The sequence below is a fragment of the Ictidomys tridecemlineatus genome, chromosome 4 (genome assembly GCF_052094955.1).
Source record: "Ictidomys tridecemlineatus isolate mIctTri1 chromosome 4, mIctTri1.hap1, whole genome shotgun sequence".
Lineage (NCBI taxonomy): Eukaryota > Metazoa > Chordata > Mammalia > Rodentia > Sciuridae > Ictidomys > Ictidomys tridecemlineatus.
This window is the reverse complement of record NC_135480.1, coordinates 16,491,508-16,635,686: the sequence shown is the minus strand read 5'-3', so window position 1 is coordinate 16,635,686 and position 144,179 is coordinate 16,491,508. Positions and strand designations below refer to the sequence as shown.

Below are 144,179 nucleotides of genomic sequence, written 5' to 3'. Positions count from 1 at the left end.
ATTACTTAAATTAGGTGGAGGGGAGTGGAGTGAGGGGAAGGTTTATGGGGTAGCAACATTAGTAGAATGAATCAGAAATTATTACCCTCTGTACATATATGACTACATGACTAGTGGGATTCTACATTATGAACAGCCAAGCTATGGAAGGCACCTGGAAGTGGAGTCTGTATTTCAGCATGTTAAGCAGACTATGCATTTCAGTTTCTTAGATGTATGATTTCACTGGAAGAAGGTGACATATGTTTGTTGTGAAGCATGCTGTTTGCTAAATTCATTGCAGTATTCTCATAGGAAAATACCAAGCCAGGAAACTAATTAATCATGTTTAAATTACACAAAAGCCTGAAGGCAGAGGTCTGCAAGATTTAAGTCCCAACAGACAATGGGAAGAAATAAATATAATCCTCATGTTGTTCACACACCAGAGATAAGGACAGAAAGACATGCTTATCTCAGGTAGGTTTCTAAATGGCTATGTTTGTAGGATAGAAGAAAAATAAATACTGGCCTTCTTTGGAAAAAAAATAAGAGATCAAGTATTATGAAATGTATAGATGAATGATTTTATACCTGCTTGCTAAATGAATCATGCTCCTCAATCTCATGGTCAGTGATATTTTCTTGGTGATCTGAGTGGATTGGATTCACTCTACTTCTCATTTGTAGAATAAGAGTAAAGGATTTCTTTATTTATATTTTAATCAAGATTCATAAGGAAAGCATCCTATTTTTAAAATCCCTCTTCAAGTGATGTCGTACATATAAAGATTTTATTGTATCCAAATAATAATAGAAGTTACCTATTACAAAAAAATCCATGTCAATTCAAATCCATGTGGATCACATTCTGTGGATCACATTTAAAGAAATGTAGAAGACCAGTCACATTCCAGTTTTATACATCAACAGATAAATACATGTAGACACACCATCATGTAACATGCCATAACACAGAGATGAGCAAAAGAAACTGAAGCTTATGTAACTGCAAAACTTTGTCTATCATCACACTTTCATTTAAATGAAAACATCAATGTAAAACCCATGAATGAGCAAATGGTTGGTGGTAGTCCTCCCTACCAGTTTATTTTATGACTTTTCCTTGGCTTTTCAATGTCTATTTCCTTTGGAACCAGGAAAAAGCATACACAGAATATATAAAAGCATGGTATACAATGATGAAGAATGAGAGAACTTGGCTATTGGTTAAAGATAGGAGATGTTCACTTTTCTAGCATCTGGCTTGAGGCTTCTACTGAGAATGGGTAATAGATAACACAAGTTGCATATCTGGGATATATAAAAAGTTAGAGTCAAAAATCACAAACCTCCTGCATTACATTTTTTATATTATAATATCTTTTTGAAATTGACATATGTTTGGGATATATTCCGAATAAACACAAAACAATTTACAGAATGAAATTATGTTTTGCTTTACAGAAAAGTTTTTATTTTTACTGTTCAGAAAAAAAATCAAAGCCTAACCTGTCACAGCTTTGATGATATTCTTAACTATTTACTAAGAAAAATGGACAAGGGAAACTGCTCCTCATTAACTGAATTCCTTCTCTTGGGAATCACTGATAACCCTGAAATGAAAGTGTTTCTATTCTTTATATTTATGGTTGTTTACCTCATTAACCTCCTCACAAATCTTGGAATGATCATTTTAATCAGAACAGACTCCCAGCTTCACACTCCAATGTACTTCTTCCTGAGCCACCTCTCGTTCTCTGACCTCTGCTATTCTACAGCAGTTGGACCCAAGATGCTGGTGGACATATTTGCCAAGAACAAATCAATTCCCTTCCTTGGTTGTGCTCTGCAATTCCTCGTTGTCTGTATCTTCATAGATACTGAGTGCATGCTGCTGGCAGTGATGGCCTTTGATAGGTACAAGGCCATCAGCGACCCCTTGCGCTATGCAGTGGACATGTCCAGCAGGGTGTGCTCCCAACTGCTGGTTGGGGTTTACCTGGTGGGAACAGCAGATGGTTTGATACACACGATATTGGCATTCCAATTATGTTTTTGTGGTTCTAATAAGATAAATCATTTCTTCTGTGATTTACCTCCACTCTTACTCCTTTCTTGTTCTGACATACAAGTCAATGAGTTGGTATTATTTGCCCTTTTTGGATTCATTGAACTGAGTACCATTTGTGGAGTCCTGGTCTCTTATGGCTACATCATCTCATCAGTCTTAAAGATCCGCTCTGCTGAGGGGAGGCTCAAAGCTTTCTCCACCTGTGCCTCCCACTTAACTGCAGTAGCAATTTTCCAGGGCACTATGCTCTTCATGTATTTCCGGCCGAGTTCTGCTTACTCTCTAGATCAAGATAAAATGAGCTCACTGTTTTACATCCTTGTGATTCCCATGCTGAACCCTTTGATTTATAGCCTACGGAACAAAGATGTGAAAGGAGCCCTAGAGAAACTGAAAAACAGAAGGTGGTTTTAAATAATTTCCTTTTGTGTACATATGCATGCATGTATAGTTGTTATTGTTTTTATAAAATTATATTTGTATGACAAAAGAAACAAAGATGTGTCCCATAGTTTAATTTTCACATATAATAATTTGTACTAGAGTCTAATCATAAGAAAACTGTTGTAGACCTCCAAATGAATCATGCTTCTTTATATTTCTTGAATAAATATATGGTATTCATTTTCTGTGCAAAAATTTCCGAATGCTTTCAATAGCATAAAACTTTTGTTTATATTTTCATTCAAGTTTATTATATTAAGATTTAGTGAGTGTCTACTATGTTTTTTTTTTTTTTTTTTTTTTTTTTGCAAATTTAAGTGTCAGGCATTCCATCACAATTCCAGTAGTCCTTGTGGTAAATTTTATATTCTAATGGAAATAGAATAACAAGATTCAATAAGCACTCAAATAATTCATGCTGAAGTAAAATTTATCTTGAAACAACCAAACTCAAAAAAGGATTGAACTATAATTCAATGTTTAAATTATATGTGCAGGAAAAATCTTCCTGGGATGGAGATATCCAGTTAAAATCTAAACACAGGTATGCTTGGGAGTGGTAAGGATTGCATCAGGGCATTTACAATTAGAGAAGCTTAAAGATGAATAGGTCTATTGTAGCTGGCAAGTAAAGAAACCCAACAAGATTTGTTTACAGAGAGCCGCTAAAGGGTCCTGGTGAAGGGGCTCTGGCACTGGAATTATAAACCATCAACTCCTTCCTTCATCACTTCCTCCAGGATGATTCCCCCTGCTCTTTCCCCATTCTCAGTCCTGGCTAAGTGCTCCTCTGGGGTCCACAAATCAACTCTCAAAAGAAGTATTTAATGTTTCTTTGATTCTTAAATCAGTCTCTCCCATGTGAGATTGCAAAGTTTATTTTTCCAAATTAGACTGAGCCTTACACCTGTTTAATCCAAAACACTTACTTGCATCAAGTCTGAGACATAAAGTGGGAAAGAAACAAATAATAAATAAAGTACTAGATATCATTTTTGAGTGCTTACTAGATGTGGTAAAACAAAATCAACATAAAGTACGTGTTTGCATGCACACATGTACACACAGTGTTTCTTAAGAAATTACATAAAAGAATTTCATATAAATACAATGATTCTACAGAGACATGTCAATTTTCTGAGAAGTGAAAAAATGCACATCTGTGTATTTCCTTAATATTTTCATTTTTAACTTTCTCTGCTCTAATTTTCTTATGTCTCAAGAACTGAATGAGCTTCTTGAGAAAACCTGGGTGTGTCACTATATGTGAAGGAATATCCATACACACACGCATGTGCACACACACACACACACGCACATATATGACATAAAGACACTCTTAGTTATTATTAGTATCAAACTTAGTTATCAGGTATCTTCTCATTTAACTACAACTGCAATCCAAATGACTTTCTTCTTCAATAAATGTGACCTATATCAAATCTCTTTTTCTTTTGAAAAAACAAGGGTCTTGAACCTTCTTCCATCCAATTGTACAATGATTTGAAAGAGGCCCTGAAAAAACTTGAAGAGGGGTTTTATTAATTAATTATGTGCATAGAATTTTCTCCCACTCTTACACTACACTACATGAAAATAAAAATATTTTCACTAATGTGGTATGATTTGGTAAGTATTTATACCATATTAAAGAGACATCAACATTTATAATTCCTCAAATAGGTCTTGGTTCATTTTATGTATACAGTATTCACTATTTAGGCAAATTCAGGATTGCTAATATGTTCAATCTCTTGTTTTCAAAGTTACACTTATAAATTTTATTGTTTTAAGAATTTATAGAATCCTGAATTCCAGTTGCACTCCCAAGTACTTTGTAATTTACTGGTGAATCCTGAAGTGCTTTTTCTAACTCATCTTTTAATCTAATGAAAATAATAAATGTGAACCAAATGCTTATTCAAATTGTTCATAATACCTGCAATATGTCTAATATAAATTAACTGAACCTTATAAGTCCAATGCACACTGGACATATATAGTACCAGAATTTAAAACATGTGTCCTGGGAACGTCAACATTTAATCCTTAAATAAGGGATAAGTATATTTAAGTGGGAGATTCTATTGGGAAAAAAAAAAAACTCATTCTAGAGAGATGGTCAGCAGTGTGAGAGGCCATGAGGTGGCCAGGCCGATGTCATAGAGATGTGAAGAAGGCCAGTGCAGCTAAGTTATGGCAAACAAAGAGAACAGACTTGACTAGGCAAGTCCTTGCTACAATTCTCCACTCAGGTCACTTCCTTCTGGGTGCTTTTCTGACCTCCGGCATCTCCTGTCCTTGTTCTCACATCCCTGTGGGCCTCAGATCATGCTGAATCTGTGACTCTGTTTCCCAAGTCATTGCCTCCAATGTGGAGGAGCACTGAGCACTTTGAGATTAAGGACTGTGCTTTTATCTCTTCACCCCACCCCAGCCTACCATTTGAGCAAAGGAAGGAAGGAAGGAAAGAAGGAAAAGGAAAGGAGCAAGAGAAAAAGGAGGGTAGGAGAGACACAAGGAGTTTGGGAGAGAAAAACATCTGTTATTTTTGTTGGGAGTTTATTACTTATGAGGTTACAAAAAAATGACCAAATGTCTAATATTGTGTTGAATATATTTTGTGTGTGTTATAAGTAATGTGAAGTGGTTGTGCTAAAATTAATGGAACAGTAAATAAAGGCAAATAAATAATTTGGAAAATAAAAAAAGAGACTTATCTGAGTGTTTCTAAGACATTGAGGAACTTTCAATTGCTGTGCTGTAGTTTTTTAATGAGCAAAGCACTGGAAGTGACTTCTTCATATGAACACATATTTGAAAGTCATAAAGAATCACGAACACTTAAAATTTCAGCTACAACTATACCAGCTAAAAGTTCTGAAACACCTAAAGTTATGCAGCTGCCATTGTATTATTCCTTTGAGCAAAATATTTTGGACTTCTTATTAAACCCATGTAGGACAGTTAAATTCCTGTGCTTTCTAGGATGTCATTTTTCAGTGATCCAAAGACATTGTATGTGGAAGTATAGAGGCATAAAAAAAGTAATGAGCAATGATTATTTTAGTCATAATCACTTCTCAGCCTGTTTTATAAAAATTTTATCTACGAAGTCCTATATCTGAAATAGCCTCAGAGCAGAGGTATGTTTGATCCATGAAAACTTGGGTGTCAATCACAGATATATGAACATGCAATATAGCTAGCATATTACTGTTCATATGACTATTGCAAATAGTTTAAATTTTTTAAAAAATCAATTTTCCTCTTGGGCCTCAGTAATCATCTGGTCAAACAGAGTCTTAAACTGGATGACCTTTATTATACTCTTATTCCTACTGCCATACTGTCTGTCTAAATCAGTGTGACTTTGTTAATACCTATATTTGTTTCTATATTGGGGAAGAAAAAAGGGGGGACATGTGGGAGCATATTCATGTAAAATGGTGTCTTTGCATTTATCAGCCAATTTGACCTGAAGGTGCAGTGACAGTAATGCTAGCTAGACAGCAGGAGTTTCTGGAACCCAATACCATTAATCTGGACGCATTAACTGACTGTCCTTCTACTCTGTCTTTGGAATGTAAGAGATGCTTCATAAAAGTAAATATCCAGCTTTACTAGTTATCAGGACAAAGTTCATACCCTACATGATGGTTAAAATTGAAATCCCAAACCACTCTAAGTTACTGGTGAAGAAGAGAAACAATAAAAGGACTCAGTTCCTGAAAGTGTTTAGTGTACATATGCATGGGCACACCCCTTTGGGAAGCTGTATGACAGTGATAACTAAGTATTTACACACACACACACAAATATCCACACACATTTTTGTCTTAAAAATGTACATAAAAATCATTTTTTAAGAAGACTGCGTACAGTTTTTATATTTTTTTTCTGCAGTGTAATTTTCCTTTTTCTTATAAAAATGGCTCTCTTCTAAATAAAACAAAAATATCTTATTCTAAACCTGAGTATTTTCACTATTGTTTCCCACAAAAAGAAATGAACAAACCTAATTCTCTTAGGAGTGATACCATTCACTAACCTTATTGTTACTGTCCATAACTTAAGACCAGAAAATTAGTTTTTGAAGGAAGGAGTTTACAAGCAGGCATCTGCCTGGATAGTATTATTACATTTAAGGGCACTAATGACATAAAAGAGGTCCTTTAGCTAATGGCTGTTTTCTTACATGATTACTTCTGATTTTTTAAGTTCCAAATAAATGATTTCCTTCCATGATGAAAGAGTCACTACACAAAATAAAATCCAAGTTTTTTTAGAAAATTAATTATCCAACCAGAATAATAAAATTCAGGCTCTCATCTCAGATTGTCATGGAAAAGGGTGGAGAGAACTTAGACCTAATGGTATGCAGGCACAGTTGTGTTTAGGGAACAAAATTTAAGTCCCGCCTAAACAGAAAATAACCAAAAGAGATTTGTCATCTTGGAGACAGGGAGTCCTTTCATGGGAAAAGTACTTTGGAACAAGGATAATTTCCATCCTTTAAATACATAAAAGAGAAGTAGATAATGGTAGTGAATGAAGCTCTTGGGTGATTCAGATGTATCAGTGTTCTCAGTTTAATGGGTGGCAAATTATTACAATTACTTAATTTCAGCTTGACTTAGGCAACATTTCTCCTAGAGTAAATTTAGTACATTTGTATTGGTGCCATTACTCAATAAATAATAGTGAAACATGAAATGTCAATTAAGTGTTTCACTAAGGAAACTTTTGCCCCTAAACAAGATTTTAATGATTTTAGACCAAGATATTTTCTAGCTTTAAAAGAATTTTGAAAAAAGACTATGTCCCAATCTACGTATGGAGAAGGTAAGGATTGAGAAGACACTGGAATCACCAAGTTTTTTTGAGTATATACAATGGCTTATGCCTATCATTTTTCACAGAAGTTTTGAATATTCAATGTTTTTATTTACTGATTTAGTAGACACAATTAATTGCATTAAAAATGTAAGGGTATTTTATTTGATGTTACATTAAAAGATAGGGTTTAATGAACACATATAAAACTTTGCATTCTGAAATGTTTCACATGTTGCAAAATATCCCTCAAAAAGTCGCTAATACAGAGCATTTTTTCCAAGACCGCCTAGGTGCACAGCCTCGGGAGTGCTATTTTATTTATTTTCTAAGTGATTCTGGGGGTTGTGTGTTATGGCAGACATTTGTAAACCAATGTACAAAGTTGAAATGTCCAGATAAAAACAAATGAACAAACTATATTTCAATCTGGCATCCTACCTTATTGCTTCCCTCTACATTTCATCTCTGGTGAAATCTTGCTTTGGTATGGAGTTGGAACTTGAAGGACCTCTTCATTGTCTTAGAATCTAAGACTGTATATTCCTTTTTTTTATGACTGTAATAAAACACACTAAACATTTCCTGATAGAAGCCAAGACAACTTTTTTCAAAAGATGAAAATATTTTCTCCTATTAAACTATAGTTATAAATCAATCGAGAGCACAAGTTTTACACTCAAAAATGATGCTGATGGATTCCAGAAGTTTCCTGATTACTTCTGAACCTCATAATTTCTTTCTGTATAATGTAGTTGTTAGGGAAATACACAGTAATGTTTCATATATATGATAGTATATAAAGAGATAGCTTTTCATAAAATTTTCACAAAGATCTATATTTAAATTCACAAGTTTGCCCTTCACAAGTCCATTGCTGAGTGCATAGATGCTTAAAAAACCCATTCATAGAATGGTGAGCAGAGAAATTTTAAGGTCAGAAAAATCTGAATGCAGAAGAGTCCAATGAAGTCAAAGTCAGAGACTAACATGGTAAACTAACTTTGAGAGAAGATATAACATTATATTGGTAGACGTAGGGAAGATTTTGAAGGACAGACAAAATTCACACTCCAGGGTCTCCCAATTAGTTAAGAACTTCAATGAATAATATTACACACATATTATTTTGGAAAAGAATAGAAGTTGGCCTCTTTCTTGAAAGTATCATCAAACTTGTTTTTTTTTAAATACAGTATGTATTATCGATATTAGTAGAAACAGATCTCAAGGGTTGACTATTTCTACTCTTTGTTGAATATCCACCATAATAGCCTGAACATATTTAACAACACATCTTTACAAGTCTATTTTTTACTTAAATCTCTACTAGGGATTATGAGAATGTAGTGACCTCATATATGATTATATAAATACAAGAGAGCATTCTAGGTACAGTCAAGTTTGTGCATTCATAAAACGATAGACTTGAGTGTGGTTGGTATGAAATTTGGGAGAGGCATCAGACACTGATTAATAGAAAACAGCATGTGAGATGATTACATTTTTAAACCTGGTATAAGGAGTCTATTTAAGAAAAATGGAAGGAGGAGGATGACCAATGAAAGGGACATGAACATCATTAAGTAAAGAAGAGGAGAGGAGATGTGGGGATAGGAAACACAGTACAATGAAGCGGGCATTATTTCTGTATGTATACATGTGACTACATAATATGATTCTGCAACATGTACACTTAGCAAAATGAGGAATTATATCTCATCTATATATATATCAAAGTGTATGAATTCTACTGTCAGGTATAACTAATTAAAACAAATTAAAATATTTAAAAAACTGTCTGTCTTCACTAGAAATGCATGTAATCCTGATTGTCATGGAGTATGTTGCTAAATAAATTCTGACATAGATCAATTTGTGAGAAGGGTAAAGAATTACATTAAAATTTCAGCCTGTGCTGAATAAATCCCAGGGGAAAAAAATGAGCCAGAGATCTAATTAATCATGCTTGAATAATACAAAGGAGTGAGGACAGATGCTTAAGAGATATAAGTCCCAACAGTCACTAGTTTAAAATACAATGTGATCTACTGAGCATTCACGTACCAGAGATAAGGACAGAAAGACTTTCTTATTCAGGTAAGTTTCTGAATGTCTAATTGAAAAAGAAAGGAAACAGAAATCACTGCCTTGTTTGGAAAAATCAGAAATCAAGTATTGAGGAATGTTTCAATGAAAGATTTTATTCCTTATTACTCAGTTAAATATGGCCAATGATATTTTCATGTTAGAGCTCTGTAAATGCCACTGCATTCATTTGTCATTTGTGTAAGGATAGTTACTTGTTTATTTGTTTTCATCAAAATTCATTAGTAACCCATTCCTGTTAAAATCACTCTGCAGGCAATATGGTGCAGGTAAATTTAAAGTCTGAACTAGCTTAACCAAATAATAATACAGGTAGCACATTATAAATACCAATATATGTAAATTGAAGCCCAAGTGGATCACATGCCATGTTATTGATGTCTAGAAGAGATAATATATGAGTGCTCAGATTCCAGTTTTTACATATAAGAAGATAGACAGAGACACCCCACCATGTGCATATATAAACACATAGTAAAAACAAGAAACAGAAGCCTGACTCTAAAATATTTACTATTTTTCTATTTTCACTTTAAAGAAAAACTCAATTAATAGCCAAATTTAAGACAAAACGTTTGTTTTGTTGTGTTGCTCCTACTTCTTTTTATCACTACTTTTTGGCTTTTCAAGGGTATTTTCCTTTGGAACTAGGTCAGTTATACAAAGTATTTATATGATATTGGTAAATCAGTGATGATATGTGATAGACTAGTTCCATAAAATGTGTTTTATTTTACAAAAAAGCCATAAAACCACCAAAAAAGTCATCATAATGATTTTTTTAACTTTATGGTATATCATTATTAGTAATTAAATCAATTCTGATTCTTGAACAATATAATAAATGTCATACCTTTGTCGAAGTTATTGGATATTCAGTCTTTTATGGTTTCTGTCTCTAAATTTGGTATTTCCTTTACATCATTTTATAACCAAAACCATGTTAGTTTAGTACCATCCACTGAATGAATGATAGATGCTCAGAGAGGAACGTATCTCAGGACTTATATAAATATTAACAATAAAAGCTTATCAACATCCAATTCTAAAAAAAATAATTTGTTTTCATATGATAATAACTTTAAATGTCTGGGACATTTCCTGAGTGTACAGAAAATAACTTACAGAAAGAAATTACATTTTGTCTTATAGGTGTTATTTTTTTGGCTATTCAGAAAATATTGGATCTTAACCTGATGAATTTTCTAATAGTGTAGGAGAAGAATGAAGAAGAATGGATCCTGGAAACTGCTCCTCATTAACTGATTTTTTTCTCTTGGGAATCACTGATAACCCCGAAATGAAAGTTGTTCTGTTCACTGCATTTCTAGTTGTTTACCTCATTAGCCTCCTCGCAAATCTTGGAATGATCATTTTAATCAGAACAGACTCCCAGCTTCACACTCCAATGTACTTCTTCCTGAGCCACCTCTCGTTTTCTGACCTCTGCTATTCTACAGCAGTTGGACCCAAGATGCTGGTGGACAAATTTGCCAAGAACAAATCAATTCCCTTCCTTGGTTGTGCTCTGCAATTCCTCGTTGTCTGTATCTTCATAGATACTGAGTGTCTGCTGCTGGCAGTGATGGCCTTTGATAGGTACAAGGCCATCAGCAGGCCCTTGAGCTATGCAATAGACATGTCCATCAAGGTGTGCTCCCAACTGCTGGTTGGGGTTTACCTGGTGGGGCTGACAGATGCTTTGATACATACGTCTTTCACATTCCACTTGTGTTTCTGTGGGTCTAATGAGATTAATCATTTCCTCTGTGATATTCCTCCTGTCCTGTCCATCTCATGCTCAGACACACAGGTCAATGTGTTAGTGATCTTCACCATTTTTGGTTTCATTGAACTGAGTACCATTTGTGGAGTCTTGGTCTCTTACGGCTACATCATCTCATCAGTCTTAAAGATCCGCTCTGCTAAGGGGAGGCTCAAAGCTTTCTCCACTTGTGCCTCCCATCTAACTGCTGTTTAGATTTTCCAAGGCACCATGCTTTTCATGTATTTCCGGCCAAGTTCTTCCTACTCTCTAGATACAGACAAAATCACTTTACTGTTTTATACCCTTTTTATTCCTATGTTGAACCCTCTGATTTATAGCCTACGTAACAAGGATGTGAAAGAGGCCCTACAAAAACTGAAAAATAAAATTTTGTTTTAGTATATGTTATTGATATACATTGACACACAAATGTATATATTCATGAAATGTTCTGTACTTCATTGTGGGATGCCAAAATATGGTACTCTTTGTTTCTTAAAAAACAACAACAAAAAAAAAACTTTCTGGTCTCTTTGTTAGTGTGCCAGAGCTGATTTTTTTGGGGGGAGAAGGGGGTTTTTTTGGTGTATATTTTATGCACAAATTTTATTTTTCTTCTAGTTATTGTGCCTTTAGTAAGTATAACTAATTATTTATGTTAATAAATCCTATAATGTATTGGAAATTCACAACATTGATTGATTAGGCATGTATAATTTACAAGAAACTTTGTAACACTATAATGCCAAAAAGTAAAGGATCCTAAGAAGAAGCAAAATGTCAAAAATCTATACTGCAAAGAAGAAAATACTCTTGGAAATGAGGACTTTTAGTTTTAGAAAAGAACAATCAATAGACATACACTGGTAGGGTGATGGGGAGAAGAAAAGATTATAGATGGAGATGAGAATTAGAGATCCTAGGCAGGCAGGAGCACTGGCCTTTACAGATAAGGAAGTCCACAAGTGAAGAATATAAAGAAACATGTTTTCATCTGTATTCCCCTAATGATGTGTGGTGCTGAACAGGTTGTCATTACTTATTGGCAATTTTTATGTCTTTTTTATTTTTTATTTTTTGAGCAGTATCTATTTGGATCATTTGTATATTTTTACACTATCTTTGTTTTGCTTTTCTTTCTCCTTCTACTAATTTCTTGGATTCCCATTGGAACCATGAGTTCTTATGTTATACTAAGGTAAATATAGTCAAGTAAATGTACTGTATACTTAAAAATAAATAGAAAAAGTGAGTTTTAGTGCTAAGCCTCTAAGAAAATATATGTCAAATATACTCATGGCTCTGATTTTGTCATTACATTGTAAGCATAGGACTCAGCCTCACATCATACACATATATTTGTAAAATTCCATGTCAATTATATGTAAATAAAATTAAGGAAAATAAACTTGCAAAGATAAGGGTTTTGTGCTAAAATACTCCACTCAGTCACTTACACTGAGGTTCTCTTCTTCCCTTTCTCAGCCCTAAATACATCTTGTAATTCATAAATTATGTCTCCTACAGGCATTGATCCATTCATCAGCCTGTTCATTAAACTATCACCTTCCTTAGGAGACTGTGAAGATTCTCTGCTTAAGGACAGCGTGATTTGTTCCTGTCACTCTAGCACTACTCCATGACTAAGACACAAAATGGGAAAAACAAACAAACAAACAAACAACAACAACAACAAATCAACCTAAGGCAATCCCAGTGACTGGGAAGGCTGAGGCAGATTAGCTGCAGGAAATTTGTGAAGCCCTAAGCAATTTAGTGCAACCCAGTCTCAAAGTAAAAAACTATAAAGAGATGTGTCTCAGTGGTTAATCAGTGGTTAAGTGTCTCTAGGTTTAATCCCAGGTGCAACCCTCCCACAAAAATAAAATCAACCTATGTGATAGCGTTTTGAGAGCTTATTAGATATTAAATAAAAATTAACTGACATTGTGGTATGTGCCTTTAATACCTATTTTATAGTTTGGAAGAAAGTAAATAAAACTGTGGATTCTAGGATAAGAAATCAAAAAAGGCATGAAAATTAGTTTAAACAGGAAGTAAAAATATTGTTTCTGTACTTCACTGATGTTTAATTACTCCATTGGACTCTGCTGAAGTTTATCATGCCACAAAACTGGAAAAAGCTAGGTGAGGAAATGGGTATACAGTCACATGTTAGAAGAAATACACAAAACTATGTGATATTGTTAGTTATCTGATAAAGGTATACAAGCTAAGATACATGAATGTTGTTATGGTTTGAATCAAAAAACATCATCCTAAAAAACTGATGTCTTGAAAACATGATACCAAAGCAGAAAGGTTCAGAAGTGTGGCTTTTTAGACAGTGATTAGGGCTGCAATATTATCAGTGGATTAATCCATTTGATAGATGAATAATTTTAGCTGACTCATAGGTAGTAACTGTTGGCAGGAGGACATAATAGGAGGAAGGATGCAACTGGGGACATGCTCTTATACTACATTTTTCCCAGGGCTCCTTTCTTTCCCTGCCTCCTATTTCATACTTTCCCTCAACATTTTATGAGGTAGACATCCTAGGTAACTCACAGTGACTATGGAATTTATCAAGTTACTCTTCCTCAATAGACACCAGTCACCTCTTTATTTTAAAAAAGGGGGCGGGATTTATGGCAGATCATCTATGAGGTAGTTTACAGTGGACTCCAGTTTTCCTCAATATATCTGTGGTGTTGCTGCCATCTAAACCTATCGTGACTATTAGAGATATGTTAAATATCAAAATAATAATAATAAAAATGATGAGGTACTTCAACTTTGCACGAAAGAACTATATGGTATCTCCTGGTAATATGGCCTAAATGGACAATGACCACTGGTATCAGCTAAAAATGTGAGTTGTGAAAATTCAGATGCATTTTTAATCAAAGTCTCTTTAACTGATTTTCATTTCTACATTTAGACTTACAGTCACATCACTCAAGTGGTTTTAAGACTACTAGATCTCAGATGAATAAAAATTAAAACTATATAACTTCTAACTTATCCAATGAAATAATCAAATGAAAATGATTCATGATGTTAATTTCAGACATTTGTGAAGATATATAACAACTACAGCTTTTAGTGACAGTAGGAGTCATAATAGTTTCAACTGGAAAATTATTTGGCAGAGTCTTTTATAACTGAACATACACATACCTTATTATCCCAAAATGCTCTTCCTTATTTTACACCCAATAGATTAAATGCATGATGCACAATCACGCTTGTGCAAAAATGATCACAGTAGAAGTGTTTGCAATTTGATTAATAATGGATGGTGTGTTTATTTGTTAAGATGCTGCTGCACATTGAAAACAAATAAACTATCACCACATACAAAAGAATAGAGTAATTTAACATAAAAAGAGTTAAAGAATCCTGCCATTTAGGAGTACAAATGGAATTATTTCACTTTTATAGGGTTTTTAAAACATCCAAAATGAAGCTAGTATTTTGAATAGCAATTTATGGATAGGACCTAGAGATACTGTCTTAAACGCTGATTCTGCTCTGTTTTGTCGTCTAGGTCTTGGTACATGACCATTTCCATTTCCATTTCTGAAGTTACTCTTGATGCTGTTTACTTTTGAGCCACTATCTATTAATACACAAATTCTTTGTGACATAATTTGGATTAACTGTTTTTCAGCAACATATTAGTATATTACTGTTTCTCCTGTATTGATGGGAAGTAGAAGTTGGACCACTGAGCCTGGATGGGCTGCCATGTTCATGAAGCTAAAGGTGGCATTCTTCCCAGACTCTACACTGAGGAAAGTGAGCAATCACTGCCGATAGAGAAGAAGTAGGAGTGAAAAAAAAATGAATTTGAAAAGAAATCAGAAAAACAAATACCCTTGAATGTTTCCTCCAAATGTGCACCAGAGAATTAATAAGGCTCTTGAGTACACAAAATATTACATTCTTGAGCTAACCTGGTGGAAAATTATTGGCAATTATTTAGATTTGCTTTTTGTCTCAATAGTATCTCTCAGAGGAATACATTTGTTATTTTACTGTTGGAATCATCATTCAAAAAATGAAATATCAAGAGACATTAAAAATTATCACTAAGAATCACTTTTCCAAAGACTAAAATACTCAGATGTGACAGAACTTCACCTGATGAGTATTTTAGCTTTCTAGAAAGCAAAAGAAATGCTCCATATCAACAAACCAGACAAACAAAAATGACCACCACAAAACCTACAACCATTACTTCAAGTTGGGCTGTAGAGGGAACGTGAAACTACTTGAAGCATTAGTATGCATAACCTGTTGCAGTTCTTTTACCCCTTACTGTTTGGCAATTTTTCACATTCATCATACATAGGAATTTTGGCAATTGAATGAACTACATTAAGATTTACATTATGTAGTTAATATACATGGTCACTGCACACTTTCTTAAAATTGTCAACCAAAGACATTTGAATATCACATAGTAAATTATGCTTGTGCTTCTTTCAGTAATTTAACATGAGAAATTTCTATGAATTCAGTGAGATAATCCCTACAATACTCTTTAAGTTGACTTATCACTTATGGGTTTTAGACAACTTAGTGCCTAATATATATGACAATCTGTGGTGATAATTAAATAATGTAAAGTGCCTGACTAGGATGAGAAGTCTAAATTTTCTTTTGAAGGTGAAATCTACTTGTTGTTATAGGGTATTTCTTAGAATATGTGTTTAAAAATAACCCTTGCACATGATAAATTATGTATGCATAATTTTACTTATAAGTAGATGTTTTATGATATGAAAATTAGATATAAGAAAAAAATGTTCATTAGTAGAAGAGATTAAATAAATTAATGTGTGGAAATAGAAAGGAAAGCATCACATCACAATATTTATTTGTATGCAAAGTATATTTATTCTGACATTATTTTTGTTGAAGATGAGAACCCCTGAGTATAGAAAACAAAACTAATTATCACAAGACAGTGTGAAAACTGTTCATTTTTGGTCCCTTTGTAAAATTATTTCTTTTTTTAGGTACAAGGGACTAAACTCAGGGGCACTTGACCACTGAGATGTATACCCAACTCTATTTTGTATTTTATTTAGAGACAAGGTCTCACTGAGTTGCTTAGTGCCTTGCTTTTTTTGAGGCTGGCTTTGAACTCCTGATCCTCTTGTCTCAGCCTTCCAAGCCACTGGGATTACAAGAGTGCGCCAGCACCCAGTATAAAACTATCTTTTAAATGTGTTTGATGAAGAGTATTTGTGCATGCATGTCCATAAAAGTGTTTGAGATTCATTTGTTTTACATTTATGTCATTAAAACAAAATGAACTGTCACACTGAGGTATGGAATGCTGGTTGACTGCAGTCATTTTAGTATTTCAAGACATAATATTAGGCATTAAGCTGGATAAAAATGTAAGATTTTTTTTTAAAAATTAAATACTTTCTGAATATTAACCAAATTTCCCAATTACCTAACTTCTTTAAAATATCAGATGCTAAACTTATTCCCGAGGGATCAAGTGCTCAGCACCCAGGGGTCAAACACAGAGATGTTTAAAATCAGAGTCTAGTTTCCATCATGTGTGCTGCTTTCTCCTTATCCTCCTCATAACCTATTTTTCTAGACTCTGTCTTTGCTCTTGGCTAAAGCGGAGTAGAGGCTCCTCCTGGTTACCTCTGCTGACCATCTGCTAAGCACATCTCTATGCTGCTCAGATCAGGGGCCTAAAACTGCACTAAGGAGTTCAGTCCTAGACTCCACATTTCCAAGAAATTTAGATAATTAATCCCAGAGCAACTCATTCTATGTTATACTCCTTGGGGCTGATCCTAAAGGCTGTTGCTGAAATGGCAGCTATGAAGAATCAATAACCATCTATTTTGACACATCCATGCACTTCAAAGTATATTTACTGCTAAAGACTCAGGTTGAAGTACTTAGTTCTCTTCAATCTCAAAATGCCATAGTCTTACTGATCTTTATGGATAAATTAGTTTTTAAAAAATGCATCTCACTGTAGTGAGTAAAACTGTGGTCATGTATTACAATCCACCATATATTTTCCCTGTCAGAAAGTCTTTCTCTTAGCTCATCCACTTTCTAAATATTTAACCTCATCTTCAGATTTAACTTTTTTTTTTTTGAATTGTCATCCACACTTTCTATAAAGGTCATTTCCAGCAGTCAACTATGCCATAAACCACCAGTTCCAGGCTTTAGTTCCCAGTCCTGACCCTAACAGTAGAGCATCCCTCAGAAAGTTTTGCTTTGTACTTCATAGATCAAGAAATTTCAGATCCATTAGACTTTTGAGGAAACAGTCTAAGAACCAGACTTTATCATATTCTATATACAGAAATTTGCTAATAATTTACCTATTTTTTAGACATCCTACTTGATAATAACTTGTAATGGGCATCCAAGCATATATGGTACCCACTGTGGAGAATAAACCAAAAATACTATAAAAGGAATAACTATTTTTTTGCAAGTCAGATGTATATGGTAAGAACTGAAAACAATCAATAGTAAACCTGTATTTATTTCACAAAATTTACTCAGAATATGCACTGGGAAGACACTGTGATACAAATGCAAAAGATTAAAAGCAATGAATTAAAATTAATAAATAATTTTGTAGGAAAATAGAACACAGACATAAATAAGTGTAAGACACAAAATAATGAGAATAGAGTACTCAAAGAAGTACACCTATGATTCTTACGAGATTTAGAGTACAAACTACCCTGTGATTGTAAAGGAGGATTCAGAATAAAATTTTGACAACAATATATAATGAGTCTTTTTAGAATGAGTGGAATTTGGATAGGTAAAGTACAATGAACACATGTTTACATGAAAATAAAAATTAATTTGCAAATAATCTTTGTTACTGTCATTAATTTTCTTTCACAAAAGGGCCAACATTGTTATATCAGTGACTTATTCATTTTTGACAGAAATTGTGAAAAAAGTTAAATAGTAAGAACAGAAAATGTGTAAGAATAAGAGACACAAGAGTGTAAGAAAAGGTAAATCTTCCCCTGAAATAAATATTAAAAATTTTAACTGCGAAATAACAGATAGTGATGATATAAATAAAACAAGAATCTAGTTCCACTGTTGATCTCTGGTATTTTCTTTTGTGGAAGTTTCATTATCGACAGATTAGAGAAATATCCTTATTAAATTGACATTTGCAACAGACAGAAAAAAATGTCAAAGAATAGGTATGTTTGAAAATTACAACATTGATTCCTTTTATCAAAGGAGAGCAATCTTAATGATTATTCTATAGGAATTATTTGCATCTTTGTTCCTTACATTTTATAATAAGGAGTTCAGCATAGGGATAATCAACTTTTAAAACACAGACATCATTTTGTCTGCTGCAGTCTGGCTGGGCACAAAATCATGAGCCACCACACACCTTGTAGATTCAAACAGCAACTCTTTATTCCCGAACTCACCCTCTACAAACACGTTCTGGGGAACTTCACGTTTTGGGCGCAAAATTCACAAAATCCACGTTCTGAATCCCAAATACTCTGGGAGTGGGCGTGCCTGAGGCAGCAGGTTACGCCCTATTCCCAGCAGGGTACACCTTAAACCTGGAACCACCCTAAACCCAAGGAGCAGGATACTCCCTAAAACCTGATCTGCCCTAAACCCAGATCCGCCCTGGTCCTTGAGCAAGGTCACCTTACTCAAGCATACATGCAATGTCACTGCAAATCCAAGGCAAGTCCACTTCCATGAGTCCTTCCTCTAAGCAACATGGGGAAAGCTGGCAAGGAAATTTCGATGAGTCATTCCTACTTGGCAATGGCTTCAGTATTTGTCAATATCCAGTGAATGACCTGTCCTGGGCCACAAATAAATGAAGATCAGGGAGCCATGGTAGAGAGTGGCCACTATCAGGTGGGAAGCACAGGAGGAGAAGCCTTTCCTTCTGGCCTCTGCTGAACCTGTTCTAAGGATGGCTGCCAAAATGCAGACATAGGAGAGGAGAACTGTTAGAAAACAGATTGCCTCTACCAAGCTAGCAAAGACCACAAAAATGATGTCAAACATGCCAGTGTCAGAATTGAATCCCCCACACACCAGTAAAATGCTCTGAGCATAATCTTGCAACAGACTTCTTGGAGATAATAATGGTATTAAGCAGCGGGTTGCAGATTGCTATGTACCTGTCATAAGCCATGGCGGCCAAGAAGAAGGATTGAACAGAAAAAATATAACTCTGCAGTATAGCTAGTGAAACAAATGGTTTTCATATCAGAAATCAAGCTCACAGTAATTCAAGGGCAATGATAGAGGAGTAACATGCACCTATAAATAACAGTATGCAGATGAAAAAGAACACTGGGATAGGCAAGTGGGAACTGGTGGTGATTAGTAAAATCATCCCAAGAATCCCCATCAGGGTACAGAGTAGATGGAAAACAACACAGCAAAAAAGAAGACTCAGAAATTCTGGATGGTCACTGAATACCAGGAGAAGGATTTCCATCTTCAATATGTCATCTTCCCACCTCATTATATAGGGTGCTCCTAGATGGAATCATGACAGAGCAAAGATGAAAGTGTTAGTAATACCCTGGAAACTTTTGGTAAAACTTTTAGTCTTCTAACTACAGAATCAAATAACCTGCAACTAGACATAATTTGACTTCTTCCTTTCCTATCTGTATCCCTTTTATTTCTTTATCTTGAGTAAGTGTTCTAAAATTTCAACTTCTATATTGAATAGAAATGTGAGAGTGGCTATTCTTATCTTGTTCCCAATTTTAGAGATAATAGTTTACATTTTCCCCATTTAATTTGATGTTGACTTTGTGTTTGTTATGCATAGCCTTTATTGTATTCAGGCAAGTTTCTTCTATCTCTACTTTTTTCAAGGTTTTTATTATAAATAGTGGATATATTTTGTCAATCTATTGAGATTATCCTGTTTTTTTTTCTTTTTCTTTACTTTTTGTCCTTGTTTCTATTTGTGTGGTGTATGGCATTTATTGATTTGCTTACATTGAGCCAGCATTGTATTGCACCCCTGGGCTGCAGTCAACTTGATTATGGTGTATGATTTTTTAATGTTGGTTTAGTAAGCTTTTTCACTGCTGTAACCAAAAGACCTGACAAGAACAATTTTAGAGGAGTAGAGGTTTCTTTAATACACTTTCAGAGGTCTCAATCCATAGATGGCTAATGGCTGCTCTGCATGGCAGGGGAAAGCAGTCAGGACCTGTCTAGAAGAAAGCAGAGAAAGACTAAGCTCTGCTCACCAGAGACAAAGTATATACCCTAAAGGCATGCTGCCAATGGCCTGCCTGTTCCAGATACACCCTGCCTGCCTACAGTTACCACCCAGTTAATCCCTATTAGTTGATTAATGGACTAATGAATGAAATTAAGGCTCTTATAACCCAATTTCTCACCTCTACACTTTTCTTGCATTGTCTATTACAAATTAGGTGAGACACTCCACACCTTAACCATAACAAATGTGTTGGGAAAGTCTTTTTCTCTTTTCTAATATTTTATTGAGGATTTTGTATCTATGTTCATCAAATATGTTCATTTATAGTTTTCTTAAAGTGTTCTTATTCAGTTTTTCTATCAATCAAGGTGATACAGGCTTCATAAAATGGAGTTGGAAGCATTCCTTTTCTCTCAATTTCATGGACTAATTTAAGGAGACTTGGAATTTATTCTTTAAACAACTAGTAAAATTCAGCTAATAAATCCATCATTTTTTATTGGTCAGTTTAAGTTTTCTATATCCTCTTTGTTCTCTTTTGTGAGTTTTGGTGAATCACACCTGTCTAGAAATTTATCCCTTTCTTACATATTTTTCAATTTATTGGAACATAATACTTCAAAATAGTACCTAAAGTCCTTCTGATTTTACTTGAAAATTACTTGATGTAATTTTCCCATTTTTGTCTCTTATTAAGTTTAGCCCTCAGGGAAATACAAATCAAAACTACACTGAGATCCATCTCACCTCAATTAGACTGACAATCTTCAAGCATGCAAATAACAATAAACTCTGTTGAGGATGCAGGGGAAAGGAACTCTTTTGTAGGTGGGAATGTAAATTAGTACAGCCACTATGGAAGTCAGGATAGAGGAGCTTCAAAAAGCTAGTAAATAGAGGATCTTCAAAAGGCTAGTAATAGAACTTCCATATGATGTAGCTATCCCACTCCTCCACACAAATACAAAAAATAAATAAATAAGCAAAATTTAGAGATCAGTGCTTACCTATGTTTATAGCAACACAATAAACAATAGCTAAGTTATTTTATCAATCTAAGTGATCATCAACTGCCACAGTCTGGCTGGGCACAAGATTGGAAATAAAGAATTGCTGTTTGAATCTACAAAGCTGTGAGTGGCTCGTGATCTTGTGCCCAGCCAGACTGCGGCATTTGGTGGTCCCTACACGGAACCTCTGAAACTTGGAGGTAAGTGAAATTACTCGCCCCTGAAGGAGAGCGAAAGGATGGGTGACCATTTCAAAAAACAATGTGTTCTTGGTTTGATCTATTTTGTTTTTATTTCAAGTTGCCTGTTCTTGGAAATTTCTCAGGCAAACTGGGGAAAATGGTTGACTCAAGGTTTGAAGTTGTTTGCCACCGAGGAAGAGAAATTATTAGAGGAAGGAGGCACCCCAGTAAGACCAAGAACAGTTAGGACATATGTTGATACAATACAAAAATGTAGCCCATGGCTTTTTAGAGACGAGTTATTAAGTATATCAATGGGACCATCATGTGATCCTGTAGAAGGATTTTTCTTCAACAAGAAAGAAATGGCTAGTTCTGTTTACTACATTTGTCTAAGATCTTGGTTTTTACAGACATCTGATTAATTTACAAAGCTAAAGTGTTAAAATATCAACCACTAAATATAAAATCAAGTGTTCTTTACTTATTAAGTTCCATAAGGTAATATATTTAAACATTATGTGTGTTTTCATAAATTGGTAAAAATGTTTAATATTGCTTTGTATCTGTGTCTTTGCTGAAACAATGTTACTAAGTGTTAAGGTTCTATCAGGTGTAATTTATATACAAAGAGTATAAGAAGTTTCAGTTGGGTTTCAATTACACTATTATAGTACCATAAAAAACATGAAAGTATTTCATCTTATTAAAGTGGAGTAATTTGTCTAAATCAGAAATTTTCAGAATGTGAATTTATAAAAAGTGTTAACGGTTAAAAAAAGAGATATAAAAAGATTCAAGATGTGGAAATATATTTTAATATAAAAGGTTAAAGGAAAAAGAAATGTTTCTAGATGAGATAATCCCTGTGGTACAGTAAAAAGTTGTAAAATGCCATTTAAAAAGATTTTGAGGAAACTAAACTTAATTTCAAAGCTTGAGAAAGGAAGAAAGAAGAAAAAGATATTTGTACATGGCAGATTGAGACAAAGCTTCTTAATGGAGTAAATAAAAAAAAAGGCCTTTAGTTGAAGGGCAGCCATGTAATCTAACATTAAGCAATTTAAACAGAATCTAAGCCTGGTTTAAAAGAATGAAGCTGTAGGTGGTGAAAAAGTACATTTAAAAGTGCAGTATAGATGATAATTGGAAGGCTTTAAAAGGTTAAATTGAAGGTGGTTGAGATACCTTCATGGCGGGAAAAAAGATTGCTTTACTCATCAAACTATTAAAATGTACTTATTAAACCAAAAAGAGGGAGATGAGATAATCTTTGTGTGGTAAAGTAAAAAGTTGTAAAATGTCTAAGTAAATTGCAAAAGGCTTTAAAAGGTTAAATTTTAGGTGGTTAAGATGCCTTCATGACAGAGAAAAGAAAACCCATGAAAATGGGAAGATAATAAGATATTTAGATAAAGAAGATTAAAAATTTGAAGTGAAAAACTTTAAAGACAGAAGTATAGAAAGTTAAAAAGAAAAAAGATAAAGAAGATGTAGACAGATAAAAAAGATGTAGGAAGACAAGAATTTTAAAACCACAAAATAGGAAACAAAAGAAAACTAGGAGAAAAAAAAAGAGCAAATAAGGATGAATACAAACCTTAAAAAAAAACCTAGAAGATAAAAATAAGATATAAAATGGTTGAAAATGTCAAATAAAGGTATTTCAGATAAAAAATACAAAAAGCTAAGACAATTATTAGATACAGACATTCAAGATAGAAAAAGGTAGAAGAGAGAAGTTTAAAGTCAAAAGTTGGATAAAATAGAAGAACAAAGAGATTATTAGTAATTTTTTTTCAAAAAGCCCATCAACTTTAATTTCTGGTGGTGCAGAAATTAGAAGTCTCAGATGAGGGTGTTAAAATTTATAGACAAGAGCCAATTTAGAAAACATTAAAATAGAAGGAAATTGGTTTAAAACCACATCAAAAAATTTAAAGGACTAAAGTAATTCTAAAAAACTAAGGCAGAATGCTTTTGAAAGACTTAATTTACAAGGATCTTAAAGGGGTATATATCCCCCAAAGATAAACTTAAAATAACCCTTTTTTACTCTAAAGTTTCTAAATTTGGATTCATCAGAACTTAGTGCTGCGGAAAGACATATGTATCCAAAAAATGTACATAAGCCTAAGGTATTTTGGAAAGATATTCTAACAGAACAATGGAAAGGTTCTGACCCAGTGATTGTCTGGAGTCGGGGTTCTTTTTGTGTTTTTCCACAGGGAGAACAGGAGCTGATTTGGATTCCAGAGAGATTAAAGCAATTTCTATAGAAAAAGAAGATGATTTGACTCAAATCCATAACAGCTGATATCCGGAGCTCCAGCTTGGCTATTCTTACATTTGTGACAGTGATTAACCAGGGTACTTTTTTCAATATCTATTTTATTATTGCATTTTTCCCACAACATAAAGTTCTATTTTATTTTTGAGCTCATACAAACCTAGGTTAATGTTTTTCTGATAAGTTTTATTTTTTGACTGTGGAGTTTTTAAACATTGCAATGGAGATTTTACCTAGGTAAAGCTACAAGGCCTTTACTATTGTCTTATGTGTTGTATGTTATGTTTGCACACTTCTGTTTTTTGTTGTATGTCTGTATGTGTGTATGTCCATATTTCATATATGGGGAGCACTCATGAAAAAATGGATCCAAATTTTTTTTTATTCACATGATTTAAATGGTTTAATTTAAATTAGGTAAACAGCTGTTAAGGATTGTTTTTAAAGGTGGTTAACAGATCTGTTTGTTTACTTTCACCTTTCCTTTTCATTATATTTAATAATTCTGTTCAGGATAATGTCTCTTTAGCATCATTGCCAGAATTCCCATCTCCATCCCAGTGCCGGTGAAGACTAGGATAAAACCAAACTACAGTTTCTATGATAGCTATCACAGTAAACTGTATAAACTGATGCATCAATGAATATAACTCAACAAGTAATGGTCAATCAAGGACTCGATTTACTTTGGGAGGAAATGGACATATTGATAGACTCCTCCACTTTGAACTGCTTGCAGAACTTGCCTGGACTATATATCACTTGTATGCATTGTGAACTATTGTTTGGTGCAGCGAATTGTGGTAGTGCTGGCATATCTTTTCTGATGGTGTCACCAGTGATGCAATTTCCTTGCGAGCACACCCCATGTTAATTGTGGTAGTACTGGCATATCTTTGCTGATAGTGTCACCAGTGATGCAATTTTTCCAAAGGAGCCGTCAATTGGCTTGGTGTCATGGCATTTCTGTATCCTCCTCCCTTCTACTAGTGATGGTCTAAAATTTGGGGGCCAACAGAGGTGAGGCAAAGAACCTCACCCCCCCACTGGCACCAAGGCTAAATTTGGGGGCCAACAGAGGTGAGGCAAGAACCTCACCCCCCCACTGGTGCATAGGCCTATCCACAAGTATGGCTGTATGCTGGACCGGTAGTCAGTGACAGGTATGATCCAATTGCAGTGGTATCAACCTAAGACAGGAGGCTGACGCCTAGAGGTCAGTTTTTCCCATGATGGGTAAGAACCATATGTTGAATTGGACAACCTACCAGGCACAGTCCTTAAGCCACATTGCTTGTTGTTTAATTAATCAGAAGGGGGGAGATGCTGAGAGCCATTGCCAACTAGGAATGACGCATCGAAATTTCCTTGCCAGTGTACCCCATGTTGCTTAGAGGAAGGACTCGTGGAAATGGACTTACCTTGGACATTCGCTGTTACATTGCATATATGCTTGAGAAAGGTGACCCTGCTCAAGGACCAGGGTGGATCCGGGTTTAAGGAGGATCCTACTGGATTAGGGCGGATCAGGTTTTAAGGAGTATCCTGCTCCTTGGGTTTAGGGCATTCCTGGTTTAGAACAATCTGGGTTTAGGGCAGTTCCAGGTATAAGGTTATTCCTGCTGGTATTAGGGCGTATCCTGCTGCCTCAGGCATGCCCAGTCCTTGAGTTCCCATTGAGTTCTCCTGGGATTCAGAAAGTATTTGGGATTCAAAGCCTGGTGGAGTATGTGAATTTTGCAGAAGAACGTGAATTTCCCCAGAACATGTTTGTAGAGGGCCGGTGTGAGTTCGGGAATAAAGAATTGCTGTTTGAATCTACAAAGCTGTGAGTGGCTCATGATCTTGTGCCCAGCCAGACTGCGGCAATCAATAGATGAATGGATAAATAAATTGTTCTATATTCACACTGGGGTTTTATTCATTCACAAATAAGAATGGCATTATGTCATTTGTAGAAAACAGGATGGTGATTGAAATCATAATTCTGTGAGAAATAATTCAGAGAGAAAAGCATTGTATGTTTTCCTTCAAGCTAGATGAAAAAGATAGGGAAATAAAGGGACTCCATGAAAGTAGAAGGACGATCATTGGGGTAGAAGCAGGGGTTCCTAGGAGAAAGTGCAGACAGTGGGGATTATTGGGGACTGAAATTGATCAAATTGCGGATTCATGTATTGAAATATTCCACAACAAAAAACAGTCTGTGTAATTGAGATGCACCAAGAAAAATAAATGAATAACCTGTACTGACAAAGGCAAAAAAAAAAAAACTCAAAATGAATAAAATACTCATTCTAAATCCAGTTGAACTGATTGATAGCAAATAGGCATGTCTAGCATTGGTGTAGTTCAATGCATGACTGATTGATAGCAAATATGCATGTCTAGCATTGGTGTAGTTCAATGCATGAGTTTTGAATTTTTTAAAAATTTAATTGAAAATTGATCACCTCTGTCCTTAAAGCAGTGTTTCTCACATTAAATAAAACCACCATCAAAACTCTCACAGACTCTGAACCTGAGCTTTACCTTCCATTTCCTAAAGTCTTTCATCTGTCATCAGTGTCAAGTGATAGTGACTAATCACATTGTAAAAGCTGCATAAATCACACAAACTTGTCAGAAGAGGTTGGGGTTCTGCTTATATAAGCACCAGCAGATTTCACAGTTCTTCTGTGACAGAATTATGATTCTTTGCCTCACAAATGTAAAGGATAAACTTTAATCAATGTATATTCTCTTTGTTAGCTTAAAATCACTATTCACTATGTAAGTTTATCCTATTCTTATGACTTCATAACTGTTTGACTTTTGTCTTTAAGTTTATTCTTATTAGTTATATGTGACAATAGAATGAATGCATTTTGACACATCATACATATGTGGAGTATAACTACTCATTCTTCTGGTTGTACATGGTTTAGAATCACTCAGTTGCTAAATTCCTTACTTACTGGTCCTTAAATCTATCTGTCAGTAGTTAGGAAACCTTGGGTAGGTCAAATGCTCAGAGAGTTTCATTTTCATAATCTTCCTGATTCATTTCAAGTATTAAATGAGAACCTCAATGTTAGCATATAACATGTCAGAGTATTACTGTGGCATCCTTCATTGTAAAAGAAAATTTTTAAAAGGGGTATTAGAAAGTAGCAAATATATCAAATCTTAATCATAAAAATAGTTGAGTTAGGCTTTAATAAAACAAAGAACCATAAAGTGAATCCTGACAATTCTTCAATATTTTTTATTTAATATTACTGCTCTAATTTGAAACTATATATTTTTACATTGTTACATTTATTGAGACTATTAATGGAAACTAAATGTCTCTGAAAAGCACATCCATGTTCCCTGTTAATGCAAATTTAGAAAAAATTTCAGATTAATTTTTAAAATAAATTTTATTATGTATATATATATATATATATATGATGTTACCAGAAAGCTTTAGGTAGTAAAATGATTACTATAGAAAGTAGGTTCACATAGCTATCATTTTATATCTTTTCTAACTCTTATAGCCTTTCATACTTGACTTTGGAATTCATTCACCATCTTTTACTGCTGTAAATTTTCTTATGGATTTTTTAGACCAATTGTTTTTGGTAAGGAAACTAAACAAGTATTTGAATAGTTTTCAGATAAATCAAACTAAATGACTTAACCAAATAATTGAGTGTAGTACAGGATACCAGATTTCTAACAGGTTCCATTAAAAGAATGAAATGAGATGATTGGATGAATATTAAGATATTAATAAATCCCATTCACTAGTCTTTCCTTTCAGTTTTCTTTCTGCCATATATCCTTGTTTTAAATATGAGTACAATAAGACAGGAAAAAATCAATCACCAGCCAAAATTTCCTTGCACCACTTTTTTCATCTGTTCTTTTCATATCACCTCAGGAAACCAAATGTATTTTATAGGTCTTTTTCATTGATACATACTTTGTCAGTATAGATTAGATTTTATTCTGATATAATTTTTATAAGTGGTATTATACATTATATATTCTCTCAAGTGTGTTTTTCTCCAAACATCACAATTATTTTGAGATTCATCCATGATATTGCATGTTTCTCTAATTTATTCTTTTTATTTGTGTGTACATTTCTTGTACAGGAATACGCTACAATTTATGTGACCACTCACATTGATATATTTGAGTTATTCCCAATGTTTTTGTTATTAGAAACATAACAGCTATAAACACCCATTAAGAAAACATTGTATGAACATGAGGCTTGATTTAGGTAATACACAGGAATGAAATAGATGTATTGCAGTTCAAGTCTGTGTATCTTTCATAGAAGTTGTCCACATTTATTCCAAAATGCAACATTATATCTTCCCACCAGAAGTTCATGAAAGTTCATGTTCCACAATATTTTAATTAACGGTACATATGATTCTTTAAAATTTTAGCTCATGAAGTATTGCAGATATGTCATAATATCTCATTTTGTCTTTAATTATCACTTTTCCAATAACTACAGCTGCTCTTCATCTTCTCATACATTAATTTTTTATCCAGAGATTTTCTTTGGGGAAGTTTCTATTGAAGTCTCTTCTCCATTTTTTTATACTATTGGTTATTATTTTCTTATTATTGCTGTGAGTACTTCATATTCTGACTACAAGTCCTTTGTCAGATCTGTTTGTCAAATGTTTTCTTCAGACTGTGAGAAAACAGACACATGGATATCTACATAAACCTATGCACATATACCAGACTATGTGTATATTCAGATATAGTGCCTAGTATTAAAAACAAGTGCTTTCTGAAAAAGTACATATCTAATTATATTCTCTCCACATTGCTCTAGTTAACTTTTGCTATATAAAGTACTAGAACATAGGGCTCAAAATAACCACTGTCATTATTCTGCTGCTCTTCCCCTTGATTAAGGTCACACTGTGGTATTCAGGAGACAGCTGGGCTAGGTGAAAGAGTGTCACAAAGTGATATAAGCATGTGAATATCTCTAGAAAGACAGGCTCGTCTGATCCTCTTGCACTCCCCCATGTAGTCTAGGACTGATTCACATTGATACTTTAGCTTATAAGGTAACAGCTTGTGACTACCTCTATAATTTCTTAAAGACTGGAAATAGCACAACCTAGGATGATTTCTATGTTTTGTTGCTCAGAGGAATTAAATGACAATAAAATTTTGAAGGGAGGCTAAATGGACACTGTGTTTCTAAGAAGATGCATCTATCTTTAATCTGTGAAAACTATCATTGCAGAAATTCTTAAATTCTTCACTTCCTAGCTTAACATTTAACTTAACAATTTAAATAAATAGTGACTATGTGTGTGATCTCCTTTTATTTTTTCTGTGCATAAACATAACAAATACTTGAACAGCACCTATATAGAAGAAAGACAGAAATTTCAATCAGACCAATATAGAAGCATGAGTTGGCTCTGGGTCCTTTAGTGGTAGCCCAGTCAAATCAAACACTGCAGTAGTACACCAAGGTTCAAGAAATATGAAGAATCTCTTGCTATGTGATATTTGGAGTATATAGGATTCACTCTTCCAGTATTAAGCAAGTTAGCAAAGAATTAGTATGAATAGTAGGAAGGGAAATCACTTTTTCAAAACATTTGTAACTGTTTTTTAGGAAGATTGTTATTTGTACAATAACAATGTTATTGTACATTTATGTACAATATTTGAGTGAATCATTCTTATGCATATAAGCTATATGTGTAAAAATCCTTGAGATACATTATACTTTTATTTTTTGATCAATGCTCTCTAAAATAGCCAAAAATATTTAGTAGGCAATTGACTCTATTAAGTCTTTTAGTACTGATTATAGAGAATACAAAAATGATTTTTATCCCTAAAGTCTTAATTTATTAGAGAAATTCACATATGGATGAATTCCACATAATTCAAAAAGCAGTGTATTGATTGTACAATATGCAACATAATTGTAAAATCTAAGATATGTGGGTGGATGACACATAGTTGGAGAAAGGATGTAAAGATTCTGGGTGAAGAATATGGCCCTTATTATTGCTATTGATATGAGTAGTCACAGCATTATTATTACAACAGATAAAAATAGAAACAACCCAGATATCCATCCAATAGAAATGAATAATGAAAGGGTCTCTTATTCAGAAAATGAAATGCTATGCAGTCATAAAAAAGAACAAGTTTCAGAAACATGCTGCAACATGGATATATTCGGACAAAGGGATGCTAAATGAGGGGAGACTGATACAAAAGGACATATTAGATGATGTTTATGCTTAGGATACGTGAATACATAGAACCATAAAGTAAAGTTTCTAAGGAATAGGGATAGAATAGAAGGCAAGTGACCCCCCATAGATTTTTTTAACTTTATTTTTTTAATTTGTTTTAATTAATTACACCTGACAGTACAATGATCTTGACATATCATACATTTGAATCAGATGGGATATAATTTCTCATTTTTCTGAGTGTACAGGTTGCAGACTCACATTGGTCATGTAGTCACATATATACACACAGCATTAATAATGTCTATTTTATTCTGCTGTCCTTACATTCTTCCCTTCCCCTCCCCATCCCTCCTATCATTTCTCTCTACCCAATCTAATGTGACACACTTCTTTTTTCCTCTTCACATCATCATACATATATTCTGTCTCCTTCCATCTTCCATGCAAGTACTAGTAAAGTTACTTAGTCATTACTTATCCATTAAGACTATGAACAATATTTTAAAAAGCAGAAAAAATTTAAAAAAAAATAAGAAAGGTGTTGGAAATGACTAATTTGAGGGGCTGATTTCCTTCACATTCTGCTTTAATTAGACAAGGATGACATAGATCATATTTTATAGTAAAGGTTATGTATGTATTTTATGTACTTTGCACCATAAAATTTACTCATAGTTTTCATTCTGTCATAGATCAGTTTATTGATAATAGTCAGTAATAAAAACTCAATCTTTCATAAAGATGTGGATATATTCAGAGGGGAAAATAAAGAACCATAAATATAATTAAGTCATAAGTTTGCATAACAGCAAAGCCTGAGGGAATAGCTTCAGAGAGTTAAATCCCAAAGGTTACCTGGTATAATTCCATGCTACCTGCTTAAGGTTCAGTTAACAAAGAATGACAGGTAAATTTGTGACAGGTAAGTTCCTGAGTTTCCAAACTCAAAGACTTGAGGTTTAAAGAAATTACATTAAAAAAAGACATCTGTAAATAAATCATTTTATGCCGAGTTACTCTGTTCCATAAATTCTGGTTTTATGATCAAAAATGCTAATTTCTTCTCAAAACTGGAAGACATAAGTAAATTTCCTTACCACTGAATTTACTATTTACTAATTCCATTTTAATATAGATTCACCAACAAATGTTCACTTTTTTATACCATATAGATATTTACATCAAATTAAGTGGTTTTGTTGTTATTTTTTGCTATTTTCTTATTTAATAGATATTTGAAGTACTGAATTACAAATAATTATATATGCAAATTCAAGTCAGGATATACTGTAGTTACTTAGGCCAAAAGCAGAAAAACAAAAATCCCATTTATATCTATCTTCCACTATTTCTCATATTCCAGTTAGGAATAATACACACAATGCAATCACTTTATAAGTACATAAATCCACTTATGGTTAAGTAAAACATGCCTATTAAAAAATCCTTATTCTTTTTCTTTTTTTAAATATAAGCTTCCATTTACGATCTAGTTGAAATGTAAATATATGTATTAAATGAAGGCGCTTGTACTGTCTTTTTAGCATTTTTCTTTGTATGGTCAGTAGGCTTATCCTTTAATTCCAGACTATCTTTAAAAAGAGGCAACAATCATTGTGGTAAAATCATACAACATTTATAAAAAATACAGAAATCAATGAATATTTATTTTATATTTCACAAATACTAAAAGCCATATGTAATAACAGTAGAATCATAATTTTTATTTTTAGAAAAATAATAATTTTTATTTTCAGTAGTAAATGATATGCTTACTATTCCTAGAACTACTACAATGATCTTTTCAACCAATCATGATTTTTGAAAACCAATGTAATTGAAGTTACCCTTTTGGTCTATGTGAATGTTGTCAATTCTTTAACTGTAATAGTTACTCTAGTGTTTCTTCCGTATTAATTTGCAGATGAACACAGATTTCAGTAGAATAAAAATATTCTCCTTAACATAAGAAGGAAAGATGGAGAGAAAGTAATGAAGTTGTAGAAATCACATATTTCTTAAATGACATTCAGATTTGAATCCAAATTTTCTGTCAGCTTTCTCAGATTTATCATGAATACTGTCAAGCAGATACAATTGTTCTTTAAAGAGTGACACATGAATGGGTGTTTTTCTGAGACGAAAAAGAAAATCTAGGAAACAAGTGGTGTTCTTCCACGTAGATACAGTCTGAATGTAAAGAATGAAACATGAATATCTCTTTTTTTAAAATGATTTCTCCAAAAGTTTAGATAAGAACAAGGAATAATGGACAGAGGAAATTGCTCCTCACAGACTGAATTTATTTTTATGGGAATTACTAATAATCCTGAGATGAAAAGCACTCTATTTGCTGTGTTTCTCCTGGTTTATCTCATTAATCTTCTGGCAAATCTTGGAATGATCTTCTTGATTAGAGTGGATCCCCAGCTTCATACACCCATGTACTTTTTCCTCAGCCACCTCTCTTTCTGTGACCTCTGCTATTCCACAGCAATTGGACCCAAGATGCTGGTCGACATATTTGCTAAGAACAAATCAATTTCCTTTATTGGCTGTGCTCTGCAGTTCTTGATCTTCTGTATCTTTGCTGATTCCGAGTGTCTGCTGCTGGCAGTGATGGCCTTTGATAGGTACAAGGCCATCAGCAACCCCTTACTATACACAGTCAACATGTCCAGTAGGGTTTGCTACCTGCTCATGTTTGGGGTTTACCTTGTGGGGCTGGCAGATGCTTTGATACACACAACATTAACATTCCGCTTATGTTTCTGTGGGTCTAATGAGATTAATCATTTCTTCTGTGACGTCCCTCCTCTCCTGTTACTGTCTTGCTCTGAGACACAGGTCAATGAGTTAGCAATATTCACACTTTTTGGTTTCATTGAACTGAGCACCTTTTCTGGAGTCCTGGTCTCTTATGGCTACATCATCTCATCAGTCTTAAAGATCCGCTCTGCTGAGGGGAGGCTCAAAGTTTTCTCCACCTGTGCCTCCCACTTGACTGCAGTTGCAGTTTTCCAGGGCACCATGCTTTTCATGTATTTTCGGCCCAGTTCTTCCTACTCTTTAGATCAAGACAAAATGACCTCACTGTTCTACACCATTGTGATTCCCATGTTGAACCCCCTGATTTATAGCCTTCGGAACAAGGATGTGAAAGAGGCCCTGGAAAAACTCAAAAATAAAAGATGGACTCAAATAATTACAATATTTAGACATTGTCTGCATATTTATAGTTAAAGTTATTTTAAAATATTACATGATGCACAGAAGAAAAATTGTTTCACATAGTTTATTAAATAAGTATTTGTACTAATTTTTAGTTATAAGAAAATGTTTCAGCTGTACAAATGTTCTGCTTCCCTGTTTACCTGAAATTAACATATCTCTATTAAAAAAATCCTCAAATTTTTAATTTTCTCAAAGTTTTATTTGTTCATTCTCCTATTTGTGCTTTATTTCAATTATATTACAATACAGTAAACTCTTGTTAACTGCCTTTTATATATTTTTGTGCCTTATGTTTTACTGTGAATTTATTAGTTTATATAAGAGTGTACATTGTATTCTAGGTAAATTAGTCAATTCATTAATTATGACAATAGGCCTCAAAAAACTCTGAAATACAAAAGATTATGAGTTACATTTCAAAGCAAAATGCCTAAATATAATGTGCAGGAAAAAAATCTTTCTTGGACAGCAAAGATCAGTTTCACATTTAAAATCTTTCAGAGATATTGATTCTAGGCAGAGATTTAGGCAACTAGAGAAGTCTTCAGATGGACAAATCCATGACATTTAAAAAGCAAAGAATACAATAAAGAATTAAAAAGAACTTGTTAAGGACTATTTTGTGATGAAATTATCAAGTTCATCTCCTCAGTAACTTCTTCCAGGAAGATTTCTCTTCCTTCTTCCCCATTCTCGGTCCTGGTCAAGTCATCATCTGGCCTCCACAAACATTTACTTCTTTAAAGAATCGTATAATCAATCCTTTTTCTTAAGTCAATATCTCCAATATGAGATTGTGAGCATATTTGCTTAAGGACTGAACATTTTAGCCTATTTAAAATAGTTGCCTGAAATCTGGGACACAAAATGGGTAAAGTAAACAAATTCTAAAATAAAAATACCAAATAACAAAGTAGTTCTGAGTACATAATAGATGCTGTTAAAGAAAAAAAAAATCAGTGGCATGGTGTGTATATATATATATATATATATATATATATATATATATATAGAGAGAGAGAGAGAGAGAGAGAGAGAGAGAGAGAGAACACATACACACACACACACCACATCCCAAATATCTTTAAAGAAAGTACATAAATTTATTGTGTATGCAAATCCAAAATATTCACAGTGACATGAATATCAACTTAATAGCAAGTAAATGACCTATATCTGTATATATCCTTGATATTTGCCTTTATCAATATTCTGTACATTGGTTTTCTCATGAGTCGAGTACTGATTTAACTTCTTGTAAATGGCCACAGTTTAAGGGCCCTGGAAAACACAAGGCAGTGCTTAATTATCCTTTTCAATTTTGGAAGCAAAAGCCACTGCATCTCTCGCGTTTTCCAGCTGCCTCAGGGATATGTCTCTTTGTGAAAATACTACAGGCTAAAATGAAGCTCCAAAGACCTCTGCTTCCAAAGTTGCATGTGAAACACTTTCACAAGTTAGGAGAAGACATCCTGATGGAAAATATCTATGCAATATCCTTAACAAAAGGCTTCATATATTTCCACCTGTTGCATATTTTATCAATTAACCCCCTACTCTTTTTAAATTTTTTGTTTGTTTTAATTGATTATATATACTCTTTTGCAATGTTTACTTATAAGCACTGTCATTCTTTGTTTCCCTGATGTCATGCCACCTAAAGGATGCTATTCAGAATCAAAGTCTTGGAGAGGTGATAAAATCATGACAGAGCACTTAGGAATGGCTTAATAGTTTAATTGTTTAATTTTTTTTCTTCCTGAAACTGTGCAATGCCATTGCCCTCCACACTATTTTCTATTAGTAAATATGTTAATGATTTCCAGCCAAGTTGATAGAAATAAAAGAAATGGTCCGCCAGTGTGGAAACCCTTACTATTTGCTCCCTTTTATTTTCAGTCACTGTTGGGATCCTGTCTAGGTTTACAAATGGATTCTAATGGTCTCTGATGGTTCTGTGGCTCTCTAATTTTGTAAGTTTTCAAATATTGCTTTAAAATCAGCACATTTTAAATTCTGTAAGAAATTATAAAAAATAATTTTTAAGATATATATTTTACTGTGCTTCTTTCAGGAATCTAACATGAGAAATTTCTATGGATTCAGTGAAACAATGCCTACAAAACACTATAAGTTGACTTATTACTTATGGGTTTTAGACAACTCAGTGCCTAATATATATGACAATCTGTGGTGATAATTAAATAATGTGAAATGCCTGACTAAGTTGAGAAGGCTAAAATTTTCTTTTGAAGGTGAAATCTATTTGTTCTTATAGGCTATTTATTAGAATATATGTTTAAAAATAACCCTTACACGTGATAAATTATGTATGCATAACTTTATTTATAAGTAGATGTTTTATAATATGAAAATTAAATATAAGAAAAATGGTCATTAGAAGAAAAGATTAAATAAATTAATGTATACAAATAGAAAGGAAAGCATCATTTCTAATCAGAATATTTATTTGTATGCAAGGTATGTTTATCTGACATTATTTTTGTTTAAGATGAGAATCTCCTTAGTATAGAAAAAAAACCTAGTTATCATAAGATGATGTGAAAACTGTTCATTTTTGCTCCCTTGTAAAATTATTTCTATTTTCATCTTTTATTTCTTTTTACCTAAAAAGTTTAGTACCAGGGACTAAACTCAGGGACACTGGACCACTGATCTAAATGCCCAACCCTATTTTGCATTTTATTTAGAGACAGGTTCTTATTGAGTTACTTAGTGCCTTGCTGTTATTGAGGCTGGCTTTGAACTTATGATCCTCCTGTCTCAGCCTTCCAAGCCACTGGGTTTAGAGGCATGCGCCACCATGGCCACCATAATCTTTGAATGTGTTTGATGAAGAATATTTGTGTGTTCATGTCCATGTAAATTTTTAAGGATTCACTGATTTTACATTTATGTCATTAAAACAAGTAAACTGGCACACTGAGATATGGAATGTTGGTTGACTGCAGTCACTTTAGTGTTACATGACCTAATACTGGGCATTAACTAGATAAGAAAGTAAGAACAATTTTTTTATGCTTTTAAAACAGGTCTGCATTTATTTCCCAATTACCTTAATTCTTTAAAATATCAGATGTTAAACTTATTCCCAAGGGATAAAGTGCTCAGCACCCAGGGGTCAAACACAGAGATGTTTAAAATCCCAGGCAATCTGGAGCCTTGGGAAGGATTAGGTGCATCCAGATACCAGGTCTGTAGCTCTGAATCAGGTTCTGAATTTTTTTATTTTTAATTTTACTTTTGTTCTATGTTATATATTACTTTAGTTTTTTGTAACACTTTTGAAATAAAAGTAAAATTGTTATATAACAGAAGAAGATTATGAAACTTGATGCAAACATTTACTATAATTACTTTATTTATTTAGCAATTTAAATAATAAATATAGCAAATAATACAAATAATACAAATATGCTACACATGGTATATGGTAATTATATACCATATACCATGTAGCATTATGAATTAATATCATTTGTCATTTAACCTCTTACCTGCATTTTTATATATCTTAAAACCTTCTCATATTACAAAGAAAATCACTGCTTTTAGAGATCTTTAAATAGTGGTAAATATTTAAATGACTTTATGCTGAGATACAGAGACCTGCACATTGACCATTGTACTCCTGGTAAGGTTTCAACTTTTTCATTTTTCTTTATTTACCTTCAACTCCACTTTTCTTATGTCTTCACTGGTCAAAGGTCACAGGAAAGTTATTATAAGATGTACAATTAGTTTTGACAAAATATGACAGTGGGACCTAGAATTCCATTGGCCTTTTAAATAAAAATTAGCAGAATTCATTGGTATAAAACAGAAACAGGAAACAATGAAAATAAAAAGAACAATATAACAGCTTTGGGGAGACACAGTTCAGAGACAAATCTCTCTGAGGATATGGGACAGTGAACAAATAAGATATCCATCATGTATTATTTGCTTCGTACGAACTGTAGTGAACAGATCATGTGGATACTAGTTAATTGAAAGGACTCATCTAGTAAACTACAGTGCTTTTCTTGCCTTTGTGTTACCTATCCTACCAATATCTCTGCAATTAAGTTCACAATGCCTTTAGAATCTCAGCCAGACCATAACCACGTTAAAAGGGAAAAATGGTGCGCTCTGCATGTTTCCTTCTACCTATGCTAGTTTACTGCTCATGAAACCCAGAATACCTACTTGTCCAGAAACAACTAATCTTCCTATCCTAGTGAGCCCTCATCTACACACCATCTTCTTCCCAGTGACAACAACATATAGACATATGATAGCAGCTAAATGGCACTAAGAAGTTAAAGGAGAGGTAGAAAGCTAGTCTAAGACTAATTGCTACTTGCCCAGGTATCCAAGATAATGAGGGAACAAGAATGGGATATATACTTTATTTCCATTTTCACATAACTAAAATTCTTTCTTACAGAATGAAGGATTTTCTACAAATTTGAAATCAACGACAGTCTCCTCAGAAAATGTGGATATCTGGACCAACTAATTGTAGGAACAATTACATTAAATTATAAGTACATCAACTTATTAATCTATACAAAGAACTAACAAAAATATTTCCAAGGACTACATAGGCTTTCAGAAAAGTACCTGGCATAATTTAGATGAAAGAATGTTAACCTTTCTACAGAGTAAGATAAATATAAGAGGTACCATTATTCTCTTGATTCACATTAAAATAGACATTTCCAGTAGAAAAAGCTTATCTTAAAGAACTGTAGTATTCTTTCTTCTATGATTACTGGAAGGACAGGAGGAAGGAAGGAAGAAAGGAATCAAGGAAGGGACGGAGGGAGGGAGGGAGGGAAGAAGGGAGAGAGAGAAAGAAGATAGAGTGAGCCAGGAGGTTAACTAGTACTAAGGAAAGACTGTGATGACCTCCACTTTCACTTGTTTTTACATATACAGGAATTTCCAGATCTGAACAATGGCAGTTGAGAACTTCACTCTGTTTACTGAGTTCATCTTCTTGGGACTATCTGGCAGACAGGATGTGCAAAAGGGGCTCTTTGTGTTCTTCTTCCTCGTTTATGGCATAACCTTGATTGCCAATCTAGGGATGATCTTGCTGATCAAGGTAGACCCCAGACTTCACACACCCATGTATTACTTCCTGAGCAATCTGTCTTTCTGTGACATTTGCTATTCTTCCACTGTCTCTCCAAAGATGCTGGCTGATTTCTTATCTGAGCAAAAGGGAATTCCATATGATTTCTGTGCCATCCAAATGTATTTTTTTGGTGCCTTTGCAGATGTAGAATGTCTCATGTTGGCTGTCATGGCCTATGATCGTTATGTTGCCATCTGCAATCCACTTCTTTATACAATTGCAATGTCCAGGAGAATCTGTACCCAGCTAGTGGCAGTTGCCTACCTTGTGGGCTTGGTAGACTCAGCAATCCACACTTGCTTGACATTTCAATTGTCCTTCTGCAATTCAAATGTCATCAATCACTTTTTCTGTGACATCCCACCCTTGCTAGCCCTCTCTTGCTCAGATACCTCTATCAATGAGATAGTGATGTTCACCTTCATTGGCTGTGTTGTAGGACTCAGCATTGTCACTGTCCTCCTCTCCTACAGCTACATCATCACGACTATCTTTAGGATGAACTCAGCTGAGGGCAGACGCAAAGCCTTCTCCACATGCGCCTCTCACCTTACAGCTGTGGCCATATTTCATGGCACACTCCTGTTCATGTATTTTCGACCCAGCTCCAGTTACTCAATGGACACAGATAAAATGGCCTCTGTTTTCTACACAGTTGTTATCCCCATGTTGAACCCGCTGATTTACAGCTTAAGAAATAAGGATGTAAAGGGTGCTCTGAGCAAAGCTATCAGCACTAACTTGTGTTCTGGGTGAAATCATGTTTCACACTCAGAAAACATCAACAGATTTTGAGAGTAAAACATAAATGCATTGACATAGGTTCCTATCAGTACAAACTTCGAAATATCTATTGTGAGGAAATTGAGATTAAGTAGCCATAATTTTTGGTCTTCCTCTTTTAAGTGAAGAGCAAAAGAACATCACTGAGGTGTTTTGTAGAAAGGGTCCTTTAATGTCTCCCACCTTGTTGATGTTTGAGCCAGAAAGATGCCTTGCTAATTCAACACACCCTCCATAAACTTTCAACTTCAAATATGAGTTTAGTGGACACAGTTGACACACTGGAGGAAAATTGAGAGAGTAAAACTCAGTCTTCATGGTTTCCTTCCTAAGCACTAATGTCTTTCTATAAACTTCCATTATAACACTTAGAATAACTAAATAGTAAATAAATAATTAAGAATGAAAAAGAGGGAGCACATTAGACACAGTTTTTAAGGCAATGTTCTTGTCTGGTTCCTTTCCCATTATGTTTGGCTCTGTTGTTTGGGGTGTTTGGCTTCAGAGAGCCATTTGAAAACAGTAATGGAATAAACCAAGTAGTGTCTCCTGCAAAATAAATGCAAAAAGGAGTATTTGTAAATTTAAAGGTTCTCCCTTCCTCACTTTTCATGAACTATATTGTTTTAGAGGAAGTCTCTCCACACTTCTTGGCTTCTGTTTAAACTGAAAGAAAATATCAGTAAAAGAGGGCATTTAATGTACAGAATTTCTTAGCTCACATCCACACTTCTTCAGTCTGCCTCAATTAGCAGTAATAACCCCTGCACCAGAATCTCCAGCCTTTCTTTTCACCTTGCAGTCTGGGCATAGGAGCAGACTTCCCTCTTTGCCCTCAGATTAGAGGACAGATGTGGTGCTGCACAGTTGGAAGCCAGAGATTTAAGACCAGGACCTTCTCCAAAGGCCTCAGGAAAGGGGCCCCCTTCTCTCTCAGTGGGTTCATAGCATTTTTTAAATATATTATTGTTAGTTAAAATTAGAACAATGGTAATGACCAATTGGTACAGTTTAAGTTATAAGGAAGAAGAATGAACATAAATATGTATAAAAAAGTAACATTTACATTATTATTTCCTTTAGAATGATTTATATTGGTTCTTTCTGTGTCTGAAAAATAAACTGAAACTCTATTATAAACAATGTTAATAATGATCGTTTAAGAGTGGTTGAGTATCAGAAAATACTATAAATATTCTAATAGTTAAATTAATTGGTGGCCAATTTTGTCAATGTTATCACTCATTGGTTAATCTGGTGATGAAAAATATCACAGAATTTCAAGCTTTCAAGAGCATTCATCTTATCTCAGGTTGTTGTTATAAAAGGAAGATTGAGTTTATGCAAGTTTTTCATTAAAATCCTCTTCCCTACTTTATACATCATTTTGTTTATAAAATGTGCTAAAAAAACTATTACATTAAAAATTATAGGATTGAACAAATTTATAAAAATATGTAATTTTCTCAGAGTGTATATCTAGTATTACTGGCTGAATAATTTCAAATAAAAAACAATAGTGTCCCATCTTTTGAATATCTGCTTGTCTGTATAATCTCAGGTGGCATACTTATTGTTCATGGAATATATTACTTATCAGGAGCTCTTAATCATTGTCCAGTTTCCCAACTCAATGCGATTTATTAAAAACATATTCAATATATTGACATCTATAAAAAGCAAACACACATTGTGAATTCCTTTTGCTACATATTTCTCATATATTTTTGTCAGCTTTTCTTTTAAAGAAAAATATATAACAGTCTTTAATTTTTGACTTTATTGTTTTGTTTTAATTATTAAAAATGATAAAAATAAGAGAGAATTTAAGAATAAAATTTGGACCTTAAAGTGAGCCAGGTATGGATTTCACATCTGTGTGCTCTCATTACTTGGTGGTTATGTGTCTACGTTCAGGTCTTAGATTTTTCATCTGTTAAACAGGGGTTTAATATACACATTCTATGATTGTATCTGTATATCCATATTTATCAGTTTCATACGTAAAGATAGTAGACATACATATGATTTTGTTCTGGACAGTCTCTATGAGTCTACTGAGTCAGCTCTCAGGAACTGATCTCCTAGTGCTCCAAGAAAGAATGGTGTTGCAATAAAACCATGTCATGTGATCTTCTCTAGGATCTATCTCCCTTAGTTGGTCAGAATCCACCTTTAGAATATGGTTTCCATCATGTGTGCAGCTTTCTCCTTATCCTCCTCATGACCTATTTTCTTGACTCTGCCTTTGCTCCTGGCTAAAGCTGAGTAGAGGCTCCTCATGGCTACCTCTGCTGACCTTCTGCCAAGCACATCACTATGCTGCTCAGATCAGGCGCCTAAAACTGAACTAAGGAGTTCAGTCCCAGACTCCACATTTCCAAGAAATTTGGATAATTAATCCCACAGCAACTCATTTTATGTTATACTCTGTGGGGCTGATCCTAAAGGCTCTTGCTGAAATGGCAGCTATGAAGAATCAATAGACATTTATTTTGAAACATCCATGCACTTCAAATAATATTTACTGCTAAGTACTCAGGTTGAAGTACTTAGTTCTCTTCAGTCTCAGAATGCCATATTCTTACTGATCATTATGGATAAATTATTTTTTACAAAAATACATCCCACTGTAGTGAGTGAAACTGTGGCTGCAAGTTACAATCCACTATATGTTTTCCCTGTCAGAAAGTCTTCCTCTTAGCTCATTGGATTTCTAATTATTTAACCTTATCCTCAGATTTAACTTTTTTTTTGACTTCTTATCCTCACATTCTGTAAAGATTGTTTCTAGAAGCCAACTAAGCCATAACCCCACCAATTTCAGGCTTCAGTTCCCAGTTTTCACCCTAACATTAGAGAATTCATCAGAAATTTTTGCTTTGTACATTATAGATCAAGAAATTTCAGAACCATTTGACTTTATAGGAAACAGTCTAAGAACCAGACTTTATATTATTCTACATACACAATTTTGTTAATAATTGACCTAGCTTTTAGCCCTCCTACTTGAAAATAACTTGTAACACCCAAGCATATGATACCACTGTGGAAAATAAACCAAAATATTATAACAGGAATAACAATTTTTTGCATGTCAGAGGTATATAGTAAGAACTGAAAACAATCAATAGTAAACCTGTATTTTTTTTTCATAAAATTTACTCAGAATATACACTGGGAAGACACTATGAAACAAATGCAAGAGATACAAATAACAAATCAAAATTAATAAATAACTTTTGTAGGAAAATAGAACACAGACATAAATAAGTGTAAGACACAAAATGATGAGAATAGAGTACTCAAAGAAATACACCTATGATTCCTATGAGATTTAGAGTACAGACTACCCTATGATTGTAATGGAGGATTCAGAATAAAATTTTGACAATAGTATTTAAGGAGTCTTTTTAGAATGAGTTAAATTGGAATAGGTAAAGTACAATGAACACATATTTACATGAAAATCAAAATTAATTGGCAAATAATGTTTGTTAATGTCATTAATTGTCTTTCACAAAAGGAGCATTATGTTATTTCAGTGACTTATTCATTATTGACAGAAATTGTGAAAAAAGTTAAAAAGTAAGAACAGAAAATGTGTAAGAATAAGAGACACAAGTGTTTAAGAAAAGGTAAATCTTCCCCTGAAATACATATTAAATATTTCAACTGGTAAATAACAGATAGTGATGATATAAATAAAATGAGAGTCTAGCTCCACTGTTGGGCTCTGGCCTTTTCTTTTGTGAAACTTTCATTATCCACAGCTTGGACAAATATCCTTATTAAATTGACATTTGCAACAGATAGAAACTTTGTCAAAGAATAGATATGTTTGAAAATTACAAGACTGATTATTTTTATCAAAGGAGAGTAATCTTAATGATTATTTTTATAGGAATTATTTGCATCTTTGTTCCTTGGATTTTATATTAAGGGGTTCAGCATAGGGATAATCAACTTATAAAACACAGAAGTCACTTTGTCAATATCCAGTGAATGACCTGTTCTGGGCCACAAATAAATGAAGATCAGGGAGCCATGGTAGAGAGTGGCCACTATCAGGTGGGAAGCACAGGAGGAGAAGCCATTCCTTCTGGCCTCTGCTGAATCTGCCAAAACGCAGGCATAGGAGAGGAGAACTGTTAGAAAACAGATTACCTCTGCCTCTACCAAGCAAGCAAAGACCACAAGAATGATGTCAAACATGCCAGTGTCAGAATTGAATCCCCCACACACCAGTAAAATGCTCTGAGCATAATCTTGCAACAGACTTCTTGGAGATAATAATGATATTAAGCAGCGGGTTGCAGATTGCTATGTACCTGTCATAAGCCATGGCGGCCAAAGAAGAAGGATTCCGTGTCAATCAAAAAACAGAAAAAATATATAACTCTTCAGTATAGTCAGTGAAAAAAAATGGTTTTCATATCAGAAATCAAGCCCACAGTAATTCAAGGGCAATGATAAAAGAGTAATATGCACCAATAAAGAACTGTATGCAGATGAAAAAATACACTGGGATAGGCAAGTGGGAACTGGTGGGGATTAGTAAAATCATCCCAAATTCCCCATCAGGGTACAGAGTAGATGGAAAAGAACACAGCAAAAGGAAGACTCAGAAATTCTGGATGGTCACTGAATCCCAGGAGAAGGATTTCCATCTTTAATATGTCACCTTCCCACTTCATTATATAGGGTGCTCCTAGATGGAATCATGACAGAGCAAAGATGAAAGTGTTAATAATACCCTGGACGTTCTTGGTGAAACTTTTAATCTTCTAACCATAGAATAAATAACCTGCAACTAGACATAATTTGACTTCTTCCTTTCCTATCTGTAGCCCTTTTATTTTTTATCTTGAGTAAGTGTTCTAAAATTTCAACTTCTATATTGAATAGGAATGTGAGAGTGGCTATTCTTACCTTGTTCCCAGTATTAGAGAAAATAGTGTCCATTTTTCCCCATTCAATATGATGTTGACTTTGTTTTTGTCATGTATAACCTTCATTGTATTCAGGCAAGTTTCTTCTATCCCTACTTTCTTCAAGGTTTTTTATCATAAATAGTGGATATATTTTGTCAATCTATTGAGATTTCTTTGTTTTATTTTTCTTTTTCTTCCTTTTTTGTCCTTGTTTTTATTTGTGTGGTGTATGGCATTTATTGATTTGCTTACATTGAGCCAGCATTGTATTGCACCCCTGGGCCGCAGTCAACTTAATTATGGTGTATGATTTTTTAATGCTGTTTTAGTAAGCTTTTTCACTGCTGTAACCAAAAGACCTGACAAGAACAATTTTAGAGGTTTCTTTAATACAGTTTCAGAGGTCTCAATCCATAGATGGCTAATGGCTGTTCTGTGCCATAGAGGGAGAATTTCATGACAGAAAAGCTTGGTGGAGGAAGGCAGTCAGGACCTGACCACAAGAAAATAGAGAAAGACTAAGCTCTGCTCACCAGACACAAAGTATATACCCTAAGGCATGCTGCCAATGGCCTGCCTGTTCCAGATACACCCTGCCTGCCTACAGTTACCACCCAGGTAATCCCTATCAGTTGATTAATAGACTAATGAAATTAAGGTTGTTATAATCCAATTTCTCACCTCTAAACTTTCTTGTATTGTCTCATACTAGTTAAGTGGGACACCCCACATCTAAACTACAACAAGTGTGTTGTGGAAGTCTCTTTCTCTTTTCTTATATTTTATTGAGGACTTATGCATCTATTTTCATCAAGTATAAAAATTTCATCATTGTTTGTAGTTTTGTTAAAGTGTTCTTTTCCAGTTTTGTATCAAGGTGATAGAGGCTTAATAAAATGGTGTTGGAAGCATTCCTTTTCTCTCAATTTCTTGGATTAATTTAAGGAGTCTTGGAATTAATTCTTTAAACAACAAGTAAAATTCAGCTATAAATCTATCTTCTTTTATTTGTTTCTTTAGGTTTTCCATATCCTCTTTCTTCTCTTTGGTCAGTTTTGGTGAATCACATGTGTCTAGAAATTTATCCATTTTTTACATATTTTTCAATTTATTGGAACATAATATCTCAAAGTAGTATCTAAAATCCTTCTGATTTCAGTTGTATCTGTTGTAATTTTACCATTTTTGTCTCTTATTAAGTATAGCCCTGAAGGAAATACAAATCAAAACTACCCTGAGAATCCACCTCACCTCAATTAGAATGACAATCCTCAAGCATGCAAATAACAATAAACTCTGGTGAGGATGCAGGGGAAAGGAACTCTTTTGTAGGTGGGAATATAAATTAATAGAGCCACTATGGAAGTCAGTATAGAGGAGCTTCAAAAAGCTAATAATAAAACTTCTATATGACCTAGGTACCTTACTCCTCCACACTAAAACAAACAAAAAAATTAAATCAGCTTAGTTTAGAGATCTATGCTTACTTGTGTTTATAGAAGCACCATAAATAATAGCTAAGTTATTATATCAATCTAGGTGATTATCCACAGATGAATTGATAAAGAAAATGTTCTCTATTCACACTGGGGTTTTATTCATTCACAAATAAAAATGGCATTCTATCATTTGTAGAAAAAAGGATGGTAATTGAAATCATGATTCTGTGAGAAATAAGTCAGAGAGAAAATATTGTATGTTTGCCTTCAGATGTGCAAGCTAGATGGAAAACATAGGGAAAGAAAGGGACTCCATCAAAGTAGAAGAGTGACAATTGGGGTAGAGGCAGGGGTTCTGAGGAGGAAGTGCAGAGAGTGAGAATTATTGGGGATTAAAATTGATCAAATTGTGGATTCCTGTATTGCAGTATGCCACAACAAAAACTAGTGTGTATAATTGAGATGCACCAAAATAAATAAATTAAATGAAATAAAATAAATGAATAATCTTTACTGACAAAAGCCAAAAAACCCTATAAAATAAATTGAATACTCTTTCTAAATCCAGTTGAATATACTGATTGATAAAAACTAAGGATGTCTAGCATTAGTGCAGTTCAATGCATGAATTTTGATTTTTAAAATATTTAATTGAAAATTGATCACCTCTGTCCTTAAAGTAGTGTTTCTCGCATTAAATAACAACACTACCAAAATGTTCACAGACTCTGAATCTGAGCGTTACCTTCAATTTTCTAAAGTCTTTCATCTGTCATCCGCATCAAGTGAAAGTGACTAATCATGTTGTAAAAGCTGCACAAATCGCACCTGTTCCCCTTAGTGTGTGGGTACAGAAATAGCAGTTGTTTTTTTATTCTATTGATTTCATTTGCAAATAAATAGTATTGTATGTAATAATACAGATTTGTCAGGACAGGTTGGGGTTCTGCTTATATTAGCACCAGCAGATTTCACAGTTCTTCTGTGACAGAGTTATGATTCTTTGCCTCACAAATGTAAAGGATAAACTTTAATCAATGTATATTCTCTTTGTTAGCTTAAAAATCACTATTCACTATGTAATTTATCCTATTCTTAAGAAGTCATAACTGTGTGATTTTTTTCTTTAAGTTTATTCTCATTAATTACATGTGACAGTAGAATGCATTATGACACATCATACATATATGAAGTATAACTTCTCATTCTTCTGGTTGTACATGATGTAGAATCATTCAGTTCATGTAATCATATATGTACATAGGGTAATAATGTCCGATTTATTCTTCTATTTCCTACCCCCATACCCTATCCCCTTCCTTCACTTCCTTCTGCCTAATCCAAAGTACTTCTGGAATAGCAGTTCTTTATTTTCCCTTCTGAAGAAAAAAGGAATTCCTCAGAGCTATGTGAAATCTAGGCTAAAATAGATCAAAGATGCTGAATTCTTACTTAAATGACTGGTCCTTAAACCTATCTGTCAGTAGTTAAGAAACCTTAGGTAGGTCAACTGCTCAGAGAGTTTCATTTTCATAATCTTTCTGATTCATTTCAAGTATTAAATGAGTTTTCTCCCAGAACCTCAATGTTAGAATAAAATATGTCAGAGTATTACTGTAGCGTCCTTCATTGTAAAAGAAAATTTTTTAAATTTTAAAATTTAAAAAAAGATGTATTAAATCTTAGTTATAAAAATATTTTAGTTAGTCTTTAATAAAACAAAGAACCTTAAAGTGAATTCTGACAATTCTTTAATATCTTTTATTTAATATTACTGCTCTAAATTTGAAACTATGTATTTTTACATTGTTACATTTATTAAGACTATTAATGGAAACCAAATGTCTTTGAAAATCACATCTGTGTTCCCTGTTAGTGCAAATTTAAAAAAAAATTCAAATTATTTTTAAAATAAATTTTATTATGTATATTTAATATATATGTAAGATGTTACCAGAAACCTTTAGGTAGTAAAATGATTACTATAGAAAGTAGGTTCACATAGCTATCATTTCATATCATTTCTAAGTCTTATAGCCTTATATACCTTGCTTTTGGAATTCACTCACCATCTTTTACTGCTGGAAATTTTCTTATGAATTTTTTAGACCGATTGTTTTTGGTAAGAAAACTAAGCAACAAGTATTTGAATAGTTTTCAGATAAATCAGACTAAGTGACTTAATCAAACAACTGAGATAAGTACAGGCTATTAGATTTCTAACAGGTTCCATTTAAAGAATGAAATGAGATTATTGGATGAATATAAATATACTAATCAATCCTATTCACTAGTTTTTCCTTTCAGTTTTCTTTCTGCCATATATCCTTGTTTTAAATATGAGTAAAATAAAACAAGAAAAAAAATCAATCACCACCCAAAATTTCCTTGCACCATTTTTTCATCTGTTCTTTTTATACCACCTCTGGAAACTACATGCATTTTATAAGCATTTTGCATTGATACATACTTTGTCACTATAGATTCGATTTTATTCTGATATAATTTTTATAAGTGGAAGTAGACATTATATATTCTCTCAAGTGTATTTTTCTCCTAAACATCACAATTATCTTGAAATTTATTCATGCTATTGCATGTTTCTGTGATTTATCCTTTTTATTTATGTGTATATTTGTAGTATAGGAATATTCTACAATTTGTGCAACCACTCACATTGACAGATTTGAGTTATTCCCAATTTTTTGGTTATTAGAAACCAAAGCTATAAATGACCATTAAGAAAACATTGTATGAACGTGGGGCTTGACAGAAACGAAATAGCTGTATTGCAGCACAAGTCTGGGTAACATTCATAGAAATTGCCCACATGTATTCCAAAATGCAACATTATACCTGCCCACCAGAAGTTCATGAAAGGTCATATTCCACAATATTTTTATTAATGGTACATATGATATGATTTTTTAAAAAATATTACCTTATGTATTATTGCAGGTATGTCATGTTATCTCATTTTGGCTTTAATTATCACTTCCCTAAAAATGATAGGTGCTGTTCATATTCTCATTCATTAATTTTCCATCCAAAGATCTTCTTGGGAGAAGTTTCTATTGAAACCTCTGCTTCATTTTTTTATATGAATGGTTATTTTCTATTATTGCTGTGAGTTCTTCATTTTCTGACTGCAAGTCCTTTGTCAGATCTAAGGTTGTCAAATGCTTTCTTCAGTCTTCGAGCAACCAGACACACGCATATCTCCATAAATCCATGCATATATAACAGACTATGTGTATACACAGATATAGTGCCTAGTGTTAAAAATAAGTGCTTTCTGAAAAAGTACATATCTAATTACATTCTCTCCACATTGTTCTAGTTAACTTTTGCTATATAAAGTTCTAGAACAGAGGACTCAAAATAACCACTATCATTATTCTGTTGGTCTTCCTATTGACTATGGTATTCAGTAGACATCTGAGAGAGCTGAAAGAGTGTCACACAAGTGACATAAGCATGTGAATGTCTCTAGAAAGACAGGCTCATCTGGTCCTCTTGCACTCCCCATGGAGTCTCAGAGTGATTCACATTGATACTTTAGCTCATTAGGTAACAGCTTGTGACACCCTCAGTATAATTTCTTAAAGACTGGAAATAGCACGACCTAGAATAATTTCTATGTTTTCTTTCTTTTTTTTTTTGGTCAGAGCAAGTAAATGACAACAAGACTTTGAAGGGAGGCTAAATGGACAATGGACACTGTGGTCTAAGGAGATGCATCTGAATGCTTATAGCTATCTTTAATCTGTTAAAATTATAATTGCAGAAATTTTTAAATTCTTATATTCCTAAGTTAACATTTAATTAACATTTTAAATAAATAGTGACTATATGTGTGATCTCCTTTTGTTTCGGCTGTGCATAAACCTACCAAATTATTGAATAACACCTATATAGAATAACGTCAGAAATTTCAATCAGATCAATGTGGTAGCAGGGATTGGCTCTAGATCCTTTAGAGGTAGTCCAATCAATCAAATATTTCAGTGATAGACCAAGGTTCAAGAAAGATGAAGAATCTCTTGACATGTGATATTTGGAGAATATAGAATTCAGTCTTACAGTATTAACCAAGTTAGCAAAGAAATAGTATGAGGGCTGGGGATTTGGCTCAAGCAGTAGCGCGCTTGCCTGGCATTCGTGCGGCCCAGGTTCGATCCTCAGCACCACATACCAACAAACATGTTGTGTCCGCCGAGAACTAAAAAAAAAATAAATATTAAAAATTCTCTCTTGGGCTGGGGATGTGGCTCAAGTGGTAGCGCGCTTGCCTGGCATTCGTGCGGCCCAGGTTCGATCCTCAGCACCACATACCAACAAACATGTTGTGTCCGCCGAGAACTAAAAAAAAAATAAATATTAAAAATTCTCTCTCTCTCCTCTGTCCTCTCTCACTCTCTCTTTAAAAAAAAAAAAGAAATAGTATGAATAGTAGAAAATGAAATCATTTTCAGAAAACATTTGTAACTGTTTTTTAGGAAGATTTTGTCTATGTACAATATTTAAGTGAATCATTCTTACACATATAAGGTATATTAATACAAAAAATCCTGCAAACATTATACTTTTAACTTTTGATCACTGCTCTCTAAAATAGCCAAAAAATATTTAGTAAGCAATTAACTTTGTGAAACTTTTTAGTACTGATTATAGCAAATACAAAAAAATATATATTTTTATTCCTTGAGGCTTAAACTTAGTAGAGAAATCCTCATATGAATGAATTACACATAATTCAAAAAGCAGTGTATTGACTATAGATTATGCACAATAATCATAAAATCTAAGATATGTGGATGGATGGCACATGGTTGGGATGGGAATGTGACAATCCTGAGTAAAAAATATGGCCTTTATTATTGCTATTGATATGAGTAGTTAAAGCAATATTATTAAAACAAATAAAATGGAAACACCCAAAATATCCATCCAGTAGAAATAAATAATCAAAGGGTCTCTTATTCATTAAATGAAATGCTATGCAGTCATAAAAAGGAATGAGATTCAGAAACAAGCTGCAACATTGATATACTCTGACAAAGGTATGCTAAATGAGGGAAGACTGACACAAAAGGGCATATATTAGATGACTGTTTATACTTAGGATCAGTGAACACATAGATCCAGAAGTAAAGTTTCTAAGGACCAGGGGTAGGAAGAAGGAAAGTGACCCACAATAGATGTGTTTTTTACTGAGGTGTTAAAAAATATTCTGGAAGCAGAGAGTGTTAAAGGCTACATGTCCTTGTGAATATACTACATCCAAGGAAATTTTGATATTATAAGTGTACGATTTATAAAATATGAAGGATATCTCATTATAATTATCATGGAAAGGTACTAATCATTTCATTAAATATTAGTGAAGTTACTTAGTTATTACTTATTTATTAAGACTATTTAAAAAAGCAAAAAAAAAATGAACAAAAAAAAGGTGTTGGAAATGACTAAATTGGGGGGCTGATTTCCCTCACATTCTGCTTTAACTAGACAAGGATGACATAGATCATATTTTATAGTAAAAGGTATGTATGTATTTTGTGTATTTTGCGCCATAAAATTTACTCGTAGCTTTCATTCTGTCATAGATCAGTTTGCTGATGATAGTCAATAATAAAAACTCAATCTTTCATAAAGAGGTAGATGTATTCAGAGGGGAAAATAAAGAGCCATAAATATAATTAAGTCATAAGTTTGCATAACAACAAAGCCTGAGGGACTAGCCTCAGAGAGTTAAGTCTCAAAATTTACCTGGTATAATTCAATGCTACCTGCTTAAGTTTCAGTTATCAAAGAATGTCAGGTAAGTTCGTGTCAGGTAAGTTCCTGAGTTTCCAAACTCAAAGACTTGAGGTTTAAAGAAATGACATTGAAAAAAAAAAAGACATCTAAATGAATAATTTTATGCCAAGTTACTCTGTTCCATAAATTCTGGTTTAATGATCAAAAATGGTGATTTCTTCTCAAAACTGGAAGACATGAATAAATTTCCTATCCATTAAATTTCCTATTTATTAATTTTATAGTAATATATATTATAAACAGATATTTACTTGCTTTATACTATATAAGTATTTACATCAATTTAAGTGGTTTTGTTGTTATTTTTCTGTTTTGTGGTTTATTTAATAGATTTTTGAAGTACTGCATTACAAATAATTATATATGTAATTTCAACTCAGTATGAGTCATATAATATTGTTACTTAGTCCCAAAGCATAAAAACAAAAATCCCATTTATATCTATCCCTCACTATTTCTCATATTCCAAATAGGAATCATACACACTTGTAATTACTTCACAAGTACATAAATTTACTTATGCTTAAGTAAAACATGCCTATTCAAAAATCCTTATTCTTTTTTTCTTTCTTTTTTTTAAAATATAAGTGTCCATTTAAGATCTAGTTGAAATGTAAATATATGTATTAAATGAAGGCGGTTTTACTGTCTTTTTAGCATTTTTCTTTGCATGGTCAGTAGGCTTACCCTTTAATTCCATATTATCTCTAAAAAGAGACAATAATCATTGTGGTAAAATCATACAACATTTATAAAAAATACAGAAAGAAATGAATATTTATTTTATATATCACAAATAATAAAAGCCACATGTAATAACAGTATAATAACATTTTTCAGTTTCAGTAGTCAGTGATACACTTAATATTCCTAGAACTACTACAATTATCTTTTAAATAAAAAATGATTTTTTAAAACTGATGTCATTGAAATTACCCTTTTAGTCTAATGTGAATGTTGTCAATTCTCCAACTTCAATAGTTTGTCTAGTGTTTCTTCCATTTATTTGGAAGATGAATACAGGTTTCAGTAGAGTAAAAATATACTCTTAACATAAGAAGGTAAAATCCAGAGAAAGTAATGAAGTTGTAGAAAGTCATATATTTCTTGAATGACATTCAAATTTGAATAAAAAATTTTCACCTACTGTCTCTTATTTATTATGAATATTATCAAGCAGATACAATTGTTTTTTAAAAAATGACAATTAAAGGGTGTTTTTATGAGGCTAAAAAGAAAAATCTCAGAAACAAAGGGTGTTCTGCTATATGTAAAGAATGAAACATGAATCTTTTTTTTTAATGATTTTCTCAAAAGTTTAGGCAAAGAAGAATGGACAGAGGAAACTGTTCTTCACATACTGGATTTATTTTCATGGGAATTACTAATAACCCTGAGATGAAAAGCACTCTATTTGCTGTATTTCTATTTATTTATCTCATGAATCTTCTGGCAAATCTTGGAATGATCTTCTTGATTAGAGTGGATCCCCAGCTTCATACACCAATGTACTTTTTCCTCAGCCACCTCTCTTTCTGTGACCTCTGCTATTCCACAGCAATTGGACCCAAGATGCTCGTTGACATATTTGCTAAGAGCAAATCAATTTCCTTTATTGGCTGTGCTCTGCAGTTCTTGATCTTATGTATCTTTGCTGATTCTGAGTGTCTGCTGCTGGCAGTGATGGCCTTTGATAGGTACAAGGCCATCAGCAACCCCTTGCTGTACACAGTCAACATGTCCAGTAGGGTTTGTTACTTGCTCATGGCTGGAGTTTACCTTGTCGGGCTGGGAGATGCTTTGATACACACAACATTAACATTCCGCTTATGTTTCTGTGGGTCTAATGAGATTAATCACTTCTTCTGTGACATCCCCCCTCTCCTGTTACTGTCTTGCTCTGACACACAGATCAATGAGTTAGCAATATTCACTATTTTTGGTTTCATTGAACTGAGTACCATTTCTGGAGTCCTTGTCTCTTATGGCTACATCATCTCATCAGTCTTAAAGATCCGCTCTGCTGAGGGGAGGCTCAAAGCTTTCTCCACCTGTGCCTCCCACTTGACTACCCTTGCAGTTTTCCAGGGAACTATACTCTTCATGTATTTCCGGCCAAGTTCTTCCTACTCTCTAGATCAAGACAAAATGACCTCACTGTTCTACACCCTCATCATTCCCATGTTGAATCCTTTGATTTATAGCCTACGCAACAAGGATGTGAAAGAGGCCCTGCAAAGAGTGAAAAAGAAAAGGTGGATTTAAGTAATTGTAATATCTGTCCATATGTGCATATTTAATGTGAAAACTTTTTAATATATTGCATGATACACAGAATATTTTCTTTCACATACTTGAATAAGTATTTGTGCTTAAGTCTAATTATAAGAAAATATTGTAGCTGTACAAACATGTCATGCTTGATTTTTCATTTTGAATTAACATATTATATTCATCTCTGAAAAGATTATCCTCACATATTAATTTTCTCAAAATTTTATTTGCTTGTTCCTTTATTCATGCTTTACTTCAATTATATTATAATTTAGTAAATGCATATTAACTGCCTTTTACATGTTTTTGTGCCATATGTTTTATTGTGAATTTATGAGTTTATATACTAGTGAATATTAAATTCTAGTTAAATTAATTAATTAATACATTAATTTATTAACATGAATTAAATAAGTGACAATTGGCGTCAAAACAACCCTGGAATAAAAAAAAGATGATGAAAGCAAAATATCTAAATGTGGTGTGCAGAAAAAAAGACTCCCTTGGATGGCAAAGGTCAGTTTCATTTTGAAAATAACTCAGAGAAAATAATTCTAGGCAGAGAGTTGAACAACTAGAGAATTCTTCAGACTGACAATCATGACATTTAAAAAGCAAAAATGTCCAACTTGATAAAGCTATAAAAAGGAATTAAAATGACCTTGGTAAAGAATATCTTGTAATGAAATTATCAAATTCATCTCTAACACTTCTTTGAAGATTTCATTTCCTTATTCCACACTGTCAGCCCCAGTCAAGTGATCAAATGTCCTCTACAAACATTCACTTCTTCAAAGCATTGTATAATGTAACCATGTTTCTTAAATTAATATTTCCAATATGAGATATTGGGCCTAAGAATCGAGCATTCCATTCAAGTTATTCTAAACACTTCTTCATGTCTGTATAAACAAACAAATGCATAAACAAACAAATATTAAAATAAAAAATGCCAAATAGCAAAGTAGTTGTGAGTACATAATAGATGTTTTCCCAGCTGGATGTTGGTCTTGCTTTGGTCCCATTTTTTTTTTCTTTCTGTACCCCTATTTCTCCTTTCTGGAAAGGAAATGTTTATTTGGTTCCATTGTATATTAGATATATGATATATATGCAATTTGCTTTTGATTTTCACTCTCATAACTAAGAGCTTACCTTGAGTCTCGTGAGATTTTGGAGTTGGACTTTTGGGCAATGCTGCAACACTTAAGACTTTGGGACTCCTGGCAATTGATGAAATGCATTTTGCATTATGTGTCGGTCATGAGGTTTTGGGTCAGGGGTAAAATGTTATGATTTGGGTATGTGGCGTCCTCCAAAATCTCATGTTTGAGAAAATATGAGAAATTTCAGAGGTAAAATGATTATATTTTGATAGCTATTGTCTAAATTCATGGATTAATCCATTAGTATTGATTAACTGGGTTTGGCTGAAGAAAGGTAGTCACTGGGGGCATGCCCATGAGGTTTATGTTTTATAGCTGGTGAGTAGACCTCTCTCTCTCTGCTTGTTGGTTGCCATGTACAAAGCTGCTTTCCTCTGCCACACCCTTCCACTATGATGTTCAGCTTTACCTGAGGCCCAGAGAGTTGAAACTCTCTGATCATGGAATGAAACTCTGAAATAGTGAGCCAAAATAGACTTTTCCTCTTCCAAATTGTTCTTGTAAGGACATTTGGTCACAGGGCTGCATTAGCTGATTAAAACATAAGCTAAGGTATTTGTGGTATTTATTATAGTCCCTCAAACACACTGAGGTTAACAGAAACATGGCCAAAGAACATTGTCTGAATTATACTAAAACATTAGCAAAACTGATTGGCAGTAGAATGACAATAATTTATAGAATGCAGATATTCCTCCACATTAACTAATCTCTTTCTCATATGTTCAAATGTATTATAGCATCTACAGACTGCTTGGGGCTTCACAAATTCCCTTATCATTAGAGTCAGTGAGTAAGAACTAAAGAGAAGGAAAATTAAAATCCTGTACAAGGGTATTCCAAAAGAGTGAACTGATTTGATTAATTATGACTTTTGAATTTAGAAAGTGGAGTATCAATTATATATAATTAGTTTGGGGAAATTTGTGACAAGTAGAAACTTTGGCAGATGGTTATGACTCTTCTATCTCAAAATTATACAGTTCACGTCATCAAATGCTATGATCCCTTTGATACTGTCTAGTTCATGCCTTATTTTTTTTCTCTCCTACATCTGTTCAAATAAGATTCTCATTTCATATAAACCAATTACTGGCAGCAAGTGTTATTTCCTAAATAGAGTAGTACCAGTGATTGTGGAGAGAAAATTACTATCATAGTTATGTTTTCACATCCTGACTTTATTCTTCATCTTTGCTGCTGAAATTCCTAAATATACAAATGAGAAAGAAATGGGATATCTTGTATATGTACAACACAGTATAATTCAATCAATTTACACATGAAATAGGTATTTAATCTAGATTATTTGCAATGTCCTTTCAAGATACAATATTCTATCTCTATGAATTATTGTTCTATTCTCATGAGAACCCATCACCAGTACTGAAATGATTTGAAAGAGATGAATGACTTCTTGTTTGTACAAAGTTTGTTTTAGATCTGTTATAATCAACTTTGTGTTGCTGTGACCAAAAGACCAGACAAGAACAGTTTAAAGGAGGAAATGCTTATTGTGGTTCCTGTTTTCATATATTTATCGTCAGCCAACACCATAAATCTGGGACTATGGTGAGGTTGACATCACTGTGGAATGGAATGGCAGAATAAAGCAGTACTGAACATCACAGCCAGGAAGCAATGAAAGAGGTCTATACACTGGGGACAAAATATAATCTGCCTAGGTTTGCCCCCAATAACCTCCTCCACCAGCCACACCCTACTTGACTATTGGAAGTACCCAGTCAATCTATATCAGTGATTTAACGCACTGATTAGCTTATACCTCTCATAATCTAGTCCTCTCATGTCTGAAAATTCTTGCCTGGTCTCTCACATGAGCTAGGAAGGACACCTAGTTTCCAAATCATAACAATGTCTCTCATTCTTTTGACTTGAACTAAGAGTCAAAAGAACAAAGGTGTCAGGTAGGTAGTGGTAGCATGAGTATCATAAGGACCAAAAACGGTCAACACAGGTCTTTTGACTGGTCTCTGATTCAAAATTGAAATTTCATAGGCATGATATCATAGTGGACAAACAACTTATTTTGTGCCCAAGTGCATAAAAAAAACAACTTTCTACAAGACTATGACTAATTTACAAAAGCCAAAGTGAAAACATTCAAAATATAAAACATTGGTGAAAATGTGAAACAATCTCTTGACAGTAGAGTGGGAATTGACATTTCATAACATGCATGACCATTTCTACTTTAGCTATATATACAAATGCCTCATTAGTTAGTTTGTTTTTTAGATTCATACGCGACAGAATTACACTCAGAAATACTCCAATACATGCAAACTTGTTTTTTTGTTTTTTTTTTTTTTTTAGTTTTTGGTGGACACAACATATTTATTTATTTATTTTTTTAATGTGGTGCTGAGGATCAAACCCAGCACCCTGCACATGCCAGGTGAGCACGATACAGCTTAAGCCACATGCCCAGCCCCCATGCAAAATTTTTCATTGTTGCTTTATTTGTAATAGCATAAAATTGGAAAAAACTCAATTTTTAAAAAAATTTATTATATGAAGACAAGAAGCTTTTCTTTAAAATGTCAGGTAGCATGTATGTTAGAGTTTGCATCCTGAATTCTAAGTCAAAGCCACTCAGGTTTACCCTTCTGTCATATAAACAGAAATATGCAATATATTGAAAACTTCATTTTTATGTCTCAAAAATGAATGTGCCATATTGTGCTGACCTTAGCTTTCAATTTAATAAATAATATTATGATATGTTTTAGAGTGGAATGTTACACAGATATGAAAGCGAATGAATTTCCTGCATAATAACCACATCAGGAAATATCAGCAACATAATGTATGTAAAGTGGAAGAACAAAAAGAATAGATACATAAAATAGAGTAAAGACTATATGACTACAACACAGATTAAAAAATACAAAATTGATTGCCAATTCATGATGAATTAGCAGAGATTACAAGATGCTAATGATTTTCCTTTATTTAACAAGTTCTGGGTAAACAGAACATATGAGAAAAAACAAAAACTCAATAGCAAAGCTTACAAATATCCCCAATAAAAATGAACAATAGACCTAAATAGATGTTTCTGAAAACAAGATGAAAGCTCAACAGTATGTGAAAAAATACTGAACCTCACTAATCATGTCAGAAATGCAAACTAAAACACCACCTCACCTCAGTATATATAACCAGGAGCAACAAGACAAAATAAATAATTGTTGATAAGGATATGGAAGCAATGAAACATTTGCACACTATTGGTGAGACTGGAAATTAATGCAGACATTATGAAAAAGTGTATGAGACTTTCTCAAAAAATTAAAAATAGAGCTATCATGGGATCTAACAGTTCCTTTTCTGAGTATATAATCAGAAGTATGAAATGATAGTATTGAAGGGTATGTGAATTCATGTGTTCATTGCAGTCCTATTCATAACAAATACAAACCATCTAAATGTCCATCAACTGACAATGGAGTAACCAAATTAATTTGCATATGCATAATGGACTACTAGTCAGCCACTAAAAGAAAAAAACCCTCACATTTGTGACAATGTGAATATATTAGGACATCAGTATGTTAAGTCAGATAAGCCAAGAGCAGAGCAAGTACCACATGGTCTCACTCATATGTTTTATCCTTAAAAAAGTTGTACTCACAAATATTTAAACTACATTGCTGGTTAGGATTAGTAGGGAGAGTATAGGGTTATAAGAGAAAGGAAAAATTTTATCAATGGGTACACAGTTACACTTACATGTGAGAAAGAGTTCCAGGGTGCTATTCCACATCATGGTGAATAGAGATAACAATCTTTGTACTCCACATTTCAAAACCTAGGGAAAAAAAAAAAAAAGAGATTTTGGAATTATTCCCGGAAAGAAAGGATGAAATCTTTTGGAAACAGATACATTAATCATGAATGTAAAAAGTACATAATTTATTTATGTATCAAAATATTACTCCATTAATATGTAAACTTTTGTGTTTTATTTGCCTTTTAAATTTAATTAAAAACAAAATGTATTCATAAACCTATGTCATTTTTGGTGTCTAAACTCAACATGAAGCAAGGCAGATCTCTTCAACTTACACCTCCTCTAAGTCATTTTTCCTGCTCTGATCAGCATCTCTGCAATCTCTGCTCCCCAAGCACCTACCTCACCACCTCCATTCTACTCTCTGGTTCTCAGTTCACATTTTTAGAATGCACGTATGAGTGTGATCATGATGTGTTTTTCCTTCTTTGCCCGACATATTTAATCTCTCTAATGTCCTCAGGGTTCTTCCATATTGCCACAAATGACAGGATATGCCAGGTTCTTTGTATCTATTCAGTTGTTGATGTACAGTTAGGTTTATTCCATGTCCTCAGTATTGTAAAGCATGCTGTAATCTGCATGTTGGTACAGGTGTCTCATCAGCATATGGATTAATCTCCCTTGGAAACATATCCAGTAGTGTGATTGCTGCATGATATGGTTGTTCTAATTTTAATCATCTGGGGAGCCACCATGCTTTTTCCACAATGACTGAACTGACTTATATTCTTTTTATTTAAATATAAAAGTGTTCAAAGTTTAATTTTCTCCATATCTACAAAAGTGAAGAGATATCACTTTGTGCTTTTAATTTGTTTTTCTCTGGCAACTAGCAATCTTGAGTACCTCTCTCACCTAAATGTCCATTTTTATGCCCTCAGAAATGTGTGCTCATATTTTCCCAATTTTTAAACTAGATTCTTGGTTTTCATTCATAGAGCTTTTGAGTTCTCTGTATGCTTTGGGTAGTAATCCCTTATGGTTTAAAAATACTCTTTGCCATTCTGTAGATTGTTTATTCACTCTATTGATAACTTTTTAGCTCTGAGCTGGAGTTAATCTATTCTATAATTCTTTGAGATGGCTTTATTTATTTTTAAATAAAGGTATCATCAGAGATGCATGGTTTTCAGAAGGCTAGGAGACTATCCTGGGGAATCCATTCATGCTCAGTGGTATTACTAAAGAATTCTGTTCTTTGAGGACATCAACTATGGTTTCTGATTTCTCAATGAATGTAAGTTAAATGCCACTGGTAGCTTCTCAAAGTCACCACTTGGGCATATGGTCCCCCTCCTAGAAAGGCAACAAAGACAAATTGGGTTCTTCTTATCCCTATATTTTCTTTCCTCTTCCATCATTGCATCTCTGACATACCCTGCTTTCTTCTTTCTATATTTTAGGGCTCATGTCATCAATTGTGTTACTTAGATAATTATAAGGAAAATAAAAAAAGGAGACCCAGGTACAAGATGCAGAGGCAGGAAAGATGGCTGTTTTTCCAAGTTGCCACCTTTATTTAAAACAATAGGTTACATTAGGTCATTGGTACCATAACTACATTATTGTTTATTATTTCAGTAAGGTTGCTTATTCTACAGTTGCATTCTACAGTTACAATATGCAAAGTTAGGAGTTTGTGCAGCTCTCAAGAAAGTCCATTTTCTCAAGTGACTATGAACATAAGAAGTTATTGTTGGCAGATCCAGGAGCACCAGGCTTGGTGAAACATTGTAGTTATCTGGCAAGCAAGTTCCTTTATTCCCAGGAGCTCTATGCCTGAGATCAATGTCAAGCCCCGAAGAGCCTCTTCATGCAGAGCATTGCAAGAGCAGATAGACAAAGCACATATATTAGTTATCTTACTGATTCTAAGAGAAATTGCAGATCATCCTAAGCATGGAAAACAGGGTACCTGTTATTCCATAGGAGTTTGCTCATCAAAGGAACGCTTCCCTCTATATTTCAATGACCAGAATCCCTACACATAACCTTCTCGTCTCATAGCTGATATCTGGTATACCTGTGCAAAGTTTTATTTATTATATAAAAGTTCCATGAATTAGGACCAGGCGATATCCGGGGGACCATTAGTCTATCACAATGTCTCACTGAAATGGAATGACTACTACTTTAAATGCTTTATTTGATCATATCTTTAAATATTAAAATCATTAACTGATGTATCATATGATATTGCATTCCAGGCAGTCATAGCTTCCCTAGGACTAAATTTTAAAGAGTTCATTGTAATCAATGGCTTTATATGTTTAATAGAGTAAATAACTCACCAGGCAAGAGAGTTGAATTTTAAGTACTTGGATAAGTTTTAAGGAAGAAAATAAAATGTGCATAAGCCTTTCTTTTGATATTGTCTCTGGAGTAATTCTATGCAGACAGACAGAGAGTTCAATACGCTAACAGTGCTTAGCAATGCTATAAAATCCCTAGAGTTTGCCAAGAGTTTGAGGTAGGGAACAGCAGTATGCACTTATATCTTCACTCATTTAATCACTCACTCAATAAACATATAATATTCAAATAAAATTGGCATTCTATGTGTTAAGTATCAAAGGAAAAAACTAACAAATATAGCTGTAAATACATACAAATTATTTAAGTAAATAATGTGCAACTTTATTTCTGTTGCAAGTCATAGTATTGGATTCCGTACATTATTCAAGGGATATATAATGTATATTGCAATTTTATTGATGAGAACATACTTTCCCATAGATATGTAATAATGAAAATCAATTGATTTGCCTAAGATACAGCCAAGCTGAGTAAATTTCAGGCTAGTGTTCTGAAGTAAAAAAAAAAAAATAGATGTTAATATGGAATTGATCAGCATCTCAAGGGGAAATGTAAGATCTGAAATATTTCTCTGATAACCATGGGACCAGCAATGCAAACATTCATACACAAATATGTGATACTATGTTTTAAGCATGACTCTTTTCAGAGCAGCAATCACATCCCTATTCCTAAGGCTGTATATCATGGGATTAAACATAGGGGTCACTATGGTGTATAAAAGAGAGAGTACTTTGTCAGTTCCTGCAGAATGGTTGGATTTGGGCCTAAGGTAGGTAATGGAAGCTGATCCAAAAAATAAAACCACAACCAACAGGTGGGAGGAGCAAGTGGAGAATGCCTTAGCCCTTCCTTGGGCTGTTGGCAACTTCAGAATTGTGAGCCCAATTTTGCTATAAGAGGCAAGTATCAACATAAAAGGGACTACAGCAAATAACATAGCTACTACATAGACAGACACCTCATGTACAAAAGTATCCCCACAGGCTAGCTTGAGAATGGGGGGTATGTCACAGAAGAAGTGGTTGATTTGGTTGGAATGACAGAAATGCAGAGAGAATATCTGCCATGTTTGTCCTATCTGGACTGGCACTCCCCCAAGCCAGGAGCCAGCTGCCAGTTGATGACACTTCTTTGGGTTCATAACTAGAGGATAGTGCAGAGGGTTACAGATGGCCACATAGCGGTCATAAGACATCACAGCTAGGAGGAAACATTCTGTTGCTCCAAACATTAGGAAGAAATACATTTGTGTGGCACAGCTCAGTAGGGAGATGCTCCTATCCTGAGTCCAAAGGTTGACCAAAATCCTCGGGAGAGTGACTGAGACATAACAGATTTCCAGTGAAGAAAAATGTCCCAAGAAGAAGTACATGGGTTTGTGCAGTGCAGGGTCCAGCCTGGTTATTATGATTATGAGGAAGTTCCCAATGAGGATAACCATGTAAATGATGGAGAACACCCCAGAGAGGAAACCTTGGATATTTGGAAATTCAGAAAATCCCAGCAAGACAAACCGTACCACTGTGGAGACATTGTCTTCTACTACTATCTCTTCATGCTTCATCTATGGGGAAGAGTCAATCAAGAAGTATAAAATTAACTACATTTTCCTTTTGTTTTCTTATGTGTACACTGAAGATGGCCTGATTTCAAATTTCCCAGTTACATTTAAGATAAAGACTTATGTCTTCTATTTGGTTTGAAATTGTCATAAATATTTTTAAAAATTATTCCTAAACATATCTACATGAAAGTTGTATTTTTTTTCTGCTGAAGGTTATTACACATTTTTTTCTGTTTCTGTGATGAGGCATGTCACATTAATTCTCATTTGAACAGTCTGAGTCTAGGTGTAAGTGGAGCAAAAATTGTACTCTTTTAGTTTATATTTTTCTGCTCTTCCAACATTCTTTTGTGTACAATAATCAACTCAAAATTACCTTAAATTTATGAGAATATGTTCTTTAAGACATTTCTAATAAATTTAGGGAAGAGTACATTGAATCTTTGAAATTGATTTTTGTGTTTTTCCCAAGATCATCTTAGCTTTTATATTCTGTAAAATACATTAAAAAATAATGATTAACTGTCCATGAACTACAATGCAATACTATTTAATATTTAAAATTGTATATTCATTTAACTGTAAATTTATGAATCAGAAGTCACAGATTTTGTTCAGAATTTCTAGTACAATTGAAATTCAGAAGGATACTGAGGATCTCAAGAAGGATGAGGGACACTTAACATGATTTTCCTATAGAAGGAAGCTCAATAGTCAAGAAGCAATTTAATTTACATCTGCAGTCAGGAAACAGGTATTAGCTACATTATGCACCTCTTTATTCTGAATGCAGATCTATGCATATATAAGACATTTAGCACATCTCTCCTCCTGGACATTTTCCTAGATCACTCACACCTTCAGGAATGACTGCTATTCTACTGAGTTCATTTGCTCCATTCAGTCTATTCCCTTGCTTTTATGTATGGGTTCATGCATGAGTGTGTTTGTATGCTATTATGAATATACATTATGAATGAATTTCTTTTATTACTAGACCTATGAAACATATCCTATTTGGTATTATAAACACTATTTTATATGCGGTAGAGTATATTTTTCCAAAAATTTTCATTGGCTGCATTTTTTAATTAATTACAAATGAGTCAAATAATTGAATTAATGATCTAGATTTAAGTACAGGTTCCTGGATTTCTGAGTTTCTAAGCATGCCATGTGTGTGTGTGTGTGTGTGTGTGTGTGTATAAATGTATTGTACTTGTGGTGGATATGTAGGAATTATTACATCTCATTCACTCTTTTTTTGTATACCTCTAATCTTATTCTGACTGTTAAGTTTGCTCAGGTATCAAGATTTCAGCTTCAAAATAGCTGCAAATGAGGAAAGATCAACAGTCCATGCTGAACTTGATTATCCTGTGCATTTTTCTAATAGAACATGGCAAAGTTAAATAAGAATTTCTTTTACATCTACAAAATTCTGCCAAATATTGGAGTCCTAAAGGTACTTCAATCTTCTTCAATAATTATAAACTCACTCTAAATGAGAATTTGATATTTCAATGTAAAAGGTATAACTGAGACTCTACAATGACACAAACTATCCTGTAAGATAGAGGTGGCTCTACTGTGATTATAAAAATATGAAACTCTACCACAGAGTATTTTATGTTCCAACATAAAAAAATATAAACACTTATTCTTGTATCTAAATAAGCTGAGAACTTAACACATGGACACTTGTAAAAAACATTGATTGAATCAACAGTTTATTGTGCCTATCATATATTTTGACCATATCATCAAACTCTAGCCTTTAGAAATTGCCATCTTCTTCCATCTGTTTCCTATACCATCTCACTTATTTTTCATGCTTTTTACACATTGTAATCTCCTTTTTGTAATCATTTCCCTCTATTCGAGTAGGAAGGTACCTTTATAAAGGAAATTACAACCAAGCTTTCAAAGTGTAATAAGGAACAAAAGACACTGTGAACACAACTTGTGCTCTACCTATATCTACTGAAATGAAACCTTTCTTCTCCATTTCTTTTATTTTCTTTTCAGAGGTGAGAGATTCTTAAATTTCATTTGTAAAATGAACCAGCAATTTTATGAATATTTAATGCAATTCTCTATGTCTAACTACATATAAAGGAATGAATATTATAATCCCTGCTACTGAGAGGTCTGAGGCGAGAGGTTGAAAATTTTGAGATCAGTGTGGGAAAATTAGCAACATTTTATCTCAAAATAGAAAGAAATAAAGCCCTGGATGTTTAGCTCAGTAGCTGAGTACCCCTGGATTCAATACTCAATACCTAAAAGGAGAGAAATGATATAATTACTTACAATTATTCAAATTGTGCTTATATTCTAGACATAATTGGACATATCAAACTTACTCAAATCACACAATATTCTTGCTTATTTCTCAGACTTTGGGAAGTATTTAGAAATTTCTATTTATATTACTAAGTAAGAAAGTGATTAGTAATTCAGTTAGACATAGCTACCTTTTTGTTGTTGTTGTTGTTGTTTCATATACTTCTTGTTTATTTAACTGTTATCCCCTTTGATTAATGAAACAATTGTTTCATTTTGTGTAAATATTGTGCAATTATTTAGAGCTTCTCTCATACATATTATATTTGTAGTAAGTTAATGGAACCACTTTAAAAATAGAAATAAAAGAAGATACAAGGGTGCAGAAGTCAGAACAATGTCCTTCTAACAGATATCACTAAAAATAAAAAAAATATGTATATATATATATATAAACATGCTAACATTTCTCTAGCAGTTTTAGATTGATTTTCATGAATTTGACCTTTAAAAACAGGAACATTTTTAATAGTAGTAGTATGCCAGTTTAATACTCTGTATTCAATATTTTGCTCAGCTGTATATATAATTCGGTTTAAAACAGATAAAATTTCTAGATTTTGTTCATTTAAATAGTTAAACACATGCTTATCACATAATTATTTGGAAAATATTAGCACATAAGAAGATGATGATAATATTTTAATGCTTCCTCTTTTATTAAAAATGATTTTCCATTTTGCTCTCAGTTCACCTAAAAATGGCAAAAGTCACAAGAATACAAATATAATCTGAAAGAACATCTTGGAATTGAAAAAGTAACCAACAACAAAGGGTTTCTTTTAAATTTTAAATATTTCTTATTGCTCATGTTCTTAAAGATAAAAGTAGACATGAAAATACATTCTGTATTTGTCAAACTTCTCTGTGCTTATCTATTTCAGAATTAGGTTAATCATAATGCTTACCCCTTTAATGATTGGTAAAATACACAAAATAATAAAGAAGTGTGTCCTTTTTATATTTTAGAAATTTATCTTCATTTGTAACAGAGGGTAAGCCTTGCCTATTATATATTCTACTCTTAGGAAGAAAAAAATCAGTGCTCCTGAGGTAGAAAATATTGTCTGTCCTGGGGATATGTATTTTCCCATGTAACTTACTAATTAAGGAAAGCATTTTCATGTTATTCAAGGAGTTTAACAACACACTAATACATGCCTGGCTATACGACTCCTTCTATTCTCAGTCTCTCTTCCTTTCTGTGCTTGTTAATAGATACAAACATTGAAAAATCTACAATTTATAACTGCATAGTAGTTGTGATACAAATGAATATATTCTATCAATGTTCAGGACATCAATTAGAAAAAAGTTTGTGTCGTTAAAAGTTCTCAAGCAGTTCATGTCTCTTCAGATGTTCCCATTATCTTCAACACATGATTCTGCCACCTATCAATCTACATTGGTTGGTTCAATCTCATCATCCCCCACTAGAAAGAAGGAGAAGAGGAATAAAGACTAATATTCACTTTTCCTTTTCAGGTGCACAAACTGGAATTGTCATGCAGACTTTCCAGAAATAATGCCCAATGTAATATTTAGTGATAGCACTATAGAAACCTGGACAGGGAGCTATAAAATGTAACTTCTAACTAGATGGCCATGTAACCAACTATGGTTCCCTATTTTATCATTAATTTCCTTCACTTGTCAATATTTCGAATTTTAAGAAGTTATTGCTTGATTTTTCACTCAAGGAGCTCCTCAAATTGAGTGTAAATTAATAAGATAGGTTTCTATAACTTGCCCAATCATCCACAAAAACACACTTATACACACTCACAGGTTCAAAGGAGACAATATAAGATGCAGCCACAGGAATCTGGAATATATGTCAACAAGTATAAGAAATAATGATTATATAAATGGAAAATATACTTTAGAACTTTTGGCTTCCTAATTTCCAATCTTTCAAAACTATGATTATTTAAGGGTTATATATGTACTTACCTACTTTGAATGATATTATTTGAGATTAATTTAATTTTAGCATTAAAATATACATAAAATATTATTTTTTGTTTTAAATTTCATTTGACTCTTGTACATTGTTTAATTAGGCCATGTCTTTCTCAGTTAGGGAGATCTTCATATATTTTATGTATGTTTCCTTTGAGAGATATATAATTTGCCAATATTTTCAGAGACTGTAGTCCATATTTTGCAGTTTCTTAACAATATTAACACAGAACAAAATATTTAATACTGGTAAAGTATGACTTATAAAGATTTTTCTTTCAGGTTTGTGATTTGGCTAACATTTATTGATAAATTTCTATACATGATCACACATATTTTTTTCATACATGTTCTTCCAATAACTATGTATTTTCAACATTCTATAGCTAAGTAAATAATAAGTCAAGAATTTCTTAAAACAAGAATTTTAGTTTTAGGGTTTTCTGCATAGAAGTCCATTTTTTTAGTGAAAAGTCTTTGCATCCTCTAAAAACTATATACAGCTACGTTGCACTATTAAAATGTTTATGAAAATTAAGCCAAACTAAATAAGAATAGTAAAAATTCACTGTATTTTATGCAAGGCAGTTTCCATTACCACTCTCAGTTACATGGAACTGAAGATCTGCCAGGACACTAATTACCAGATAGTTCAGCAGCTAATTTTATAGGAGAAGGTTCTGTGACTTCAAGCAGCATATTGATATTGGAACAAAATTTCCAGAATTATTATAAATGATGTCAACATCAGAAGCAAGTCATTGTGAGGATGGAGCCAAGATTATAGCTATGGTGGGATGTGCATAGACTTTGGAACAGATTAGCCAACAATTTAACAGAAGTTTCTGAAGAATGATAAAATGAAAATGGATACAGTTGAAATTCTAAGTATTGTAGTGATCTGAAGGAGTGGGCACAAGGATAAGGCCACACACACTCAAGGTTATCCCAAGAGAGATTCTGGTAAATGTGACCATGTAAATGCAGAGAATAAAATCCATCAAGCAGTTGAAAAGTTCATGAAATTTTAATAGATTTTCTAAGTTTCCTAGCCAGCCATGAATTCATCAACAAATAAATGTTGGATGTCTTCCTGCCTACAATAAGTATCATTGGCTGGTCTCCAAGCTATACTGACCAATGAGGTATACTTAGGAATTCAGACACTGGAATATAACTACTACTACCACCTCCACTACTACTACTACTACTACTACTACTACTACTACCACTAATAATAATAATAATAATAATAGCAACCTGATTTTATAATAATAATAATAACAACAACAACAATGTAAACTAATACCATAAAATTAGTTCAGCCAAGAAAATAAACAAACAAAAGGCAACAACATGCCCTCCTAACGCAGAATCTAAAGATGCTGACGAATATTAGATCAGTTGTTTAATTTTCACCAGAATTTATGAGATTGCAACCAAAGAAGAAAGTATGACCTATATACAGAATCACAGTCAATAACATTGAAAAAAATCACACTTTGCTGCTAGGAGACCTGCACTATGAGAAATATTAAGTAAAGTCTTTGAGTTGAAAGGAAGTGATACCATATATCAAATCATAATTAAAAAAAATAAAAACACAAAGAGAGCCATTATGAAGCAAATTATACGAGTAATTATAAGGCAAAGTGTTTGCATAATTTTTTGTTTCCCCTTTGAATAATTTAAAATAATCATTTAAAATTGTGATTTTGTATATATTAAAACTGATTTTTTAAAGATTAAAATCACTATTAAAGATAATATAAACATTTTATAGGAAAAAAATTATCTTAAAACAAATCAACTTCTAATATAACATCATATGGGCATTAATTATGTGCATTAATATGAAATAAAATATCTACATAGACTTCTAATGAGTAATTAAATTGATAATTAATAAATCTATACACAAAAAGTCAATATGAGAGGGTTTCACTATTTTTCTTCTTTCAGTTTTTTGTGTCATAAATTTTAATGCTTTTATTACTGCATTATATTCATATGTAATAGTTGAGTTTATTTTGACATATTCATAGTAGTATGGATTTAAATCCCATCCATTGCAGTTCCTAGTGCCTCTTCATTCCCTCTCCTCCCCCTTTCTATATTAGGCTTCCTCTAATCTAATGTTCTTCATTCTACATATTTTTTATATACATAAATGTGGAAACTAAGAAAGATAATCAAAACAAAAAATAATAAACTGTTTTTATGAAGCTCAATAACATATGCGTGTATATTAGATGATTGATAAAAATAGAGAAATCACAAATAGTAGATATGAGGATCAAAAGGAAATTTTACATTAAAAATCACAGACATTATTGAAGTACTAATAAAAATACTCCTAATGACTTTAAAACTATGAATATGGAAAGTAGATGAAAATCATTCCTAAAATCCACAAAATGCTACTCTTCCTCAAGATTAAATGGATACTGTGCATAGTCCATCTAACTAGCATGGAAAATGAATTTTTATTTAAAAGGCCTGAGTATGAAATGGAAATGATGTATATAGGAGTTCAACAGGTCCAGATGACACAAGTAATTTACATGAGAAAAAGGTCCAGATTCTTAGGGTCCTTTCTCTTGCTACATTATTACTCTCTAATTCTACATTAATGACCTCATGAAAGCTGATTTGGCAAAAGAAAGTATGGGTCTGGTTTACATGGTTCTGTGTGTCATTCAGAAATCACGCTAAAGCTGACCTCAGCAACCGTGTAGCCACTTTCTGGAATATCTTTGAGGGTGATTGGTGAGAGGATGTATTCCCAGGGAGAAGAACTCTAAGCAGAACTTCTGATTGTTCATTAAGCTTGAAAGAAAAAATGGCCAAATGTGTGATTGTATACCCATCCATGGTCTTAAGGTAATAGTTTGAGAGAACAGTGAGAAATTTTGTAGTAAAATTAAAAAATGATAACCAGGAGTTTTTTAGAAAAGATACATAAATAGACTTTTCTTAATGATCAAAAAAAAAAGTGAAGATATTTGTGAACCATGTGAATGTTTATCAAAGGTTGACCTCAATTGAGGAAGTTTTGGATAATCAAATGGGTAGAAAAATCCCTTCTGTGGTTACCACCCAGGCTCTGTCCCCAGTTACTGTTAGCACTGTCCCCTGGCTCTTGTGACAAGAGATCATGCAGACGTAGGGTAAGGATATAAATGGACACAGACACATGAACTTCAAATCATTATCCTCAATCTGATTAGAGTCACCGATGAATATCTAATTCTTGATATGACAACATTTCCTCCACTGTCCCTCCAATTCTCTAATGGCAGGTTGATTACATTGGACCTATTCCATCACAAAAAGAGAAACACTTTTACTAAGAGATTGCTTCTTCCAAAACTCACTTCTCTCAAACAATATTTTTTTTCTGTATTTCCCAGGAGGGACATTGAGAATAAAAAGTCTCCTGAATTTCTGCCTCATCTAATTCTAAAGGCAATAGCTTCTGGTTTGTCCAATTTTTGTCCTGAAATTATTTTTCTGGAACAATTCTTAGTATATTTTTCTTTCTATTATCATCCTTTTACTACCAACCATTTATGTTAGGTTTTAGTAGCTTCTGATAGAGACTTTATGTGAAATTATTGGTGATTTATTCATGTCTTTCTTTGATCTCAGCTGGGGTAGATTTCTTGGACATGTCATTTGATTTATTAACACATATTCTGAATATCTTCTGCTAGTCAGAAAGTAGTACCACATTTTGTCTCTCCTTGGTGATACATATCTCCATGTAAGTGTGATAAGAACAGGTATTACTTACTTAAAGACAAATGCCTTTAATAGCAGGTGCAAAACTTACAACATACTTGTTTAATCATAAATCTGTTGACAGGACAAATTTCTCAGAAATATGTTACCTTTGTGTATAGTAATAATAATAAGTGTACTTATGTGAATATGAATGAGAAAATAGCACATGAAACTTTTTACATGTTTCTTATCCTCAGTGTATACAATTTACCATTAACTTTTATTTATTACATAAATAACACCAATTAATGGCAAAAGCTCTAAATATCAGTGAAATAAAAGAGACATAAGAGAAAAATTTATTCTGAGATAGCTACCACTAACTTTAATTAGGTTTTAGTTCATCATTTTCAGTGACATATTTCAGTATGTGTGAAATATCTGTGATTTTATATTAAATACATGCTTTATAAAATATTACATCCTCTTCCTTAATTCTACTGTATCTTTTATCTCCCCAAGAAAATTTAAACTTGAAAAACAAAAACTTTTCAATATTCAATAAAATAATACTTGTCAGTTATTCACAATATTCTTCCTTTTCCCAGTTCTCCATATTATTTGTGTGATTTTAATAATATTTATTATAACATATCATGGTTACTACATAGGAATATTAACTTCTAAAAGTACATAAGCCAGGCAAAATATTCACTAACATCATTTATGAAACTAAATTTTTTTCAAGAACAAGTGGTTTCACTGAATGTTCATTGTTGGTCAAAACATATGTGGGTATGTTTGTTTGTCACTTTGTGTATTTTTCATTTAATGTCCTCCTTGAACCTGTTTTAAATATAGTTGTCACAAATCTATGGATGTGAATGACATGATTTTCAAACAGTGATAGGATGGAGTCTATAATATCATTAGTACAATTATAATTAAAACTATCAGTAGTACATTGAGAAAACATGTTTCCCACACATACAAAAATTTAAAAATATCAATGAAATATGATTTGGAATTTTGTGACACATGTCACCTATATAGCTTCTCTCAACATCACAAATAATATTTAAAAAGAGTTTCCATTGAAGAGATACTTAAGACACAGAGCTAAAGATGGATACCACTGAAGATTTTATTATAAATACAGTCAAAAATAAGTCTTGCAAATATAACTTACATTGAATCAAGTAAACTATTTACCTAATAATCTTCTCAATGCCATTATAACATCCTTGTTCCTTAGGCTATATATCATGGGGTTGAACATGGGAGTCACAACAGTATAGAAAAGAGAAAGCACTTTGTCAGTTTCTGCTGAATGACTAGCCTCAGGTCTTAAATATGTAATAATGCCTGATCCAAAGAATAACACCACCACTGTAAGATGAGATGAGCAGGTGGAGAGGCTTTGGCTCTGCTTGTGGCTGATGGCAATTTAAGGACTGTGGAGATGATTTTGATATAGGAGATGAGTATTAACAGAAAAGGGGCCGAGACAAACAGCAGAGCAGCCACATAGACCATCAGCTCAATTGTGAAGGTTTCCCCACAGGCCAGCTTAAGTATTGGGGAGATGTCACAGAAGAAGTGGTTGATTACATTGGAAGCACAATATGGCAGGGAAAAAATCTGGTAAGTCTGCCCTACCAGAAAAGGAATTCCATTGATCCAGGAGGCAGCCACCAGCTGGATACAGACCTTGTGGTTCATGACCAGAGGATACTGCAGAGGGTTACAAATGGCCACATAGCGGTCATAGGCCATCACTGCCAGAAAGAAACATTCTGCAGCCCCCAGTACAAGAATGAAGCACATTTGTGTAGCACAGGCAACCAAAGAGATGGTCCTTCTCTGGGTCCCAAGATTCACGAGTATTCTGGGGAGAGTAGCTGAAACATAGCAGATCTCCAAAAAGGAAAAATTGCCAAGGAAAAAATACATGGGGGTCTGGAGAGCAGGCTCTACTTTTGTTACTACCAAAATAGTTCCATTGCCCAGCAGGATGATCATGTAGATGGCAAAGAACAGTCCAAACAGAAACCACTGGAGCTGGGGCACATCAGCAAACCCCAAAAGGACAAATTACTTCCATGCAGTTAGGTTTCCTTCTGGTGGTTTTCCATGGTGATTCATCTGTGGAAAGCAAAATCTGATCATGTGCTTCTCATAGACTTTCAGCAATAGGTGCCTGCTCTCTAAAAGAATCTGGTCATCCACATCAATGCTCAAGACCACTGCAATTGTTTGCACTGTAAGAATATGACTCCTTACACATTCCACCTTTTATTGCATTAGATCCTATGCATGATCACAGCATACATTACCCTGAGATTGCTTGAGAATCACTGCAGGTGTTTCCTGTTAAAGCTCAGCATAATCCATACTATGCACAGGTACCTGTACAATTGGCAACATTAAAGATGAATCTATAGGTCTGCCCTGGTATCTTAGGTTTAATTAAGTAAATTTAATTAGGTTAAATTAATGAGAGTTTTATAAATCCTCTTCTTGCATGTCTCCCTGAATTTTCTCAATCATTGTCAACAGGACTGTATCATAGATTATCTTCTCCCACACTATTAAAAATAAATTTTATTTATTTTTTTAGTACTTCTTGGCTCAAGCCCATGTTAATTGTGCTACACTCCCAGCCCTCACTTTAAAAAACATTTTTTTAAAATTTATTCTAATTAGTAATACTTGACAGTAATATGCATTTTGACACATCATACATATATGGAATATGACTTCCCCCTTCTCCCTGTTGTACATGATATAGAATTACACTGGTAATGGAATCATACATGAACATAGGGTAATGATGTATGACTCATTCTACTATACTTCCTACACATACATACATACATACATACATACATACATACATACATATTTATTTCCCAAAGCATTATTTCCTTATTGTAAAAAATTTCATGGTCATTCATTCATACTTTTGAAAATATAGAGTACATATTTAAGTGGATATTTCACCTCTCCATCTCCTCCCATCACTTGATTTTAACATAAATGTCTTTAACAGAATTCATAATTACATGGATTTGAAAAAATAGAGAATATTTTATTGACAAAAGGAAAATGTATCCTTCAGTAGGATAGTAAGTGGGAACAGTTGGAGGATTTCATTTAGTATTGCAGCATAGATCTTGATAGAATCAATTAAGAATGTTTTGAAGTAAACCAAGGTGGTCAGTGAGGTATGCAACAGTGTGTATATGTGTGGCACAAGTGAAAAAAAATTATACTGTCCACTAATGTAAACTCCATTTTCAAGATGCCACTCCAGTCTTTGCTGTTTCATGAGCAAAAATAAAATAAAGCAAACATAAACCCCCAAAGAAACAAAAAATATCTACACACTTTTCTATTTTCATGGGTTTTTTTTTTAGAAATTAACATATTGAGGCTCAATAAGAATAGAAAATTTTTTTCATTTTCTCATTGAAAAATTTTTTTATTGAAATTGGGTTTGAATCCTAACTTGACTATTTATTTTCTGTCATATAAGAAAAAGCTATTTAACATTTCTTAGTTACCTTATTTGTGACAAGTAAATGATATACTATTGGCAAAATATCAACGATCCTTTTTGAAGAATTGTCATCTAGTAATAGTTCTATACATATAATTGTGTAGACTATAGATATTGTTTATTAGGCTAATATGTCACTAGCCCCCTGGTTTATAACACTTTTTATTGCATAGTGCTATCTACTTACATTTTATTTACTTTATCCCATTCTTATTTATTTTTCTTTTGTGTAAGAATGATGGAAAGTTGAAGTTGACTCTGATAAAATGTTTTGTGGAAAGCAAAAACTCATTCTCAGGGGGCATTTAGTTAGTGTACAATTCTGAAAGTGAAGGCTACTTTAGATATTGCACCCAAGGTTTCTGGCTCTTTTCTAATCCCAGCCTTGCTTATCATCCCTCCAAACCTGGTGCTTTGGACTTGGTCCCTGCCCCACACACTAGGGACAGACTCCTACTAAGAAGAACTGGAATTGAATTACAGATCCTTTTCTTGCAGGCTGTGAGATTCTTACAAATCACTATATTCCCTGTGTCACAGGATTAAAAAAAAAAAAATACAAACAAGCAAACAAAAGCCAAACAAACAACAACAAAAAAGCAGGCTAAGAATTGTACCCAGATATATGTGAGACAACTGTAAGAAGTTATGGCATTTATGCAAATCTAAATAAATGCTACTTATTAATATTCTTTCACGTTTATTAATTGTTTCAGGTAACGGGAAAAATATTCTATAAATCATTTTTTCTTTATATGATATGTTTATTGTAAGAATAGAGAGAGATCTTATAGCAATCTTATAAAGTTATGAAATTCCCAGATTCTCAAGATGAACTATCCAGTAGTCCTCTGTCACATTTTGTTTATATTCTCATCTGTATTCTGTGGTTCTGGTATACAAAATACAAGTCACTCCTCAGTCCCGTGTGTTGAAATTTGGCCTACTCTTTCAAAAATGTTGTCCACCTTGTATAGTGCTCAGTAATTTTTCAGAAATTATTCAAAGTAAGAGATACTATTAAAATTATCCCTCTGAAGAGAAAAAAAAAGGACAATAATTTAAACTTTATGTATTTTTATGGTGAATGGCAATATTTAAAAGATAATTATACTATTAAAATAATTTTAGTGATAAATAAAATATAATTGAATATAATATAAAACCAACATTTTGTTCTTAAATAATTAGTACATACAAAAAATAAATATCATTGTACTCAAAGGGAGCAAGGTAGAAAGAGAAGAAATGTCCTCAATATCTTCAAATAAGATTTTATTTCTTTTTAAAAAATATTTATGTTTTTCTTAACCAAAAGTAAAAAATCAATGTTTTAATTTTTTTATTTTAAATTCAGGTCCTTATTTTCTCAAAAAATCCAAAAGATTAAAGTATTATGTAATAATATTTAAGTTCACCCAACTATTACATGCTACCTAAGCTTTTCTCTCTGTGTGTATTTCTTGTACATTAACAAGTTAAACCTTAAACTAAAATTAAAGAAAAATTCGATCCTATAAAATTTTATATCATAAATAATTATTTTAAAAATTACATATCTACAGTACTATTTTTTGTATTCCTCAATGATTCTAAGTTTTCTTCATAGATTCTTTTACTTTAAATCATCTATTAAAGTGTAACCTAGACTGAATACACATATATGAACCTTATTTTTTTACAAGGTGTTAGCTTGAAATTAAATTTTCCAATGATATTATCTATGCTTGAAAACACAACAATCAGCACAGTTTTCTTACTTCACATAAACTTTATATGAAGTAAGAAAACTTATAATTATTATTTCATTGCAAGTTATATTTAATAGAATAAGAACAATATATTGACTGCTATCATAAAACATATATCTTCTCAGTATATTTTAAATATCAATTTTTAGTTTGTCTTATGAATTATATTTTGCTAGCAGAATAAAAGAGTTCATATTTACCTTTCTTGAATGGATTGTTTTTTCCCTCACTGTAAAGCTTAACTCTTTTGATATTTAAATTGCTTAAAATGAGACCCCTTATGTCATTATAGATATTCTTTCTGCTTTTAAGATAATTGTTTTTTACAAAGTGCTGTTTAAATGTCAGCTGTTTTGTCTACTCCAAGGACTTCTTTCACCTACACATTTAAATTTCTAATTAACAGCAGCTCTTAGGCTTCTGCTTATTTGCTTTATTTAATTTTGCCCTGATAACTCTCACTGTAGCCAGAATACATTCTCTTTAGGCTCCCTATGGAATAGAGTGCACAGTACATTTCTTTCTTATTATGAATTGGGCACTGAGCAATATCATCTGTAACCATCATAGATTAACACATATCCATTATTTAAAAATTATCTTCTGAAGAGGTATTTGCATGTGTGCATTTGTGTGTGTAGTGCTGGGAATTGAAACCAGACTTCACACATGCATACATGTTAGGGTCTGCAGCCCTGAACTTTATCACAGCCACTCAGGTTTATCTTCTATGATATAAACAGAAGTAGACAGTACATTAGTAACTTCTTGTTTGAGTTTTAAAAATTGCATGTGCCATATTGTGCTGACTTTAGCTTTTGATTACATAAGTAACATTATGATTCATTTTATATACGAATGTTACCCAGAAATGAAAGGGAATTAGTTACCTGCATATCAACTATATCAGCAAGTGTCACCAACATAGAGTGGAAGAAGAACAAAAAACAAAGAAATATGAAATAGTGTAAAAACTTATGGCTACAATAAACACCCAAAATACATAATTGACTCAGAGTTTGTGATGAATTGTCAAAGAATATATGATGCTAGTATTTTTTATTTATTTACCTACTTCTGGGTAAAGAGAATATATAAGAAACTCCCAAACAGCAAAACCTACAAATATCCCAATTAAAAATGGACAGTAGACCTGAATAGATATTCCTCAAAAGAAGAAAAGTGGTCAAAAAAGTATATGACATAATACTCAACCTCACTAACCATGACAGAAAGGCAAACTAAAACATCACCTCACCTCAGTAGAAATGACTGTGATCAACAAGACAAAAGATAGCAATTGGTGCAGATGTAGAGACAAGGGAACACTTGCACACTGTTGGGGAGATTCTAAATTAGAGCAGACTTATGAAAAAAAGTATGGAACTTCCTCAAAACATTAAAAATAGAACCTTTTGTCATTCTGTGCTATATCAATAGGGAGAAACTGGTTAAGAAAACTGGCTGAAAACAGATAAGATTGGTAGCCAAGCAGTTTTGATTTAAAAGGGACACTTTTTTTCTTTTGTCTTCACTGGTTTTGGCTCTATAATTTCTAGTTTAAACATAAGCCTAGGAGAACTAGACATCCAGCAGAAATGAATAAGTAAGTGCAATCGTAGTAACCATTTTTTTCTTCCCGTACAGTATGGTTTCATAGTTTATGTTTTCCTTGGGGAGTCCCACTTCTTATTTTCCCTCAAGTTTTAAGCATTACTTTAAGTAAGGGGCCAGTTTAAGCCAACTTTAAGTAAGTTGCCCCTTTTTAAACCTTGTATTTCATTTTTTTTTTACACTGGATGTTAATGGTGCTACAAGAGCTGCCAAACTTGCAGTTTCAGTGAGGGGCAGGTGGGAGAGAAAAAACAATGACTCACACATGTGAATAATTTTGATGATAAAGCTGGGGTTTGGTGGAACACTTCTCTGATGGAAAAGCAGGTCTAAAGAGTTATGCCAGTAATCTTTTATATATATATATATGTCTCCTCATCAGGTTAAAGGTCATGCCATGCAAGGTTTATTCTTTGTACTCAGAAAGTTATAGGGCTAGAAACATTTACATTTTTTGCTTATTTTAGGATTACAATAATTTTAATTAAAAAATCTTTATTTTAAACTTAACTATAAATTAACATGAGTGGTTTTCATAACAATGGAATGTGAGAGGCAGAGTCAGGTGAGTTGGCCTCTTGACAAATCTTAGGTAAGGTGTATTATTTTCTCAGTTACAATGTATAGTTTGCAAGGAGCTTTGTGTAGATCTGCAATAAAAAGTCTATTTTTTAATAAAAAAGTTCCTACCTTTAAGTAGGAATCTTCAGAAGTAAGAGTTGGTAAAACATTGTGGTTGTCTAACAAGGAAGTTTCTCTATTCCCAAAACTATGTGTCTGAGATCAAAGTTGAAGCTCATAAGACTCTTCTGCAGAGACTCCTCTTGCAGGACATGGCCATAGCAGCTAGGCATCCTGTACCCTTGCAAAGGGATATACCAGGGCACCAGGTATGCCACATGCATGAGGTCATCAGAGACTCCAATCTGAGGTACTGCTGTCCCATTCTTTGTCACCAATCTCCATAGGAAATAAACCACAGTATTTAAAGGAATGTACATTTATGTGTTTATTGCTGTAGTATTGAAATGGCCAAGAGATACAAACCATCTAAGTGTCCATCAACTTATGGATTAGTAATCAAAATATGATGCATATACACAACAGACTATGAGTCAGCCACTAAAAGAGTAGAATGCTGTCATTTGGTTATATTTGCAGATCATTATATTAAGTGAGATAAGCCAAGAGCATATCAAGTACCACATGATCGCACTCACATGTCGAATCTTAAAAAAAGTTGATATCACAAACATTAAAAGTACATTTCTGGTTAGCAGAACTCTGGGAGAGCAGGAAGTTGTGAGATAAAGGGAAAGTTTTATCAACATGTTCTCAGTCACACTTACATTTGAGAAAGAATTCTGGTGTGCTGCTGCACATTGGGGTGACTAGAGACACCAATACTATACTTCATATTTAGAAAAAAGTGATTTTGAAATTATTCCCTGAAAGACATCATGAAAGCTTTTGGAAATAGATACATTCATCATGATGTAAATGTACATAATTTATGTATGTATCGAAACCCTACATGGTACCCAATTAATATGTACACTTTTGTGTTTACATATTATTGAAAATTAACTAAAAATAAAATATATTCATAAACCTATATCATTTTTGGTGTCTACACTGAACATGAAGCACAGCAGATCTCTTCAACCTGCACCTCCTCAATGTGGTTATGCCTATTCTTATCAGCACCTCTGCAATCTCTCCACTCTACCCTCACAACCTCCATTCTAGTCTCTGCTCCTCAGTTCATGTTTGTTGATCACACCTATGAGTGAGATCATGATTTGTGTTTCTTTCTGTATCTGGCCCTTGTCACCTACTCTACTGAGGTTCTTCCACGTTGCCAGAAATGGTATGATTTTTTTTTCTAAGAACAAACAATATTGCATTGTGTTTATGCCAGGTTCTATACATCTATTTCATTGTTGATGTACAGTTGGGCTTATCCATATCCTCACTGTTGTAAAGCTTGCTGAAATGTGCATGGCAGTATAGGTATCTCATCTACATATGGATTAATTTCCTTTGGACATATATTTAGCAGTGCGGTTGCTGCATCATATGGTAGTTCTATTTTTAATCTTCTGGGGAGCCAACAATCTCTTTTCCATGATGACTGTACAATTTATACCCCGCCCCAAATGTTCCAAGTTTAATTTTCTCCATGTCCTGAGAAACACATTTGTCTTTCCTCTTTTTAATACCATGAATCTGCACAAGTGAAGTGGCCTCACATTGCACCTTTAATTTGTTTTTCTCAGGCAATTAGCAATATTGAGTACTTGCCTTACATAATTGTGCCCATTTTTATGCCTTTAGAAATGTTTGCTCATGTTTTTTCCCAATATTTAAATTGGATTCTTGGTTTTCATTGTATTGAGCTTTTGAGTTCTTTGTATGTTTTGGATATTAACCCCCTATGGATGGAGAACTCTTTGTGATTCTATAGGTTGTTTATTCACTCTGTTGATCATGTTCAAGCTCTGAGCTGAGATTAAGCTATGCTGTAGTGCCTTGAGGTGTCTTCTTTATTTTTAAATGAAGTTATCACCAGAGATGCATCGTTTTCAGGAGGCTGGGAGGCTATCCCGGGGAATCCACTCATGCTCAATTATGTTATTATGAATACTGTTCTTTGAGGTCATTGACTTCTCAAAGTCACTACCTGGGCAGATAGTCTACTAATGGAAAATCATTGCCTCTCTCTGACACATTCTTCTTTCTTCTCTCTGTTTTGTAGGGCTCATGTTATCAGTTGTGTTACCTGGATAATTTCCTAGTCTTATAGCTGGTGATCTGGTATATCTGTGCAAAGTTTTATTTGTCATAAAATCATTGAATTCACATATTCCATGAATTAGGACCAGGTGATATCTGGGGGATCATTAGTCTGTCACAATATTCCTGTGAAATTGAATGACTACTATAATGTTTTATTTGATCAGATCTTTAAATGGTAAAATAATTAATTGGTGCATCATACAACATGCATTTCAGTCACTCATAGGTTATAGAGGAATAAATTCTAAAGGGTTCATATTAGTCAAAGGCTTTAGATGTTTAAGTGAGTAAATAACTCACCAGTTAGGCATGTTGTATTTTATGTACTAGTATAGAAAGTGAAAATGAAGATAATTGAATGCTCATAAAATTATCTTTTGGTATTGCCTCTGAATGGATTGTATACTGACACACAGTGAGTTAAAGTGTTATCAGAGCTGAGCAATGTTGTAAAATCTCTAGAGTTTGCCAGGAGTTTGAGGTAGGGAACAGAAGTATGCAAGTACACTGTCACTCATTTGATCACTCACTCAATAAATACTTAATATTCAACCACAATTGTCAACTCCAGGTGTTAAGTATCAAAGGGGAAAACTAACAACTACAGCTATGAATACATAAGAATTTTTTCAGACAAAAATTGGGCCAGTTTATTTCTGTCACAAGTCATAGTACTGGATTCTGGTAACAGATTTTTCAAGGGATATATATGTACACTGCAATTTCACTGAGGAGAAAATACTTTTCCTTAGATATGTAATATTGAAAATAAATTGATTTGCCTAAGATACATCCAGGTTGAGTAAATTTCAAGCTAGTGTTCTGAAGTAAAACAAATAGATGCTAAGATGGAAGTGAATGGCATGTCAAAGGGGAAATGTAAAATCTGAAATATTTCTCTGATAACTTTGAGATCAGCAATGCAAACATTCATACAAAAATATGTGATACTATGTTTTAAGCATGAATCTTTTCAGAGCAGCAATCACATCCCTATTCCTAAGGCTGTATATCATGGGATTAAACATAGGGGTCACTATGGTGTATAAAAGAGAGAGTACTTTGTCAGTTCCTGCAGAATGGTTGGATTTGGGCCTAAGGTAGGTAATGGAAGCTGATCCAAAAAATAAAACCACAACCAGCAGGTGGGAGGAGCAAGTGGAGAATGCCTTAGCCCTTCCTTGGGCTGTTGGCAACCTCAGAATTGTGAGCCCAATTTTACTATAAGAGGCAAGTATCAACATAAAAGGGACTACAACAAACAACATAGCTACTATGTAGACAGACACCTCATGCACAGAAGTGTCCCCACAGGCTAGCTTGAGAATGGGGGGTATGTCACAGAAGAAGTGGTTGATTTGGTTAGAATGACAGAAATGCAGAGAGAATATCTGCCATGTTTGTCCTATCTGGACTGGCACTCCCCCAAGCCAGGAGCCAGCTGCCAGTTGATGGCACTTCTTTGGGTTCATGACTAGAGGATAGTGCAGAGGGTTACAGATGGCCACATAGCGGTCATAAGACATCACAGCCAGGAGGAAACATTCTGTTGCTCCAAACATTAGGAAGAAATACATTTGTGTGGCACAGCTCAGTAGGGAGATGCTCCTATCCTGAGTCCAAAGGCTGACCAGAATCCTCGGGAGAGTGACTGAGACATAACAGATTTCCAGAGAAGAAAAATGTCCCAAGAAGAAGTACATGGGTTTGTGCAGTGCAGGGTCCAGCCTGGTTATTATGATTATGAGGAAGTTCCCAATGAGGACAACCATGTAAATGATGGAGAACACCCCAGAGAGGAAACCTTGGATGTTTGGAAATTCAGAAAATCCCAGCAAGACAAACCGTACCACTGTGGAGACATTGTCTTCTACTACTATCTCTTCATGCTTCATCTATGGGGAAGAGTCAATCAAAAGTAGAAAATTAACTACATTTTCCTTTTGTTTTCTTATGTGTACACTGAAGATGGCCTGATTTCAAATTTCCCAGTTACCTTTAAGATAAAGACCTATGTCTTCTATTTGGTCTGAAATTGTCATAAATATTTTTTAAAAATTATTCCTAAGTATATCTACATGAAAGTTGCATTTTTGTTCTGCTGAAGGTTATTACAGATTTTTTCTGTTTCTGTGATGGGCGTGTCATTTTAATTTTCATTTGAATACTCAAAAAATCTGAGTCTAGGTTCAAGTGGAGCAAAAATTCTACTCATTTACTTTATATTTTCTGCTCTCCCAACATTCTTTAGTGTACAATGAACAATTCAAAATTATCTTAAATTTATGAGAATATTTTCTTTAAGACATTTCTAATAAATTTAGGGAAGAGTGTATTTAATCTTGGAAATTGATTTTTGTATATTTCCTAAGATCATTTTAGCTTTTGTATTCTGTAAAATACATTAAAAATAATGATTAACTGTCCATGAAATATAATGCAATACTATTTAATCTTTAAAATGTGTATTCATTTAACTGTAAGTTTATGAAATCAGACACAGATTTTGTTCAGATTTTCTAGTACAATTGACATTCTGAAGGATACTGATGATCTCAAGAAGGATTAGGGACAATTAACACGATTTTCCTATAGAAGGAAGTTCAATAATCAAGAAGCAATCTCATTTACATCTTCAGTCAGGAAACACATCCTAAATAGACCATGCACCTCTTTATTCTGAATGCAGATCTATGCATAAAAAAGACATCTAGTACATCTCTTCTCCTGGACATTTTCCTAGATCACTCACATCCTCAGGAATGACTGCTATTCTACTAAGTTCATTTGCTTCATTCAGTCTATCCCCTTGCTTTATGTGTGGTTTCATATATGAGCGTGTTTGTATGCTATTATTTATTTACATTATGAATGAATTCCTTTTATTTCTAGACCTATGAAATGTATCATATTTGATATTATAAACACTATTTTATATGTGGTACAGTATAGTTTTCCAAACATTTTTCATTGGCTGAATTTTTGGATAAATTAAAATGAGTCAAATAATTGAAGTTATGCCTAAGACTTAAGTACATGTTCCTGAATTTCTGAGTTTCTATGCATGCCTTGTGTATGTGTGTGCGTGTGTGTGTGTGTTTGTACATGCGTTTGTGTGTTTTGTGGTTATGTGTGAATTATTATATCTCATTAACTCTTTCAGAAAAAGTCTATCATCTCATTACTTGCTAAGTAATTTCCATATGAGTAATAAATAATTTAAATGCAAAGAGAGTATATGCAATAATGATGAATACCTCTAATCTTATTATAAGATTGTTATGTTTGCACAGTTGTCAAGATTTGAGCTTCTAAAATAGTTGCAAATGGGGAAAGATCAACAGTTCATGCTGAACTTGGGCATCCTGTGGAGTTCATAATTGAACATGGCAAAGTTACATAAGAATTTCTTGCTACATCTACAATATTCTACAAAATATTGAAATCCTAAAGGCTTCAAACTTCTTCAATAATTATAAAATTACTCTGAATGAAAATCTGATATTCCAAAGTAAAATTGTGTAACTGAGACTCAAAGTGGTTTTACTGCGATAATAAGGATGTGAAACTCTTACACAAAGTATTTAATTTTTCAACATAAAAAAATTTTAAGCAGTTATTCTTGTATTTAATTAGCCTGAGAACTCAATAAATTGACACTTATAAAAACCATTGATTGAATCAACAATTTACTGGGGACTATGATATATTTGAGCCCACATTTGATTTTCTAACCTTAACTTTTAGAAATTGCCACCTTCTTCTATCTTTTTGCTATACTAGATCTCGAATTTTTTATTCTTTTTGCACATTGTAATCTCCTTTTGCTCTCATTTCCCTCTGTTCAAGAAGGAGGGTACTTTTATAAAGCAAATTACAACCAAGTTTTCAAAATTTAATAAGGAAAAAAAAGTACTCTGAACACAACTTGTGCTCTATCTATACCTACTGAAATGTAAACTTTATTTTCCTTTTTTTTTCTTTTTTTTCCTAGGTGAGAGAGACTTAAATTTCCATTAATAAAATGAACCAACAATTTTATGAGTATTTAATGTAATTCTCTGGGTCCAACTGTATACAAAGGAAAGAATATTATAATCCCTGCTACTCAGAGGGCTGAAGCAGGAGGAGGAAAATTTTGAGATCAGCCTGGGAAAATTAGGAACACTTTTCTCAAAATAAAAAGGAGTAAAGCCCTGGGTATGAAGCTAAGTGGTTGGGTACCCTTGGATTCTGAAAATAAAACTATACAAAAATGTTAATATTTCTCTAGCAGTTTTAGATTCATTTATCATGGATTTGACCCTTAAAACAGGAAACTTTTTTAGTAGTAGAATGCAGAGCCATTTTAATACTCTGTATTGAATATTTTGCTCACCTATATATATAATTTGGTTTGAAACAGATAAGAAGTCCAGGTCTTGTTGATGTAAAATAGTGCTTATCATATAATTATTTAGCAAATATTAGCACATAAGAAGATGATAAAAATACTTTGAGGCTGCCTCTTTTTATTGCAAAGAATTTTTCTTTTTGCTTTCAGTTCACCTAAAAATGGCAAAAATAATAACAATACAAATGTTATCTGAAAGAGCATCTTGGAATTGAAAAAGTAAGCAAAAACAAATGATTCCTTTAAAATTTTAAATATTTCTAATTGCTCATGTTCTTAAAAGTAGACATGAAAATACATGCTATATTTTTCAAAGTACTCCATGCTTATCTATTTTAGGATTGGGTTAGACATAATGCTTACCTTTAATGATGGCAAAAGACCAAAATAATAAACAAGTGTGTCCTTTTTATATTTTAGAAATTTACCTGCATTTGTATCAAAGGGTAAGCATTGTTTATATATATTATATCCCAGGAAAAAAAAAAAAAGCCGTGCTCCTAAGTAGGAAATAGTGCCTGCCCTGGGGATAAGTCTTTTCCCAGGTAACTTCCTAATTGAGGAAAACTTTTCATGATATTCAAGGAGTTTAATATAACACATTACAACATGCCTAGTTATAACACCCCTTATATTCTCAGTTTCTCTTCCTTTTTGTGCTTATTAATAAATATAAACATTAGAAAATCTACAGTTAAAAACTACTAGTTATGATTCAAACAAAAATATTTTATCAAAACTGCAAATGGTCAGTGTCTTCAATTAGAAAGAATTTTATGTGCCAGTAAATGTTTTCAAGAGGGCTGGCGATATAGCTCTGTTGGTAGAGAGAGTGCTTGCCTTGCAAGCATAAAACTACCAGAAAAAAAAAAGTTTTTAAGAGGTTCAATATTCTTTAGACATTCCTGTCATCGTTAACACAAGTCTGCCTCCTATAAATCATTAGACCTCATAATCCCCCACACAAAGAAAGAAGGAGAAGGGGAATTAAGACTAGTATTCACTTTATCTTTTCAGGTGCACAAACTGGAAAAGTCATGCAGACTTTCCAGAAGTAATCCCCAATGTAAAATTTAGTGACAGGACTACAACAACCTGGAAAAGAGGCTGTAAAATGTAACTTCTAGTAAGATTGCCAGGTAACCAAGTATGATCTACTATTTTATCATTAGTTGCCCTCAATTGCCAAACTCTAGAATTTTAAGGCGTTATTGCTTGATTATTGACTCAATGAGCTCCTCAAATTGATTGTTAATTAATAAGATAAGTATCTATAACTTGCCCAATCATCCACACAAGCACACTTAGACACACTCACAGGTTCAAGGGAGACGATATAAGATGAAGTCATAGGAACTTGGAATATATGTATATAAACATAAGGAATAATGAATACATAAATGGAAAATATACTTTAGAACATATGTCTTCCTCATTTCCAGATGTTGAAAGCTGTAACTATTGAAGGGTTATATATGTACCTACATATTTTTGAGTGACAATATTTGTGATTAATTTAAATTTAACATTAAAATTTACATGCAGATCCACCTCCACTGATGATCTGCTTGGGAGTCCGGGCCCAGGGTAGGTTCGAGTCTGCCAACCCCCTTCCACCTGGGAGTCCAGGCCTAAATGACTTCCATCTTGGGACACTGCAGCCATTGCCATCGCCTTCCCCATGCACTAGCCTCTACCTTGCCACAACAGACAGGGCCTAGAAGCAGCTATATCTTGGAGCAGACATACCAAAGCCAATGTAAGGCTCACCCTTTCAGCCCCGTCTCAGAGAGACTGCATTCATCTTGAGGCACCTGCACTGCTATCTGGAGTTACCCGCACTATTACCACAATCACCTTTAGTTAGCAGACATTGTGGGACACCAGCAGAGCCTGGAAGCCCAATATCAAGATGAGATGCATATAATCTGTGTGGATACTACAACGTTATAGGGTAGAAACTGTAATATCTCAGATCCATAATGCAAGAAAGAAAGACACATAGACAACATGAAAAAAACAAGGTAGGAAATTGCCCTTAACAAACCAGAATACTACAAAAACAGAAACAATGGAGAATGCATTTGATGAAATGTCAGAAAAGGAGTTCAGAATGTTTACAAAATTATCAGTGAACTAAAGAATGACCTATATGATCAAATACAGGCACAAAATGATCACTCCAACAAAGAGATAAAAGAGCAAATGCAGGTAACAAAAGATTACTTCAAGAAAAAGAAATTCTTTTTTAAAAAATTCAGAAATCCTTGAAGTGAAGAAAAAAATAAACCAAATAAAAAACACATTAGAAAGCATCACCAACAGACTAGATCACTTGGAAGAAAGAAGGTCAGATAATGAAGACAATGTATACAATCTGGCAGATATTGAACATACAGTGAAGAAAGTTAGAAACTATAAAAAGAATATTCAAGAATTATGGTCTAGCATCAAAAGACCAAATCTAAGAGTTATTGGGATAGAAAAAGGCACAGAGTTTCAAACCAAAGGAATATACAATCTTTTCAATGAGGTAGTATCAGTAAATTTCCCAAACATGAAATGAATCGGAAAATCAAATAGAAAAGGCTTATAGGACACCAACTGTACAAAATTACAATTGCTCTACACAAAGGCACATTATAATGAAAGCATGGAATCTTAATGACTGCAAGAGAGATGAATCAGATTACATATAGGGGAAGACAAATTTTTATCTCAGCAGATATTTCAACCCAGACACTCAAAGCAAGGAGATCATGGAACAACATATACCAAGCTCTGAAAGAAAATGGATGCCAAACAAAAATTTTATATCCAGCCAAGTTAAGCATTATATTTGATGATGAAATAAAAACATTTCATGATAAACAAAAGTTAAAAAAATTACAACTAGAAAGCCTACACTACAAAAATCCTTGGTAAAATATTCCATGAAGAGGAAATTAAAAACAATGGTGAAAATCAGCAGAGAGAGGTATTATACTAAAGAAAAAACTAAACAGAGGAGAAATAAAGTCAATTGAAATATCAAAAAATAAACAAAATGGCTAGGAATTCAAATCATGTCTCAATAATAATTCTGAATGTTAGTGGCTTAAACTCACCTGTCAAAAGACATAGACTAGCAGATTGGATTAAAAAGGACTCAAAAATATGCTGCCTCCAAGAGATTCATCTCATAGGAAAAGACATCCACAGACTAAAGGTAAAGGTTCAGAGAAATCATACTACTCACATGGACTACAGAGACAATCAGGGGTTTCTATCTTCATATCAAATAAAGTAGACATCAAGCTAAAGTTACTCAAAAGAGATAAAGAAGAACACTTTAAATTTTTCAAGGCAACCATACACTAACAAGACATAAAAACTATAAATAAATAGGCTCCAAACAATGGAGCTTCTACATTCATCAAACAAACTCTTCTCAAGTTTAAGAGTCAAACAGACCACAACAAAATAATTCTGGGTGACTTTCACACACCTCTTTTACCACTGGATATATATTCCAAACAAAAGCTGAACAAGGAAACTATAGAACTCAAAAATACAATCAATGACTTTGACTTAACTGACATATATAGAATATTTTAACCTTTAATGAATGAATATACTTTCTTATCAGCAGCACATGAATCCTTCTCTAAAATAGACTATATATTATGCCAGAAAGCAACTCTTAGCAAGTATAAAAAAGTGGAGATACTACCCTTCATTTTATTAAATCATAATGGAATGCAGTTAGAAATCAATGATAAAATAAGAAATAAAAGCTACTCTAACATCTGAAGACTAAGTAATATGCTACTGGTTGAACAATGTGTTGTAAAAGACATCAAGGAGGAGGTTTAAGAAATTTTAGAGGTAAATGAGAACACTGCTACAACATATCAAAATCTCTGGGACACTATGAAGGCATTGCATGAATTTCCTTCCTTAAAAAAAGAAAAAGTCAACAAATAAATGACTTAACATTATATCTCAAAGCCTTTTTAAAAAGGGCAAATCAACACCAAAATCAGCAGCAGAAAAAGAAAAATAACTGAAATCAATGAAGTTATAACAAAAGAAAGAATTGAAAAATTTGACAAAACAAAACGTTGGTTCTTTAAAAAATAAATAAAACAAACCCTTAGTCATGTTAATGAAGAGAAAAAGAGAGAATACTCAAATTACTAAAATATGTGATGAAAAATTTATTATCACAACAGACACTACAGAAATACAGAAGATAATTAGAAATTATTTTGAAAACCTGTACTCCAATAAAACATAAAATATTGAAGGCTTCGACAAATTTCTAGAGTCATATAATTTGTCCAAATTGAGCCAGGATGATACACACAATTTAAGTAGATGAATTCCAAGTGATGAAATAGAAGACACCATCAGAAGCCTATTAACAAAGAGATTCCCAGAATGGGATGGATACACAGCTGAATTCTACATGATCTATAAATAACTAATAACAATACTGCTCAAATTATTTTGTGAAATAGAAAAAGAGGAAACACTTCTAAAGTAATTCTATGAGGCCTGTATTACCCTGATTCCCAAACCAGGCAATGACACATCAAAGGAATTAAACTTGAGATCATTATCTCTAATGAACATACAATCAAAAATTCTCAATAACATTCTGGCAAATGGAATACAGAAATATATAAAAAAGAGAGTGCAGCAAGATCAAGTGGGGTTCATGCCAGAAGTGAAAGGTTGGTTCAACTTATGTAAATCAATAAATGTAATTCATCACATTAATAGACTTAAAGATAAGAATCATCTCAAAAATGAAGAAAAAACTTTCAACAAAATACAGCACCTCTTCAAGTTCAAAAAACTAGAATAACTCGGGATAACAGGAACGTATCCCAACACTGTGACAGCTATCTATACTAAACTACAGGCCAACATCATTTTAAATGGAGAAAAATTAAAAACATTACCTCTAAAAATTGGAACAAGGCAGGGATGCCCTCTTTCACCACTTCTATTTAACATAGTTCTTGAAACACTAGCCAGAACAACTAAAAGATGACAGAAATGAAAGGGATATGGATAAGAAAAGAAGAACTCAAATTTGCCCTATTTGCTGGTGATATCATTCTACATCCAGAAGACCCAAAATTTTCACCAGAAAACTTCTAGAACTAACAAATTAATTCATCAAAGTAGCTGGATATAAAATCAACACACATATATCAAAGGCATATCTGTATATCAGTGACAGATCTTCTGAAAGGTAAACAAGGAAAACTACCCCATTTATGATAGCTTAAAAAAATAAAATACTTGGAATCAACAATGAAAAAGGTGAAAGACCTCTATAATATAAACTATAGAATGCTAATGAAATAAAAGAAGTCCTTAGAAATGGAAAGTTCTCCCTTGATCTTAGATAGGCAGAATTAATATTGTCAAAATGATCATACTAGTAAAAGCATGAAATAGATTTAATGCAATTCCAATCAAAACCCCCATGATATTCCTCATAGAATTAGAAAAAGCAGTCATGAAATTCATCTGAAAAAAATACTCTTACCCAGAATAGTAAAGCAATCTTAAACAGGAAGAGTGAAGCAAGTGGCATCAGTATACCAGACTTTAAGCTATACTACAGAGCAATAGTAACAAAAAACAGCATGGTATTGGCACCAAAATATACTTGTAGATCAGTGGTATAGATTACAGGACACAGAGACAAACCTACATAGCTACAGTTACATTAGATAAAATAGCCAAAAACATACATCGAAGAAAAGATAACCTCTTCAACAAATGGTGCTGGGAAAACTGGAAATCCATATGCAACAAAATGAAATTAATCCCCTATCTCTCACCATGCACAAAACTCAATTCAAAGTGGATCAAGAACTTTCGAATTAAACCAGAAACACTCTGACTATTAGAAGAAAAAGTAGGCTCAAATCTCCATCATGTGGAATTAGGTTCTGTCTTCTTTAATAAGACTCCTATAGTGCAAGAGTTAAAATAAAGAATCAATAAATGGGATGGATTCAAAATGAATAGCTTCTTCTCAGCAAAAGAAACAATCAGTGAGGTACATTTAAAGCCGACATTTTGGGAACAAATTTTTATTACACCAGATTGAGCACTAATTTCTTGGATATATAAAGAATTCAAACATCTTAACACTAAATAAATAAATAAATAAATAAATAAATAAATAAATAAATAAATAAATAAATAACCCAAGTAATAAATGGGTCAAGGAACTGAACAGACACTTCTCAGAAGGTGGTATACAATCAATAAATAAATATATGAAAAAAAGTTCAACATATCTAGCAATTAGATAAATACAAATCAAAACTTCTCTAAGATCTTATCTCATTCCAGTCAGAATTAAGAATACAAACAACAAAAACTGTGGCCGAGTATGTGGGGAAAAAGGCACATTCATACATGGCTGGTGGGATTGCAAAAGTGTTGCAGTCAATATGGAAAACAGTATGGAGATTCCTTGGAAAACTGGGAATGAAGCCACCATTTGACCCAGCTATCCCACTCCTTGGTCTATACCCAAAGGACTTAAAAACAGTACTACAGGGACACAGCCACATCAATCTTTACAGCAGCCCAATTCACAATAGCTATACTGTGGAAGCATCCAAGATGCCCTTCAGTAGATAAATGGATAAAGAAAAGGTGGTATATATACAAAATGGAATATTATTCAGCATTAAAATAGAAAAAAAATCATGGCACTTGTACATAAATGGATGGAATTGGAGAATATAATGCTGAGTGAATTTAGCCAGTCCCACAAAAGCAAATGCCAAATGTTTTCTCTGATATAATGATGTTGATTTAGAATGGGTTTAGGGGGTGGTCATGTGAGGATTAGTGGAAGTCTAGATAGAGCAAAGGAGAGGGAGGTGAAGGGAAGGAGCATGGGGGTAGAAGAGACAGTAGAATGAGATGACATCATTACTCTCAGTACATGTATGAAGAAACGAATGGTGTGACTCTCTTTGTGTACAACCAGACATATGCAAAATTGCCCTCTATATGTATGATATAAATTGTAATGAATTCTGCTGTCATATATAACAAATCAGAATTTTTAAAATGCAGTATTAATTTTTGTCATAAATTTCACTTGACTCTTGTACATTGTTTAATTAGGCTATGTCTTTCTCACACTGTTCAGTTACACAGATCTTCATGTATTTTATGTATATTTCCTTTGAGAGATATGTGCTTTGCCAATATTTTCCTGAGTCTGTAGTCTATATTTTTATTTTCCTGACAATGTTGACAGTGAACAAAATATTTAATATCAATGAAGTATGATTCATAAAATTTTCCTTTAAGGTTTGTGCTTTTGGAAACATTGATACATGCCTATACAGGGTCATGCATATTTTATGAAACATTTTCTTCCAACCACTATGAATTTTTAACATTCTATATAGCTAAGTAAATAATAAGGAGTCAATAATTTCTTAAGACAAGAATTTTAGTTTTAGAGTTTTCTGCATAGAAGTTCAATTTTTTCAAGAAAATTCTTTGCATCCTTCTCAAACAACTAAGTTTCAATAATAAAATGCTTATGAAAATTAAACCAAACTAAATAAGAGTAGTAAAAATTCACTGTGTTTTGTATGAGACAGTTTCCATTACCACTTTCAGTTACATGGAATGGAAGATCTACCTGGACACTGTGTGCCAGATAGGTTAGCAGCTCTCAAATCTTTTCAGAAGGATGATCCTGTGACTTCAAGCAGCATATTGGAAAGAAATTTCCAGAATTATTACAAATGATGTCAACTTAAGTAGCAAGTCATTGTCGGGGGTTGGGCCAAAATTATAGCTCTGATGGGGTGTACATAGACTTCGGTACAGATTAGCCAACAATTTAACAGGAGTTTCCGGAGAATGAGAAAATAAAATGGGTACTATTGAAATCCTAATTATCGTAGTGATTTGAATGACTTGGTGCAAGTGAAAGGCCACATATACACTCATGGCTATCCCAAGAGGGATCCCAGTGAATGTGACCATGTAAATGCAGGGAGTATAATCCATCAAAAACTTGCAAAGTTTCTGAAATTTTAATACATTTTCCAAGTTTCCAAGCCGGCCACAAATTCATTTATAAATAAATGTTGTTGGAAGTCTTCTTGGCAGGGCTATTAAAATATACAATAAATATCATTGGCTGGTCACTAAGCTATACTTACCAATGAGAAATACTTAGGAATTAAGGCACTGGAATAATAATAATAATAACAATAACAACAACAACAACCAGATTTTATCAGTAGTTTCACAACATAAGTTGATTTCACAAAATTAGCCCAGGCAAGAGACTAAACAAACAAACAAATAACAACAACACCCATTTCTAAATGGTACTAAAGTCTGGAGTTGCTGAAATATGTTAAATCAATTTTTCAGTGTTAGCCAGACTTTATAAGATATGTAATGAAACAAGAAAGTATGACCTGTACAAAGAAACAAAATGAATAACATTGAAAATAGTAGGTTGCTGCTAGGAGTCCTGTGCTATGAGGAATATGAAATAAAGTCTTTGAGTTGACAGGAAGTGATATCATAGATCAAGTCAAAATTATTAAAAAAAAGTGAGAGTCTTTGTGAAGCTAATTATACCAGTGATTATAAAGCATGGCATTTGAATATTTTTTATTTCCCCTTAAAATACTTCAAGTAGTTTTTAAAACAGCAATCTAAATCTATGATTTTGTATATATTAGAACTGATTTTGAAAGTATTAAAATTACTGTAAAAGGTAATATGAACAATTTTATAGAAAACAATTAGCCAAACAAATCAACTTCTAGAATAACATCACATCCAAAATGATGGGCAATAATATGAAATCAAATATTTACATAAACTTCTAATGAGCAATCGAATTAAAAATCAATAAATCTCTACACAAAAAAAGACAAATACAAGAGGGCTTCACTAATGATTGTATTTTTCTTCTCACATTCACTTTTGAATTTCAACAATTTTAATGCTTTTATTACTGAATTATAGTAATACATAACAGTTGGGTTTATTTTGATATACTCATACTAGCATCAATTTAATTCCATCCATTTGAGTTCCTAGTGCCTCCTCTTTCCCTCACCTCCTCCTTTATGTATTAGGCTTCCTTTAATCTGTTGTTCTTTATTCTACATATTTTTTAACATACATACATGTGGAAACATAGAGAAAGAAAGATAATCAAAACAAAAAAATATATAAGTAGGGTTTTTATGACGTACAGTAATATATATGAATGTATATTATGATTGAGAAAGTTAAAACAAGGCAAATCACAAATGTAGATATGAGGATCAGAAGGAAATTTTAAATCGAAACTCATAGACATTATTAAAATACTAATAAAAATATTCCTAATAACTTTCAAACTAAAAATATGCCAATTAGATAAAAATAATTCCTTAAAATCCACAAAATGTCATCCTTTCTCAAGATGAAATAGATAAATTGTATAATATACCTAACTAGCAGAAAAATTGAACATTATTTTTTTAATCTAAAAGGCTGGTCACTAAGTATCATATGGAAGTGGTGTATAATGACTTCAACAGGTCCAGTTGACACAAGTAATTTACTTGAGAAAAAAATCCAAATTCTCAGGGTCCTTTTTCCTTCTACATTTTTTTCTCCCTAATTCTGTATTAATGACCTCATGAAAGCTGACTTAACAAACTAAAAAGTAGGCCTAGTTTACCTGTTTCTGTGTGACATTTTGAAACCCTCCCCAAACTGACCTATGCAACAGTGTAGCCACTTCCTGGGACATCTCTGAAGGATACTGGTGCAGAGATATGTCCCCAGGGGGCATAACTCGGAGCAGAATTTCTGGTTGTTCGTTTAGTTCTGAAGGAAAATGGCCAGATATCTTATTGGGTACCTATCCATTGGTTAAAGTTAATGGTTTGAGGGAACAACGAGGAATTTGGAAGAAGTAAAATTTAAAAATTTTATCATTAAGAGGTCTTCAGAATAGATACATAAATAGACTTCTCCAAATGACTCAAAAAAGTAAAGATAGTTGTGATCAATGTGAATGTTTATCAAAGGTTGAACTCAGCTGAGGAAGTTTTGGGTAATCAAATGGGTAAGGAAACCTCTTCTGTGGTTTCTTCTCAGCCTCTTTCCCCAGTTATCATTAGCATTATCCAATGGGCTGCTGTGCCAAGAGACCACTCAGACATAGGAAGAGGCTATGCATGGACACAGCAGCCTGCACTTCAGTTAACATCATCAATCAGATTAGAGTCACTGATAAATATCTAATCTGTCAGGAGAAGTGATTAATTTGAAATTCCAGGTATGCCATCATTTTCTGGGATGTGCTCCAACACCCTAGTGGCAGACTAATTACACTGGACCTGTTTCATCGCAAAAAGAGAAACACTGTGTTCTTACTAAGATAGAGATTGTTTCTTCCAAAACTGTTTTCTCTCAAACAATATTTTTTTCTATATTTCACAGGAGGGAGAGTGAGAAAAAAAAAGGACTCAATTTCTTTCTCAAATCATTATAAATGCAGTAGCTTGTGATTTTCCAATTTCTGCCTGTAAATTATTTTCCTGGAATTAGACTTACTATGTATTTTTCTTTCTTTTGCCATTCTTCTATTACCCATATTTATGTTTGATTTAATAACTTCTTATTGAGGCTTTATGTAAAATTATTGGTGATTTATTTATGCTTTTCTTTGATCTCAGCTAGGGTAGATTTTTGGGGCTTGTCATTTGACTTGTTAACACATTCTGATATCTTCTACTAGTCAGAAAGTAGTACCACATTTTGTCTCTACTTTGTATTAGGTATCTCCATGTAAATGTGATAAAGACAGACATTTTTCACTAAAGAATAATTCTTAAGAGCAGTTACAAACATTACAAAATTCTTATTTAATCATAAATCTGGTGACAGATCAGATTTCTCAGAAATGTTATCTTTGTATATAATAACAATAATGTTTAACTACATCAATAGGAATAAGATAATAGAACAAGAAACTGTTTAGATTTTTCTTATTCACAATGCATATAATTTACCACTTGCTTTTATTTTTTATATAAATAATCAAGGTAATAAACTCAATGTAATGCATTCCATTGTCATTTATTTTAAAAAATCAATTAAAAAATAAAAAAATTATTCTGATATAGCTACATTGAACATCAATTACATTTTAATTCATCATTTTCAGTGACTACAGTGTAAAAGTATGTGTGATATATTTGTGAGTCAATTCAAATACATGATTTTAGAAAATATTATATCCTCTTCCCTAATTCTACTATAGCTTTTATCTCCCCAAGAAAATTTTTACTTTGAAAAATAACTTGTTGATATTCAATATAAAACTTGTCAGTTATTCACAAATTTTTTCCAGTTCTCCATTATACTTGTGTACATTTTAATAATATTTATTATACTATGATCCAAAAACCATATAGGAATATTAACTTTTAAAGGTAAATAAGCCAGGCATAATATTCCCCAACATCATTTATGAAACTACACATTTTTTCTCTAAAGTTTTCTCTGAATAGTCATTATTTAGGTCAAAATACATGTGTATGTGTGTGTGTCAGTGCTTGTGTTCTTCAGTTAATGTCCATTTTCTACCTTTTTTTTTTAAATAGCCTGTCACAAATCTATTGATGTCAATGGTATAATAAGTGATACAACAGAGACTGTAATATTACAAATTCAATTAAAATTATTGCTATCAGTAGTGTGTAGCTAGTAAGTGTTGCACACACAAATATAAATATCAATAAAATGATTTGGAATTTTGTGGCACATATATCACGTATAGAGCTTAAAATAGAAGAAACTGTCTACATCAGAAATAAAATTTAATTTGAAAATAGTTATTCAAGAGAAACATAAGTCACAGAGCTAAAGAAACATACCACTGGATACAGGAAAAATAAATAAATCCTACAAATACAAATTGCATTGATTCAATTATTTTCCTAATAGTTTTCTCAATGCCATTATAACATCCTTATTCCTTAGGCTATATATCATGGGGTTGAACATGGGAGTCACAATAGTATAGAAAAGAGAAAGTACTTTGTCAGTTTCTGCTGAATGACTAGCCTCAGGTCTTAAATATGTAATAATAGCTGATCCAAAGAATAATACCACCACTGTAAGATGAGATGAGCAGGTGGAGAAGGCTTTGGCTCTTCTTGTGGCTGATGGCAATTTAAGGACTGTGGAGATGATTTTGATATAGGAGATGAGTATTAACAGAAACGGGGCCGAGACAAAAAGCAGAGCAGCCCCGTAGACCATCAGTTCTTTGGTGAAGATTTCCCCACAGGCCAGCTTAAGTATTGGGGGGATGTCACAGAAGAAGTGGTTAATTACATTGGAAGTGCAAAATGATAGAGAGAAAACCTGGAAGGTCAGCCCTACCTGCACAGGAATTCCACTGATCCAGGAGGCAACCACCAGCTGGATACAGACTTTGTGGTTCATGACCAGAGGATACTGCAGAGGGTTACAAATGGCCACATAGCGGTCATAGGCCATCACTGCCAGAAGGAAGCATTCTGCAGCCCCCAGTACAAGAATGAAGCACATTTGTGTAGCACAGGCAACCAAAGAGATGGTCCTTCTCTGGGTCCCAAGATTCACGAGCATTCTGGGGAGAGTAACTGAAACATAGCAGATCTCCAAAAAGGAAAAATTGCCAAGGAAAAAATACATGGGGGTCTGGAGAGCAGGCTCTACTTTTGTTATTACCAAAATGATTCCATTGCCCAGCAGGATGATCATGTAGATGACCAAGAACAGTCCAAACAGAAACCACTGGAGCTGGGGCACATCAGCAAACCCCAAAAGGACAAATTCCTTCCATGCAGTTAGGTTTCCTTCTCGGAGTTTCCCCTGGTGTTTCATATGTGGAAAGCAAAATCTGATCATGTGTTTCTCAGAGACCTTCAGGGACAGGTCTGGGCTATCTAAATGAATCTGTTCATCCACATCAATGCTGAAGACCACTGCAATTCGTTGCACTGTAAAAATATGACATTCCTTACACATTCCACCTTTTTTTTTTTTAACATTGGATCCTATACATGGTCACTCACACATTTCCCTAAGATTCTTCAGAATAATCCCATGGTATCTCCTGTCAAAGCCTAGCATAATCCAAATTATTCATAGGCACCTGGACATTTGGCAACTTCTGAAGATAAATCCACAGCTCTGCTATGACATGTCAGGTTTAATTAATTACATCTAATTAGGTTTAATTAATTCAACTTTTTGAAAATCCTATTCTTGGGTGTCTCTGAAATTTCTGAAGCACTTTGAATAACACTGTTTCATAGATTATCTTCTCTCACACTTTTGAAAATTTCATTTATTTATTTTTTTAGTGGTGCTTGGTCTCAAGCCCAGATTAATTGTGTTAAGCCCCCAGCTCTCATTTTAAAAAAGTTTTTTATTTGTTCTAATTACTTATAGGTGACAGTAGTAATGCATTTTGATATCATACATAAATGGCATATTAATTCTCATTATTCTGGTTGTACATTATGTAGAGTTACACTGGTTGTGCAATCATATATGCACATGAGATAATAACATCTGATTCATTCTACTTTCTTCCTACTCTTGTAGCCCCTCCCTTCCCATTTACTCACCTCAAAAGCACAAATGGTACATATCAATGGGACACCACATTATGTTTTGACACTTGAATACATTGCATAATATTTAAATCATGGTACATATTTATTTCCCCAAACATTATTTCCTAATGGTGAAATTTTCATGATCCTTTATTCTAGCTTTTTGAAATAGAGAGCACATTTTTGTGGCTATTTAAACTCTTCATATCTTCCCATCACTTAATTTTAACATAAATGCCTTTATTACATAATTCATAATTATAGAAAGTTGAAAAATGGAGAATATTTTATTGACAAATGGAAAAATGTATCCATCCATAGGATATGAAGTGGGACATATTAGAGGATTTTCCTTAATATGGGAACATGGATCCAGATAGAATTAATTAAGAATGTACTGAGGGAAACCAAGGTGGCCTGTGAGGTATGTGACCATATGTATGTATGTGGTGGAAGTGAAAAAAACAAATTCTGCCACTAGGTTAAACTCCATGTGCAGTGTGCCCCACTACAGTCTTTGCTGTACCATAAACAAAGACAAAACAAACAATAAGTCCCAAAGAACCAAAATAAGTCTACAAACTTTTCTATTTTTTATCTTTTTAGAAACTAACACATTGAGATAAATAACAACAGACAATTTCTTCATTTTCCCACAAGTTTGATGGTTGAGATTATTGTTTTTTATTAAACTTGGGTTTGAATCTTAACTCTACTATTTATTGTCTGTGATATAAGAAAAAGACATTTAACATTTCTAAGGTACCTTATATGTCAGAATTTAATGAGACAATACTGGCAAAATATCAGTGATCCATTTTTAAGTAATTGTTATCTAGTCTTGTTTCTATACATATAATTATGTTGATTACCGAAATTGGGCTTTAGGCTAATAGGTCATTAGCCCCCAGGTTGATAATATATTATTGCTCAGAACTTTCATTTCAGAGTTATCTGCTTACTTTTCAGGCAGTTTATTCCTTTCTTACTCTTCTTTTGGGTCACACTGATGGAAAGTTGAACTTGGTTCTTTGAATAAATATTTAAGAGGTACTCATTCATTCTCAGGGGACATTTAGTACATGTACAATTCTAAAAGTGAATATGATTTTGCATATTATATCCAAAGTATCTTCGGGTTTTTGCTCTTCATGAATCTCAACCTTGCCTTTCATTCCTCCACACCTGTGGCTTTGGACCTGTTCCCCCAGACACAGAATAAGGGTAGTCATGGAAGTGAGATAGAGTCCTACAAAGATGGCTAGAATCGAACTACAGCTCCCCTTCTTGCTGGCTGAGATTCACACAAATTGCTCTATTCCTGCTGCCATAGGATTAAAAAAAAGTAACACAGGCTAAGAATTTTACCCAGTTTTAGGATTACTGATCTCGATATATGTAAAACTGCTTTAAGAGTGAATGGCATCTATGCAAGTCTATATAAATGGTACTTATTCTAATTAATATTGTTTTAAGTTTATTTAATGTTTCAGATAACATAAAATATACTCTAAATAGTTTTTTCTTTGTATGATCTTTTTAATGTGAGACTAGAGAAAGATCTTAATGCAATCTTATAATGTTATTAAATTCCCCAAATCTTAAGATAAATATCCAGAGTTCTCTGTCATATTTTTGTTTATGTTCTCATATCTATCTGTGGTTCTACTATCCAAAATACAAATCATTCCTCAGCCCAGTGTGTTGAAATTTGGCGTGATCTCTCTGTATGACTTTTATTTTATTATCAATAAATGATCTGGAATGTAAAGACTGACTATTTAGTACTGAAGATGAGTACAGATCATAAAAAAAAATGGTTGTTCACCATGTATAGTGCTTAATATTTTATTCAAAAATAATTCAAAGTAAGACATACTATTAAAAGTATCCCTCATAAGAAGGAAAAAAAAATGAACAAGATTCCAAACTTTATGTGTTTTTATGGTGAATGGCAATATTTAAAAACTAATTTTACTATTCCAATAACATACAGTGATAAATAAAATATAATTTATGTTATACAAACCCAACATTTTGTTGTGAAGTAAGTAGTATATAAAAGAGATAAATACTATTTTATTCATTGGTAGCAAGGTATAAAGCACAAATATCCTCAATATGCTCAAATAAGATTTTATTACCCTTCTTTTTTGCCGTTGTTTATATTTTTATTAACCAAAGTTAAAAATAAAAAAAAACTTAACGCTCTTATTTTTCTATTTTAAATTCAAGACCCTGTTTCCTCCAAAAAACCAAAATATTAAAGTAATAGGTAATAATATTCAAGTTCAGCCAACTATTATAAGCTACCTCAGCTTATCCCTGGGTATCTACTTCCTGTAAATTAACAACATAATACTTAAAGAAAAAATTGACCATATAAGTATTTTATTTCTCAAAAAATTATCTTAAAAAGTATTATTATCTTACATTTATATACTACTATTTCATGTATTACTTAATGATTATAAGTTTTTCATGGATTGTTTTACTTTCAGTCATCAATTAAAATATAATCTAGGGCTGGGTGTGTGGCTAAGTGGTAGACTGCTTGCCTAGCATTTTTGAGGCACTGGATTTACCACATTTAAATAAATAAAAATAAAGGTCTATTGACAATTAAGAGAAAAAAATTTAAAACATATATTTTAAATATTTGCCATTTTTAAATCTGCCTGATTAGGTACATATGAAAATAATTTGTAACAAAGTGTTAGCTTAAAATAAGCAAGTTTTCCTATAATATTATCTATTCTTAAAATACAACAGTTTGTACAGTTTTCTGCCTTCATATAACTTCATATCATTGTTTTATAATTATTATTTCATTGCAAATTATATTTATTTAATAGAATAAGAATTATATATGAGCTGCTTTAATGAAACATCCATTTTCCCACTATGTTCTGAATATCAATTTTGAGTTTCTATTATTAATTAAATTTCACCAGGATAAAAAAAGTTCATATTTACCTTTCTTGATTGGGTTGATTTTTTCCTTACTGTAAGGCTTAAAGATTTTAATATTTCAATTGCTTAAGGTGAGACCACTTATATCATTATAGATGTTCCATTTGTTTTTAAGATATTTGTTCTTTAAAAAGTGCTCTTTAAATATCAAAAGTTCTGTCTACCCCAGGGACTTCTTCCACCTACACATTTAAATTTCTAATTAAGAGCAGCTCTTAGGCATTTGCTTTTTTGCTTTATTGCATTTTGCCCAGATAACTCTCATTGTAGCCAGAATACACTCTTTTCAGACTCCCTATGGAATAGAGTGCACAGAATATTTTCTTTCTTAATATGAATTGGGTACTGATCAAAAGCACCTGAAACCATCATAGATTGACACATATCCACTTATTAATTTTGTAATAAAGAGCTATTTGCATGTTTGCATATGTTTCCCTTTGTGTGTAGCGCTGGAAATTGAAATAAGACCTCACACATGCATTCATCTTAGGGTTCGGAATCCTGAACTTTATCACAGCCACTCAGGTTACCCTTCTATCATCTAAACAAAAATCGGTGTTATATTAATAAATTTTTACTTTCAGTTCTAAAAATTGCATGTGCCATAATGTGCTGACTTTAGTTTTAAATTAAATAAATAACATTAAGATATGTTTTATATCAGAATGTTACATAGAAATGAGAATGAATGAATTACCTGCATATCAGTCACATCAGGACATGTCACCAATATAATGTACAGTAGAAGAACACAAACAAGCAAAGAAACATGAAATCGTATCAAAACTACATGATAAAATTTACATAAAAAATACAAAATTGATTGAGAATATATGATGAATTGGTGTAGACCAGTGTCTAGTAATTTTTCTGTATTTACCTACTTCTCTGTAAAAAGAATATGTAAGAAACTTCTGAAACTCAATAGCAAAAACTACAAATGTCCCAATTAAAAATGGACAATAGAAATGAATAGATGTTTTGCAAAAGAAGACAAATGATCAACAAGTATGTGAGAAAATACACAACCTTTTCAATCTTGGCAAAAATGCAAAGTAAAACATCACCTCACCTCAGTAGAAGTGACAAAAGATAGCAATTGTCAGTGAGGATGGGAAGACAGGGGAATACTTGCACACTATTGGTGAGATTGGAAATTAGTGCAGACATTATAAAAAGTGTATGGAACTTCCTCAATAATTTAGAAATAGAACTACTGTGGGATTTCACAGAATATTGAAGGGAATGCACATTTATCTATGTGTTCATTGCAGTCCTATTCACAACAGCCAAGAAATACAAACCATCTAAGTGTCCATCAACTGACAGTCGAGTAACCAAAATATATTACATACATAAAATGGACTATGATTCAGCCACTAAAAAAAAAATGGAATACTGTCATTTGTTACATTGTAGATTTATTTGGAGATAATTATGTTAAGTAAAATAATCCAAGAAGAGAACAGGTACCACATGGTCTCACTCACAAGTGAAATCTTAAAAAGGTTGATCTCACAAACATTTTTAGTAAATTGCTGGTTAGGAGAAGTGGGGAATTTTAGGGGATTCTGGGAGAAAGAAAATATTTTATCAATGAATACTGTTACACTTACATGTGAGAAAGAATTCTGGTGTACTATGGCATATCATAATGAAGAGAGATACCAAAACTGTATTCTACATTTAAATAAAAAAGGTATTTTGAAATTATTCCCAGAGAGAAATGATGGAAACTTCTAGAGAAAGATAGATTTATCATGATGTAAAAATTGAACGAACAGTGTGACTCTGCATCATGTACAGCCCGAAAAATGAGAAGTTGTGCTTCATTTGTGTACAATGAGTTGAAGTGCATTCTACTGTCATGCATAATTAATTAGAACAATTTTTTAAATTACCTAATTTATTTATGTTCAAAGTATTACATGGCACATGTTAAATTTTGTGTATTTACATATCATTTAAAATTTCTTAAAAATAAATTATAGTCATAAAGCTATATTGGTCCTGGTGACTATACTCAAAATTAAATACAGCCAGTCTCTTCAACTTGTACCTCCTCTAAGTTGTTCTGCCTGCTCTATTCAGCGTCTCTGCAATCCCTCCACTGTACTCTCATGACCTCCATTCTACTCTCTGTGTCTGAGTTCATATTTGTAGATGAGATATAGGAGTGAGATTGTGATGGGTTTTTCATTCTGCATCTGGCTTATGTCACCTACTCTAATGTCCTCCAAGTTATTCCATATTACCATAAATGCCAGGATTTCCTTCATTTATTAAGTACTAACAGTATTGCATTGTGTTTAAACCACATTCCATGCATATATTCAGTTGCTGATGTACACTTAGGCGTATTCCATGTCCTCACTTGGAACACATGGTGAAATGAGCATGGCAGTACAGATATCTTGTCAACCTACTGATTTCTGTCTATTGCACACATACCCAGTAGTGTGACTGCTGCATCATATGGTAGTTCTATTTTTATTGTTCTGAGGAACCTCTGTGATCTTTTCCACAATGGATGAAATAATGTATATTCCCACAGTAAGTGTTCAAAGTTTCACTTTCTCCACATCCTGACCACCGCTTTTGCCTTTCATTTTCTTCGCAACATCATTCTGCACAAGTAAAGAGATGTCACCTTGTGCCTTTAATTTGTACTTCTCTGATTATTAGTGGTGTTGAATACTTGCCTTACATAATTGTTGCCACTTTTATGCCTTAAGTAAGGAATACTCATTTTTCTCCCATTTTTTTAAATTTAGATTGCTTGTTTTCATTATATTGAGCTATTTCAGCTCTGAGTATGCTTTGAATATTAACCCGTTCTGATTTGAAAATATCTTTCCCACTCTTTAGGCTGTTTATTTACTCTGTTCATATAGTTCTGAGCTGGAATTAAGATATTCTATAGCTCCAGTGGTCTCACTGCCTGTTTTCAGGAGGTTATACTGGGGAATTCATTTACTTGCTCAATTATATTATTGGAAGAACTCTGTTCTTTGTATATGTTGAAATGTAATACCTGTTTTATTAATGAATATCAGCCTAATGTCCTTAGTGGCTTCTCACAGTCACCACTTTGGCGTATGGATGGTCCATACATGGAAAGGCAGAAAAAGCAAACTGAGTCCTTCTTATGCGTCCTATTCCCTTCGTCTTTTGTCATTGCATATATATGACATACTCTTCCTCTTCTGGGGCTTTTTAAGGGCTCATGTCATCTATTGGGTTACCTGGATAATATCCTAATCTCAAAGTTTGTAACCTGGCACACCTGTGCAAAATTCCATTTATTATATAATTAATGTTTTCACAAAGTCTATGAATAAAGGTTTTTAGTCTATCATAATGTTCTAGTAAAATGGGATGGCAGGTTTACATGATCTTTATTTGATCAGGTCTCTTTTAAAATTAGTAACTGACACAACATATTGTGTTGTTAAAATTAGTATCTGACACAACATATTGCATTCCAGGCAAATTTGGTTAGGTTACCTAACACTACATACTAAAGTATTTATATTAATCAATAACTTTAGATGTTAAACTGAATGAATTACTCCAGATAGGAGTGTTATATTTTATCATGTTTTCACATAGAGAGTGTTGAGAAAGAGATTAAATGCTCATTAACTTTTTTTTTTTTTTTACCTTTTGGTATTTTCTGTGGAGTAATTCCACACTGACATACAGTGAGTTAAATAACTGAGCTATCTGTGCTTAGTGATGCTGTAAAATCTCTAGAGTTTGCCAAGTGTCTCAGGTAGGAAATTGTAGTATCTTTTATTCATTATTCATTTAATCACTAAGTTAACAACATTTAATATTCATCAACAATTGGCAAGTCTATAAATTAAGAATCAAATGAGAAAAACAACAACAACAGCTATGGATACATAAGCAATTATTTAGGTAAAAAACCTGCCAGTTTATATCAGTTGCAAGTCATAACATTGGATTCTGCTCTTTATTTTTAGAAAAGATTTCTGATGTACATTGTAATTTTATTGAAGAGAAAATAATTTTCTTTACATATGATGTATGAAAAATATAAATTTATTTTCCCCAACTGTGTGACCAGCAATTCAAATATTTATATATAAATCTGTGATACTATCATTTAAGCATGAATATTTTCAGTGTAGCAATTACATCCTTATTCTTTAGGCTATATATTATAGGATTAAAAATTGGAATCACTGTAGTATAGAAAAGAGAGTAATTTGTCAATTCCTGCAGATTAGATGGATTTCGGTCTGAAGTAGGTAATCAAAGCTGATCCAAAAAATAAAACCACAAGCAGCAAGTGGGAGGACCAAGTGCCAGAATGCCTTAGCCCTTTATTGGGCTGTTTGCAATCTCAGAATGGTGAAAACAATTTTACTATAAGTGTCAAGTATCAACATAAAAGGGACTACAACAAATAATATAGCTACTATGTAGACAAACACCTCATGCACACAGGTGTCCTTGTAGGTTAGCCTGAGAATGTGGAATTTGTAATTAGAAGTGGTTGATTTTGTTAGAAAGACAAAAATGCAGAGATAATATCTGGCACATTTGCCCTATCTGGACTGGCACTCCCCTGAGCCAGGAGCCAGCAGCCAATTGATGACACTTCTTTGGGTTCATGACTAGTGGATAGTGCAGGGGGTTCCAGATGGCCACATAGTGGTTATACAACATCACAGCCAGGAGGAAGCATTCTGCTGCTCTGAACTTAAGAAAGAAACAATTTTGCTTAGCACAGCCCAGTAGGAAAATTCTCCTACTCTGACCAAAATGCTCGGGAGCGAGACTGAAACATAACAGATTTCCAGAAGAGAAAAATATGGCAGGTAAATACAACAAAACAAAACCATAGGTTTGTGCGCACACAGTTCAGTGGTACAGTGCCTCTGGATGTCTTCTACTCTAAATACAATTTTGTATAAGAAGCTTCCTCAAATAACATTCTTGATGATTTCTTCAACTTTTGGAAACTTTAGAAACTTCTATTTATACTTCTAAGAGAGAAAATTACTAATAACTCAGCCTGATGTCGCTATGTTTGTTTTGCTCAGATATTTCATGTTTATTTATTTAATGGTTATTCCCTTTGAAAAAATGATCTTCTATGGTGTAAATAGTGTGGAGTTGAATTAGAGCTTCTATCATACATAATACTTATATCAAATGCAAGTGGTTGGAATCAAATTATAAATAAAAGTAGATAGCAGTGTAAACAATCAGAAGGATGAATTTCTGCAAGAAATCTCTAATGAATAAAAAAATCATGCTAATATCTCTCTGTCATTTTATTTATTTTCTTAATTTTTTAGTTGTAGATGGACACAATACCTTTATTTTGTTTATTTATTTATTTTTAGGTGGTGCTGAGGATCAAACTCAGTGCCTCACATGTGTGAGGCAAGTGCTGTACCTCTGAGCCACAACCCTAGCCCCTCTCTGTCTTCTTAGATATATTTATCATGGTTTGTGACTATTACCAAGCAGGAACCTCTCTAATATTAGTAGAATGCAAAGCCATTTTAATACTTTGTATTCAATATTTTGCTCAACTACTATATATAATTGGGTTGGCACAAGATAAGATGTCTGGATCTTGTTGATGTAAAGTAGTTAAATACATGCTTATCACAGAATTATTTATCAAATATTAACACACAAGAAGATGATGATGGCAATAATCTTTCATGCTGCTTACTTTTATTGAAAGAATTTTCCGTTTTTCTCTCAGTTTACCTAATAATAGCAAAATTCACAAGAGTACAAATGTAATATTCAAGAGCATCTTGGAATTGAAAAAGTAACCAATAACAAAGGGTTCCTTTTAAATTTTAAATATTTCTTATTGTTAATTTTAATATAGATAAAAAGTAGATATAAAAATAAATTCTATACTTGTCAAAAGTAGTCCATGCTTACCTATTTTAAAATTAGGTTGATTATAATGCTTACCATTATTGATTGGTAATAGACAGAAAACAATAAAGAAGTCTGTTGTTTTTATAGTTTGGAAATTTACCTTTATTTGTAATAGAGGGTAAGACTCTTATATATTCAACGTTTGGGAAAAAAATGAAACAAAACAAAACAAATAAAAGCAAACTAACAACAACAACAAAATAATAATAATAATAATAATAATAATAAACCCCGAGTGAGTGCTCCTGCAGTAATAAATAGTGTCTGCGTTAGGGATAAATCCTTTCCCAGGTACCTTTCCAATTAAGGAAAGAATTTTCCTTCTATTGAAGGAGTCTAGTATAACAAACTATTACCTGCATGGCTGTTCTACTTATATCCTCAGTCTCTCCTCATTCTTTTGCTTCCCAATAAATATAAACATTGAAAGCATTTCTTTTGTCGTTTGTGATTTCAGTAACATTTATGATACATGCCTAAACATGATCATACATATTTTCTTATATATTTTCTTCCAACATCTCTAATTTTTAAAAAAATCTACACCTAAATCCATATTGCATTTTGAGTTTGATTTCTTGAAATAAGAATTTTACATTTTAGGGTTTTTGTGTGCATAAAATGTTTAAGAAAAGTAAGGCCACCTAAATAAGAATAGTGAAAATTTGCTTTGTTTGGTAAAGGCATTTATTATTACCACTTTCAATTACATTTAACAGAAGATCTACTGGGACTCTACATGCCAGATCCTTTAGCTGCTTTCTGATTTATACAGTAGAAGTTTGTGTAACTTCAATCAGCATATATAAATAATTTCCACAGTTCTTATTAAAAATTATATCAACTTCTGTAACAAATCATCAATTGGTGGTGGGGATGGGGGAAGCAAGATTATAGCTACTCCATGGTGTCCATAGACTTTAGGACAGAATAGCCAACAATTTAACATAAATTTCTGGAAATTAGAAATGAAAGTGGATACTTTTGAAATCCTAATTATTATAGAGATCTGAATGACTGGGTGTGAGTGCAATGCCAAACACCCAATAGACTGTCCCAAGATTGATGCAGGTGAATGTGACAATGTAAAAGCAGAGAATAAAATCCAGTAAAACCTTTCAAAGTTCCTGAAATTTTCATACATTTTCCAAGCCAGCCACAAATCCATCAATAAATAAATATTGGAAGTCCTTCTGGCTAGTGTATTTAAGGACACTCTCATTGGCTGATCACTAAGCTATACTGACCAATGGGGGACAGATAATTGTGAATTTAGACATTGGAATATAACTAATTATAGTCATAATCATAAGAAGAACAACCAGGTTTTATCAGTAGTTTCACAACAAAAATAAAACAGATCCCACAAAATTAGTCCAGGCAAGACACGAAACAAAAAAAAAAAAAGACAACAACCACCATTCCTACATGTACCAGAATCTGGAGTTGCTAGAGTATGTCAGACAAATTGTCCAGTTTTAAACAGAACTTATGAGATGTAGAAAACAAGAAAATATGAGCTATACACAGAAACAAAATTAATATCAACAATAGCAAGTTGCTGCTTACGAGCCCTGCACTATGAGGAATATTAAATAAAGTCTTTGAGTTGAAAGGGAGTGACACCATATGTGAAGTCAAAATTACACAAAACAGAAAGCTTTTGTGGTGGTAATTATACCAGTAAGAAATAGTGTTTAAATACTTGTTCTATTTTCCCTTTTAAATAATTTAAAGTAGTAATTTAAAAATAATAATTATAAAATGTGATTTTGTATATAATACAAAAGATTCTGAAAAAAAATTAAAATTACTATAAAAATAATCTGAACAATTTTAGAGGAAGCAATTAATTTAGACAAATAAACTACTAGAATGACATTAAATCCAAAATGACATGCTATAATATGAAATAAAAATATCTATGGAGACTTTTAATAAGTAAATGAACAAATAATAAACAAATCATTACACAAAAAGCCAAGTACTAGAAAGTTTCACTAATACAGTATTTATCCTCTTACTTTCAGGTTTTTGTATCATCAATTTTAATGGTTTCATAACTGCATTACAGTTATAGGTAATAGTTGGGTTTATTTTGACATTATCCTACTTGCATGGATTCATTTTGGTCCATTTCAGTTCCCAGAGCCTCCTCTTTCCCTCCCCTCCTCCTTTCTGTATTTGGCTTTCTCTATTCTACTGTTCTTCCTTCTCTATATTTTTAATATATAGAAAACTGGAAACTTAGAAAAAGAAAGATAATCAAAACTACATATAGTTTTTATAAAGTTTAATAATATATATGTTAATATATAGTAGATTATTAAGAAGATAAAACTAGATAAATTACAAATAGTAAAAAAGAGAAAGAAATTTCACGTTAGAACTCATCGATATTATTGAAGTGCTAATCACAACACTCCTAATAAGTTTATAAATATGCTAATTAGATAAAAATAATACCTTAAAATCCATAAAATATCATTCTTTCTCAGGATGAAAGAGATAATTTGTAGAGAAAAAGTAGCAGGAAAATCAATCTTTTATTTAAAAGTCCCAAGTATCATATGGAAGTGGTGTATATAGGACTTCAACATGACCTAATGGCACAAGCAATTCACATGAAAAAAAAGTTCAAATTATCAAGGTCTTTTCTCCTCTTACATCATTTTCTCTCCAATTCAATATTAATGACTTCATAGAAGTTCACTTAGCAAAAAAAGTATGGATCTATATTACCTGGGTTCTATGTGACATTCAGGTATCACTCCAAAGCTAATCTCTATAACCCTTCAGCTACTTTCTGGGACATGCATCAAGGAGATTGGTGAGGGAGAAGAACTCTGAGCAGTACCTCTGGTTGTTCATTTAGCTTGGAAAGAAAAATGACCAGATGTGTGACTGTGTACCCATCCATTGGTTAAAGGTAATGGTTTTAGAGAACAGTGAGGGATTTGAAAGAAACAAAATTGAGAAATAATCATTAAGAGATTTTTAGAAACATACATAAATAGACTTCTCCAAATGATCCCCAAAAAGTGAAGATATTTGTGAACAACGTAAATATTTATCAAAGGTTGTCTTCAGCTGAGGAGGTTTTGGATAATTACATGGGTAGGGAAACCCATTCTGTGGTTACCTCCCAGCCTCTTTCCCTAGTTACCATTAGCATTGTCCAGTGGGTTGCTGTGCCAAGTGACCACAAAGACACAGGGAGAGACTATGCATGGACATGGCAGCATGAACTTCCAATTATTATCTTCATTTTGTTTAGACCTGCTGATGACTATACAATCTGTCAGGAGCAGAGATTAACCCTATATTCCAGGTATGACATCATTTCCTGGACTGGCCTTCTAACTCTCTAGTGGCAGACTGATATACACTGGACCCATTTCATCATGGAAAGAGCACCAATCTGTTATTACTCGTTAGTATAGACATTGTTTCCTCCAAAACTCTCTTCTCTCAATCAATATTTTTACTCTATATTTCACAGGAAGTCCAGTGAGGAAAAAAGACTTCTCAATTTCTGTTGGACCCCATTATAAATGCAATAGCTTGTGGTTTCTCCAATTTCTGCCTCAAAATTATTTTTCCGAAATTATTCTTAGTATATTTTTCTTTATATCATCATTCTACTCTTACCAATAATTTATTTTAGATGTTAGTAACTTCTGATAGAGGCTTTATCTGAGGTTATTAGTGATTTAATCATGCTTTTCTTTGATTTCAGCTGGGGTATAAGTCTTATTTGGGTATATCATTTCGGTTGTTAACACATATTCTGGATATCTTTTGGTAGACAGAGAGTATTACTACATTTTCTCTTCACTTTGTGTTAGATATCTCCTTGTAAATGTGATAAGAACACATAATATTAACCTGAAGACAAATTCTTAAGAACAAGTGAAAACATTACAATGTTCTTGTTTAAACATAAATTCTTTTCAGAGGTAACAGTTTTTCAGAAATATGTTACATTTTTATACAGTAGTAATAGTAAGTTAACTTACATCAATATGTATGAGACAATAGCTCACACAAAAACATAGATTTTCCTTATCCACAATGAGGAAAGATTTACCATTTGCTTTTATCATTACATAAATAATACAAATTACTTAACAAACTCCAAACTATCAGTTAAATAAAAGAAACACGAGAGAAAATTTTATTGAGATAGCTACAATGAACATTAGTTATATATTAATTCATCATTTTTAGTGTATAGAGTGAAAAGTATTTGTGATATATTGGTGATTTGATAGCATATATGTGCTTTTATAAAATATCTTCTTTCTGAATTCTGCTATATAGTCTATCTCCTCAAGAAAATTTCTATTTTGAAAAAACAACTTGCCCATATTCAATAAAAAAATACTTGTTATTCACAGAAGTCTTCCTTCTTCTAGTTCTCCATATTAGTTGTGCATATTTTATTATATTATTTAAAATACAAAATTATTATCATAAAGGAATACTAACTTTTAAAGGTACATAAACCATGCACAATATTCACTAACATTATTCATGAAACTACATGCTCTTTTTTTCTAAGAACTGATTTCTCTAAAAAATCAGGCTAGGTTCAAATATCTGTGTGTATGTGTGTGTGTATGTGTGTGTCAGTTTTTATGTTCTTCATTTAATGTCCATTTTCTACCTGTTTTGAAAAATGATTGTCATAAAACTACGGATATGAATGACATGATTTTCAATATTTGTTACAACAGAGACTGTAATATTATCAAGATGATTACAACCTGCTCTGTCAATAATAATTTGACACTGCACACACATACAAAAATAAATAATTTTCAATGAAATGATTTGCTATTTGGTGACCCATGTATTACTCATATAACTTGAGACAGAATAATCCCTCAACATAACAAATATGATTTAATTTGGAAATAGTAACTACTGAAGAGATAGATAAGACACAAATCTAAATATACATACCACTTGAAATTTTCTTACAGATGCAGAAAATAACAAGTCCTGCAAATATAGCATACATTTATTCAAGTAGATTATTTCCCTAATAATTTTCTCAATGCCATTATAACATCCTTGTTCCTCAGGCTATATATGATGGGGTTGAACATAGGAGTCACAATAGTATAGAAAAGAGAAAGCACTTTGTCAGTTTCTGCTGAATGACTAGCCTCAGGTCTCAAATATGTAATAATAGCTGATCCAAAGAATAACACCACCACTGTAAGATGAGATGAGCAGGTGGAGAAGGCTTTGGCTCTGCTTGTGGCTGATGGCAATTTAAGGACTGTGGAGATGATTTTGATATAGGAGATGAGTATTAACAGAAACGGGGCCGAGACAAACAGCAGAGCAGCCACATAGACCATCAGTTCATTTGTGAAGGTTTCCCCACAGGCCAGCTTAAGTATTGGGGAGATGTCACAGAAGAAGTGGTTGATTACATTGGAAGCACAATATGGCAGGGAGAAAACCTGGAAGGTCTGACCTACCTGAAAAGGAATTCCACTGATCCAGGAGGCAGCAACCAGCTGAATACAGACCTTGTGGTTCATGACCAGAGGATACTGCAGAGGGTTACAAATGGCCACATAGCGGTCATAGGCCATCACTGCCAGAAGGAAGCATTCTGTGGCTCCCAGTACAAGAATGAAGCACATTTGTGTAGCACAGGCAACCAAAGAGATGGTCCTTCTCTGGGTCCCGAGATTCACGAGCATTCTGGGGAGAGTAACAGAAACATAGCAGATCTCCAAAAAGGAAAAATTGCCAAGGAAAAAATACATGGGGGTCTGGAGAGCAGGCTCTACTTTTGTTATTACCAAAATGGTTCCATTGCCCAGCAGGATGATCATGTAGATGACCAAGAACAGTCCAAACAGAAACCACTGGAGCTGGGGCACATCAGCAAACCCCAAAAGGACAAATTCCTTCCATGCAGTTAGGTTTCCTTCTGGGGGTTTCCCATGGTGTTTCATCTGTGGAAAGCAAAAACTGAACATGAGCTTCTCATAGACCTTCAGGGACAGGTCTGGGCTATCTAAGTGAATCTGGTCATCCACATCAATACTCGGGACCACTGCAATTGTTTGCACTGTAAGATTGTGATATTCCTTGCACTTTCCACCTTTTTTTTTTAACATTAGATCCTATACATGGTCACTCACACATTTCCCTAAGATTCTTCAGAATAATCCCATGGTATCTCCTGTCAAAGCCTAGCATAATCCAAATTATTCATAGGCACCTGGACATTTGGCAACTTCTGAAGATAAATCCACAGCTCTGCCATGGCATGTCAGGTTTAATTAATTACATCTAATTAGGTTTAATTAATTCAACTTTTTGAAAATCCTATTCTTGGGTGTTTCTGAAATTTCTGAAGCATTTTGAATAACACTCTTTCATAGATTATCTTCTCTCACACTTTTGAAAATCTCATTTACTTATTTTTTTAGTGGTGCTTGGTCTCAAGCCCAGGTTAATTGTGTTAAGCCCCCAGCTCTCATTTTAAAAATGTGTTTTATTTGTTCTAATTACTTATAGGTGACAGTAGTAATGCATTTTGATATCATACATAAATGGCATATTACTTCTCATTATTCTGGTTGTACATGATGTAGAGTTACACTGGTTGTGCAATCATATATGCACATGAGATACTAACATCTGATTCATTCTACTTTCTTCCTACTCTTGTAGCCCCTCCCTTCCCATTTACTCACCTCAAAAGCACAAATGGTACATATCAATGGGACACCACATTATGTTTTGACACTTGCATACATTGCATAATATTTAAATCATGGTACATATTTATTTCCCCAAACATTATTTCTTAATGGTGAAATTTTCATGATCCTTCATTCTAGCTTTTTGAAATAGAGAGCACATTTTTTGTGGCTATTTAAACTCTTCATATCTTCCCATCACTTAATTTTTAACATAAATGCCTTTATTACATAATTCATAATTATAGAAAGTTGAAAAATAGAGAATATTTTATTTACAAGTGGAAAAATGTATCCATCCATAGGATATGAAGTGGGACATATTAGAGGATTTTCCTTAATATGGGAACATGGATCCAGATAGAATTAATTAAGAATGTACTGAGGGAAACCAAGGTGGCCTGTGAGGTATGTGACCATATGTATGTATGTGGTGGAAGTGAAAAAACCAAATTCTGCCACTAGGTTAAACTCCATGTGCAGTGTGCCCCACCACAGTCTTTGCTGTTCCATAAACAAAGACAAAACAAACAATAAGTCCCAAAGAACCAAAATAACTCTACAAACTTTTCTATTTTTTTTTATCTTTTTAGAAACTAACACATTGAGATAAATAACAACAGACAATTTCTTCATTTTCCCACAAGTTTGATGGTTGAGATTATTGTTTTTTATTAAACTTGGGTTTGAATCTTAACTCTACTATTTATTGTCTGTGATATAAGAAAAAGACATTTAACATTTCTAAGGTACCTTATATGTCAGAATTTAATGAGACAATACTGGCAAAATATCAGTGATCCATTTTTAAGTAATTGTTATCTAGTCTTGTTTCTATACATATAATTATGTTGATTACCGAAATTGGGCTTTAGGCTAATAGGCCATTAGCCCCCAGGTTGATAATATATTATTGCTCAGAACTTTCATTTCAGAGTTATCTGCTTACTTTTTAGGCAGTTTATTCCCTTCTTACTCTTCTTTTGGGTCACACTGATGGAAAGTTGAACTTGGTTCTTTGAATAAATATTTAAGAGGTACTCATTCATTCTCAGGGGACATTTAGTACATGTACAATTCTAAAAGTGAATGCGATTTTAGATATTCTATCCAAAGTATCTTCGGGTTCTTGCTCTTCATGAATCTCAACCTTGCCTATCATTCCTCGAAACCTGTGGCTTTGGACCTGTTCCCCCAGACACAGAATAAGGGTAGTCATGGAAGTGAGATAGAGTCCTACAAAGATGGCTAGAATCGAACTACAGCTCCCCTTCTTGCTGGCTGAGATTCACACAAATTGCTCTATTCCTGCTGCCATAGGATTAAAAAAAAGTAACACAGGCTAAGAATTTTACCCAGTTTTAAGATTACTGATCTAGATATATGTAAAACTGCTTTAAGAGTGAATGGCATCTATGCAAGTCTATGTAAATGGTACTTATTCTTATTAATATTGTTTTAAGTTTATTTAATGTTTCAGATAACATAAAAATATACTCTAAATAGTTTTTTCTTTGTATGATCTTTTTAATGTGAGACTAGAGAAAGATCTTAATGCAATCTTATAATGTTATTAAATTCCCCAAATCTTAAGATAAATATCCAGAGTTCTCTGTCATATTTTTGTTTATATTCTCATATCTCTCTGTGGTTCTACTATCCAAAATACAAATCATTCCTCAGCCAAGTGTGTTGAAATTTGGCGTGATCTCTCTGTATGACTTTTATTTTATTATCAATAAATGATCTGGAAGGTAAAGACTGACTATTTAGTACTGAAGATGAGTACAGATCATAAAAAAAATGGTTGTTCACCATGTATAGTGCTTAATATTTTATTCAAAAATAATTCAAAGTAAGACATACTATTAAAAGTATCCCTCATAAGAAGGAAAAAAAATGAACAAGATTCCAAACTTTACGTATTTTTATGGTGAATGGCAATATTTAAAAACTAATTTTACTATTTCAATAACATACAGTGATAAATAAAATATAATTTATGTTATACAAACCCAATATTTTGTTGTGAAGTAAGTAGAATATAAAATAGTTAAATACTATTTTATTCATTGGTAGCAAGGTATAAAGCACAAATATCCTCAATATGCTCAAATAAGATTTTATTACCCTTCTTTTTTGCAGTTGTTTATGTTTTTATTAACCAAAGTTAAAAACAAAAAAAAAACTTAATGCTCTTATTTTTCTATTTTAAATTCAAGATCCTGTTTCCTCAAAAAATCCAAAATATTAAAGTAATAGGTAATAATATTCAAGTTCAGCCAACTATTATAAGCTACCTCAGCTTATCACTGAGTGTATACTTCCTATAAATTAATAATGTAATACTTAAAGAAAAAATTGACCATATAAGTATTTTATTTCTCAAAAAATTATTTTAAAAAGTATTATCTTACATTTCTATACTACTATTTCATGTATTACTTAATGATTATAAATTTTTCATGGATTGTTTTACTTTCAGTCATCAATTAAAATATAATCTAGGGCTGGGTTTGTGGCTAAGTGGTAGACTGCTTGCCTAGCATTTTTGAGGCACTGGATTTACCACATAAATAAATAAAAATAAAGGTCTATTGACAATTAAAAGAAAAAAATTTAAAATATATATTTTAAATATTTGCCATTTTTAAATCTGCCTGATTAGGTACATATGAAAATAATTTGTAACAAAGTGTTAGCTTAAAAGCAAGTTTTCCTATAATATTATCTATTCTTAAAATACAACAGTTTGTACAGTTTTCTGCCTTCATATAACTTCATATCATTGTTTTATAATTATTATTTCATTGCAAGTTATATTTATTTAATAGAATAAGAATTATATATGAGCTGCTTTAATGAAACATCCATTTTCCCACTATGTTCTGAATATCAATTTTGAGTTTCTATTATTAATTAAATTTCACCAGGATAAAAAAAGTTCATATTTACCTTTCTTGTTTGGGTTGATTTTTTCCTTACTGTAAGGCTTAAAGATTTTGATATTTCAATTGCTTAAGGTGAGACCACTTATATCATTATAGATGTTCCATCTGCTTTTAAGATATTTGTTCTTTAAAAAGTGCTCTTTAAATATCAACAGTTCTGTCTACCCCAGGGACTTCTTCCACCTACACATTTAAATTTCTAATTAAGAGCAGCTCTTAGGCATTTGCTTATTTGATTTATTGCATTTTGCCCAGATAACTCTCATTGTAGCCAGAATACACTCTTTTCAGACTCCCTATGGAATAGAGTGCACAGAATATTTTCTTTCTTAATATGAATTGGGTACTGATCAAAAGCACCTGAAACCATCATAGATTGACACATATCCACTTATTAATTTTATAATGAAGAGCTATTTGCATGTGTGCATATGTTTCCCTGTATGTGTAGCGCTGGAAATTGAAACCAGACCTCACACATGCATTCATCTTAGGGTTCGGAATCCTGAACTTTATCACAGCCACTCAAGTTACCCTTCTATCAAATAAACAAAAATAGGTGTTATATTAATAAATTTTTACTTTCAGTTCCCAAAATTGCATGTGCCATAATGTGCTGACTTTAGTTTTAAATTAAATAAATAACATTATGATATGTTTTATATCAGAATGTTACAAAGAAATGAGAATGAATGAATTACCTGCATATCAGTCACATCAGGAAATGTCACTAATATAATGTACAGTAGAAGAACACAAACAAGCAAAGAAACAAAACAAAGAAACATGAAATCGTATCAAAACTACATGATAAAATATACATAAAAATACAAAATTGATTGAGAATATATGATGAATTGGTGTAGACCAGTGTCTAGTAATTTTCCTGTATTTACCTACTTCTCTGTAAAAAGAATATGTAAGAAACTTCTGAAACTCAATAGCAAAAACTACAAATGTCCCAATTAAAAATGGACAATAGAAATAAATAGATATTTTGCAAAAGAAGACAAATGATCAACAAATATGTGAGAACATACACAACCTTATCAATCATGGCAAAAATGCAAAGTAAAACATCACCTCACCTCAGTAGAAGTGACAAAAGATAGCAACTGTCAGTGAAGATGGGAAGACAGGGGAATACTTACACACTATTGGTGAGATTGGAAATTAGTGCAGACATTATAAAAAAGTGTATGGAACCTCCTCAATAAATTAGAAATAGAACTACTATGGGATCTGACAGTTCCTTTACTAAATATATATATTCAGAGGAAATGAGACCAGAATATTGAAGGGAATGCACTTTATCTATGTGTTCATTTCAGTTCTATTCACAACAGCCAAGAAATACAAACCATCTAAGTGTCCATCAACTGACAGTCGAGTAACCAAAATATATTACATACATACAATGGACAATGAATCAGCCACTAAAAAAATGGAATTCTGCCATTTGTTACTTTGTAGACTGATTTGGAGTTAATTATATTAAGTAAGATAATCCAAGAAGAGAACAGGTACCACATGGTATCACTCACAAGTGAAATCTTTAAAAAGGTTGATCTCATAAACATTTTTAGTACATTGGTGGTTAGGAGAAGTGGAGAATTTTAGGGGATTCTGGATGAAAGAGAAAATTTTATTAATAAATACTCAGATTTACACCTGAGAAAGAATTCTGGAGTGCTATTGCATATCATGATGAAGAGAGATACCAATACTATACTCCACATTTCAATAAAAAAGGGATTTTGAAATTATTCCCAGAGAGAAATGATAAAAACTTTTGGAGATAGATAGATTTATCATAATGTAAAAATAAACAACAGTGTGACTCTGCATCGTGTACAGCCAGAGAAATGAGAAGTTGTACTTCATTTGTGTACAATGAGTTGAAGTGTGTTCTACTGTCATGTATAACTAATTAGAACAATTTTTTAAAGAGAGAGAGAGAAAGAGAGCGATTTTTAAAATATTCTTCAGTTTTCAATGGACACAACATCTTTATTTTATTTTTATATAGTGCTGAGTTTCGAACCCATCACCCCACACATGCCAGGCAAGCAAGATACCACTTGAGCCACATCCCCAGCCCAAATTAGTATAATTTTTAAAATTATCTAATTTATTTATGTATCAAAGCATTACACGGTACCCCTTCCATAGGTAAATGTTTGTGTATTTACATAACATTTAAAATTACTTAAAAATAAAATATAGTCATAAAGCTGTATTGTTTCTAGTGACTATACTCAAAATTAAATACAGCCAGTCTCTTCAACTTTACCTCCTCTCAGTTGTTCTTCCTGCTCTGATCAGCATCTCTGCAATCCCTTCACTCTACTCTCACGACCTCTATTCTACTCTCTGCTTCTGAGTTCATATTTTTAGATGAGATATAGGAGTGAGATTGTGATGGGTTTTTCATTCTGCATCTGGCTTATGTCACCTACTCTAATGTCCTCCAAGTTCTTCCATATTAACATAAATGCCAGGATTTCCTTCATTTATTAAGTAATAATAACACCACATTATGTTTATGCCAGAAACCCATTCTGTAGTTACCACCCAGCCTCTTTCCCTAGTTACCATTAGCATTGTCCAGTGGGTTACTGTGCCAAGTGACCACACAGACACAGGGAGAGGCTATGCATGGACACAGCAGTATGAACTTCCAATCATTATCTTCATTTTGATTAGATCTGCTGATGACTATACAATCTGTCAGGAGCAGAGATTAACCCTATATTCCAGGTATGACATAATTTCCTGGATTGGCCTTCTAGCTCTCCAGTGGCAGGCTGATATACACTGGACCCATTCCATCATGGAAAGAGCATCACTCTATTATTACTAGGATAGGCATTGCTTCTTCCAAAACTCTCTTCTATCAAACAATATTTTTATTCTATATTTAACAGGAAGTCCAGTGAGGAAAAAAACTCCTCAATTTCTTTTGGATCCCATTCTAAATGCAATAGCTTGTGGTTTCTCCAATTTATGCCTGAATTTTTTTTTCTGAAATTATTCTTAGTATATTTTCTTCTATTAGCAATCATTTATTTTAGGTGTTAGTAACTTCTGATAGAGGCTTTATCTGAGGTCATTAGTGATTTATTTACTCTTTTCTTTGATTTCAGCTGGGGTATAATTCTTATTTGGGTAGGTCATTTGGGTTGTTCACACATATTCTGGATATCTTCTGGTAGACAGAGCATAGTACCACAATTTCTCTCCACTTTGGGTTAGGTATCTCCTTGTAAATGTAATAAGAACTCATATTATTAATCTGAAGACAAATGCTTTTAAGAACAAGTGCAAACCTTACAATTTTCTTGTTTAGACATACACTCTTTTAACAGGTCACAATTTTTTCAGAAATATGTTACCTTTGTATACAGTATTAATAATAAGTTTATTTATATCAATATGTATGAGACAAAAAATAAATTTTTCTTATCCACAATGAGGTTTTACCATTGCTTTTATCATTAAATAAATAACACAAATTACTTAACAAACTCCAAACTATCAGTTAAATAAAAGAAACGTAAGAGAAATTTTTATTGAGATAGCTACAATATAACATTAGTCACATATTAATTCATCATTTCCAATGTGTAGAGTGAAAAGTATTTGTGATGTATTGGTGATTTGATAGCAGACACATGCTTTTATAAAATATCCTCTTTCTGAATTCTGCTACATAGTCTACCTCCCCCCAAAATTTCTATTTTGAAAAAACAACTGGTCTATATTCAATAGAAAAATACTAGTTATTCAAAAAAGTCTTTCTTCTTCTATTTTTTCATATTATTTGTGTATATTTTTTTACTTATAATAAAACTGATTACCATAAAGAAATGCTAACTTTTAAAATAATTAACCATGCACAATATTCACTAACATTATTCATGAATCTACATACTCTTTTTTCAAGGAAGTAATTTCTCTAAAAAATCAGGCTAGGTCCAAATATCTGTGTGTATGTGTGTGTTTTTGTGTTTTTCATTTAATATATCCACTTTCTACCTGTTTTGAAAACTGTTAGTCACAAAACTATGAATATGAATGACAGGATTTTCAATATTTGTTACAACAGAGACTGTGATATTATCAAGAAAATTACAACCAGCTTTGTCAATAGTATTTTGACACTGTACACACATACAAAAAAAAAGAATTATCAATGAAATGATTTGCTATTCGGTGACACAAGTACTACTCATATAACTTGAGACAGAATAATTCCTCAACATCACAGATAAAATTTAATTTGAAAATAGTTATTATTGAAGAGATAGATAAGACACAAATCTAAATACACATACCACTTGAAATGTTATTATAGATGCAGAAAATAACAAGTCCTGCAAATATATCTTACATTTATTCAACTAGATTATTTCCCTAATAATCTTCTCAATGCCATTATAACATCCTTGTTCCTTAGGCTATATATCATGGGGTTGAACATGGGAGTCACAATAGTATAGAAAAGAGAAAGCACTTTGTCAGTTTCTGCTGAATGACTAGCCTCAGGTCTTAAATATGTAATAATGCCTGATCCAAAGAATAATACCACCACTGTAAGATGAGATGAGCAGGTAGAGAAGGCTTTGGCTCTGCTTGTGGCTGATGGCAATTTAAGGACTGTGGAGATGATTTTGATATAGGAGATGAGTATTAACAGAAACGGGGCCGAGACAAACAACAGAGCAGCCACATAGACCATCAGCTCATTTGTGAAGGTTTCCCCACAGGCCAGCTTAAGTATTGGGGAGATGTCACAGAAGAAGTGGTTGATTACATTGGAAGCACAATATGGAAGGAAGAAAATCTGGAAGGTTTGACCTACCTGAAAAGGAATTCCACTGATCCAGGAGGCAGCCACCAGCTGAATACAGACCTTGTGGTTCATGACCAGAGGATACTGCAGAGGGTTACAAATGGCCACATAGCGGTCATAGGCCATCACTGCCAGAAGGAAGCATTCTGCTGCCCCCAGTACAAGAATGAAGCACATTTGTGTAGCACAGGCAACCAAAGAGATGGTCCTTCTCTGGGTCCCGAGATTCACGAGCATTCTGGGGAGAGTAACAGAAACATAGCAGATCTCCAAAAAGGAAAAATTGCCAAGGAAAAAATACATGGGGGTCTGGAGAGCAGGCTCTACTTTTGTTATTACCAGAATGGTTCCATTGCCCAGCAGGATGATCATGTAGATGACCAAGAACAGTCCAAACAGAAACCACTGGAGCTGGGGCACATCAGCAAACCCCAAAAGGATAAATTCCTTCCATGCAGTTAGGTTTCCTTCTCGGAGTTTCCCCTGGTGTTTCATCTGTGGAAAGCAAAATCTGATCATGTGCTTCTCAGAGACCTTCAGGGACAGGTCTGGGCTATCTAAATGAATCTGTTCATCCACATCAATGCTGAAGACCACTGCAATTCGTTGCACTATAAGAATATGACATTCCTTACACATTCCACCTTTTTAAACATTGGATCCTATGCATAGTCACTTCACACATTGCCCTAAGATTCTTCAGAATAATCCCATGGTATCTCTGTCAAAGCCCAACATAATCCAAATTATTCGCAGGCACCTGGACATTGGCCAACTCCTGAAGAAAAATCCTCAGATCTGCCCTGGCATATCAGGTTTAATTAATAACATTTAATTAGTTTTATTTAATTTAACTCTGAAAATCCTATTTTGGAGCATCTCTGAACTTTCTGAAGCATTTTGAATAACACTCTTTCGTAGCTTATCTTCTCCCACACTTTTGAAAATTTCATTTTATGTATATTTTTAGGGGTGCTTGGGCTCAATCCCAGGTTAATTGTGCTAAGCCCCCAGCCCACATTTTAGAAACATTTTTATGCATTTTGACATCATACATATCTGGCATATTTCCATTTTTCTGGGTGTACATGATATAGATTTACACTGGTTTTGTAATCATATATGCACATGGGATAATAAGATCTGATTCATTCTACTTTCTTCCTACCCTTGTAGCCCCTTCCCTCCCTTTCACTTTCCTCAAAATCATTAAAATGGTACATATCAATGGGACACCACATTATGTTTTGACACTTGAATAGATTGCATAATATTTAAATCATGGTACATATTTATTTCCCCAAACATTATTTCCTAATGGTGAAATTTTCATGATCCTTTCTTTTAGCTTTTTGAAATAGAGAGTACATTTTTTGTGGCTATTTCTCCATACGTTCCCATCGCTTAATTTTAACATGAATGCTATTATTACATAATTTATAATTATAGAAAGTTGGAAAATGGAGAATATTTTATTGACAAATGGAAAAATGTATTCATCCATAGGATATAAAGTGGGACATATTAGAGGATTTTCCTTAATATGGGAACATGGATCCAGATAGAATTAATTAAGAATGTACTGGGGGAAACCTGTGAGGTATGTGACCATATGTATGTATGTGGTGGAAGTGAAAAAAAAAATTCTGCCACTAGGTTAAACTCCATGTGCAGTGTGCCCCACCACAGTCTTTGCTGTTCCATAAACAAAGACAAAACAAACAATAAGTCCAAAAGAACCAAAAAAAAAAAAACATTACAAACTTTTCTATTTTTTTATGTTTTTAGAAACTACCACATTGAGATAAATAACAATAGACAATTTCTTCATTTTCCCATTATTTTCATGGTTGAGATTATTGTTTTTTATTAAACTTGATTTTGAATCTTAAACTCTGCTATTTATTGTCTGTGATATAAGAAAAAGACATTCAACATTTCTAAGGTACCTTATTTGTCAGAATTTAATGAGACAATACTGGCAAATATCAGTGATACATTTTTAAGTAATTGTTATCTAGTTTTGTTTCTATACATATAGTTATGTTGATGACAGAAATTGGGCTTTAGGCTAATAGGTCATTAGCCCCCAGGTTGATAATATATTATTGCTCAGAACTTTCATTTCAGAGTTATCTGCTTACTTTTTAGGCAGTTTATTCCCTTCTTACTCTTCTTTTGGGTCACACTGATGGAAAGTTGAACTTGATTCTTTGAATAAATATTTAAGAGGTACTCATCCATTCTCAGGGGACATTTAGTACATCTACAATTCTAAAAGTGAATGTGATTTTGCATATTATATCCAAAGTATCTTCGGGTTCTTGCTCTTCATGAACCTCCACCTTGCCTATCATTCCTCCAAACCTGTGGCTTTGGACCTGTTCCCCCAGACACAGAATAAGGGCAGTCATGGAAGTGAGATAGAGTCCTACAAAGATGGCTAGAATCGAACTACAGCTCCCCTTCTTGCTGGCTGAGATTCACACAAATTGCTCTATTCCTGCTGCCATAGGATTAAAAAAAAGTAACATAGGCTAAGTATTTTACCCAGATTTAGGATTATTGATCTCGATATATGTAAAACTGCTTTAAGAGTGCATGGCATCTATGCAAGTCTATATAAATGGTACTTATTCTTATTAATATTGTTTTAAGTTTATTTAATGTTTCAGATAACATAAAAATATACTCTACATAGTTTTTTCTTTGTATGATCTTTTTAATGTGAGACTAGAGAAAGATCTTAAAGCAATCTTATAAAGTTATGAAATTCCCAAAATCTCAAGATAAATACCCAGAGTTCTCTGTCATATTTTTGTTTATATTCTCATATCTATCTATGGTTCTACTATCCAAAATAGAAATCATTCCTCAGCCCAGTGTATGGAAATTTGGCGTGATTTATCTGTATGACTTTTATTTTATTATCAATAAATGATCTGGAAGGTAAAGACTGGACTATTTACTACTGTAGATCAGTACAGATCATAAAAAAATAATGGTTCACCATGTATAGTGCTTAATACTTTATTCAACAATGATTCAAAGTAAGACACACTATTAAAAGTATCACTCACAGGAAGAATTTTTTTAAAAAAGAACAAGATTCCAAACTTTATGTATTTTTATGGTGAATGGCAATATTTAAAGACTAATTTTACTATTCCAATAGCTTTCAGAGATAAATAAAATATAATTTTATATTATACAATTCCAATATTTTGTTGTGAAATAATTAGTATATAAAAGAGTTTAATACTATTTTACTTAGAGCTATCAAGGTACAAAGAACAAATTTCCTCAATATGCTCAAATAAGATTTTATTACCGTTCTTTTTTTGCAATTGTTTATGTTTTTATTAACCAAACTTAAATACAAAAAACTTAATGCTCTTATTTTTCTATTTTAAATTCAAGACCCTGTTTTCTCCCAAAATCCAAAAGATTAAAGTAACATGTAATAATATTCAAGTTCAGCCATCTATCACAAGCTACCTAAGCTTAACCCTGGGTGTATACTTCCTATAAATTAACAATTTAAATCTTAAAGAAAAAAATGATAATATAAGTATTTTATTTCTCAAAAAATATATTTAAAAAAGTATTATTTTACATTTCTATGCTACTATTTCATGTATTCCTTGATGATTATAAGATGGTTTCATGGATTGTTTTACTTTCAGTCATCTATTATAATATAATCTAGGGCTGGGTTTGTGGCTAAGTGGTAGACTGCTTGACTAGCATTTGTGAAGCACTGGGTTTATCACATATAAATAAATAAAAATAAAGGTCTATTGACAATTAACAGAAAAAATTTCAAACATATATATAATCTAGACTGATTAGGTACATATGAAAGTAATTTGTATAACAAAGTTTTAGCTTAAAAGGAAGTTTTCCTATAATATTTTCTAGCCTTAAAATGCAACAGTTAGTATAGTTTTCTGGAATTCACATAACTTCATATCATTGTTTTATAATTATCATTTCATTGCAAGTTATATTTAATAGAATAAGAATTATATATGAGCTGCTTTAATGAATTGTCCATTTCCCCACTATGTTCTGAATATCAATTTTGAGTTTGTATTATTAATTAAATTTCACTAGGATAAAAAAAAGTTCATATTTACCTTTCTTGATTGGGTTGATTTTTTCCTTACTGTAAGGCTTAAAGATTTTGATATTTAAACTGCTTAGGGTGAGACCACTTACATCATCATAGATATTCCATCAGTTTTTAAGATATTTGTTCTAAAAAGTGCTCTTTAAATATCAACAGTTCTGTCTACCCCAGGGACTTCTTCCACCTACACATTTAAATTTCTAATTAAGAGCAGCTCTTAGGCATTTGCTTATTTGCTTTATTGCATTTGCCCAGATAACTCTCATTGTAGCCTGAATACACTCTTTTCAGGCTCCCTATGGAATAGAGTGCACAGTACATTTTCTTTTTTAATATGAATTGGTACTGAGCAATACCTTCTGCAACCATCATAGATTGACACATATCCACTTATTAATTTTATAATGAAGAGCTATTTGCATGTGTGCATATGTTTCCCTGTGTGTGTAGTGCTGGGAAATGAAACCAGACCTCACACATGCATTCTTCTTAGGGTTTGGAATCCTGGACTTTATCACATCCACTCAGGTTACCCTTCTATCATATAAACAAAAATAGGTATTATATTAATAATTTTTTCTTTGAGTTCCAAAAATTACATGTGCCATATTGTGCTGACTTTAGTTTTAAATTAAATGAATAACATTAAGATATGTTTTATATTATGTGGAAAAATGGGAATTCACACGCCATTTGAATCAAATGTATGATATGTCAAGGTCATTATATTGTCATGAGCAATTTATAAAAAAAATGTATGTTCTACATCAGAATGTTACATAGAAATGAGAGTGAATGAATTACCTGCATTTCAGTCACATGAGGAAATGTCACCAACATAATGTACAGTGGAAGAGAGCAAAACAAGCAAAGAAACAAAAAATAGTACCAAAACTACATGATAAAATATACATAAAAAATACAAGATTCATTGACAATATGTGATGAACTGGTGTAGACTAGACTCTAGTAATTTTTCTGTATTTACCTACTTCTCTGTAAAAAGAATATGTAAGAAACTTCCAAATTCAATATCCAAAACTACAAATATCCCAATTAAAATGGATAATAGAAATAAATAAATGTTTTGCAAAAGAAGACAAATGATCAACAAGTATGTGAGAAAATACATAACCTTATCCCATCATGGCAAAAATACAAAGTAAAACATCACCTCACCTCAGTAGAAGTGACAAAAGATAGCAAGTTAGGATGGGAAGACAAGGGAATACTTGCACACTATTGGTGAGATTGGAAATTAGTGCAGACATTATAAAAAAGTGTATGGAACTTCCTCAATAAATTAGAAATGAAAATACTGTGGGATTTCACATAATATTAAAGGGAATGCATATTTATCTATGTGTTCATTGCAGTCCTATTCACATCAGCCAAGAAATACAAATCATCTAAATGTCCATCAACTGACAGTCGAGTAACCAAAATATATTACATACATACAATGGACTATGATTCAGCCACTAAAAAAAAAAAATGGAATACTATCATTTGTTACATTGTAGAATTATTTGGAGATAATTATGTTAAGTAAGATAATCCAAGAAGAGAACAGGTACCACATGGTCTCACTCACAAGTGAAATCTTAAAAAGGTTGATCTCACAAACATTTTTAGTACATTGCTAGTTAGGAGAAGTGGGGAATTTTAGGGGATTCTGGGAGAAAGAAAATATTTTATCAATGAATACTGTTACATGTGAGAAAAAAATTCTGGTGTATTATGGCATGTCATAATGAAGAGAGATACCAATACTGTATTCCACATTTAAATAAAAAAGGTATTTTGAAATTATTCCCAGAGAGAAATGATGGAAACTTCTGGAGAAAGATAGATTTATCATGATGTTAAAAATTGAGCGAACAGTGTGACTCTTCATCATGTACAGCCAGAAAAATGAGAAGTTGTGCTTCATTTGTGTACAGTGAGTTGAAGTGCATTCTAATGTCATGCATAATTAATTAGAACAATTTTTAAATTACCTAATTTATTTATGTTCAAAGCATTACATGGTACATGGTAAATTTTGTGTATTTACATATCATTTAAAATTTCTTAAAAATAAATTATAGTCATAAAGCTATATTGTTTCTGGCGATTATACTCAAAATTAAATACAGCCAGTCTCTTCAACTTGTACCTCCTCTAAATTGTTCTGCCTGCTCTATTCAGCATCTCTGCAATCCCTCCACTGTACTCTCACAACCTCCAAACTACTTTCTGTGTCTGAGTTCATATTTGTATATGAGATATAGGAGTGAGATTGTGATGGATTTTTCATTCTGCATCTGGCTTATGTCACCTACTCTAATGTCCTCCAAGTTCTTCCATATTAACATAAATGCCAGGATTTCCTTCACTTATTAAGTACTAACAGTATTGCATTGTGTTTAAACCACATTCCATGCATATATTCAGTTGCTGATGTACAGTTAGGCGTATTCCATGTCCTCACTTGGAATACATGGTGAAATGAGCATGGCAGTACAGATATCTTGTCAACCTACTGATTTCTCTCTGTTGCACACATACCCAGTAGTGTGACTGCTACATCATAGGGTAATTCTATTTTTATTATTCTGAGGAACCTCTATGATCTTTTCCACAATGGATGAACTAATTTATATTCCCACAGTAAGTGTTCAAAGTTTCATTTTCTCCACATCCTGACCACCGCTTTTGCCTTTCATTTTCTTTGCAACATCATTCTGCACAAGTAAAGAGATGTCACCTTGTGCCTTTAATTTGTACTTCTCTGATGATTAGTGGTGTTGAATACTTGCATTACATAATTGTTGCCACTTTTATGCCTTAAGTAAGGAATACTCATTTTTCTCCAATTTTTAAAAATTTAGATTGCTTGTTTTCATTATATTGAGCTATTTCAGTTCTTTGTATGCTTTGAATGTTAACCCGTTCTGATTTGAAAATATCTTTCCCAGTCTTTAGGCTGTTTATTTACTCTGTTCATACAGTTCTGAGCTGGAATTAAGATATTCTATAGCTCCAGTGGTCTCACTGCCTGTTTTCAGGAGGATATCCTGGGTAATTAATTTACTTGCTCATTTATATTATTGGAAGAACTCTGTTCTTTGTATATGTTGAAATGTAATACCTGTTTTATTGATGTTTACCTGTTTTATCAGCCTAATGTCCTTAGTGGCTTCTCACAGTCACCACTTTGGCGTATGGATGGTCCATACATGGAAAGGCAGAAAAAGCAAACTGAGTCCTTCTTATGCGTCCTTTTCCCTTCGTCTTTTGTCATTGCATATATATGACGTACTCTTCCTCTTCTGGGGCTTTTTAAGGGCTCATGTCATCTATTGGGTTACCTGGATAATATCCTAATCTCAAAGTTTGTAACCTGGCACACCTGTGCAAAATTCCATTTATTATATAATTAATGTTTTCACAAAGTCTATGAATTAAGGTTTTTAGTCTATCATAATGTTCTAGTAAAATGGGATGGCAGGTTCACATGATCTTTATTTGATCAGGTCTCTGTTAAAATTAGTAACTGACACAACATATTGTGTTGTTAAAATTAGTATCTGACACAACATATTGCATTCCAGGCAAATTTGGTTAGGTTACCTAACACTACATACTAAAGTATTTATATTAATCAATAACTTTAGATGTTAAACTGAATGAATTACTCCAGATAGGAGTGTTATATTTTATCATGTTTTCACATAGAGAGTGTTGAGAAAGAGATTAAATGCTCATTAACTTTTTTTTTTTTTACCTTTTGGTATTTTCTGTGGAGTAATTCCACACTGACATACAGTGAGTTAAATAACTGAGCTATCTGTGCTTAGTGATGCTGTAAAATCTCTAGAGTTTGCCAAGTGTCTCAGGTAGGAAATTGTAGTATCTTTTATTCATTATTCATTTAATCACTAAGTTAACAACATTTAATATTCATCAACAATTGGCAAGTCTATAAATTAAGAATCAAATGAGAAAAACAACAACAACAGCTATGGATACATAAGCAATTATTTAGGTAAAACACCTGCCAGTTTATATCAGTTGCAAGTCATAACATTGGATTCTGCTCTTTATTTTTAGAAAAGATTTCTGATGTACATTGTAATTTTATTGAAGAGAAAATAATTTTCTTTACATATGATGTATGAAAAATATAAATTTATTTTCCCCAACTGTGTGACCAGCAATTCAAATATTTATATATGAATCTGTGATACTATCATTTAAGCATGAATATTTTCAGTGTAGCAATTACATCCTTATTCTTTAGGCTATATATCATAGGATTAAAAATTGGAATCACTGTAGTGTAGAAAAGAGAGTAATTTGTCAATTCCTGCAGATTAGATGGATTTCGGTCTGAAGTAGGTAATCAAAGCTGATCCAAAAAATAAAACCACAAGCAGCAAGTGGGAGGACCAAGTGCCAGAATGCCTTAGCCCTTTATTGGGCTGTTTGCAGTCTCAGAATGGTGAAAACAATTTTACTATAAGTGTCAAGTATCAACATAAAAGGGACTACAACAAATAATATAGCTACTATGTAGACAAACACCTCATGCACACAGGTGTCCTTGTAGGTTAGCCTGAGAATGTGGAATTTGTAATTAGAAGTGGTTGATTTTGTTAGAAAGACAAAAATGCAGAGATAATATCTGGCACATTTGCCCTATCTGGACTGGCACTCCCCTGAGCCAGGAGCCAGCAGCCAATTGATGACACTTCTTTGGGTTCATGACTAGTGGATAGTGCAGGGGGTTGCAGATGGCCACATAGTGGTTATACAACATCACAGCCAGGAGGAAGCATTCTGCTGCTCTGAACTTAAGAAAGAAACACTTTTGCTTAGCACAGCCCAGTAGGAAAATTCTCCTACTCTGACCAGAATGCTCGGGAGCGAGACTGAAACATAACAGATTTCCAGAAGAGAAAAATATGGCAGGTAAATACAACAAAACAAAACCATAGGTTTGTGCGCACACAGTTCAGTGGTACAGTGCCTCTGGATGTCTTCTACTCTAAATACAATTTTGTATAAGAAGCTTCCTCAAATAACATTCTTGATGATTTCTTCAACTTTTGGAAACTTTAGAAACTTCTATTTATACTTCTAAGAGAGAAAATTACTAATAACTCAGCCTGATGTCGCTATGTTTGTTTTGCTCAGATATTTCATGTTATTCCCTTTGAAAAAATGATCTTCTATGGTGTAAATAGTGTGGAGTTGAATTAGAGCTTCTATCATACATAATACTTATATCAAATGCAAGTGGTTGGAATCAAATTATAAATAAGAAATAAAAGTAGATAGCAGTGTAAACAATCAGAAGGATGAATTTCTGCAAGAAATCTCTAATGAATAAAAAAATCATGCTAATATCTCTCTGTCATTTTATTTATTTTCTTAATTTTTTAGTTGTAGATGGACACAATACCTTTATTTTGTTTATTTATTTATTTTTAGGTGGTGCTGAGGATCAAACTCAGTGCCTCACATGTGTGAGGCAAGTGCTGTACCTCTGAGCCACAACCCTAGCCCCTCTCTGTCTTCTTAGATATATTTATCATGGTTTGTGACTATTACCAAGCAGGAACCTCTCCAATATTAGTAGAATGCAAAGCCATTTTAATACTGTGTATTCAATATTTTGCTCAACTACTATATATAATTGGGTTGGCACAAGATAAGATGTCTGGATCTTGTTGATGTAAAGTAGTTAAATACATGCTTATCACAGAATTATTTATCAAATATTAACACACAAGAAGATGATGATGGCAATAATCTTTCATGCTGCTTACTTTTATTGAAAGAATTTTCCGTTTTTCTCTCAGTTTACCTAATAATAGCAAAATTCACAAGAGTACAAATGTAATATTCAAGAGCATCTTGGAATTGAAAAAGTAACCAATAACAAAGGGTTCCTTTTAAATTTTAAATATTTCTTATTGTTAATTTTAATATAGATAAAAAGTAGATATAAAAATAAAATCTATACTTGTCAAAAGTAGTCCATGCTTACCTATTTTAAAATTAGGTTGATTATAATGCTTACCATTATTGATTGGTAATAGACATAAAACAATAAAGAAGTCTGTTGTTTTTATAGTTTGGAAATTTACCTTTATTTGTAATAGAGGGTAAGACTCTTATAATATATATTCAAAGTTTGGGAAAAAAATGAAAGAAAACAAAACAAATAAAAGCAAACTAACAACAAGAACAAAATAATAATAATAATAATAATAATAATAATAATAATAATAAACCCCGAGTGAGTGCTCCTTCAGTAATAAATAGTGTCTGCCTTAGGGATAAATCCTTTCCCAGGTACCTTTCCAATTAAGGAAAGAATTTTCCTTCTATTGAAGGAGTCTAGTATAACAAACTATGACCTGCATGGCTGTTCTACTTATATCCTCAGTCTCTCCTCATTCTTTTGCTTCCCAATAAATATAAACATTGAAAGCATTTCTTTTGTCGTTTGTGATTTCAGTAACATTTATGATACATGCCTAAACATGATCATACATATTTTCTGATATATTTTCATCCAACATCTCTAATTTTTAAAAAAATCTACACCTAAATCCATATTGCATTTTGAGTTTGATTTCTTGAAATAAGAATTTTACATTTTAGGGTTTTTGTGTACATAAAATGTTTAAGAAAAGTAAGGCCACCTAAATAAGAATAGTGAAAATTTGCTTTGTTTGGTAAAGGCATTTATTATTACCACTTTCAATTACATTTAACAGAATATCTACTGGGACTCTACATGCCAGATCCTTTAGCTGCTTTCTGATTTATACAGTAGAAGTTTGTGTAACTTCAATCAGCATATATAAATAATTTCCACAGTTCTTGTTAAAAATTATATCAACTTCTGTAACAAATCATCAATTGGTGGTGGGGATGGGGGGAAGCAAGATTATAGCTACTCCATGGTGTCCATAGACTTTAGGACAGAATAGCCAACAATTTAACATAAATTTCTGGAAATTAGAAATGAAAGTGGATACTTTTGAAATCCTAATTATTATAGAGATCTGAATGACTGGGTGTGAGTGCAAGGCCAAATGCCCAATAGACTGTCCCAAGATTGATGCAGGTGAATGTGACAATGTAAAAGCAGAGAATAAAATCCAGTAAAACCTTTCAAAGTTCCTGAAATTTTAATACATTTTCCAAGCCAGCCACAAATCCATCAATAAATAAATATTGGAAGTCCTTCTGGCTAGTGTATTTAAGGACACTCTCATTGACTGATCACTAAGCTACACTGACCAATGGGGGACAGATAGTTGTGAATTTAGACATTGGAATATAACTAATTATAGTCATAATCATAATAAGAACAACCAGGTTTTATTAGTAGTTTCACAACAAAAATAAAACAGATCCCACAAAATTAGTCCAGGCAAGACACGAAACAAAAAAAAAGACAACAACCACCATTCCTACATGTACCAGAATCTGGAGTTGCTAGAGTATGTCAGACAAATTGTCCAGTTTTAAACAGAACTTATGAGATGTAGAAAACAAGAAAATATGAGCTATACACAGAAACAAAATTAATATCAACAATAGCAAGTTGCTGCTTACGAGCCCTGCACTATGAGGAATATTAAATAAAGTCTTTGAGTTGAAAGGGAATGACACCATATGTGAAGTCAAAATTACACAAAACAGAAAGCTTTTGTGGTGGTAATTATACCAGTAAGAAATAGTGTTTAAATACTTGTTCTATTTTCCCTTTTAAATAATTTAAAGTAGTAATTTAAAAATAATAATTATAAAATGTGATTTTGTATATAATACAAAAGATTCTGAAAAAAATTAAAATTACTATAAAAATAATCTGAACAATTTTAGAGGAAGCAATTAATTTAGACAAATAAACTACTAGAATGACATTAAATCCAAAATGACATGCTATAATATGAAATAAAAATATCTATGGAGACTTTTAATAAGTAAATGAACAAATAATAAACAAATCATTACACAAAAAGCCAAGTACTAGAAAGTTTCACTAATACAGTATTTATCCTCTTACTTTCAGATTTTTGTATCATCAATTTTAATGGTTTCATAACTGCATTACAGTTATAGGTAATAGTTGGGTTTATTTTGACATTATCCTACTTGCATGGATTCATTTTGGTCCATTTCAGTTCCCAGAGCCTCCTCTTTCCCTCCCCTCCTCCTTTCTGTATTTGGCTTTCTCTATTCTACTGTTCTTCCTTCTCTATATTTTTAATATATAGAAAACTGGAAACTTAGAAAAAGAAAGATAATCAAAACTACATATAGTTTTTATAAAGTTTAATAATATATATGTTAATATATAGTAGATTATTAAGAAGATAAAACTAGATAAATTACAAATAGTAAAAAAGAGAAAGAAATTTCACATTAGAACTCATAGATATTATTGAAGTGCTAATCACAACACTCCTAATAAGTTTATAAATATGCTAATTAGATAAAAATAATTCCTTAAAATCCATAAAATATCATTCTTTCTCAGAATGAAAGAGATAATTTGTAGAGAAAAAGTAGCAGGAAAATCAATCTTTTATTTAAAAGTCCCAAGTATCATATGGAAGTGGTGTATATAGGACTTCAACATGACCTAATGGCACAAGCAATTCACATGAAAAAAAAAGTTCAAATTATCAAGGTCTTTTCTCCTCTTACATCATTTTCTCTCCAATTCAATATTAATGACCTCATAGAAGTTCACTTAGCAAAAAAAGTATGGATCTATATTACCTGGGTTCTATGTGACATTCAGGTATCACTCCAAAGCTAATCTCTATAACCCTTCAGCTACTTTCTGGGACATGCATCAAGGAGATTGGTGAGGGGGAAGAACTCTGAGCAGTACCTCTGGTTGTTCATTTAGCTTGGAAAGAAAAATGACCAGATGTGTGATTGTGCACCCATCCATTGGTTAAAGGTAATGGTTTTAGAGAACAGTGAGGGATTTGAAAGAAACAAAATTGAGAAATAATCATTAAGAGATTTTTAGAAACATACATAAATAGACTTCTCCAAATGATCCCCCAAAAGTGAAGATATTTGTGAACAACGTGAATATTTATCAAAGGTTGTCTTCAGCTGAGGAGGTTTTGGATAATTACATGGGTAGGGAAACCCATTCTGTGGTTACCTCCCAGCCTCTTTCCCTAGTTACCATTAGCATTGTCCAGTGGGTTGCTGTGCCAAGTGACCACACAGACACAGGGAGAGACTATGCATGGACATAGCAGCATGAACTTCCAATTATTATCTTCATTTTGTTTAGACCTGCTGATGACTATACAATCTGTCAGGAGCAGAGATTAACCCTATATTCCAGGTATGACATCATTTCCTGGACTGGCCTTCTAACTCTCTAGTGGCAGACTGATATACACTGGACCCATTTCATCATGGAAAGAGCACCAATCTGTTATTACTCGTTAGTATAGACATTGTTTCCTCCAAAACTCTCTTCTCTCAATCAATATTTTTACTCTATATTTCACAGGAAGTCCAGTGAGGAAAAAAGACTTCTCAGTTTCTGTTGGACCCCATTCTAAATGCAATAGCTTGTGGTTTCTCCAATTTCTGCCTCAAAATTATTTTTCCGAAATTATTCTTAGTATATTTTTCTTTATATCATCATTCTACTCTTACCAATAATTTATTTTAGATGTTAGTAACTTCTGATAGAGGCTTTATCTGAGGTTATTAGTGATTTAATCATGCTTTTCTTTGATTTTAGCTGGAGTATAAGTCTTATTTGGGTATATCATTTCGGTTGTTAACACATATTCTGGATATCTTTTGGTAGACAGAGAGTATTACTACATTTTCTCTTCACTTTGTGTTAGATATCTCCTTGTAAATGTGATAAGAACACATAATATTAACCTGAAGACAAATTCTTTTAAGAACAAGTGAAAACATTAAAATGTTCTTGTTTAAACATAAATTCTTTTCAGAGGTAACAGTTTTTCAGAAATATGTTACATTTTTATACAGTAGTAATAGTAAGTTAACTTACATCAATATGTATGAGACAATAGCTCACACAAAAACATAGATTTTCCTTATCCACAATGAGGAAAGATTTACCATTTGCTTTTATCATTACATAAATAATACAAATTACTTAACAAACTCCAAACTATCAGTTAAATAAAAGAAACACGAGAGAAAATTTTATTGAGATAGCTACAATGAACATTAGTTATATATTAATTCATCATTTTCAGTGTATAGAGTGAAAAGTATTTGTGATATATTGGTGATTTGATAGCATATATGTGCTTTTATAAAATATCTTCTTTCTGAATTCTGCTATATAGTCTATCTCCTCAAGAAAATTTCTATTTTGAAAAAACAACTTGCCCATATTCACTAAAAAATACTTGTTATTCACAGAAGTCTTCCTTCTTCTAGTTCTCCATATTAGTTGTGCATATTTTATTATATTATTTAAAATACAAAATTATTATCATAAAGGAATACTAACTTTTAAAGGTACCTAAACCATGCACAATATTCACTAACATTATTCATGAAACTACATGCTCTTTTTTTCTAAGAACTGATTTCTCTAAAAAATCAGGCTAGGTTCAAATATCTGTGTGTATGTGTGTGTGTCAGTTTTTATGTTCTTCATTTAATGTCCATTTTCTACCTGTTTTGAAAAATGATTGTCATAAAACTATGGATATGAATGACATAATTTTCAATATTTGTTACAACAGAGACTGTAATATTATCAAGATGATTACAACCTGCTCTGTCAATAATAATTTGACACTGCACACACATACAAAAATAAATAATTTTCAATGAAATTATTTGCTATTTGGTGACCCATGTATTACTCATATAACTTGAGACAGAATAATCCCTCAACATAACAAATATAATTTAATTTGGAAATAGTAACTACTGAAGAGATAGATAAGACACAAATCTAAATATACGTACCACTTGAAATTTTCTTACAGATGCAGAAAGTAACAAGTCCTGCAAATATAGCCATACATTTATTCAAGTAGATTATTTCCCTAATAATTTTCTTAATGCCATTATAACATCCTTGTTCCTCAGGCTATATATGATGGGGTTGAACATAGGAGTCACAATAGTATAGAAAAGAGAAAGCACTTTGTCAGTTTCTGCTGAATGACTAGCCTCAGGTCTTAAATATGTAATAATAGCTGATCCAAAGAATAACACCACCACTGTAAGATGAGATGAGCAGGTGGAGAAGGCTTTGGCTCTGCTTGTGGCTGATGGCAATTTAAGGACTGTGGAGATGATTTTGATATAGGAGATGAGTATTAACAGGAACGGGGCCGAGACAAACAGCAGAGCAGCCACATAGACCATCAGCTCATTTGTGAAGGTTTCCCCACAGGCCAGCTTAAGTATTGGGGAGATGTCACAGAAGAAGTGGTTGATTACATTGGAAGCACAATATGGCAGGGAGAAAACCTGGAAGGTCTGACCTACCTGAAAAGGAATTCCACTGATCCAAGAGGCAGCCACCAGCTGGATACAGACCTTGTGGTTCATGACCAGAGGGTACTGCAGAGGGTTACAAATGGCCACATAGCGGTCATAGGCCATCACTGCCAGAAGGAAGCATTCTGTAGCTGCCAGTACAAGAAAGCAGAACATCTGTGTAGCACAGGCAACCAAAGAGATGGTCCTTCTCTGGGTCCCGAGATTCACGAGCATTCTGGGGAGAGTAACTGAAACATAGCAGATCTCCAAAAAGGAAAAATTGCCAAGGAAAAAATACATGGGGGTCTGGAGAGCAGGCTCTACTTTTGTTATTACCAAAATGGTTCCATTGCCCAGCAGGATGATCATGTAGATGACCAAGAACAGTCCAAACAGAAACCACTGGAGCTGGGGCACATCAGCAAACCCCAAAAGGACAAATTCCTTCCATGCAGTTAGGTTTCCTTCTGGGGGTTTTCCCTGGTGTTTCATCTGTGGAATGCAAAACTGAACATGAGCTTCTCATATGGATGAGCTGTTTAATAAGACATACATCTTCCCACTATGTTATAAACTTCATTTTTGAGTTTGTATACAAATTAAAGCTTGCTATCACGATAAAAGAATCCATATTTACCTTTCTTGAATGGGTTGATTTTTCTTTCTTACTGCAGAAGGCTTAACTATTTTAATATTTAAATTACTCAAAGTGAGACCACTTATTATATTCCCTCTGCTTTTAATGTATTTGTTCTTTATAAAGTGTTCTTTAAATATCAACAGTTCTGTCTACCCCCAAGGACTTCTTCCACCTACATATTTAAATTTCTAATTAAGAGCAGCCCTTAGGCTTCTACTTATTTGCTTTCTTTAATTTTGCCCAGGTAACTCCCATTGTAGCCAGAATACACTCTCTTCAGGCCCTCTATGGAATAGAAGGCACAGTACATTCATTTTATTTCTTAATATAAATTGGGCACTGAGCAATACCATCTTTACACATACTAGATTGACATATATCTGTTTATTAATTCTCCAATGAAGAGCTATCTCTCTCTCTCTCTCTCTCTCTCTCTCTCTCTCTCTCTCTCTCTCTCTCTCTGTGTGTGTGTGTGTGTGTGTGTGTGTGTGTGTGTATGTGTGTAGGGGTGTATGTGTGTGTGTTGTGCGTGTAGTCCTGGGGATTAAAACCAGAGCCTCATGCATGCTAGGGGAGCCCTCTGAAACTGGGCTAGATCTCCAGCTATAAGTAGTATTTTAAATACCAAGGAAAAGCCTAACAGAAAGAACAAAATGAACTGAACAAATTAAATTCACAGAAAGTTTGGAAAAACTCATTCTTTTTCACAAAAGGACAGATATCTGACTTCATTCATAAAAAAGAATTTCAAGGGTGTAGTTGAAAAAAATCTTAGAAATTCTACTATATATTCTATCCATGGATAGAAATTTGGCATAATTGACAGATACAAGTGCCTTTACTTTCTGAATAAATCAATAAGTGGTACATGTGTATGAATTTATGCATTAATAGAATATTGCAACATTGATCATAGTTGCAGAGAGCAAACTAGTGTGAGCCATCATTTTGGATGTCTCTCTGACTTAGCCTTAATTTTTATATTGTAATTTATTACTTTCTCTTCCATAGCAAATGGATGCCTCTAATTATGAGTGTGATAAATTATTCAGAATTTTTTTTTGTACTGGGAATTTAACTCAGGGTACTTAAGCACTGAACCATGTCCCCAGACCTTTTATTTAAGTTCTCTCTAAGTTGCTTAGGGCCTGCTACGTTGCTGGAGCTTGGTTTGAACTTGTAATTCTCCTGCTTTAGCCTTCTGAGTTGCTGGGATTACAGATGTGTCCCACCATGCCCAGCTATATTCAGAGATTTTACAGTTTTCTGCAGGAATGCTGGGTTATTGTGACCCTTTATCTTTCAATTAGAAGTAAAAGCTAATTTATTAAATGATGAAACATTTAAATGTTTTAATTACATCCTTTTCAGAAAGGAGGAAGAAAATTTTGTGCAAGATCACCTGTCTTGTACCATATTTTTGGGGAAGCAAAAGATAACTCATATTTTGAATTTGCTCCTAGCAAAAAACATATTGTTTTTCTTTTCATCATCATCATAATAATTTGTTCATTAAACAAAATATAAAATAGTATGAAAAGTATAAATATATGTATATGTAGAAATATGTAAATATGAATATATTCTTATCATATATATGCCTTTATTCATATATATGGTAGGCATTTCTACACATTCTTTTAAACTCACTTAAAATAGTACATTCTTAGTATAAGATTTTTTTTTCTCAGAAAGCTTCATTCATTTTTGTTCCTAGGCTTGTCAGTTTTCATCACCTCTCATGTTTCCTTATGTGAAATTATCACAATTGCTTCAAATTCTGATTTGATAAACATTTACAGCTATGAATCATATTAAGATGAACATTCTTGGGGGTAACTCTTGGTTTGCAGGTATGCATGCATCTGCTGGATAAACACAGGTAGATAGAATCTCCAGGAGAAGGCAGGCTATTTGCTGAATTGGATTAAAATTTCATATGCCAGAGATGGGGGTGGGGAGTTGCCATTGCTCTTTTATGCACTCATGCATGTAGTGTGCTGTGCTTCCTGTTACAAACTTTAGACGCACTGATAGTTGTGTCATGCATCTCACTGTTTGCTTATTACTGCCGGATTTCTGTTCTCACCACTAAAACTCCAGTTGAACTGAGCTAACAGGGCTGTGCAAAATAACCCACAAGAGACACTTTGGGGTCGCTGTGACGGCACCTCTGACCTTAAGGGTCCACAGGAACAGAAAGAGTGTACATGCGCTGACCCCTTTTATTGAGGAGAAGCTATTCAAATGAGGCAAGGGGACAGGTTTCAGGGGGCTGAGTCTATCTTCATGATGTCCACTCTCAGCAGGTTGACTGACACCTGGGTAGACCACACCCAAGGGCACAGTAAGAGAAGGGAACACATACAAGGCACTTCCATGGAAGATTCTATCCTAAACAGGGCAAGGGGTTAGATTACAAAGGAACAGGTGAGCATAGCTTCACCCACGGGTAGCAAGACACACTCATGCACAAGACACTGATCCTAAAACCCAAGAAGGGTGGGGAAAGCTCTGCCACATTTCTGTGACTGAGGGCCTCAGCACCCAACCGGGGAGTGTGACTCAGTCAAGTGCAAGGTTGGTCTCCCACATATTACTAATGGATTATTATTATTATTTTTCACCCTGGGCATTTGTGAAGTGCTCCTTTGTCCTTTCTCCTTGAAATTTCTTCTCAAACTTTCTCTCTGTCTCTCTGTTTCTGTCTCTGTTTCTCTCTCTCTCTCTCTCTCTCTCTCTCTCTCTCTCTCTCTATATATATATATATATATATATATATATATATATATATATATACACACATTTCTTTTTGACTTCTTTGGAGGAAGAGCACATTTTATTTTTGTTTGTTGCCTACATACTCATTATGCAGACTAATGGACCTTATTCTGGCTTATTTATTTATTTATTTTGGTAGTGGGGATTGAACTCAGGAACACTCAACCACTGAGCCACATCCCCAGCCCTATTTTATATTTTATTTAGAGACAGGGTCTCACTGAATTGCTTAATGCCTTGCTAAGTTGCTGAGACTGGCTTTGAACTCAGGATCCTCTTGTCTCAGCCTCCTGTGCTACTGGGATTACAGGCGTGTGCCACCACACCAGGCCTGGCATATTTTTTTTTATATGCATTTAACTCAGTCAATTATACCCCACAACAATTTTTAATTATTGCAGTTTAATTTATCAGTTTTTTCCACAATGGTTAATGGCTGTGTTAATAGAATTTTTTCAAACTAAATCCATGAAGGTAATATAAATTGCTTTTGAAATTACTTCATGTTTTATTACATATTTAGGATATAAAGTATTTGAAACCATTTTATTTTGTAAACATTATGGAGTAAATATTAAGGAATTAATTTTTTTATACATTAAAATTCAATTAAATAGCAAGACTTATTAAAGTCTGTCATTATTCAAGTCTGTCTGTGTGTTGAGATCTCTATGTGTAATTGACTACTTAGAATTTATACTCTATCAGTTTCTGCAGCATTAAAATAGGTCCTGATGTTGGCTACACTGATTCCCCTCACTTTACTCTTATTCAACATTACCTGGGTGATTATTGACCATCTTCTTCTCCAAAACAATTTTCATGTCAGTCTGATGTGTTAGACAACACCCAATACACACACACACACACACACACACACACACACACACACACACATATGATTTTATTCTATTTCATTGAATTTGTGGCTCACACTGGGAGAAAAATATCTTTTTTGATACTGGATTTTCTGTTACAACAAAGTACCACCAACATCATATTTACTTCCTCTAATTTGCTTAAATGATTTTATAGTTCACTAGATTAAATTGCTGAAATATTTTATGTGAAATTTCACAACTACTTGCTATTTTTTATTTTGTTTTACATATTATAGTAGTCCCTCAGGATCTGTGATAGACCGCTTCCAAGACACCATTGGACACTAAAATCAGTAGATGTTCAAGTTCCTTTTGTAAAATGATGTTGGATGTATAAAAACACTGTAATATACTTTAAATCACCTCTAAGTTATTTATAATAGCAAAGGAATATGTTATAAATGTACTTATATAGATGTTATACAATATTTTTAGGGAATAATGTTAAGAATTATATCTGTATACATTCAGTACAGATGGCATTTTTTGTCTTTCAAAAATTTTAAACTTCAGTTTTATAGAGATATAAAATTCATAGATATGAATGGCTAATTGCATTTTAATATCATGTTGCTTTTTTAAATGGAAATAAATTGATTTTGCTATTAATTTTATTGAAATGACTCTATGTTTCTTAATGGCATTTGCTATATACTGCCATGAATCTTTCTACAGTGACTTCCTCTCAAATTCAGTAATGTTCCAATACTAGTCAAAAAAAAAAAAAAAACAGAACTGTTACTAAAAGATTTTGAAGATAAATCACTTGTGAATGGAATAAATTACTAAGGAATGGTAATTTACATGATTGAAAATTATTTTAGGTCTACTATTATTAATGTGAAAATCAGTTCCAGGAAATCATACATTTGAGAAAAAAAATAGAAGTATAGTCAGTTTGTGACTAAACAAATGCTTTAATTTCTGAGGTCATATTTTATCATCTCTGATTTCCTAGTATTGACAGTTCTGGTTTCTGTAGCCTCTCAACACAACTTGTCACACTTTACTTAGCTCTATGGCTCAAAGCAAGTCTCCATCAAATTTCACTGATTCCATTTAAAAATATTCACTTACTGTTTTATTTTGTATATTTTTATCATTTTCTCCTGATTTTTGTATTTGTGTATATTATAACTCTACAAAGTTCTATTCTAAGATGATTTATCCTTCCTCCTATACATTCAATTTTATTTATTCAATCAATCATCTATGCCATAATGTAAAATTATTTTTCTCTTAGAATTAAGGTGTAATATCAGTTGAGTTTAGGGAGATTACTTATGTAGACCTGAATTAATCACATAATTCCTTTCAATCTATATGGAGTAAACAGAACTAAAGAAAAAGAGTTTCAAGGTGAGAGATACAAGAGGGCAGAATTATGAAATGTGGCAGGTTTCTAGGAGGTAAGACCTGGACCCCATTGATATCCAGCCAGAAAACTAGGCCTGTGGTCTTTTATCCACCAGAAAATGGATTATGGAAACAATATAACCAAGCTGAGCTTGCAATCAAATATCTTCCCCTCATCTTTCTGATAATAGCTTGGCCCAGCAGATACTTGGATTTCAGCTTGAGACTCTAGGTAGAGAAATTAGTGACCCTGCACCAGACTTAGGACCTACAGAAGAAGATAGATGTGTGTTGCCTTAACATGCTAACTGTGTAGTAATTTGTTTACCACCATTAGAAAACCACTGCAATGACTTAAAAAAGCTATGAATTTTGTTATTATCACCATGCAGATGTGGTTGATTTATACCTGATTGACAAATAGTTCTGTCTTTATGTCTGTTGTGACTAGATGCCTGTAGTTTTGCTCTTTCTTAAGATAAGAACAGTGGACTTCATTATGCTCTCTGTGAGCTCTAACAGCACTCTGGTGATACCAATCACTGTTTGGCAACAGCCCTAATGTGTTTGACAGCCTGACTTAGTAACATGACCAAGAAAGATGAGACCCCACCTAAAATTCCCCCTTACTCAGCCTTCCAGAAATCCACATTCCTTGAACAGTCCACTTGATATCAAGCAAAAGATATAGCCTGGAATTTCCTGCTGCCCACTAGGTCTCCATTGCTTGCCTGCATCTTTTCTCTACATCACTGAGCTATGTGTTTGTCACTGTGAGTACACTGCAGTCTGGTGACTCCTTTCAAATAAACAAACTACAGAAAGCAACACAGCTACATTCATTTTCCTATAGGTTTAATAATGACACCCATATAGA

General features: G+C 33.0%; 11 protein-coding genes and 4 pseudogenes across 11 annotated transcripts; 5 read left to right on the top strand and 10 right to left on the bottom strand.

Annotated features, from left to right (window-relative positions):
• Nucleotides 1-1,519: 1,519 nt before the first annotated feature.
• LOC101977435 (olfactory receptor 5W2) lies at nucleotides 1,520-2,467 on the top strand. Its single transcript, XM_005342167.3, has one exon. The coding sequence runs from the start codon at nucleotides 1,535-1,537 to the stop codon at nucleotides 2,465-2,467; it is 933 nt and encodes a 310-aa protein (XP_005342224.1). The 5' UTR covers nucleotides 1,520-1,534.
• An 8,209-nt stretch (nucleotides 2,468-10,676) lies between these two features.
• LOC101958169 (olfactory receptor 5W2-like) lies at nucleotides 10,677-11,609 on the top strand (annotated as a pseudogene).
• Nucleotides 11,610-18,479: 6,870 nt separating this feature from the next.
• Nucleotides 18,480-19,728, bottom strand: LOC144376636 (olfactory receptor 5AP2-like; annotated as a pseudogene).
• A 12,730-nt stretch (nucleotides 19,729-32,458) lies between these two features.
• Nucleotides 32,459-33,433, top strand: LOC101957885 (olfactory receptor 5W2). Its single transcript, XM_005342184.2, has one exon. It carries the CDS (start codon nucleotides 32,459-32,461, stop codon nucleotides 33,431-33,433), a length of 975 nt encoding a protein of 324 aa, XP_005342241.2.
• A 4,954-nt stretch (nucleotides 33,434-38,387) lies between these two features.
• LOC101957598 (olfactory receptor-like protein OLF2) lies at nucleotides 38,388-39,326 on the top strand. Its single transcript, XM_005342183.2, has one exon. The coding sequence runs from the start codon at nucleotides 38,388-38,390 to the stop codon at nucleotides 39,324-39,326; it is 939 nt and encodes a 312-aa protein (XP_005342240.2).
• A 13,549-nt stretch (nucleotides 39,327-52,875) lies between these two features.
• LOC101957320 (olfactory receptor 5W2) lies at nucleotides 52,876-53,814 on the top strand. The gene has a single exon (XM_021721336.2). The coding sequence runs from the start codon at nucleotides 52,882-52,884 to the stop codon at nucleotides 53,812-53,814; it is 933 nt and encodes a 310-aa protein (XP_021577011.2). The 5' UTR covers nucleotides 52,876-52,881.
• Nucleotides 53,815-61,747: 7,933 nt separating this feature from the next.
• LOC101957022 (olfactory receptor 10AG1) lies at nucleotides 61,748-63,559 on the bottom strand. The gene is made up of 2 exons (XM_005342181.2): nucleotides 63,551-63,559; nucleotides 61,748-62,692 (listed from the first exon to the last, which is right to left on the bottom strand). The coding sequence occupies exon 2, from the start codon at nucleotides 62,690-62,692 to the stop codon at nucleotides 61,748-61,750; it is 945 nt and encodes a 314-aa protein (XP_005342238.2). The 5' UTR covers nucleotides 63,551-63,559.
• An 8,371-nt stretch (nucleotides 63,560-71,930) lies between these two features.
• Nucleotides 71,931-72,895, bottom strand: LOC101956730 (olfactory receptor 10AG1). The gene is given in 2 exon segments (XM_005342180.2): nucleotides 71,931-72,142; nucleotides 72,145-72,895. Coding segments are annotated over 2 exon segments (963 nt in total).
• Nucleotides 72,896-81,402: 8,507 nt separating this feature from the next.
• On the bottom strand, nucleotides 81,403-82,347 carry LOC101956434 (olfactory receptor 10AG1). Its single transcript, XM_005342179.2, has one exon. The coding sequence runs from the start codon at nucleotides 82,345-82,347 to the stop codon at nucleotides 81,403-81,405; it is 945 nt and encodes a 314-aa protein (XP_005342236.2).
• A 14,498-nt stretch (nucleotides 82,348-96,845) lies between these two features.
• LOC144376746 (olfactory receptor 10AG1-like) lies at nucleotides 96,846-97,811 on the bottom strand. Its single transcript, XM_078045025.1, has one exon. It carries the CDS (start codon nucleotides 97,809-97,811, stop codon nucleotides 96,846-96,848), a length of 966 nt encoding a protein of 321 aa, XP_077901151.1.
• A 7,817-nt stretch (nucleotides 97,812-105,628) lies between these two features.
• On the bottom strand, nucleotides 105,629-106,374 carry LOC144376635 (olfactory receptor 10AG1-like; annotated as a pseudogene).
• A 6,105-nt stretch (nucleotides 106,375-112,479) lies between these two features.
• LOC101971788 (olfactory receptor 10AG1) lies at nucleotides 112,480-113,445 on the bottom strand. Its single transcript, XM_005342759.2, has one exon. It carries the CDS (start codon nucleotides 113,443-113,445, stop codon nucleotides 112,480-112,482), a length of 966 nt encoding a protein of 321 aa, XP_005342816.2.
• An 8,088-nt stretch (nucleotides 113,446-121,533) lies between these two features.
• On the bottom strand, nucleotides 121,534-122,499 carry LOC144376745 (olfactory receptor 10AG1-like). The gene has a single exon (XM_078045024.1). It carries the CDS (start codon nucleotides 122,497-122,499, stop codon nucleotides 121,534-121,536), a length of 966 nt encoding a protein of 321 aa, XP_077901150.1.
• A 7,847-nt stretch (nucleotides 122,500-130,346) lies between these two features.
• LOC144376634 (olfactory receptor 10AG1-like) lies at nucleotides 130,347-131,092 on the bottom strand (annotated as a pseudogene).
• A 6,102-nt stretch (nucleotides 131,093-137,194) lies between these two features.
• On the bottom strand, nucleotides 137,195-138,136 carry LOC144376744 (olfactory receptor 10AG1-like). The gene has a single exon (XM_078045023.1). It carries the CDS (start codon nucleotides 138,134-138,136, stop codon nucleotides 137,195-137,197), a length of 942 nt encoding a protein of 313 aa, XP_077901149.1.
• Nucleotides 138,137-144,179: the final 6,043 nt, after the last annotated feature.

What these genes read in the sequence shown, in the direction of transcription:
- LOC101977435 (XM_005342167.3), top strand. Translation starts at nt 1,535, where the DNA reads ATGGACAAGGGAAACTGCTCCTCATTAACTGAATTCCTTCTCTTGGGA.
- LOC101957885 (XM_005342184.2), top strand. Translation starts at nt 32,459, where the DNA reads ATGGACAGAGGAAATTGCTCCTCACAGACTGAATTTATTTTTATGGGA.
- LOC101957598 (XM_005342183.2), top strand. Translation starts at nt 38,388, where the DNA reads ATGGCAGTTGAGAACTTCACTCTGTTTACTGAGTTCATCTTCTTGGGA.
- LOC101957320 (XM_021721336.2), top strand. Translation starts at nt 52,882, where the DNA reads ATGGACAGAGGAAACTGTTCTTCACATACTGGATTTATTTTCATGGGA.
- LOC101957022 (XM_005342181.2), bottom strand. Translation starts at nt 62,692, where the DNA reads ATGAAGCATGAAGAGATAGTAGTAGAAGACAATGTCTCCACAGTGGTA.
- LOC101956434 (XM_005342179.2), bottom strand. Translation starts at nt 82,347, where the DNA reads ATGAAGCATGAAGAGATAGTAGTAGAAGACAATGTCTCCACAGTGGTA.
- LOC144376746 (XM_078045025.1), bottom strand. Translation starts at nt 97,811, where the DNA reads ATGATCAGATTTTGCTTTCCACATATGAAACACCAGGGGAAACTCCGA.
- LOC101971788 (XM_005342759.2), bottom strand. Translation starts at nt 113,445, where the DNA reads ATGTTCAGTTTTTGCTTTCCACAGATGAAACACCATGGGAAACCCCCA.
- LOC144376745 (XM_078045024.1), bottom strand. Translation starts at nt 122,499, where the DNA reads ATGATCAGATTTTGCTTTCCACAGATGAAACACCAGGGGAAACTCCGA.
- LOC144376744 (XM_078045023.1), bottom strand. Translation starts at nt 138,136, where the DNA reads ATGAAACACCAGGGAAAACCCCCAGAAGGAAACCTAACTGCATGGAAG.